At 51.0% G+C, this 110,351-nt stretch overlaps 7 protein-coding genes across 8 annotated transcripts; 5 read left to right on the plus strand and 2 right to left on the minus strand.

The window, feature by feature from the left end:
• The first annotated feature begins 11,229 nt into the window (after nt 1-11,229).
• On the plus strand, nt 11,230-29,251 carry SLC22A7 (solute carrier family 22 member 7). The gene is made up of 10 exons (XM_058802767.1): nt 11,230-11,607; nt 15,198-15,301; nt 20,349-20,503; nt 21,867-22,035; nt 24,410-24,527; nt 25,376-25,485; nt 25,572-25,786; nt 26,671-26,779; nt 28,064-28,270; nt 29,026-29,251. The coding sequence occupies exons 1-10, from the start codon at nt 11,230-11,232 to the stop codon at nt 29,087-29,089; spliced, it is 1,629 nt and encodes a 542-aa protein (XP_058658750.1). The 3' UTR covers nt 29,090-29,251.
• Nucleotides 29,252-31,778: 2,527 nt separating this feature from the next.
• Nucleotides 31,779-47,099, plus strand: TTL (tubulin tyrosine ligase). The gene is made up of 7 exons (XM_058802768.1): nt 31,779-32,009; nt 35,437-35,515; nt 37,147-37,379; nt 40,698-40,833; nt 40,931-41,200; nt 42,035-42,178; nt 44,390-47,099. The coding sequence occupies exons 1-7, from the start codon at nt 31,853-31,855 to the stop codon at nt 44,505-44,507; spliced, it is 1,137 nt and encodes a 378-aa protein (XP_058658751.1). The 5' UTR covers nt 31,779-31,852; the 3' UTR covers nt 44,508-47,099.
• A 1,726-nt stretch (nt 47,100-48,825) lies between these two features.
• Nucleotides 48,826-62,571, plus strand: POLR1B (RNA polymerase I subunit B). The gene is made up of 15 exons (XM_058802759.1): nt 48,826-49,006; nt 49,084-49,251; nt 51,067-51,213; nt 52,050-52,182; nt 52,940-53,076; nt 53,520-53,743; nt 54,448-54,619; nt 55,457-55,628; nt 56,449-56,730; nt 57,321-57,454; nt 57,867-58,037; nt 58,628-58,784; nt 59,441-59,637; nt 60,041-60,294; nt 61,090-62,571. The coding sequence occupies exons 1-15, from the start codon at nt 48,863-48,865 to the stop codon at nt 61,967-61,969; spliced, it is 3,372 nt and encodes a 1,123-aa protein (XP_058658742.1). The 5' UTR covers nt 48,826-48,862; the 3' UTR covers nt 61,970-62,571.
• A 486-nt stretch (nt 62,572-63,057) lies between these two features.
• On the plus strand, nt 63,058-68,689 carry CNPY3 (canopy FGF signaling regulator 3). Of its 2 annotated transcripts, XM_058802770.1 has the most exons (8): nt 63,058-63,109; nt 63,237-63,548; nt 63,787-63,822; nt 66,550-66,673; nt 66,797-66,893; nt 67,277-67,399; nt 67,952-68,069; nt 68,203-68,689. In XM_058802770.1, the coding sequence occupies exons 1-8, from the start codon at nt 63,058-63,060 to the stop codon at nt 68,406-68,408; spliced, it is 1,068 nt and encodes a 355-aa protein (XP_058658753.1). In that variant the 3' UTR covers nt 68,409-68,689. The 2 variants fall into 2 exon arrangements, with proteins under 2 accessions (XP_058658753.1, XP_058658754.1); XM_058802771.1 differs by lacking the exons at nt 63,058-63,109; nt 63,237-63,548; nt 63,787-63,822 and adding an exon at nt 64,738-64,873.
• A 788-nt stretch (nt 68,690-69,477) lies between these two features.
• On the plus strand, nt 69,478-71,741 carry GNMT (glycine N-methyltransferase). Its single transcript, XM_058802772.1, has 6 exons — nt 69,478-69,732; nt 69,870-69,997; nt 70,308-70,421; nt 70,932-71,074; nt 71,218-71,339; nt 71,435-71,741. The coding sequence occupies exons 1-6, from the start codon at nt 69,527-69,529 to the stop codon at nt 71,604-71,606; spliced, it is 885 nt and encodes a 294-aa protein (XP_058658755.1). The 5' UTR covers nt 69,478-69,526; the 3' UTR covers nt 71,607-71,741.
• A 1,297-nt stretch (nt 71,742-73,038) lies between these two features.
• Nucleotides 73,039-86,759, minus strand: PEX6 (peroxisomal biogenesis factor 6). The gene is made up of 17 exons (XM_058802760.1): nt 85,899-86,759; nt 85,663-85,823; nt 85,284-85,367; nt 84,510-84,612; nt 83,815-83,951; nt 83,627-83,738; nt 81,339-81,547; nt 81,038-81,230; nt 80,609-80,685; nt 80,389-80,521; nt 78,078-78,283; nt 77,917-77,978; nt 77,374-77,482; nt 76,550-76,666; nt 75,894-75,971; nt 73,913-74,052; nt 73,039-73,638 (listed from the first exon to the last, which is right to left on the minus strand). Exons 1-17 carry the CDS (start codon nt 86,757-86,759, stop codon nt 73,502-73,504), a joined length of 2,919 nt encoding a protein of 972 aa, XP_058658743.1. The 3' UTR covers nt 73,039-73,501.
• Nucleotides 86,760-91,084: 4,325 nt separating this feature from the next.
• Nucleotides 91,085-94,076, minus strand: LOC131556219 (visual system homeobox 1-like). Its single transcript, XM_058802683.1, has 5 exons — nt 93,704-94,076; nt 93,342-93,420; nt 92,959-93,082; nt 91,929-92,109; nt 91,085-91,356 (listed from the first exon to the last, which is right to left on the minus strand). The coding sequence occupies exons 1-5, from the start codon at nt 94,074-94,076 to the stop codon at nt 91,085-91,087; spliced, it is 1,029 nt and encodes a 342-aa protein (XP_058658666.1).
• Between the last annotated feature and the right edge of the window lie 16,275 nt (nt 94,077-110,351).

The following is a 110,351-nucleotide window of genomic DNA, read 5'->3' on the forward strand; positions in this document are numbered from 1 at the left end:
GGCCTGCTAAAAGAGGAAGGCTCCTGTCCTTCAGGCAGCTCCTTCCTTTCTCCTTGCTGGGGAAACACCAGCCTTGGTCTCTGCCATCTCCCTGAGTGCTGGCTTGCCTCCCACCATCTGTGTTAGCAAGGGATTGCCACTAGCTTATTCAAGAAGGATGGATGCATCCTTGTGTGCTGAGATAAGAGGAGGGGTAAGGAGGGGAGGGCTCTACTCTCCTTTCCAGAGGTGTCTCTACAGTTGGGAATTGGGAGACAGGCAGGTCGTGCTAGATGCTCCCGCCTGCTCCAGTGTGTCCCACAGAGGAGGCTGTCTGGCATTGCTTCTCAGACACTGCTGCTGTTTCAGCACATGCCTGTGTGGTGGGTGCTTAGGTGGAAGTAGGGATGTGTTGGCAGCTTGCTGGGAAATCAGGAGCTCTTGCTAATTAATGTAGAAGGGGGCACACTGCATCCACATCTGTCACGAATACCAAACTGTGATCTGTGGACATCACATCCCCCAGCAAGGGTGGTTCCTCTCAGCCTGGGTGTGCTTGGTGCCACAGACCTGCAGTGCACCAAACACAGCTCCATTGTGAGGATGTGGATAGTCACTGGATGCCTTTAGCCTGGGTGCCCCCTGCACCTGAATTTCTTGTGTTTTATTGTCACGCTCTTGGTGTTTGTGAATTTTGGCACTGTGGTTGAAAGTTCCCCTACACGGCAGGGTGGGAAATTATTATCCTGTAGTGTACCCAAAAGCTGCTGCTTTGCAATGAGAGGTTTGCTGGCATGCCATGGCCATGTGCATTTCCATCTGAGGGGACAGTGGGTTGAGGGGCAGAGGTGGGGTTTGTATCTTTTCCATGGTGCTCACCTCTGCCATGCATTGAGGATGAACAATGTAAAAACAAGAGCTGTGCTCTTCAAGTAATATTATCTGAGCATAAGCTAACACTCAGCTAGAGCTAAATCAACCAACTGTTTAGCCCCCAGACTAATTAGGAAGGCTTGAAAGTGAAAGCAAGGAGGACTGGTTCCTGTCTGATCTTGATGAGATCTTGAAGTAGACAAAATTCTCCCCACACCTCCCAGAAGAAAACACTCCAGACCCAAATACTTTGTGCTTCACACCATTGTCATGCCTAAAAGAGGCACTGCATGAGACAGAACAAAAATACAGCTGCTCTGTACACCTATTCCTGCAGTTGCAACTACCTGCAAATTTACTCTTTGCAGACAACAAAGCTTGACAGAGGAATCTGAACAGTGACCTTGATTCATTTGAACATGAATGCAAACAGTCACACACTGATGGCCATCAAGTTAAGGAATCCTGAAGCTGCTCATATCTCCTGGAAAGGAGTATGAGAGCTGTGACAGGGTGTCAGGGAGAAACTCCTTGCACACCTGAACAGGGAAATGTGTAGAAACAGGAGACAGGAACTACCCCTTCATTTAACAGTCTCAGTGTTGCCAGCACTAAGAATTAATTTCACCCTGCTCAAAGTGTTTTCCATTGATTTCCAAACATGCCCTCATCTTTGCAGAGCAGCACTGGAAGCTCAGAGGAGCTCAGGCTCTGGTCTGATGGACTGAGCTGATGTTGCCATCAAAAGCAACATCCCTCCAAGTTCCAGCTGTTTTGTTGCACAGTTCCACCACATTTACAGTGCAGCAGCTATTTGATAAATGGCTGGAAATGCTGGTCCAGCATAACACAAACTGCTTTGATTCATCACCTTATTTTTCATCTGGTTCATTTCATCACTCTGGTTCACCATTTGGTCCCACAACAGAAGAAGGACACACAGAGATTGTGACCACTTCTTCTGGTGGCACTAAAACTTTCTCTGAGTTTGAAGTGTGGGTCAGACTAGAACCTAAGTATGCACTGCAGGTTTAGAAACTAGAAAACAGAATAAACTCAAAGACTGATTCTTTCCAGAAATATAAATCATAATGGGACTCCTATTAATTTATTGAAGGTCTATTAATTTTAGAGTGCTCAGATGGTAAGACTTGGTTGTGAAGCTTTTACCAGTTGATCCATCCATGTCTTAATGCACATGCCAAAAATGACATTGAAAGAGCTTTGAAAGAGGACTACAGGATTATTAACAGGGCTAGCAAACCTGCCTCATCATGGGAAGCCAATAAAGCACAATCAGTGTATCTGTTCAGGAGAAAGTTTAAGGGACAATTTTTGTGGCCCAATGTCAGAAAGGAAGCTCCAGAGCAGACACAAGGCTGGGTTGGACAGGGCATCCTGGTCTAGTGGAAGGTGTCCTTTCTCATAGCAGGGGGCTGAAACTGGATGATCTTTAAGGTCCCTTCCAACCCAAACCATTCTATGGTTCTGTGGTTCTGTGGTCTTCCTCTGGCACATGAAAGCAGGGAAGTCAGAACAGTCAAGAACAGCAGATTAAGAAATTGGGCAGGCTTTTAATTGTGAAGCAACCATCCAGTGAAGTCTTTCACAGGACTATGGGGACTTTCTTATTAAAAGTTTCTGTGAAACTGAGCTGTCTTCTAAGAGGTCTATCTACCATGACCCCACCACAAGAAGCAGGCAGGATTCTGGTGGCACCAAGGTATCATCATCTCCCTCTGTGCTGCAGCAGATTCCTGGTCCCACCAGGATACATGCCAAAGCTGGGATATACTGGAGAGCCACCTGGCAGGTCCCACAGGTTTCAGAAAGCACAGCTGGACATCAGGCACAGGTCTATGCTGAACTGAGCAGGAGTAATAGATCTGAATAGCTCCAAACCCACTGGTTTATTATGCTTTTTTGCCCCTGAAATTTTTGCCTCAGACAATTTTTTTTATAATATTTTTTCTTTGGTTCTAATCTGGTTGCAAGGAAATTAAAAATATAAGTAAATAGATAAACCATGTTACAGAAATTAAAGAAAAGTTTACATTGAAAGGAACCCTTGGAAATCACCTTGTCCAATTTTGTATTGAAAATGAGACCCTGGATTAGATTATGTAGGGCTGTGTCAAGATGAGCCTTCAGTGTCTCCAGCAAGGAAGATTCCACCACTTCTATGATTTAGTGAATCAAAGAATGGTTGAGGCAAGATGGGACTTCTGGAGGTCATCCACAAAGCTGTTCACAGAGTTGTCTGACAGGGCTGGGCTGAAGGTGCAGCTGGGTCTGTAGAGATCTGAGACCAGCGTGGGCCATCTCTCCTCGTGGTTGTGCTGCCAGACTCCTGCACAGCCCTGCTTCCCAGCTGTCCCTGGCATGAAGGGCAGCAGGAAAGTGCATGGTGTGCCCCAGGCCATGTCCTCCTGGATGGGGGTGCTCCCATCTGGGGGAGCAGCACACACAGAATTTCCTCTGGGTCCTCTCTTCTCCTGCTGCCCTGTGGGAAAGTTGGAAGGGCACCCACCAAAGCTGGAGCAAACAGAGGAGAACATGTCTGGGGACAAGAAGGGATGAGGCCTGTGATGTTAGGGAGAGGTCAGGTGTCTGAGGAATGCCAGAGGATCTATTGTGGCCTCACAGGCCATGGTGGGCTGTCCCATCCCGGACAGGTGGGAGAGGCAAGGCCCTGTTGCTCTCTGCTGTGAGTCTGGTGCAAGCTCTGCCAAGCTCGAGGGCACAGTGGGCTGCTCCAGCACTGCTGGGCTGTGTGGCTGTGTCCTTGCAGGTGATTTTGCCCATGTGTGTGTTTTGGGGGAGCTCCTGGGACAGGCCAACACTGTTCCTTCATCAGTGTGAGTAGGGAGAGATGCGTCTTGCTTATCTGTGTTGGGACCACAAGAGCCTTTGGGGCTGCCCTGAGTCCTCACTTGCAGGCCTTGCCCACAGCTGAGATCCTCCCTGGCTGCTGAGAAGGAGCCAGTGGCTGCTGCCTGGCCAGGAGCTGCCTGCAAGTAAGCATGGATACAGGGCATGTGCCAGTGGGGAGTCTGAAAGGCAGCTCTCAGCACTAACTAGTGTGGCAATGGATTGTATGAGCAGAGAGAGGAAAGGACAGATGGCACCAGACAGACTGATACTGTGGAGAGGCTCAAACACACGGATGGATGGAGCTGCTTATCTGATTTGTCTGGTTGGCAGCACAGGCACTTCTGTTTGCCTTGGTGCAAAAGGTGTTTTGGTAGCAAATATCTCTGGGTCAGTTGTGCTTGGAAGCAGTGAGAGGCAGGAGACTTTGCTTGCCCTTTTTTAAGTAAAGAATATTATAATATATATATATATTATTACAACAATATAAGTAGTGACCATTATATATAGTGACTAAAGGTTTAAAAGGGTCCTGCTGCCTTCAGAGAAGTCTCACCTGTGACTTCAGATGTGTGCAGGGCTGACTGCTGTGTGCAGTGAGTGTGCATGGGGGAACAGGATACCACTGTACCAAAGTGATGTCAGCTGTGAGGCTGCACCTGCCTGAGCACAAACCAGGGCTGAACCACACCAGCCTGGGTGCCTGACAGCTGTCCTGCCTGCCACCAGACCTGCAACAGCTGCTGGACAGACACACAGCTCTGTGGGGCTTGGAGCAGGGTCTGGAGCATCACTGTTCATGTGGCTGCTCCTGGCTAACACGAGCACTGAGAGTTTGGTGGTGAAACGTGTTGATCCAAAGCAGGTTGTGTTGGGGCAAGAAAATCTGTCACATTTCTCCTTTCCCACACAGAGGTGTTTTCTCACTGTAGATCCTCCGTAAGAAGATGATCACTGATAGCCTGGACAGCTCCAGTAGCATCTCAGTGGTCCCTCAGCACACTGCTTTTTTCTCTGTACAGTTTATTGACCCACAGCTGTTCCACGTGCACTGACACCAATGCCCACCTAAGGCCTTGCCCCACACATCAGCCACCTGCAGTTAAATTAATCCTGTGAACACAGTAAGAGTCCCACTGTGGACATCATGAGTTTGGTATCAAATGAGTTTCTTCTGGCTGAACTGGAACATGGCCATGCTCCAGCAGTGCTGGGCTGGTTTGACAAAGTCCAGGGGGACCACCTGAGGGTTTGCAAGTTTGGTTCCGTTTGCCAGCTACTCCTGCACCTCCCCATGAGGAGGAGAGCTCGGGCTGCTGTTCAGGGCCTTTCCTGTGGCATGTGCCTGTGACTGGGCTGCTGGGTGGGCTCAGTGTGTGCAGAACCCCCCAGTGGCTGTGCAGGAGCTGCTTCCCAAGGGGCTGGGACTGTGCTGGCAGTGGCAGCTGAGCCAGCTGATGTTTAGACCTCCATGAGCACCGGGGCTGGGAGTTTTGCAAGGCCAGGGAATAGCTCTGCCTGCAGGCTGGGGTGAGATGTGATCCCCAGTGCAGCCAGAATCCCAGGAGATGACAGTGATCTATCCACCATCACTCTCCTGTCACTTCATTCCTACTGTAGCTCCTCCAGCAAATCTTGCCTTCAAAGTAACAACTGTATGTTCCCTCCAGGTCAGTCCTTTTTTGCCTGGGGGGTTGAAGCCCTCCTGGATTCTGCAGAGCCTGAGGCAGACTTGGCCATCAACCTGTGCAACCCATACAGGCCATGTGCTGGGTCACAAGGAGGAACATAATCACTTTTATTTCTGGAGCTGCAAATGGCTGGAAAGCAGGTTCAAAGGGAACACTGATGCCCTCTGTGCTGAAAGGAGAAAGGGAGCTACCAAAGCAAATCCAGAGCTGGGTTCCTTGTAGGGACCAAGATAATAATTTCTCCTGCTCTTAGCTCCTGAAGCAGAGGGGGCTCAGGGGTGAGAGCTGGGCTTTGGTGAAGACCCTGCAGGACTGGTGCCAGCTCAGTGCTCCTCAGGGGCTGCTCTGCCTCTGCCTGGGCCCGTGTTGCCCTGCCTGGAGCTCAGGGAGCTCTGCACGGGTTCCTGGAGGAGGCTGGGGCTGATGTTGCCCTGCCTGGAGCTCAGGGAGCTCTGCACAGGCTCCTGGAGGAGGCTGGGGCTGATGTTCCCTCGGGAGCACGTGGCACAGGCTCGGGACCGTCCCTGCGGAGGGTGGGATGAGCTCTGCAGGACGTGGGGGTACCCCTGGCTGTGAAACCAGGACTGCTGTGCTATGGGACCTGCTGCTTCTTCTCCAGACAGGAATTGGAGCTGGGAGCACAGATGATTTTATAGATCTCCTTTTAACACGATAGCATGTGACTCTACACTCAGATGTTGTACCTGGCGCACCGACGTTTTCCTTCGCCTCTGGCACATTCTGGAGACAGGACTTCTGCTCCTTCTGCCTGGAAATGTGACTGAATCCCAAGGCTGAATCTCTCTCTACATATCTTCTTTGCATTCTTTAGGAAAGCAGCTGGAGAATGTTTACACACTGCAAACAGAATGTAGGACTCCGACTGAGGAACCACAATCTGGTTCAACTGCATGGCGAATTTCTTGGCCATAAAATCTGGCATGCATCACAGAAGCCCTGTCTGTGTACAGACCCACCTGGCATTTGTCTTAATTTCAGATCACATCTTAAAAAAAAAAAATAAACAATTATGCCATTTCTTGTTCATATCAGACGCAGTTGTCATTAGATTTGTTATTAAAAGGGGATTCTGGATCATGCCATTAAAAGCCTGTCTACCTTTTCATTGGTGTCCTCTCCCATTTATTGGTGTTGCAAGACATGTTCCTTCACCATGAACCTTCTTTACACCCACACTGCAGGCAGCAGGCTCAGCCATCCACTCCCAAAACAGCACTTGTCAGAGAGAAAAGCCTGCTTTTTTAACAACAATAAAATAAAATAATATGTGCTTTGCACAGTCAAGATGCCACAGTTAAGATGCCACATTTGGAGACATGTTGGACCTGCACATTAATATGTGGGAAGTGGAGCAAAAGCAAACCAGTAACTTAGCATGGTTTGACTTTCAATACTCTCTGACCATCTGATGTTGAAGCTGAGGACAATTTTTACAACATTCCTTTTACCATGCTCAAGTTACCTCCTGCCTATGGGGTGCAGACCACATCCAGGGGTGTGTGGTAAGAGTTTAGTATCCAGCTTTAGGAGAGGGTTCTGGAAGAGGGAACAGCAAAGAATAAAAAACCTACTCCCTTGGAAAGTTATTCCTGTGATGACAGATTTTATTCTTTCTCCTATAGCCAAAAGAAAACACATTTGACTCCAGTGTAGAATCCAAAATGATAAAAATAAACACTGGGACATAAAAGCTCCTAAAAGTCTATGTCAGGAAGAGGCAGTCCTGTAGTCTTCCCAGCTCCTGGGTCATCATTCCCTGCTCATGCTGCTCCCTCAACCAGTGGGTTTGTTTCGAGTTCCCTGGCAATGTTTTACTTCACACAGGATTATCCTGTCTAAGTGAGAGGATATCAGATGGAATCTCACCCCTGAAAATATGTGATCCTGTCTGGACTTCCTGTTCCTGCTGTGTCTTTCTTTCCCTGACTGAAGGAGGGGTTTGGATTTGCCTTTTCCTCTGTAAAATGCAGCCAAATAATTTGGGCTGAATCTCTGTCTTGCTACAGTTTTCCAACAGCACCAGTTAGAGGAAAATGACACTAAATTAGTTCCATAAGATATGGAAAGGTGAAGAAGGGCCATGAGACAGGTCTGGAGGATCTTTTGGGGAAGCAGGGAGCATACAAGTGCTGGCTGTGGATCCATGATCCCACACAGCAGAAGACATGGAAGTGGCTCATGTCCTTTCACACTAAGAAAAAAATCAATGTTGTATTTTTGACAGGTAAGAAAAAAACCTTCGGCCAGACTGTGAAAAATGGCAATCTCTTGTTTTTAAAATTTTTAAAGTTTAATAGTAATAAAATTGTTAGAAAAATAATAATACAATTAGAGTAATAATAATTTGGACAAATTGAATTAGGACAATATGGGACAATAAATACAAAGAGTTAAGGATGTCTGGGTACCTTTTTCTGGGCAGCATGAGCCCGAAAAAGGACACAGTTAACAAAGGATTAACCCTTAAAAGCAACAGCCTGTTGCATATTCATACACCTCATACATGATGCATAAATTCCATTCAAACACAAGATTCTGGTCAGTGTCAGCTTCTTCCTCTCAATCCTGACAGCGCCTTCGAGGCAGGAAGAAGTTTGTTTCTTCTAAAAAGGGAGCAATAAATTATTTTTCTCTGAAAGATTTAGGTGTCCTGTGGCTGCTATCTCACTGCCAGTCCTTTCTTTAAAAAAAGTATCCTACACAGCATAGTTTCTATTTTAACATTCTTTATAACCTAAAACTATGTTTAACTCACTACTTAAGAGAATTAATACAACATTACTTTCTAACACAACACATACAATATTCATTTTAATATTTGTGAAAAGCCAATCATAAAATACATGCATTTTTCACAAGACCCCGTGTACTTGCAAAGCAGTTGTCATTTGTGCAGATGAGTAAAACAACTGCACACAAGACAGCTGCAAGCAATGGAAAGCAGAGTCTTGCTAACGTGGCACCAAGTCAGAATGGCATTAACTCCCTTTATTCTATGACCAAACAAAGACCCCCAAAGAGGAACCCCAGGACCTCTTTGTTGGCTGCACCTTCTCTTTCTCCAGCTGAGCTACACAATCTGGTGTGCACACGTGGTGCCAGGAGTGTTTGGACACGCTGCTGCAGCACAGTGCAGCCCAGACTGACACTGTAGGGATCCTCAGCTCTGTGCATCTGCCTGCCTAAACTGCCTTTACAAATTAGAGGAAAAAAAATAGAGCCTCCCTCTGTGTGTCACATCTCCCTCCTGCAGGCTGCACTGAGCTGCAGTGAGAAGGAGACTCTTCTGCCCTCCAACAGCAGGTCCAGCTCTGATGGACACAGATTTTCATGGCACTGAGGTGTAATTTGGAGAGAACATAGAAAATTATCATTGAAGCACCATCCTGCAAGCACTGATCAAATCTCTGTTGAGACACCTGAGGGGTGGCTCCAGTTGCTAAAGGCTCCTTCACTCCTTGCACCATCCAAGCTATTGCAGCTCCATAGAAGGTGTTAAGAAATTACTGCTGGAAACAGAAAAGCTAACACCTTAGTGACCAAGTAATTTAATAATCCACCCCTCTCAACAAGTAGCTGGCATCCTGAAAAGGATCAGAAACATTGCAGCAGGAAGTGTTAGATGTGTGAAGTAAAAAGTAAACTCTTCCTTTCAGCATTGTGTGTGACAGCAGCACAGGAGTCTGGCTGCTCTCACCAGGCATTTCCAAGCTGTTTGAGCCAGCTCTAATTAACCAAGTTGTTAATTCAGTCAAATCAGTCACAGACCTTGCACATGTGTTGGCCATTAACTGAAGCTGGTGACTGGTTAAAGGAGCACATTTGGGTTCAAGAAACAGAGCAATGTACATTTCAAGGAATGCAGCAGGAGCAGCAGAGCCCCAGGAGCTGCAGAACAGTGATCCATAATCTCAGTTCTGACTGGAGTGGCTGGATCTGTTTGCAGTTTAAATATTCAGCAGCACATCTATTAGAGTTTCTCTCCCTTGCTCTTAGAAGACTGGTGATGAAAAAATAATTTGTCCTTTAGTTCAGCTTCAGCTTAAACTGTAACCCTGGAGGCACAGCATTGTCTGGTGTCCCTGCTTCACTCCTGTGTGCCTGTCCTGGGATGAACACTGAGATGGCTCACTCCATGGCACTGGGGCAGCACATTAGTGAAACATGGGTGGCCAGGTATGCTGCTGAAAGGGGGAAATGTCTCCTAAGGTCACAGATTGTGGTGTTATTCTGCTCTGTGCCCTCACAGCACTTCTTGTCTGGGCAACACATGGTCTGGGCCATCAGCCACAGCAGGAGCCCTTTTGGAAAAGCTCTTTTGGATCTCCTCATCCCCACCTGCTGCTCTGCAGCCCCTTGTCCCCAGCCCTTGGCTCCAGGGCAGGGCAGTGCAGACAGGCAGCTCCTGGCACTCAGCACCACTTCCAGCATTCCCTGAGCCCAGACCCTGCTGTGCCTGCATCCCAACACCAACCAACCCTGCTTTCATGTGAATGGAGCTGCTTTAAAGCAGAGCATGTCCAGGGCAACAGCTTGGAGAAAGGCTGGAGATGATGCATCAGCACCTACCAACACTCAGGAGTGCAGGGCTGGTGGAGGAGGGAGGGCAGAGACAGCAAGGAGAGAGGTACAGAGGGTGAAAATGCACTGGGTACAGAGGGTGAAAATGGGATATAAGTTAGAGTAAGTTCTCAGCAGCTCCACTGCTCTGCTTCTTCAGTTGTGGCCTTTGCAGGGTGCTGCTCCTGCTTGCTGTGTGATTCTCAGCCCCCTGAGCTGAGGACACAACCTTCTCATGGGCCCAGTCTGCCTGGAGCACCTGCTGCAGGGGAAGCAGGCTCATGTCGTGTCCCCAGGTGTGAGGGCACTTGCAGGAGAAGGTCCCCAGGCAGAGTCAGCCCTTTCTCCCCCTGCTTTGAATTTACTGCCCCAATCTCATCCCCAGTCTGTGCAGCAGGGGCAGCAGCACCTGTGGCCCTGTTGCACATTCACTCCTTTGGCTGTCACCTCTGTCCCCATGCCTGGACCCTGCAGAGTGTGTCATGGCCCCCAGCATGAGAGGTGCAGCCTCTCTGCCTGCCAGCACTGCAGCTCTCACCAGCTCCTTGCCTTTGTCCTGGCAAAACACCTTTCCAGGCATCCAGGAGAAAAGGACTTTTCACTTTTTCCATTCTTTGCAGGGCACACGTGAGCAGGTGGCCCTTACCCACCCAAAGGGCACACACACCTCTCTGAGACACATCTCCCTTCCAGGCAGCCTCTCTGCACTCCCTGCTCCAAGGGCATGGTGTGACACAAACCACACCAAAACACACTTGGCTGGTGCTCAGCGGCCAGGCTGGGTGTCCTTGGATGCCCTGACCCAGTGGGACACCCCTGCTCCTCCTCTGTCACAGTCCAGCAGGTCTGGCTGGTGACCAGCTCACAGCAGGCAGAGTTTGCTGCAGGACCTGCACATGACAAATGAGAGTGTCCCCACAGCCTCCCTTCCTAAAGCAGATGTCCCTCTCCAAAACCACAGCAGCAGGAAAGGACTCCAGAAGATCAGGTGCCCTGTGCTGGGTCCTTTCCAAGGGATGTGGGCTCACAGGATCATTCCTTTGGCTATGCCCTAAATGAAGAGCTCCACTGTGACTTTTGACACCTTCCAGCAAGGTCTCAAAGTCCAAAGAGGTGGCTGTATGAAAAGCCATGGGTAGTTGAGCTCCAGGAGCAGAGGCTGCTTTTCAACCTCATGTTGCTGCTCCTTGGTACCTATCTGCTCTGAATGAGCAAACACCACAGGAAAAAAAAGATGAAATTTGAGGATCTCTTGCTGGAAATTGGGGGCTTTGGCAGATTCCAGATTTTGATTTTGGCTGTCCTCTGCCTTGCAAGGATCAACCTTCCCATGCATTTCCTGCTGCACAATTTTCTCGCTGCCACCCCCTCTCATCACTGTGCAATTCCACACCGAGAGGCATTTGTGAACCTCACCAGGGAGGAAGTTCTGCTCATCAGCATCCCTCAGAAGCTTGATGGCACTTTCAGCTCCTGTGAGATGTTCTCACAGCCTCAGTTCCACCTGCTGCTCAACTCCTCTCTGCAGCCAGAGAACAAATCCATCATCCAGCCCTGCCAGCACGGATGGGTCTATGACCACTCTCAGTTCACCTCCACCATCTCCACCCAGGTAACTCCTGGCCTGGGATCCAGCCAAAACTGAAATTAGCTCTGTGTTTTTAGAGAAGGAGATGGAGAGGAGTTTGCTGAGTGTACAGAATGAGAGGGGAATCTGTGCATTGTGGACATGACCTGCTCAGAGAAGATGTCCTGGGAGGGGGAAGCTCTCTGAAGCTCACTATAGGAGCTAACATTTATTAATATTATTTTTGTGAGCATCCCCTCTTGCTTAGGTTGATACCAACATTTCTCATTATAATCATCCTAATTTCTCCAGATGATTGAGAGATTTGGGAGGGGGTCAGATGGCAGTGGAAAGAAACAGATATAAGATTTTCTCTGTGTGGCATTTGCACAAGATTGCATCCTGTCAGGCTTTCACATGAGCTCTTGATTTCCTTTCTTGGTTTTCTAAACACTTTATAACTTCTATTCCCTTGGCCACCCTTCCTCACTGATCTTCACCTTCTTCTCTTCTCTTCTCTTCTCTTCTCTTCTCTTCTCTTCTCTTCTCTTCTCTTCTCTTCTCTTCTCTTCTCTTCTCTTCTCTTCTCTTCTCTTCTCTTCTCTTCTCTTCTCTTCTCTTCTCTTCTCTTTTTTCTCCCCAGGGTTGTGCTGCCTCTCTTCCCTTACCACCAATATCTCTCTCCCAAATCCAATGTTCTCTCCACTGAGGGTCTTCCACTGAGCTCGTAGCCAGCCATAACCTTGAGCCTGCAGAAGGTTCCCTGCCCATCAAACATTAACCACGCACCTCCTGAAACACTTTTCCAGGGCTAGCAGTGATACCTCTGGGTGTTAATGCTTTACTTTCCTTGGGAAACAGCCCAAACCACACAAGGTCTCAGGGAAGGGGAAGTTTGGTCAGGCAAAAGGGGCACAGCTGGGGTAGAAGGATGGTGCTGTTGTCTCAGTGGGAGCAAGGACAAGGAGCTGCTGCTTCCTCCCCACCACCCAACCCCTCCTGCTCCTCACAGGGGTGAGGGTGGTGTGTGCCCTGGGTCTGCACCTCATTTCTGCACTGGAGATGGGAAGCAGTGCTGAGGGAGAAGCTAGAAGGAGAAACTCTGCACATGGAGCCTCGTGATGCTGCTCCCATGGCCAGAGGCCCTGCAAGGGACCAGGACTCTCTCTGGAATTCTGCTCTTGTAGCAAGAAAGGTTGCTCGAGGTCTAGCTGGCTGCAGGTGTGGGTTGATGATTAAATTTTGCCACATTTGCACACAGAGAAAATTAACTCTGCATTCTGTAGAGATTTGTGATGTTTGCACTTCTGAGAAAGTAAAATTATGTTCATTAACTTAATTAGGATGGATGTCCAAACCAACCTCTCAGTAAGAAATCAATAGGTTGGTATTAAGAGCAAGTATTTGACCTTACCTCCCCTCTGCCCTCCTCTTCCCTGCACAGACATCTTGCAAGGAAACTGGCCAGGGCAAGAGGAACTGGTTATCATCACAGCTGTCCCCAGTGCTCACTGAGGGCTGGCTGTGACAGCTCACTGCAGTGACAAGGCCATGAGACTGCCCTGACAATGCCCAGCTCACCAGGGCACCCTCAGGGCACAACAGAGGAGCTGGGGGAGAGACTTGCACCTGGGCAGGTCTGGCAGAGGTCAGGAGAGGAAAATGGGGAACTCTCTGTGTGTGGCACCCAGGAAAGTTTTCTGATGCCCAGCTCTGTCCTAGGGGCATCAGGCACAGCATCACCAAGCAGTCAAAGGAGGGGATTGTCCTGCTCCGCTCTGCTCTGCTCTGCACTGGGGCAGCCTCGCCTCGAGTCCTGGAGGCAGCTTTGGGCACCACAATATAAAAGAGACACTCAGCTATTGGAGAGCATTCAAAGGAGAGCCATGAGGATGGTGAAGGGCCTGCAGAGGAAGACACATGAGGAGTGGCTGAGGACACTTGGTCTGTCCAGCCTGGAGGAGACTGAGGGGAGACTACATTGGGGTCTTCAACATCCCCACAAGGGCAAGTGGAGGGGCAGACACTGCTCTTTTCTCAGTGGTGAGCAGTGACAGAACCCATGGGAATGGGCTGAAGTTGAGTCAGGGGAGGTTTAGTTTGGATATCAGAGAAAAGTTCTTCACCCAGAGGGTGGCTGGGCACTGGAACAGGCTCCCCAGGGCAGTGGTCACAGCACCGGAGTGACAGAGCTCCAGAAGCAATTGGACAAAAATCTCAGGCACTTGGGGTGACTTTTGGAGTGTCCTGTGCAGGGCCAGGAGTTGGACTCGATGCCCTGATGGGTCCCTTCCAACTCAGCATCCTCTACAGTTCTGTGATTCCATGAATCACAGAATCGCAGAATCACAGAAATTCAAGGCTGGAAGAGACCTATAAGATCATCAAGTCCAACCCATGTTCTAACAATTCAACTAGATCATGGCAGCAAGTGCCACATCCAGTCTTTTTTTGAACTCTTCGAGGGATGATGACTCCACCACCTCACTGGGTAGATGATTCCAGTATCTGACCACTCTTTCTGTAAAAAACTTCCTTCTTAATTCTAACTTGCATCTCCCTTGATGCAGCTTGAGACTGTGTCCTCTTGTTCTATCTGTTGTCGCCCGGAGAAAGAGGCCGACCCCCAGCTCACCACAGCCACCCTTCAGGAAGTTGTAGAGAGCGATGAGGTCGCCCCTGAGTCTCCTTTTCTCCAGGCTGAACAACCCCAGCTCCCTCAGTCGCTCTTCGTATGGCTTGTGCTCCAAGCCCCTTATCAGCCTCGTTGCCCTCCTCTGGACACGCTCAAGCATCTCAACATCCCTCCTAAAGTGAGGGGCCCAGAACTGGATACAATACTCCAAGTGAGGCCTCACCAGTGCCGAGTACAGGGGAAGAATGACCTCCCTGCTCCTGCTGGCCACTCCATTCCTGATACTGGCCAGGATGCCATTGGCCTTCTTGGCCACCTGGGCACATTGCTGGCTCATATTCAATTGACTGTCAACCAGCACCCCCAGGTCCCTTTCCACCTGAAGCGTTCACAGAGAGGCTGTCACAGTGGGGATGGATAACTGGGACTTTTGTAAGATTCAGCTTTCCATTTTCCAGGACTGTGACCGTGTTCACAGGGGTCTCAGGTTGAGGGAAGAGATGAGGATCTGACTCCATGTTTCAGAAGGCTGATTTATTATTTTATTATATATATTGCATTAAAACTATACTAAAAGAATAGAAGAAAAGGTTCTCCTCAGAAGGCTAGCTAAGCTAAGAATAGAAAGGAATGAATAACAAAGGCAGCTGTCCCAGACTCTCTGTTGGAGCCAGCTGTGCCATGATTGGCCATTAATTACAAACAACCACATGAGACCAATCACAGATCCACCTGTTGCATTCCACAGCAGCAGATAACCATTGCTTACATTTTGTTCCTGAGGCTTCTCAGGAGGAAAAAATCCAAGGAAAGCATTTTCATGAGAAGATGTCTGCGACACAGGACCCTGGCACTGTCTGATGTGCAGTTTAGTGCAGGATCCCACCGGTCCATCAGACTCAGCAGACACAAACTGCACGATGCAGTGGAATGAAGGAGCGTGAGAAGGCAGCAGGGGCTGGGCTGGGCACTAAAGTGTCATTTTGGCCTTGTGTTTCAGTGGGACCTCGTGTGTGAGCAGCGTGGGCTGAACCAGGCGACAGCAACCTTCTTCTTCATCGGCGTCACCGTGGGGGCCATGGTGTTCGGGGACCTCTCTGACAGGTTTGAGCCCTCCCAGGCTGCTCCTCAGGGCCTTGGCTTCACAGAAAGAATTCCACACACATGCCACCTCCAGCAATCAGCCAGAGGGGCGGGGGAAGGACAAAAGGCAACTGCAAAGGGAGATCCAGCCTCTCACTGGGAAATTGGATCCAAGGGAGTAAACTCTTCCTGGATCAGTGAGCCACAAAATGCATCCTGGATCACAGAAGCAGCTCTGGCCTTGGGCAGGAGGCAGATGCACTGCTGACTGTGGGCAGAAGTGCTGCAGGAACAATAAAAAAACAAAAAACAAAAACAATTCAGTCTGCCAGACCAGTTTCAGTCTAAAAATGGAGTGAGCTGATTGATACAAAGCTGGACAAAAACTCCAGCTAAAGAGTGAACTCCTTGCAAATTATACACAAATTATAACACCCAATTGAGGGGCTCAGAGGAATTTCTTGCCATAGCTCAAAAGAGTTTCTGTGACCATGTTCACAGGGGTCTTAGGATGAGGGAAGAGATGAGGATCTGACTCCATGTTTCAGAAGGCTTGATTTATTATTTTATGATATATATTACGTTAAAGCTATACTAAAAGAATAGAAGAAAAGGTTTCATCAGAAGGCTAGCTAAGAATAGAATAGGAAAGAAGGATAACAAAGGCTTGTATCTCGGACTCTGTCCAGCTCACTGTGATTAGCTATTAATTATAAACAACCAACATGGGCCAATCACAGATGCACCTGTTGCATCCCACAGCAGCAGATAATCAATGTTTACATTTTGTTCCTGAGGCCTCTCAGCTTCTCAGGAGGAAAAATCCTAAGGAAAAGATTTTTCATAAAAGATGTCTGTGACAAGTTTCCAGCAAGCAAAATCTGACTCTGTCATTCCTAGAGAATCAGGGTAAAGGATATTTTTTTTCAAGCAGGGAGGTATTTATTCCTTAAGGAAGAGGTAAAGCAATGAAGGAAACAGAAACAAAGCTGCTCTCTCTGGTTAAATGTTAGGATATGACAACATAAACCTGAAAAATAAATCCAAGTAATAACCTAGAAAGGGCATCAGATAAGAAACCAAATATTTTTGCAAGCAGCAAAAACCAGGAAACCCATCAGAGGACACAGAGTCCAGGCACGAAGTTGGGATGTGCTGCTCCCTGTTCATTATTCATAACTGGGAAACTGCTTCCTGATTTCCTTCCTCTGGGAGGAATTAGAGTACAGCAAGCTGCAGAATCACTGCAGAGGGGAACCTGAAGTGTGAAGGACCCAGAGACGTTAGTGCTTGTTAAAAACGCCAATCACTCGTTTTTAAAATTTTAAAAGCTTAATAGTAATAAAATGGTTATATAAAAATAATAATACAATTAGAGTAATAATTTGGACAAATTGAATTAGGACAATATGGGACAATAAATACAAAGAGTTAGGGACATTCCAGGTACCTTTTTCTGGGCAGCACAAGCCTGAAAAAGGACACAGTTAACAAAGGATTAACCCTTAAAAGCAACAGCCTGTTGCATATTCATACACCTCATACATGATGCATAAATTCCATTCAAACACAGGATTCTGTCTGGTCAGTGTCAGCTTCTTCCTCTGAATCCTGACAGCGCCTTCGAGGCAGGAAGAAGTTCATTTCTTCTGATAAGGGAGCAATAAATTCTTTTTCTCCGAAAGATTGAAGTTTCCTGTGGGTCCTCTCTCACTGCGAGTCCTTTCTTAAACAAAAGTATCCTACATAGCATAGTTTCTATTTTAACATTTTTTATAACCTAAAACTATAATTAACACAGTGCTTAAGAGAATGAATACAGCGTTACTTTCTAACACAACACCTATAATATTCATTTTAATATTTGTGAAAAGCCAATCATAAAATACATGCATTTTTCACAGCGCTGCAGATGGGAATTTTTACATCCATATCTTTACCCGTGGGTACCTGGCTGTGCTTGTACAAGGACCCAAGGCACCTGCATGATTTTCAAACTGTGTGCCTTGGCTTTGTAACCACAGTAGTTTTATAGCACAGCTGGAGGGGGAGAAAATCAGAACTGAGAAAAGGAGCAGGACAAAATATGGCAGAAAATAAGATAACACAAGGTAGCACAAAATGAAAAGTAAATTGTTTCACAAATGGATTGTGAGGGGGAAGAGCCAGCAGAGGATCAAGGCATAAAAGGAGCATCTGTAAATAAAGAGGCTGTAGTGTGAGACATAAATAAGTCTCTGCTCACAGTGGGAGAATGTGTAGAGGCAGGTGCTGGAGCTGGAGCTTTGAATGAGCTGACAGAAGAAGGCAGAGAGGAAAACACCAGAGGGATTCCAGTTAAATGCCAGGAGTAAGGAGACATTGTCCTGGAGCCCTGCAGCATCCTGGGGATAGAAAAGCTTTTAACTGGTGTCCAAATAAGCTCTCAGGAGTGCCAGGCAGCCTGACCACTGTCTGCACCAGGCAAATTGGCAGAAACTCCTCTGAAAGATGGACCCAGAGCCTCAGGGGGAGGTGGGACGCACCAGTGAAGAATCAGCTGGGTTTTCCAAAAGATCCAAGCCTTAAAAATGTGCAGGATTTCTTTGCATGGATCAACAGGCGTGTGAGCAGAGGAGACACCATCTCAGCCTCCTCATCAAACACTCCTGCAGAAACTGAGCTGCCCCAGGGTGAGAAGGAAGGTCTCGGCATGACTGAATTAGTAAAAGAGAGGAAATGCAAGTGCTCCGTGATGACAGGGGAGCAGCCTGTGCTTGGAATTTTGTGCTTTTCAGTGCATTCATAAATAATCTGGGAAGGGAGCAAGTGGGGAGGGGATGCTGAGCCTGGCAGAGATGAGGTCAGAGGCTGGAGGCTTTGCAGAAGGAGTTACAGGACTGTGACTGGATGAGACAATTGGGGCAGATCAATCTAAAATAGAGAAACAATTCAAACCTCTCATTTCAAATGGAGGCTCTGAGCTGACCACAGCTACTCAGCAGGAAGATTTTGGCATTATACAGCAAAACACAATTTTGCTCTGGGCAAGCATCCACACAGCAGTGATCAGTGGTTAGGGAAGCAAGGGGAAAATTAGGGATCATTAGGTAAAACCTCAGATATCACCCCCCACATCTCCCCTATCATCTCTTTAAAGCTGACCTCCCATTAGCAACCCTCCTTTTCTCTGACAGAGATGAGATCCCACTTCTTTGTGCTAACAGTGAGGCAGAGGTTTCATCTCTGGTGCTCCAGGGGGAAAACCATCTGGCATTTTGCTGCTGTTCGGGTTCAGGTTTTTTCTAAGCCATCACAGATATTTGGATTTGAGATCTATTCCAGTGACAAATTTGACCCAGGTAAAGCATCCAAAAACCTTCACTGTGAACAAATGTATGCAAAAATACATACATACATATATATATATATATATATATATATATATATATATATAGTGTATATATACATAGTATATATATTATATATACAATTTGTATAACAGAAATAATAACAGAAACAATATATATATAACATATTTATTGTTTCTGTTATTGTCTGCTCTTCTCCAAACACTCCTTTTCTACCTTGTCCTTGTACTGAATTGGTTCAATAATGCTTTGGCAGACTTCCAGATTGGGGGTTATTAATGAAAATGGCTTTTTTATTAATTTTTATGCTTCTGCAGTCTGCTCCTTTTATTGTATTTTCTACAGTCTTTCAGAAGTTGTGCTTTCCTACCACTCTCTTTGAAGACAATTTTAATGGCATTATTTCTAGCAGCCTCCCTATATCCTGGTTTTCCTTTTGCTAAGAGTTTAGTAATGGTTCCTTAAATAGCTGCCTTGACTCCTGTATGGAATATTATGGGTTTTATACCCTCCTTACTTTATTTTCAAGGAAAAAATCTTCATTTACAAAATGTATTTTCTTTCTTGGGCAGTTCCCCATTGGAAACTGGATCCAGCTCTGGGGGGTTTCTGGTGCTTCCTGTTCTGACCCAGGTGCATCAAAGTGTCTTTTACAAACTGTCCCAGCTTAAATTTCAAAGCAGATCCAGCAAACTCCCCGTACCCAAGCCACAAATTGGGGGGGGGGGGGGGGGGGGGTTTGCCTGTAGGTTCATTTATCACCTGCTGAATGAAGTAATTTTTTATTATTTTTGGGAATGTTACTGCGGCATTATGTCCTAGCAATGCCACTTTTTCCCCTGGAGCAATTGTTCCTGCACCATCCTTCTCAGGGGGGCACTGGGAGAGCCCTAATGCCAGGATCAGAGCAGGATTTCAGTCCTTGTGGGCTGCACATCACCTGCAGGCAGGCTGAATCTACTGCTGCTGCTTGAGCCTCAGCTTTCCTAGCATGCAGTGCTGATGTTCATCAGGAGACCGACACCTTGTGCTCCATTTGGATTATTACATTTTCATAGGTTGCGCAGAAACACATGCAGACATATTTCTCTGTCTGTGAGAGTGTTTGTCTGTGTGTTTATATACATTTATATTGCATTTGTGTGCATTTGATGTTCTGTATTTCTCCACACTCTCCACAGAGGACTCTGGATAACAGGGAAAGGGAACCCCAGGGGAACAACAACCTGGCAGATTCCTCAGAAACCCCTTAGGATTTCAGGGCCATTTGCACATGTGGGCAGACAATGGGATTCCTTCCTTTTCCTTCCAAGGAGCAGGGTGAAGGTGTCACAGCTCTGTCACCTCCTTGAGAGTGGTGGCAGTGGCCAGTGCTGAGTAAGCCATGGGAGAGGACACTGACACTGGAGGGAGCAGGGTGTGACAGCAACACGGGATTTCAAGCTGGCATCACTGCTTTTGGTGGTGCTGTGGGCCAGGAGAGCCAGATTTGTTGTTCTGAGCAGCACTGGTCTTTCCACTGGAGATTCCCAAAGATTATGGGGTGGGATCTGCATGGGATTGCCCCACTGTGGCACCAGCTTGATCCAGAGCAATTTTTTTCCTCTCCAGCATGCTGCATCCTTTAATTTTCCTCTACAATCTCTGCTTTGCCCATTTCAAACCCTGCTCCCACGCCAGGTTTCCAACCAGTGTAACCCAGCCTGTGCTCGTGGCAGGTTTGGAAGGAAGGCCATGCTGCAGCTGTCCCTGCTGTGCTCCCTGGTTTTTGGGATGCTGAGCGCCGCCTCCGTGTCCTACACGATGCTGGCCGTCACACGGACCCTCACCGGGGTGGCCCTGAGTGGCCTGTCCCTGATTGTCCTGCCTCTGGGTGAGTGTGGGGGTCCTGGCAGGCCGTGGGTGGGGAGGGAATTCTCTGCCAGGCAGGAACAGCGGTCTGGGAACCGCCGCGCGCACGGTTTCCCGCTTGCGAGGATCCCAGAATTGCAATTTGCTGTTGGTCTAATTAATATTTAACAGTCTGCTCAAAATGCAGCAGCCACTCGTCAGTACTTCTGTTGCAACAAGCTACCCAGTTCCTGTCAAGTACCATCAGCAACACAATCAAAGCCACGCTCCAAAGTCTCTTCCCCTTTCCACTCATACAAAGTTCTCACCTTTCAAGCACTGTTAGGACAATCCAGCATTGCCCTATCCTCAGCACAAGAGATGCTGTGTCATTTACAGGGTGTTTCTACTTCCCCAGTTTCAAGTTTTCTTAAGCTGCCAATTTGTATTTTACAATGAGAAGAACTACCAAAAAAATTTTTACAAATCAGACAGAGCTACGCAAAACTGAAGCTGAAGAATTTAGGCAACTAGATAATAAAAAACAAACTCCAGATTTCAGGATATCCAGTAAATATTTTGTAGATATCCAGTAAATCAGGATATCTACAAAATGGATAATTTTGTAGATACAGTTGGGCCATACTGGGCAAAAAGTGTTGCACCCAAGAACAATTAACAGTTGCAGCAGAAATTTCCAGGATTTTTGCAGATCTAGTCAAAATCAGGCTATGATGGCTCCAGCATTGGAAAAGCCCACACAAGACCTGACAAATCCCAAGGGCTGCTGTGTTTGTTTATTGCTATAAAGATTGATTCCTGCAAGTCATAGTAGAGCTTGGGAGGGGCATTTCTGATTGTTAGAGGTCCAAACCTTCAGAGGAAAACTGGCTTTTGGTTCACACACACAAACAAGGAGACCCCCAGCTGGTTTTACACTTCTGCTGCTGTCTGCTCTGGGTGGGCTCCATGTGAAAAACAATCCTTCCCAATCTATTTCTTTAATCTGAAATAATGAGTGGAAATGGGAATAATGAGAGAGAAATGGGAAACTGTGCAAGCAAGATGGCTAGGGGGAAAAAAAAATCCGGTTGATGAAGAAGACCAAGTGAATGCTATTGAATGGGATAAAAAAAATATCACCAAGAGTGGTTTTAGCACTGTTCCTTAACACATGCCCAGTATTTCTTTCCCTGAAGTTTTATTTTAGTGGCTGACAGCTTTGCAACAGCCTAAGTGCTGCAGCTGAATATTTCAGTATTCCAAATATCAGCCAAACAGTGGAACTTTGTGAAGGAGCAGAGCAGGGATATTCCCTTGTTCTGCCCTTGTTAAAAACTCCTTCATGCCTTCCCTGCCTGGAGAAGTCCTGCATGTCCCAGCTGGATGGTGCCCCTCTCTTGCAGGGATGGAGTGGGTGGATGTCCAGCACCGCACCTTCACCGGGATCCTGAGCAGCATCTTCTGGAGCGTGGGGAACATGCTGCTGGCCCTGGCAGCCTACCTGGTGAGGGAGTGGCACTGGCTGCTGGTGGCTGTGACAGCTCCCTGCCTCCTGAGCATCGTCTGCCTGTGGTGAGTGCAGCCACCAGAAGGAAGCACACTGGGATTTGCCTCCTCTGTGGGTCCTAGGAGGCGTTCAGGAGCCCCTCAGGATGAGCAGGATTCATCTGGGTCCTGTACCTGGATTGCCCAAGTGTGGCAGTTCTGGGAAACTGGAGGGGCGTGAGAGCTTAAATGAGGGATGTGGGACTCCAGGGGCTCTCCAAAATGCAGTTTATTCCATCCAAGAGTTACAGCAGCCCAGGGAGGTGGGTGACAGAGCTGTGCCTACAGCTGTCAGCTCCAGCTGCAGGCAGCCCTGGAGACCCTGAGTTTAGGTTACAGTGCATTATAGACTTTCCTTTGTTGAGCATCTTAATACAGAAGAACCAATCTATACCTTAACTTTTATCTATAGCCTATCATCACTGCTATAATTACCATATTCATGTTACTGTTCTCTAATCACTAAAAGTTAGTACATTACAGTTTAAGCTAGAAGTTGTTTTTCAATTTTCTTGCAGTACAAAATTCTGAGACCTTTTTCTACTTGCAACATTTGCTGACTTGTTTGCCTGTGCTACCTTTCTGCTTGGTAAAAACATCTTCTTGTTTGAAGTCTATCCTTTCCTCTAAATCATAAAAAACCCTTCTAACTAACACACCCTTTGCCTCCTTGGTTATCCAGTAAGACTGGCTCAGCAATTCTTTTCTTCTGTATCAAAACTTGCTTCCATCTCCATTCCTTCATCAGACTCTACATTCAAAAATCTTTCTGCCAAGCATACATATCTGTGAGGCTTTCTTGTCAAACCTTCATCCTTCCCAACAGAGTGGCCTGGGTTTTGTCTCTCCCAAGGTTACATCCCAGTTTTGGGGACAAGGAGGAGGCAGGAATGAGGCTGAGGCATTAGGATGACAGCTCTGTCAGACATGGCTCAGAGTAAAGAAAAGAGATTCCAATAAAGGAACACTCAACCAGATCCAGGCTTTAATCCTTAGTACACTCAAGATAAAACATTTATCCGTTCTCTGTCCCCACCCCACTGGGAAGGATACCAAATTTTCCATAAAAGCCACTGACACCTTCAGGCTAGGTCAAGTTCATTTATCTCTGCACTTCCCAAGGCTTTCCTCAGGTGTGCAACCATCCTGATGGGCCAAATACACCTGCTTTCTCTGGGCAAATTCCCCCCTGTAGCCTTATTTAAGAATACCTGACATCTCCTAAGCCTTAAAATGGGATATGGTTCATTTAATCAAAGAAACTTTAATTTTTCCATCTTCTTTGGTTTTTTTTTTTTTTTTATTATTTCCCTGTGTAGTAATACAAATTAGAATACAGAGCTGATTCATTGACAGTCTAAAGAGTAACTTCTGGTATTTCTGATCAAGTCCAGCACAACTAAAATACGTGTCCTGCTGACTTTTTTAGTTCAAGTTGTTTTGCTCTCTTTCTAGGACAGCCACCCATTAAAAAAATGAGTTCTTGGAAGTGCTGAAATTCACAGATGGATTTGGACCCCCCCACCCTTTTCATCATAACCATTTGATTTTTCTTCTTATGTTACTATCTTTTATGGACATTAGTTCTCCAACAAATTATACTCTAGTCTTCAAGCACCCATAAGGTCAGTGATTGCAGAAAATTGAAAGTCTCTGAAGTATGGAATTAAAATCTAATTTAGCACTCTGTAGATATTATTGACACAATGTCAGAACTCAGTGGAAACAGCAGACAGCCAAAAGACATGGTATTACTCTCTAGAGGCAGTGGCAATGAGTGCAAAATGCCATCTTTCCTTCTTTACATTTCCCAAGGTTGTAAGCCTGTGGGAAGGAGATGAAAACTTTCAACAAGACCAATTCTCCAAACATTTTTTGCTCAACACATCGTTTTCAATTCCTGCTTGAATAGTGACAACAGTTGCTCATTAGTTTTTCTGTGATCTGATTTAGGGCACATGAATCGCAAACACTGGATTGTAGGGATCTGGTCTGGGACCATTCTAGTGGGAGGCTCCAGTGTGCAGAAGGCTTTGATTATTGTGAAAACCAAATTATTTTAGCAAATAACAAAGCATGTACAGAGCTCAAAAAATCCTTTCTATATTGTGGTTTTTAATAGCTGACAATTTCAAAGCTTAAAGAGTCCCAGGAAGCACAAATATGTAAATAAAAACTCCCTGGGGCCAGTTTTAATTGGTAAGAGTTTGAAACTTCAGCCAGTTCAGCCTTTAGGGGTAGAAGAGCCTGTATCTGTCAAAAGTGTGCCCCCTTACTCCTCCCATGCACCAGAGTTGTTATGTTTAGGTGGAATTCTCATGGAGAAGATGCCAGAGCCATGGATATGGGGTGGAGAACAGGCAGCTCCAAGAGGAACAGTCTCCTCTCCTTGCCCCTGCAGGTGGGTCCCAGAGTCTGCCAGGTGGCTCATAGCCAAGGGCAAAGTGAAGCAAGCCCACAGGCACCTGCTCAGATGTGCAAGAATGAATGGAAGGAAAGACTTTGCTGTCTCACCAGAGGTAAGGAACTGGAGATCCAGACACACGTTCTTGTTCTCCCACTTTGTCTCTCTGTGTTTTACTTCTGTTTGATACCTGGAGCAATGCTCAGCCTGCAGTGTGGTCTGTGGGGCACTGTGGGCATTTTCCTCTAGAAAGCAGAAATTCACTCCTAAAGATAAAGCTCCAGCTCAGCTCCCATAAGGCCAGGAATCCCATGCATTAGGTGGAGTGTCTTTCCACTTGTTTTTGCCATGGCAAGAGGCCTCAGTGGACTGTACAGTGGAGTAAATACACGGTGAGTAGAACTTACTAACTCTGTGGGTACTTACTCCTCAATCAATTGCCAAAAAGCCTTTTGGACAAGCAGTCTCTTCTTCTTCACAGGCAGTGAAGAAGAACTTCTTCTCAGTGCTTGACTTTTAAGGTTTTCTGTACTTATATAAGTAGATGGATAAATAATTACCCTTTAAATGAATGCACTCCTAAGAACAAAGCATGAAGCTCGCTGCTAGCTTTTCATACAACAGCAGGCAGCCACATGGGGAAGAGGATGGAACTGGCCAACGCTGACTTTTCCATCTGCCATTTCTCTACAGACCTCTCTGCTACATGGGGCATGTAGGTGAGAGGGAAGAAGAAACCTTGGGAAGAAAGAGAGGTCTAAAATAGCAGGCAACCTGTAAAGTTGTAGGAAAACATGAGTCTGAAAATGTATGCTCAGAGAATGGCTCTACAAAGGGAATGTATGGAAAATCCAAGGTGGATCTGAAGCTGGGAAGGGCAAAGTCCCCAGCCTGTCTGGGGTTTCATGTCTGCATCCTAACAGAACAGCAGCTGAGCTATTTCCTTCTTTCCATCTCTGCCAGGCCCTCACAAGGATGGCAACAGACAAAAACATGGGAGGGAGTTACTCCTACATCAGCTTGTTCAGGACCCCAGTCCTGAGGAAGATCTCTGTGTGTTCTGGTGTGGTGTGGTAAGCAGTGTCACTGCCCGGGGGGAATTCATCCTGCAGCTCCCAGAGGGATTTCCCTCAGTCCCGTCTCCACCCAATCCTTGCAGGTTCGGTGTTGCCTTCTCCTATTACGGCTTGAGCATGAACCTGACTGGCTTTGGGCTCAGCATCTATCTCTCCCAGTTTGTCTTTGGTGTCATTGAGATTCCTGCCAAGATGGCCATGTACGTGCTGGTGAACCGAATCGGCCGGCGGCAGAGCCAGGCGTGGACGCTCATCCTGGCCGGGGTCTGCATAGGAGCCAACATCCTCATTCCCAAGTGTGAGAGGCTCTTCTGCTCTACACAGGACTTGCTAAAGGGGGAGGGGGTCCATTTGGGGCAGTGCTGAAGAAGGAGAGCCGGGGATTTGGCCACAGGCAATTCTTTGTAGACAAGTCCTCCACCTGAAGGGTGTCCACGAGACAAGGTCACTGATGTGGGCTAACCCCAAAATCTGTCACAGCAGACGGTTTTGTCACTGCTGAAGGGTCCAGCTATGACAAGGCACAGTGCCTATCTTAATTAGAGACTTTGTCCAATGGGAACTGGACAAAGGACCTATCCTGCCATCAGGACCTATCCTGTCATCAGTTCAGCTCCCACTTGGGCCAATACTTACTCGTGACCATGTTCACAGGGGTTTTCGGATTGGGGAACAGGCGAGGATCTGATTCCATGTTTCAGAAGTCTTCATTTATTATTTTATGATATAAATTACATTAAAACGATACTAAAAAAATAGAAGAAAAGGTTTCATCAGAAGGCCAGCTAAGAATAGCAAAGGAAAGAATGATAACAAAGGCAGCTGTCTCAGACTCTCTGTCTGAGCCACCTGGGCTTTGATTGGCCATTAATTAGAAACATCCAACATGGGCCAATCACAGATCCACCTGTTGCATTCCACAGCAGCAGATAATCATTGTTTACATTTTGTTCCTGAGGCCTCTCAGCTTCTCAGGAGGAAAAATCCTAAGGAAAGGATTTTTTCATAAAAGATGTCTGCGACACTTAATAAACCTGCAGACCCAGCCTTTGGAGACAGCAGCTCCAGGGCTATGAACCTCCCTGTTTTGTGAGTGGGAGCACTGAACCTTCTCCCTTCTTAGACCTGGAAGTTCCTTCCCAGAGGCAGCTCACTGCCATAAATGCCTTTCCTTCCCGCCAGCCTTCAGCTCCCTGCGTTCAGTAGTGGCCATTTTGGGCAAGGGTTGCTCAGAAGCTGCCTTCACCACCGTCTTCCTGTACACCTCAGAGCTCTACCCCACCATTCTGAGGTAAGAGATGCCACCCAGCTGAGCACACCCCCAGGGCCTGGCTGGGCTGCTCAGGCCATCAGCACAGCAGGATGTGCTGGTGACCACCACATAGCACTTGCCGCTTTCCTCTGGAACTATTAGGTTCTAGGGATTTAATATACTCACAAGAGGGAGACAGAAAGCCACCCTTTCTTTCACCTGGGTTGTGGGTGGTTAGGTTGTGCTGACAGGAAGATGAATGGAAAGGTGAGTAGTATTTTGTGTGGGAATATCTTTGCACTCCATAAAGCACCTGTGCTTAGTAATGTCTTTGTTCCCTGTTATAATCTGTCAGGGACTGTTAAAAGAACATGAAATAATAACTTGAAATACAAAATTTTACAAGGGACACATACTACCACATGTTTGAGAGTCTTTTGGACATTGGATGATATTAAAGCAGCCATTAGGCAGCCTTTCAGGAGGAAAAACAGAGCTTATTTGACATACCTGGGAAATGGTAACATAACACCAGATTGCATAGGTGGGGATATAGCTAAGTCTGGTGGAGGGCATCACCTCACTGATTTCTTTGTGGAAGTCTGAAAAAAAGCTCATGAATGACAGCAGGCCTTGTGGGCTACTTCACTTCTGTCCCTTCCTGCCCAGAGTACCCTCCTCTGCTATTTAGTCCTTTAGCTTTCAAAGGTCTGTTGTATATGGAGAAAGATTCACATTTAAACAAAACAGTCACACTGGTCTGCCATTTCTTATCCCAGATCAGTTTATATCTTTCATGCTCAAAGACATTGGCAAAGAAAAAATTGTTGGTTCCTTCTGCAGTACTTGTTCTGTATATGCACAAGCAGGTCCTGGGATCCTTGTCATGAGTGTGAAATGCCACCCATCCCCTCAAAATTAGGTCTTAATTTCTGGTCTCCTCTCTAAGGGCTCCTTCCTTGGACCAAAAATGCTCACAGGTATCTCTAGTCTATACCACCTGCCTAGAAATACCTGGGAGAAGGAGGATTGGATTGGATTTCCTTTAAGCAGGTTGGAAGACTCACTAGTCTTACTATTAGAAAATGCTGTCAGGATGTTAGACATTTAAAGTGGAAACAGCTTTTGAGCAGGTATTCTTAGTGTGGAACTGCAGCTTCTTTCTCACAGTTGATCTCTGGGATAGATGATGATGATTTTAGGAAGATATGAAGAAAGAAAAAAAAAATGGCAGAGGGAAAATGGCAGAGGGGAAAAGGGCGGAGGCCTGCCATGACACAAGTAGGCCTCTGTTTCCCCCTGTGGTGGTGTGCCCCTTTCCAGGCAGAACGGGATGGGGTACACGTCGTTCCTGGCGCGCCTGGGAGGGGCGCTGGCCCCGCTGGTGTTCCTGCTGGACGAGGTGTGGCGGTCCCTGCCCGAGGTGACATACTGCGCCGTGGCCGTGTGCAGCGGCGCCACGGCCTTCCTGCTCCCGGAGACGCTCAACGCGCGCCTGCCCGAGGGCATCGAGGACGTGGAGAAGCCACAGTGAGTGACCCCCGTCCTGCCCTGCACATGGAGTCTGATGAGGAATGGGGACATCCCTCTCTGCCGCCTGCAATTTCCCTGTCTGTGGGCGGCAGCGGAAGAAGGGACAGCCCAGCTGGGTTGTTGGCCTGTGGGCCTGTTGGCCTTCCCGCTTTTCTGGCCATCCACACGTTTGTGCTGAGGGGGTCAGAGGGAAGCCACCAAGGCAAAGTCCAGTTCTGCTCCCAACCCTTGTCAAGTCCCTGAAGAGCCAAGGAGGAAGCACAGCTGTGGGTCAGGGTTTTAATGTGGTTTATGGCACTGAAATGCAGCATTTATAGAAGTGAGAGGCACGTAAACTATGGAGTATGAAAGCAGTCTACAGTGCACAGCAAGTCTGTGACCCTCCCACAGCACAGCTCCACGTGTTCTCTGTGTAGTCCATCACCAAACACTCAGGTAGAATTCTATTTGGCACTCTCACAGTGTCTTTTTCATTATTTTCTCAGCTCACATTTTCTATTGTGAGACCTCATAATGAACAGCAGTAAGTTGAAACAGAAAATGCAGTTTACTGGTGATTTCTCTCTTCTGCCTGGAGCTTGATGATTTGCATTGCTCTTACCTTTTAGAGGACTTGCATTATTTGCTTTATAGTAGAAGCAAGTTCCATCTTTGCATTTACTGATTAATAGCCATAAAGGCGAAGGAGTGCACATCAGGTGTTTGCATGAAGGTGTGGGTTTCATTTTTAAAAGTGATTTTTTTTTTTGCAGAGTAAAGGTGCCACCAGAAGCCAGCACTGCCGAGGGCGTGCCACTGCAGGCTCTCCCGAAGTGAGGAATCCTGTGGGACAGCCAGCATGGAGGACTGCACAAACTGAGCCATGCTGTGATCTGCCAGGGAAAGAGCCTTTGCTGCCCACTGATCCCAATCCCAAGGGAAGTGGAACTGAGGACACGGGAGGAAGGAGGCAGATCAGGACACCAGCTGGCAGGAGCTAACCCATTGTGGTGTGGCCAGCAGCAAGGATGCAGGGCCAACAGGGCGTGGAAATAAAGGTACCTTGTGCTAAACTCTTCCAGTCTTTGGCCTTGTTGGACTTGGACCTCTCAGATCCGTGCACAGCCCTCCAGAAACTCCATTAGTTCCTACACCTGGAGAAACAATGCAGCCAGAAAAATACTGAGTGAGAATCACACAAACCCAAATCAGCTCCAATAAATCCAGCTGGGTGGTAATTTATGGTTCATTTCAAACCACAAACTGTAGCTACAAATATTTCTTGCATTTAGAAGAGGTCTGGACGGTTTTCACAATGAGGCTCAAAGCCAGAAAAAAGCACATGCAGGAGTCCCACTGGGAATGGGTTAACTGCAAGCATTTTTCCTACATACACAAAGAAGAAAAATGGTCTTGCATTTAAATTTAGTGTGTATGCAAGAATTATACTTTAAGCTATAGGAGAAAAAAAACAAACCCAAAAAACCCAAACCAAACAAAAAAAAAAAAAAAAAAAAAAAAAAAAAACCCAAACAAAAAACCACCCAAAAAAACCAAACCCCCAAAAACCCCAAAAAAACCACACCACAAACCCAAAATCCACCTTGCTACAGGAAATCTAGCATGGAATATTGAGTAGCCCATTATTGGACTTCATTCTGCTTACTGGTCTAACACATCGATCTTAACTCTGTGGAGTATCTTTGCCTCTTGTGCTTCATTATGCAACCAACAGAGATGAGCCATCAAATTATCTATCAGTTGGAATTACCTATAATTTTAGAATCCTGATAAACAGCACATACCCAAACTGGGAAGAGGAATGGCTTCAGGATCTGAGTCCCAGGTGCTCTGTGATTCCCTGGGCTGTGAGGTGTTTTAACTCACAACACTGTGAAGAGAACACACACTGAGGATGCATCTGAAAACAGATCCAGAGGCCCATCCTATCCCAGGTTCAAGAGCACCTCCTAGTAGAAATAAGCTGCCTAGAGAATTTTTTGTTAGCTGCTATGACAGCAGCTATTTTCTAAATTAATTTTTTCCATCCATGAATCACTTAACACCTTACCTTGTGCTATCAAAAAAAGAAAAGGCAATGTGCAGGTCATGACCTCTCTGTGTTTCCTTCAGCAAAATGTTCCTTATTTCTTGGAAATATATCATGATTTATAGAGTATGCCAGCTGATGTATGCAATGCTGATGTCATTACTCATACAGTGTCTGAAGGAAAAACAGGACATTAACCAACTCAAAACCTCATAATTTTCATTATTGATAGGTTTGTTAAGACAGACCTGATCTGTTCTGGGGAGGAAATCTAACTTCCAGGTTTTAATTTGTGAGATATCTTTGCTCTGCTGCAGGTTTGTGAGGAAGACAGAAGTGATGGTTACAAACAAGAGGACCTTTCCATAAGCAGAAGGATCAAATTAGGTAGCAATGTAGGAGAAGATAAGGAGTGATTGGAAGAGCCAAATGGATTAGGAAGGAGGAGATCTCCTGGCTCAGGGGTGAGCCACCTCCAGGGGCCCTGAGCACCGGAGGGCAGCAGAGCCTGCAGGCACCAAGCCTGGGTGACAGGGGACACACCGGGCTGAGTCACACCGGGGAGCGGCGGGGCCGATGACAGAACCGGGCCGGTGTCAGATCCCGGGCAGTGACAGATCCCGGGCAGTGACAGATCCCGGGCACTAACAGATCCCGGGCAGTGACAGATCCCGGGCGGTGTCAGATCCCGGGCAGTGTCAGATCCCGGGCAGTGACAGATCCCGGGCGGTGTCAGATCCCGGCCGGTGTCAGATCCCGGGCAGTGACAGATCCCGGGCGTAGTCAGATCAGAGCAGTGACAGATCCCGGGCAGTGACAGATCCCGGCCGGTGTCAGATCCCGGACGGTGTCAGATCTCGGGCAGTGACAGATCCCGGGCAGTGACAGATCCCGGCCGGTGTCAGATCCCGGCCGGTGTCAGATCAGGGCAGTGACAGATCCCGGGCAGTGTCAGATCCCGGCCGGTGACAGATCCCGGGCAGTGTCAGATCAGGGCAGTGACAGATCCCGGGCAGTGTCAGATCAGGGCAGTGACAGATCCCGGACGGTGTCAGATCTCGGGCAGTGACAGGTCCCGGGCGGTGTCAGATCAGGGCAGTGACAGATCCCGGGCAGTGTCAGATCCCGGCCGGTGACAGATCCCGGGCAGTGTCAGATCCCGGGCAGTGTCAGATCCCGGCCGGTGACAGATCCCGGGCAGTGTCAGATCCCGGCCGGTGACAGACGCCGGCCGGTGTCACCCCGCGGAGACGCTGGCCCGGCCCCCAGCGGGCGCACGCCCCGCCCCGGCGGCTGCACGGCGTAACGGGGCGGGGAGAAGCAGGAGCCGGAGCCGGCTCGGGCTCAGGATCGGGCTCGGGAGGGCGGTTCTGGTTCCGGGTTAGTTGCCGCCTGGGCAGGCTGTCGGGCGGTGCGCGGGGGCGGCGGCCCCGGCCATGCGGAGCCGGCCCGGGCGGCGGCGGCCGCGCAGGGCCCTGCCTGGGCTGCGGCGGGGCCCCATGAGCCGCCGGGGGTAGGGCGGGGAGCCCCTTCCCCCCCGCCCCGCCGCCATGTACACCTTCGTGGTGCGGGACGAGGGCAGCAGCGTGTACACCGAGGTGAGCCGGCTGCTGCTGGCCAGCGGGCAGTGGCGGCGCCTCCGCAGGGACAACCCCCGCTTCAACCTCATGCTGGGCGAGAGGAACCGGCTCCCCTTCGGCAGGCTGGGTAAGGCTCCTCCTCGCGCCCGCCCCGCCGCCGGCAGCGGCGCCCGGCGTTCCCCGCTCCCCCTCGGTCCGTGGCTGCGGCTGTGCCCGCCCGTCCCCGGTGTCCCCCGCCGCAGGGCAGCGTCCCCGCGGGTCGCCGCAGCCTCTCGGAGCCCCCGCGGTTGGGGATGCAGTGCCCCCGGCCCCGCTCCCGCCCCGTCCCTGTCGCTGTCCCCGCGGCTCGGCGGCCGCCCCGGCGCCCAAACAAAGCTCAGGCCTCGCGGGGTCTCCGCGCAGCCGGCTCTCTGCGGGCCCTGCCGCCGCCAGCCGGGGCTCGAAGGATCCTTTCCCAAGCTCTCGGAGAGTGATTTCACCGCGCTCCCCCCAAACACCCGCCCGGCTTGAGGCCTGTGGGGTGGTCAAGCCGTGGGAAGGGCGGGGGGATGACACGAGTGTCACCCGGAGATTCCCCCATGACATGCGGCAGAGCTGGGGATCCCGGCCCCCTCTGGTGCAGCCCAGGAGCGCCTTCCTTGCCCTGCCGCGGTGCCCTTGGGGCCGCTCGCACCGCTGCGAGGGGATCCGGACAAGCGGCGGTGCCTTTGTGGGGCCGCGGTGGCTCCGGTGTCATCGCCTGCCTGCTGCTGGGCACGGACACTGCGGTGCTGAGCTTATGTGGTATCGGGCTTAGAGCTGTTCTGCCTCCTGTCTCAGGCAGCAGGAACACGGCTAAGCCAGGCACGTTCAAACCTTCACTCCAGCGCCGAGCTGGTGGGGATGTGCCTCTGCAGGGCTCGGTGCGGGTGACAGCACTGTCCCTGTCTGGAGCAGGGCGTGGGTAATTCCAGAGGCTCTGTGTGTGTAGGGCCCTGTACAAGCCCTGCCCCACCACCTTTTCCCCTGCTGCCTGACCCCCAGTGTCATCCTGCCACCACGCAGGGCTCTGTGTAGGTTTGTGCCCTGCCTGCCATGCAGGTGCTGCCCCATGGCACAGCCACCCTGGCCCTGTGCCCTGCAGGATGGTGCAGAGCCCAGGAGCAGGGAGGGTGAGTGCCCAGGAACAGGAGAGCCAAGGCAGGCACTGGCAGCGTTGCAGGGCGTGGCAGGGAGCGGGGCTGCACTGTCATCTTGGCCCTGGTTTGTGTCTTTCTGGGGTGGTTTTGCAGCACTGCTTCTGGCTGCATGAACATCAGAAGAGGCAGAGCCTCCTCACTCCAGCAGCTCTGGTGCAAGATGGCTTTGCAGCCCTTTTCATGCAGCCCCTTTCTTGCAGCAGAGACCCATCTCTGGCTGCTCTTAACAATTTGCAAGTCACCAGTTCCAGCACCTCTCCCTTGTCTCCTGCACACTGGTGCGTGGAAAGTCCCCATCACATGGCGGTGCCATCTGGTCACCGCCAGTGTCTGCAGTGGGCAGGGAGACACCAGGAGAGGCTCAGGCAGCGAGGATGCTCACATGTGCTTGCAGCAGGCACAGCAGGCAGACCTGTGCTTTAACTTGCTCAGCATGGAGGACCTGTGAGCATCAGGCCTCATTGCAGAACAAATGCAGTTCCTTGAGAGTGGGCATGCACAGCACATCCAGCTGTGGTGGGCTTGTGGCCATCTCTGACTAACCCCTTCCATCCTCTAAAAGTGTCCTGGAGTGATGAAAGGGCTTCCCTGAGCCCTTCAGCATGTGTTGCCATGGGATGCACAAAATCTCAAACCATTTCTCACAGCCAAGCCATGTCTATAACCCATGGAGAGGGGCCATGCTTTGGCACTGGCATCTTTAAACCGTCCTCCTATAGCAGGAAACTGGTTGCCTGAAATCAGTAGAGTCAGACCAAAAATAACGTGGTTATTTTGGTGCATTTTCCAAAAAGCTCTATCTTCTTCCTGAGCAACTGTTGCATCAAAGCTGGCTTGGTTTTCCTAAGGGCTCTACTCAGTGGAAGCAGACATTAATTCAGGGAACTGTAGGGATTTGCATTACTCAGGGCCTAAGCTGGATCATGGAGAGAAGTGGGGACTCAGCATGCACCACTGCTTCTGCCCAGCTGCAGGGACCTCTGCAGCTCTCACTGATAACCTAATTCCTGGGGGATTGTGCCCTTAAGCTGTGTCCTCATCTAGGAGAAAAGCAGTTTGTGCTGAGGGCATGGAAAGGAGGAAGAGGTTCTTGTAGCAGGGGATGCTGGGCTGCATGCTCTGCTGGCCAGGAGACGATTGCCACTTTGGTCAGTGCCTTGGCAGCTTTTTAATCCCACTAAATGCATGCTGCAGAGCTCACAACATGCTCCAGAAGTTTCCCTTCCTGCCTTGTGGTCCCTCTTTGCGGGCCACCCAAGTCTGTGTTGCAGCCCACTGCTCCATGGCAATGCTCATGAGCCCATCTCCCCAGGATAAACTGGAAACAGAAGAAAATTTGAGGGGTTTTATTATTTTCTTTTCAGAAAAAAAAAAAAAAAAAAAAAAAAAACCTGCCTGTGCTGGATGCACCTTGAAGTGCCTGAAGCTACAGATCTTTTCTGCAGGATGGTTTTCAGCTATCTTGTATTTAAAGATTTGTGAATAAAAGTGACCCAGGTCAGGGAAGTGACTTTCAGGCTGAAGATAGATATTTCCTCTCTGTGATCTTGCAGCTGCCTGGTGTTTAAGGTAATGTTTGCTCCCGGCCTTTTTTCCCAGGCAGGTACCAAGGAGGATAAGTAAAACCCTAAATCCTTTTTCTGGATTCTGGTCCCTCTCAGGGAGCTTCCAGCTGAGCAGGAGTGTTTCTGTCCTGTGAAAAGGTGAAGACTTAAACATCTGGAGTTACTATAGGAAGGGCCACCAGTATAGTCAAGGGGACACAGCTTGACAGCCAAGCCCTGGGACAAGGACCTAAAGTCAGTATCTGTCTTTGGAGATACTCAGGCTTTGGACACGAGGTTGGAGCAGAGACTCCCAGAGGTTCCTCCTCACCTCAGGTATCCAACAGGTCTTGTTGCAAACTGCTAGAAAGAAGCAAGACTCCAAGTTTTCCCCAGTGTTTTATGGTCTCAGGCCCAAGAGGGAGTTGTGCTGTACATAACAAAGAAAAAAGGCTCTTTGCTGAGCTGTGATTTTTGTGTCAGGGTGTGTTTCCCTACATCCTCCACCTGTATTTAAGAGTGACTGGAATCTTGGTTCTTACAAGCTTACACCAGCAGATGGAGAGCACCTGCCAGTTCCCAGTGTGAATTAGGAAAAAATTATTTTCCTTTGCAAGATGGATGTGTCAGATTAAAAACAAGTGGGTAACTGCATCGTTTTTTATAACTAAATGAAAGAAACCACAGGGAGCAGTTTACAACCTGTTTCTGTAATGCAGGGCAAGGAAACAGCCTCCTTTTCCTTCCCCTACTGCACAGGTCCTTTGCACCAAGCAGCTGCTTTGCCTTTGTTCATTTTGGAGTTTGTCTGACCTCTGTTTCCCCTTCTCAGGCCACGAACCTGGACTTGTGCAGCTGGTGAATTACTACAGGGGAGCAGACAAGCTGTGCCGCAAAGCGTCTCTGGTGAAGTAAGAAATTCACTGAAATGTCAGATGGGCTGGGCAGAAACTTCCCTTCTAACCCTTGTTGAGTGTTGAACCTGTTTGGAGGGTATTTCACACAGCAGCTGCCCTGTGCATGTGCTGTCTTCAGGCTCCTGGGCTGCTCTCTGGAGCTGTTTGTGTGCACAAAGGCCTCTCTGTAACCTCAGGGGAAATGCCTTTTCCACTGAGTTACATCTACTTGAAACCATGGACTGTATTGAATCAGATTAGAGCCAAATCAAAAGGGAAAAAGAAACCCAAACGAATCTGCTCTTTTTCCTTGTAGACATTTAATTAAAACCTTCTCCTTTTATTCTCTGTTCCATACAGAGAAGAGACACTAATGTGCCTTTAGCTAATCAGATTTGTTGGTCAAACAAATGCTTGGAGACATCTCCAGGAAGAGCTCTGGGAGTTATTTCTGCATGACCTGCCATGCCAGGCTCTCCTGGGGAAATGTGGATGAACTTTCATGGTAAATAACCCTGTCCCTGTGCAAACTCTGTATCTTTATGTCAGAGCTCTTGGTCTCCTTTGATTGCCCATTACAGTCTGTGCTGCCTCTCACTAATGCAGCCCTGGGTGTGCTGATCCAAGGCCTCTCCTACCTCTGCAAAGAGCCTCTTCCCAGTTCCTTTCCTGGCAGTGGTGATGGTGTTTGCCAGAAAGTGGCAGAGTATTTTTAAACAAGCACTTGGAGCACTCCTCAGATGAATTCCTCTTTAGCCTGTTACCTGGAGTGCTGAAAGCACTTGCACACCTGGTTTTATATCCTGCAGCTCGGCTGACCTTTTTAACTGTAGGGTCAAGCATGCATCAAGCTACCTAGGGACCGACAGGACAACAAGTGACATTTCTCAGGGCTCCCAAAGTGCCACTGACTCACTGCCATCCCAGCAGAGAGGCACAAATGCACAGAGAGTCAGCACCTCAAGAACTCCACTTTTGGCTTTAAGCAAAGCACAGGCATTTGGAGAGGCAGGCAGCTCCCTTGACTTGGAAAGAAAACAGGCCTGAGCTCTGCTAACAGGAATTTGCTGCTGTCTCCAGAGAGATGTGCCTGAGGGATTCCAGACACCTTGGGATGTGAAACATGTGAAAGCTGTGCCCTTGCTTTCTGTGGCTTCCCAGAGATCTTCATGCACAGCTGGGACACCTGGTCCTATCTCAGTGGGAATGGGATCAAGGGCTAAACACCAGCACAGACAGCATTACTGCTCTGGCTTTCCTTTTTCCAGCTGTGATCCTTCCTGCCCTGAGCCATGTCAGTGAAAATCCCTCCTCAGTTCCCTTGTGCAGGGAATGCAGCACCAGCTTTAGTTATGGGGAAACTAACAGCTGTTAGTTTCATTATATCAGTAAAGTGTTTAATGAAAGCATGCAGGTTCTGCTTCAAAGAGTAGTGCTTTGCTGTGGGCTTGGGTTGCCATGATATCTTTAAGAAAACCCTAATTTGAAGGGTTTAAGGAAAACAGGATAATTTAGCACAGGCTATCCATAAGCTGCCATTCATCATCAAGCAAAAGAGCCCAGTTAATGATGATTTTTCTTTATTAGAAAGGCCCCATGCAGGTGAGCACACTCTGGACATTAACAGCCTGTCTGTGTTCACCCAGGCTCATCAAGACAAGCCCTGAGCTGTCGGAGTCCTGCACGTGGTTCCCTGAGTCCTATGTGATTTACCCAACAAACCTGAAGACCCCGGTGGCTCCAGCCCAGAACGGAATTCGCCATCTCATCAACAACTCGAGGACAGACGAGCGGGAAGTGTTCCTGGCCGCCTACAACCGGCGCCGCGAGGGCAACGAGGGCAACGTGTGGATAGCCAAGTCCTCTGCTGGTGCCAAAGGTTCGTTCTCCAGCACCAGGAGCTGTTCCTCATCATTCCTCACTCTTTTTGCATGATCTGTAGGGTCACAGGGTTTGGCTGAGCTGGTGTGTCTGAAGGGCTCCACTGGCCATGCCAGGCAGGCAGGCAGGGTGGTGTGCATGTGCTGCCTAGGACATGAACATGCACCTCAAAATGTGGGAATGTACTGTGGGGAGAAGGCAGCAGTGTGACCGTGTTCACAGGGGTTCTTAGATGAGGGAAGAGATGAGGATCTGACTCCATGTTTCAGAAGGCTTGATTTATTATTTTATTATATATATAACATTAAAACTGTACTAAAAAAATAGAAGAAAAGGTTTCATCAGAAGGCCAGCTAAGAATAGAATAGCAAAGAATGATAATAAAGGTTTGTGGCTCAGCTCTCTGTCCGAGATGGGCCTATCAAAGGCAAACCTGTTGCATTCCACAGCAGCAGATAACCATTGTTTACATTTTGTTCCTGAGGCCTTTCAGCTTCTCAGGAGGAAAAATCCTAAGGAAAGGATTTTCCATAAAAGTTGTCTGCAGCACAGCAGGAACCAGCAAGTGGGGGGAATGTGGAGAGCAGTTTAGAGGGAGCAGAACAGGATACAGGGAGGCAGTCAGCAGGCAGGACAGTAGCCTTCAAGGGCGAGGAGCCCAGCTTCCCATGCTGCAGCTTAACTTGCCTTCTCCTGGGTGCAAATCCTGCTTGTCTTTCAGCCAGACTCACATGCCTGGTGCCAGTGGCCTGCCTGTGGTCACAATGAGCAGCCACGAGCTCAGTGCGTCACAGTTGTACCCAGGCCTCAGGGGAAGGTACCAGAGCACAGACAATCAATGCAGTGTCTGTCTGTCCATTTAATCTGAGTAGGACAAACAGATACCCCAGTGATAATGTGTCCTTCCTTGTTCCAGGGTCATTCCATCACTCACTCTGCAGAAATAAGGAGCTGTGAGGTGGCTGGACACAGCTCTAAATGCAGGGCTTTGGTGACTGTGTGCTCTCTGTCAGTTATGGTCTTATCGTGGGCACTTTTTTTTGTTAGAATGGCTATGTTTAAAAACTTACCTTGCTGTGTGTGCAGCAGAGCCCAGCCTGAGGAGGGACCTGGTCTTTTCAGAGAGAACAAGCCCATTACTCATCTTTGCAGAGTCACTTTGCATGCAGCCTTGCAGAAAAGAGAATGTGAAAGCCAGAGCTGGCTGCACCATAAAACTGTCCTTTACACCAGCTTCCCTCTCTGTCCTGCTCTCTTGGCTCTGTCACCAAGAAGAATTGGAAGAGTATCCTTGTTTTCATCAGGAATGAAGGGGAGATGAGTCCTTTTGTTATGCCAGTGCAAGAATGTGTTTCTGTGGGGTAAACTGGCAGAAAAATCCATCTGGGCATTTGGAAAGGCAGTTGCTGTGGTCTGCTGCAGGCTGAGCAGGTTCAGGCTCTTCAGATACTTCATGCACATGTGATCCCATCTTTCCTGCACTAAAGCAGAGTAGCCTTTTGTATTCATCACTGTGCTGCTGCAAATTAAAGTGGAAAGCAGAGTCTCATGGTAATCTTCTAGAGGGAAGTTTTATATGTCTGGGGATTACTTCTGATGAAGAAGAAAGCTTGTTCATGCTAATTACCAAGAAAGATACAGCTCAGGCACAGCCCTTGTCTTGGGACAGGTCTAACAACAGTTTAGTCATCCATCAGTAACAGGAAAATTCAAGGTTTAGGATTCCCTGAGTCAAACATTTGAAGGGTTGGCAGCTGTGGCTGGAGGTTTTGGTGTTTTCTTTGCCAGCTGCCCCACATAAGCTGCTTTGCTGCCTCACTGGGTGGCTGCCCTGACCCTCCCCTGGGTTTGCCATCTGTCCATGTGGAGCAGGTGCCTGCTGATCTCCCCACTGCAGCAGCTTTGCTGGCTCTGGGGTGTTGTTCCCCTCCTTTCCCCAGTGCACAGCCTGAAGTTGTGCCAGTGCAAGGTTCTGCCTTGCTCTGCTGTGATCAGGAGACTAAAAAATCTTGCCCTCTGCATAAATCATGGGTGAGAAAGATACTTTAATTTCAGGCTTCCTTTCAGTGGAGGGTGCTGGGATGAATGAGAGGACAGTAGAGCTGGAAAGCTGAGCAGAGGATGCAGCAGTGGGAGTACCTGCAGGGCTGTGCTGACAGCAATCACAGAAATCACAGCTAGGAGCATTTTTTGTTGGATGATCCTGTCAAACCCTGCCTGTGCTTCAAACCTCTGTTACCCCTCTGATGCCCCCTTGAAGAGTGGGGTTTTTTTTTGCACAGTATTTCCTCAAAAACACTCAGCACAAAATTAAGACTAAGTAATCAGGTTTAGTCCAGAAAACTTAATACCTCAAGAATGGGCATAGTGCCAGAGGAGGGTTTGATAACTTTACCTGAGCCGGCTTATCCCTCCTGGCACCATGCCCTTCCTTTATGAAATCCCAGAAGGAAAATGGGCTCTCTTCAGTGCTCTGCAACAGAAGTTTGCTATTTGGACTCTTGCAAGAGATGAACAGTGACAGCTTCAGCCAAAATGTAGGAGTGTTTAAATGGCACAGTTCATTTTTTTAATGAAGAGCTTCCACAGCTGGAACACTGAGTACATGGATGAGCAATTTAAAATGGTGCTTTTCCTTATTCAGCAATGATTTTAATAATAACTTAAGTGAATTCAGTGAGCAGGGCAGCGCTGCACAAGTGTGCATGTGTGACTGCCTCTGGCAGCCAGAGAAGCCAGACAGGGAAAGTCTTGAGTCTGGGATAAAAAACCCCACAAATCTCCCTCCCCAAATAAAAAAGAAGGGCAAAAATCTTTATAGATAATGTGCCAAACTCCCTGTTCTCTCTAAACTGCTGAAAACCAGGGAAAAACAAAACCAAATTTGCCAAGTGCCAAATACAGCCACCACCACATCGTCTTACCCCTGCCAAGCCTAGATAGAAAGAAAAAAAAGACATAAAAGAAACCAGAATGCCCCCAAGCCAAGCAGCTGCCTCACTGCCTGCCCAGGTCCCTGTTAGCTGTGCATCTCCTCACACCTCAGCAGCCACCCCCCTGCAGACATGCCCTGGGCAGGCTGTGCCCTGTCAGATGCCCTTGGTTCCCATTTGCAGCAGGGCTGGTTTCTGGGGGTGGCAAGGGAGAGATCCCTCCACAGATTCATTCCCATGGAGTGGCTGTGCCATTGCTGACCCTGGGGCCACGGGTTCCTGCGTGTTGCTTTTTGGGCTAATGAGCCACTGGGGGCCTGAAAAAGCTCCAACAAAGGTAGAAGGATCCTCTGCCTAATTTTGTCTTCAACTTTCTGTGCCAGGGGAAGGGATCCTGATTTCTTCAGAGGCTTCAGAGCTCCTGGACTTCATCGATGAGCAGGGACAAGTGCACGTGATTCAGAAGTACCTGGAGAATCCTCTACTTTTAGAGCCAGGGCATCGCAAGTTTGACATCAGGTAACCTCTCCTGCCTTTGTAACAGCAGTTTTCTTGTTCATGCTGTTTCTTTGGGAGCCACTGAGAGTAGAATTTGTCCTCCTGTTTGTTCCCCCAGGAGCTGGGTTCTTGTGGATCATCAATATAATATCTACCTCTACAGAGAGGGTGTCCTGCGGACCTCTTCAGAACCATATAACAGTGCTAACTTCCAGGACAAAACCTGCCACTTGACCAATCACTGCATCCAGAAGGAATATTCCAAAAACTATGGGCGCTATGAGGAAGGGAACGAAATGTTCTTCGAGGAGTTCAACCAGTATCTGATGGATGCCCTGAACACAACGCTTGAGAACAGCATCTTACTGCAAATCAAACACATCATAAGGTAGCCAGCTCCCTGCTGCTGAAGAGGGCAAAACCCTTCAGGGACAGGGAGTATGGACATAGAGCAAAAAGGAAAGGGTTTCAATTGCAGAAATTTAGGATAAGGCCATAAATAGCCCCATGTCACTGCTCAGTGAGAAGGTACCACCATAAGTGCTGTTGCCTCAGTGGTGTGTGTCCACATCTCTGTGATTTGCCAGCTGTGGCTGGAGAAGGATAGAGTGAAAAGGGAAGAGAGCCAGGGCTGGAGAGGCTGAGATTAAGAAAGGCATAAAGGTGATAGAGAGAAGGTGAAGATGAACTCAAGTGTGCAGACTGTGGATGCTTCCCCCACCATCAGCCAGCACAGCACATGGCTGTTGCCTGGGTCATCTTCCTCAGTCCACAAGAGCCACTTCCTTCCTGGGCAGAGAAGGTGCCTGGAGAGAGATCTTGGTGCTGCACAGAATCCAGGTTTGACAAAGCAGTCCTTCATGAAGGGATTTGCTTTGCCAGTACCCCACTGCTGTTAATTGCACTAAAAAAGATGTGGTGTAATCTTTGAGGGACTTGAAGGCAAATGAGCATCCAGTGGCAGTTCCTGGGGACCTGCTGCAGCCCTTGGTGGCATTGCACATCATGTTTTCCAGCTTGCCTGACCCAGTGGTGAGGGAGGATGCTCTCCAGCTCTTTGTGAGTTAACTCAGGGGTGTCCCCACATGGATTTTCACTTGGACCTGGTTACTATGGCATGTGTTGGATATAACTTGTAATTTGGGAGAGTTCCAGGACAACCCCTCCTACTTAACCTGTCCACAGCAGCCTTAACCCTGAGTTCCTGTTTCTCCCTTCACAGAAGCTGCCTTATGTGTATAGAGCCTGCAATCAGCACGAAGCATCTTCACTACCAGAGCTTCCAGCTCTTTGGCTTTGACTTCATGGTGGATGAGGAGCTGAAGGTCTGGCTGATAGAAGTCAATGGGGCCCCAGCATGTGCCCAGTGAGTAAATCAGTTTCTGGAACACCCTTGTGATGCCACCATTCACATGCCTCACCCAAAACATGGCTGTGTCCCAGCTCCAAGTGAAAAAGGTGAAAGAAAATGAATGGTGAGGGAGTTTTCCAGGCTAACACTGGACTCCCAAGTGCCAGTCAGTTTGGGTTCATTACTCTTCTGTCTGTGTTTGGTATCCCCCAGCTTCTTTCCCACGTGGGATGAGGCATTAACCTGGGTTTTTGAACAAATAGGTTTGAGTATCACTTGGGTCATTTTTATTGCTTTTGGGTTGAAGTTATGTTTGCAGATTTAATGTTTTGGGAGTCAGATTGTTTCTCAGTCTCTGTTGTGGCACCACTGGTGGCTGCTGTTTATGTGAGCACATGTTAAATGAGGAGCATTAAGGGCAGCAGCTGGAAGTGAGTGACTCAATTTGCAGGCAGCAGGACCACAGAGCACACTGTGGATGCTGCAGATGTTACCAAATCCCTGAAAACCTAAGGAATAAAGACTCAACACCAATTTAGTGTTAAGAGCATCATTAATTCAAATCACACGGGGGATAACTCCTGACCTTATGTGTCCATGTGATTTTACAAGTGTCTTGCTTATATTCATGCATGTTACAATTTGCCCATTACCAAAAACCCTCCCCAGGTTGGTTCCCATATTAAGTCCTTGTTTTGGCTGTGCCTGCATTCCTGAGCCAGATGTCTTCTTACCTTCCAGCCATCCTTGCTGGGAAAGCAGATTTTGCATGCCTTGTTTCTCTGCTAAGAGTTCACAGGCACAGTAAAAATTGAATTAACCCTTTTGGTATCTCAGAAATCAGGTTATAGCTTCTTCCAGCAGCCACAGGGAGGCTGGAACAGCCCAACAGCCCTGGCCATGAACATTTCTGTGTAGGCACAGCAGAAAGTGCTGTATTGCATGACTGAGACAGCTGCAGGAGACCAGAAATTTTTGCTAAGTAAGCATCTGTATCATATTAAAAAAAAAAACAGCAAAACAGAACAGGCTGTACATCGCTGCATTAGAACTTTATGAGATTAGGTGTTGATTAAATTAGGTTAGATCATCACTAACAGTAGACAAAAAATGCAGGTCAAACCTTACCAGACAGCCTGTTGAGGAACTTTTTCAGGGCTAGAGCTTGGGGAGCTTTCTGTGTCCAGGATTGCCCATGTGCATCATGGTGCAATTATTGCCTTGCACCTCCTTGTCTTGCTGTAAGGGTAGAATTTGGCTGTTGCTGGGTGGATTCGGATTGCAGCAGTGCCGTGTTTGTTTTGTGCCTCTTGGAAGAGCAAAGCAAGGGCTTTGTTGGGCACTTGGAAGATTGAAAGCAGCTGAGGTAGGTTTTGGCTAGTTGTGACTTCTGTTCAGGGTTATTTTTATTTGTAGCACTTGTATCACACAGCTCCCGTTTAAAGAGGAAAAAAATGGCTGCTGTAAGTCATAACATTCCCAGGAGCTGAAAAAAAACATCTCACTGTCACACAGCCCCAGTGACATGGAGTAAAGACATTGCTAATCCTGGGAAAAGCAGGTTTGGGACTAAATATGTGCCAGATGCCAGCACATTCAGGGAGGTTACCCGTGCATTTCCTCCAGCAGAAAATGAAGCTGTTGTTAGCTCAAACACCTTGTCTCTCTTCTCCCTAATCCTGCTGTGCCATGGTGAAACACATCCCACATGTCTGAGGGTCTTGTGGAACCCCTGAGCTGCACCCCAGAACAACATTTCATCAAACCAGGAATGCATCAGAGCAGCCCTTCTGGGGCACATTCCAGTGTGAACAGAGTCTGGTGCAGTAAATCCCAGCTCTCTGAGCTGGAAGTTTGGTATAGGGAGCCCTGAGATGTTTTCTGCCCCTTTGCATCTTGTGGAGACTCAAGTCTGGGGCCTGAGGGTCCAGAGCCGAGCCTCTGACTGTAAACATAGGTAATGGGTTTTGTGGTTCTTTGTGAAAGGGAGCAATACTGGGAATTACCACCATGGAAAAAGAAGATATTTGTGGGTGTAAACAGGGAGGAGGTGGAAGAGATACTGCTCTCCCCCTGTTTGCCACCCTGAAACTCCTTGTGATGGGAGTAGGATCTTGTAGATTTTGCTGGGAAAATGCATTTCTACATAAAAACATCAAAATTGGCCAGGCATCTGCTGGTTTGTCCTGCTTGGGTGTCTGATTCTCTCTCTCTCTCATTTCTTAGGAAGCTGTATGCAGAGCTCTGCCAAGGAATTGTGGATGTAGCCATCTCCAGCGTTTTCCCCCTCAGTGACACTGGGCAGAAGATGAGCCAGTCATCCTCGATCTTCATCAAGCTGTGACGATGACACAGCTGCCACCTCTGTGAACAGGGAGAGACTGCACCCCTCGGGTCAGCACACTCTGGTGGCTTATCTCAGTAACATGCCAAAAAGTGATAGAGACAGGCTTCGTATTTTCTGGGAGACCACAGGGAAAAACAACAAAACAGGCATCCTCACAGAGCTGTGATGAGCCAGAGCTGCTCAGATAACTCTGCCTGCATTCACCAAAATCCACTTTAGAAACAGCTCCTGTGACTTTGATACCTGAAACAAATCTCTCTGGGAGTACAACAGAACAACCTTAAAATGAAACCCCAGCAGGGATACTGTAATGCTGTATTAGCTCCTCCTTTTCTATAGAGATAACATTGGGTTTTTTAAGGGAATTGAGTGGAGAGAACGATGGAGTTGTCCTCCTCCTGCTGTGTTTATCCTTTCCTCACCTACTGCATCATTAGTGCCTTAGCTCAGCTCCAAATAGGTGACTCCTTTCCTTTGTTCCTGCTCTGTTACATAGAAAGGAGCCAGCTCTCCTGGTGCCTAAAACCAGGAACACCAAGAAATCAGTTTCCTTAGGTCATTTTCCAAGCTGGTTGGCTGAACACCCAGGCAATGGCTGGTAAAGGGTGCTTAACTGCAGGTGGTGAATTAACCCAAGCAAGGAAGGTGATTTTCTTTATTTATAGCTATCCCTTTTCCTATTGAGATTTGGATCAGTGATTGTCCCAGTCTGAGGCAGTTGGATTCTTCTTAAAAGAGGTAGAGAGACCCCCTCAGAACTCAGCAGCAGGCTGTAGGATTTTGAGCATCACTTTTGTGCTGAGTATTTCAAGTAGCAGAAACCTGATCTCAGTTTCTTCTGAGGCACTGCAATGAATTTAGGCTCTTCTCTCAGATTTCCCCTTCATTATTTACTTGAGACTTGGACCTGAAATCTTTTTACCCAAATCCCATTTGTTCCAGCCAGTTTTATTCTCATCTGTTTGACAAATACTGTAATCTTCTGCCCTGAACACAGTCCACAACTTGATATTAGCTAGGGGCAAGGTGGGTGAGGTTTTGTAGACCAGGAGAGACATTCCTGTTTGCCACACATCTGGGAAATCAGGTGCTTTGGGGGGAAGGAGAGGTTAGATTCCTTGAGGTCTCTGCATTTCAGAGCAAACATCTGCTTCAAGTATGACCTAAACCTGTCATGTGTCCTACCTTGTGAAGTGTGTCTGAATTTGCAGTGTGAGCCCAGCACATCCCTCTGGCAGGGAGAGATGGTCATGGACAGAAAGCAGTTCCTGTTCCCCATAGCAAACAAACAAACAAACAGGAGGGCATTGTGGAGATGACAAGCTGCCTGTGTGTAATGGGAAGTGAAGCAGCAATGGAATTTCTGCCCTCCTCAGAAGATCCCAGCATTTTGGTGTACTCACCTCTGCTTGTGATGGAGATTTCCGAGTTCTTCATGCAGCAGGCAATTCTGATAGGAAGGGGCTTGAGTGATAAGGAGGGAGAAGGATGTTGGGGGAAGGATTGGTTGGGTTTTCTAACCTTCTGATAGCACAGAGGTGTCAGAATTTCACTGCAGTCCAGGTGAAGTGTGGTGGTAACTCACCAAGGTAAAATGTAGGCTGTTAAGGGGTTGTTACTCAGATTGCAAAGTTCACCACATCTCCGTTGATATTTTCATGTTGGCTTAGCTGAGCTTTAAAACTGCATGGTTTTTGTCCAGCAGTGGGAAGACCTCAAAGCAGCTGCTCTCATCAAGGATGTGTCTGAGCTCTCATAAACGCTAGGGCAGATGAGAACAGAAAATTTTCCCCATCACAATGAGCCAAGAAATGCTCAGATTCTGGGGGCTAGACCCATCCTTCTCCTCAGAAGGGAAGTTTAGATAATGCTTGGTGGTAGAGCCACAACTACAGATGATGCAGCTATTCATACCCTGCCTTTCCAGCTGGGCTTGGGGAAGGTAGAGTTTCAGGGACACTTGAATCCTCTGTTTGCTGAATTTTTCAGGAATAAGCAACATCCTCTGGAGTAAAATGTGTATTTTCCACCTTCTCTCAGAGTGTCCCCCAAAGTAAAGCACAGAAGGTAAATGATAAAGGACAGAGAGCACAGTGCCTAAAGTTTTGCCCAAAATCCTATAGCTACAAGGTGGAGTAGAGGATGTGTGTGTGGCTGAGGCCTGGGCATTGCAGCCTTGGGTGCACCTTGCAAGTGATGCTCACAAGCCCCTGTGAGACTTCTGTTTGTTTCTTTTTTTAGAAATATACAACAATAAATGTTTTCTAGTTTATTTCAGCTAAAAGGTCAATAGAAAAGGTCTTACTCTCTTTCCTGAGCTTTCACCCAGGATACTGCTGGGTTTCCAGAAGACACCTACCATACCACAGAATGTCTCTAGTCTTAGTTGTATCCCTTCATGTCATCCATGAAGAATTTCTGGCCCAGGTGTTCCAGCTGCGTTGTCCAGCAGGGTCTGGTTCCACTGGACTCTGGGTTTCAGGTAACTCCCATGTGGCTTGTTCCATACGAGTTAGTCATGTTGTGCTTCTGCTGAAATCCCACAGTCCATGGAGAACGCCGGAGAAGTCTAAGAAAGGCTCAATCGCCGATTTCATCCAGGTGACTGTGACCAGTGCCCTTCAGGACTGCTTGCATGTCCCTGCTCCCAGCATTTCTCGTTCTCCACACGCAGCTCTCTCCAGGGAGAGCAACGCTGTGCCGTTCATAATCGTGCTCCATGACCGTGTCTGCTGTGGCAGCCCTTGGGAAACCCTGGTGCTGAGAGGATTTGGGGTACACGGGGCGCTGACGAGGATCAGCCCCGGGACCGTGTGCCCGGCTGCTCTCACGCCAGCCTGTGCATGTGGGGCTGGGAATGCCTGAGCTCCCGGCTCTGCGGTGAGCTCACATCTATCCGCATCTCTCTAAACCATCATTAAAACATGCAAACCCCACGGCCTGCGGTGTTTCCTTGGCGCAGCGGGTCCCTGGGCTGCCAAGTGCCCAGGAGCCCGGGCACTGGGCTGTCCCGGCAGCGCTGGGAGCTGGGAACAGCGGGGCTCTTCGGGATTCCCGGCGTGCGGAAGTGGCGGAGAGCGACGGGCATGGGTGGATGTCCCGGCTCCTCTTCCGAGAGAGCACGTGGCTGGGCCGGGAGAGGGACACGGGTGACATGGATGTACAAGGGGGACCCAGGGGAGCTGGGAATGCGTGTCGGGAGGAGCGCAGCCCGGAGGGACAGAGCTGCGGGGCGGGCTCTGGAGACAGGAGCGGTGCAGGGATGGACGCGCCCCGTGCCCCTGGAGCGGCCGCAGGGATGGACGCGCCCCGTGCCCCTGGAACTGCCGCAGGGATGGACGCGCCCCGTGCCCCTGGAGCGGCCGCAGGGATGGACGCGCCCCGTGCCCCTGGAGCGGCCGCAGGGATGGACGCGCCCCGTGCCCCTGGAGCGGCCGCAGGGATGGACGCGCCCCGTGCCCCTGGAACTGCCGCAGGGATGGACGCGCCCCGTGCCCCTGGAGCGGCCGCAGGGAGGGACGCGCCCCGTGCCCCTGGAACTGCCGCAGGGATGGACGCGCCCCGTGCCCCTGGAGCGGCCGCAGGGATGGACGCGCCCCGTGCCCCTGGAGCGGCCGCAGGGATGGACGCGCCCCGTGCCCCTGGAACTGCCGCAGGGATGGACGCGCCCCGTGTCCCTGGAGCGGCCGCAGGGAGGGACGCGCCCCGTGTCCGTAGAGCGGCCGCAGGGATGGACGCGCCCCGTGTCCGTAGAGCGGCCGCAGGGATGGACGCGCCCCGTGTCCCTGGAGCGGCCGCAGGGAGGGACGCGCCCCGTGCCCCTGGAGCGGCCGCAGGGAGGGACGCGCCCCGTGCCCGTAGAGCGGCCGCAGGGATGGACGCGCCCCGTGCCCCTGGAGCGGCCGCAGGGATGGACGCGCCCCGTGCCCCTGGAGCGGCCGCAGGGAGGGACGCGCCCCGTGCCCCTGGAGCGGCCGCAGGGAGGGACGCGCCCCGTGCCCCTGGAGCGGCCGCAGGGAGGGACGCGCCCCGTGCCCGTAGAGCGGCCGCAGGGATGGACGCGCCCCGTGCCCCTGGAGCGGCCGCAGGGAGGGACGCGCTCCGTGTCCCTGGAGCGGCCGCAGGGAGGGACGCGCCCCGTGCCCCTGGAGCGGCCGCAGGGAGGGACGCGCTCCGTGTCCCTGGAGCGGCCGCAGGGAGGGACGCGCTCCTGGAGCAGCCGGGAAGGGGCGCGCGCGGAGGGGGCGGAGCCGGGTGCGGAGCGCACGCGCGGGGCCGGGCCGGGAGGCGGTGCGAGCCCGGCACGCGGCGGTCGCGGCGCGCGGCGCTTCCCGTGAGGAGGAGCGCGCGGCATGGCGGGCACCGGGACGGGGCCGCGCCCGGACCCCCACCGGCTGCGGCCGCCGCGGCGCGGCACCACCCAGCGCGACCTCACCAGCGCCCACATCGAGTCCTTCAACTACGCCGTCAGCGAGGGCGTCTATCGCGCTGTGCAGGTGCGGGGGGCGCGGGGCGGGGGGCGCGGCGCCCGGCCCTCCCCCGGCCCCGCCGCGCTGACCCGGTGCTGTTGCAGGATGTGCCCTCGGTGGAATTCGCGCTGAAGGAGACCCGGCTGGCGCTGACGCTGGTCGGCGTGTCCATCGCCCCTCCCGCCGTGCCGGCCGGGACGGTGTGCCAGGAGAGGAGGGTGTTCCCGGCTGAGTGCCGCGGGCTCCGCAGCACCTACCGCGGCAGGATCACCGTAAGTGCCCGCCCGCCCCGCACACGCGTGTCCCTGTCCGGGCTGAGCCCCGCACACGCGTGTCCCTGTCCCGGCCCTGTGCTGTATTTTTAAAGGTCCCTTCCCGGCTCAGCGATCTCCGGGGGGTTCAGGGAGCGCTGTCCCCCGCGGGCTCTGGGGTGTTGTTGATGATGTGTGGCCTCGCTGTTTTTCCCTGCACATCAAACTTGTCGTGGTCCGGCCCCGCTGCCCTTCTTTCCCGTTTCTCCGGCTTGGAAGAGCTTGGATGGAGACCCGTGTCATCCCCGAGAGCAGCATAATCCAGATCTTGTTTCTGCAGGAATCCAGGTTTCAAAAGCAGCGTTGCTCCCGTGCACAAGTCCAGAGCTATAAATCTCTCCTGTTCACAGGTTCATGGGTTTTGTGAAGTGCTTTGAAATTTACCTGGAGAGGAAGCATCCCCAGCAAATATTTTCCTTTGCAGTGTGAAGGGATTGCACATTGCTGTTTTCTATTGAAATGATGTATTTGTGTCTGAGCTGATTGTTTATGTGAGGCACCTGGTGCAAGGGAGTGCTTGCTTGGATTTTCAGTTTTTTTACTTTTCTTTTTTGTTTATTATTATTATTATTATTATTATTATTATTATTATTATTATTATTATTATTATTTGTTTGAAGCTGTACACCTTGCCATGATAAAAGCCACTCTAAGTGCAGTACCTTATCTGAAAATGAAAGTGGGGCAGTGCAGATTGTTCACAGCTGTATTCCCAGTGGATCTTAGATTTTCCTGAGCTACAGCTGATTTTGTTTTTCTTACCTGGATTTTTTCCTATCTCTTTTTTTTTTCCCCAGTGTCTGTTTAATTATTTTTTGAACGCTTGGAGCAGTTAGAACAGTTTGCTGTGCCTTGTGTGAAAAGGCATTGCCTTGCGCTGCCCTTCCCTGCCCATGCACAGCAGAAAACAGTCAGTAATCACTCCCTGTTTCCACCGTGCTGCTTTAGCTCCATGTTCCTCCCTCAGTTCCCACTGCCCCAGGATGGGATGTGAGCCCCAGCCTGCTGAGCAGCTGTAGACCCTTAGTCATCACTTCAGGTGTAGACAAGGCTGCCTCATGGATTTAAAGGGGCACAATAGCATTCCATTTCCTTTTCCAATAATTTCTGAGACTCAGTTTACTCATTTTTGCTGCTGCCAGATGTTGAACCCATGTTCCTGTGTTGCAGTGCCAGTGTTTCTCTCCTGCAGGACAGCAGCTCTTCTAACGCCCATCATTCTGCATGTAAAGTTAAGATTCTTTGCTCCCACAGTCTCCCTTCACACACACTGCCAGAACTTGTTAATAAATTTTCTTTCCTGCATGCTTTTCTTTCTTGGTTTTCAGATCACTCATGAACGTTCTGAGTGAAGAAAGATTTTGTCAGGCCTGTAGTGTGGATGTCTTTTCAGTGGACGCTTGCTGTCTTCTTCTGCTTTTAAGTGTTACCTTCTGAAGTTTCCTTTCCAGTCCAGTGGCTGCCTTTTTTTATTCATGCTGCTCTGTTGAAGGGTCTGGAAGGCAAAGGATGCCAGACCAACCTTGTTCACTCAGCCAGCAGCTTCTTTACCTGACTCCAGCCTTGTATGATTTTCTTCTGTAACCCCACATTGACTGCTCCCCAGAGTGTAATCTTTATGCATGTATCTACTGGGTTTTTTTCATTATTGCTACCATTTTACAGTGCTACAAGTCTGTCCAACTGCTTGTGGTTGTGTGAAAGGTACAGTTTCTATAGCAGGAAGCATTGAAAGGGCACCTTAACTTGCTCACTGTTGGTGTTGTGTTGTTTTAGGCCGACATCAGCTGGTCAGTGAATGACATGCCCCAGGGGACTATCAGACAGCCCTTGGGGTACATTCCAATCATGGTCAAGTCCAAATTGTGCAACCTCTGTGGTTTTTCTCCACAAGACCTTCTGCAGCACCATGAGGAGGAAGAGGTAACGGGGATTTTGAGGGTCAGGAAAGTCTGTGTTTTACCTGGGCCATTTGTCAGGTCACCTTCTCTTTGCAGGGCTTGAACATTGATATTTTGTTTCAAGTTTGACTTCCCATTTTCTCTTGAAAGCAGATTGCCTTTGGGGGCTCGATGAAGCAGCTTGAGAAGTTTGCAGCTGTGGCTGTTCTTGAGCACAGGGATCTGTTTGGTGTCAATCCCTACAGTTTTGGTATAGAAACTCTCAGCTGCTGCACAGCAAATGAGAGTGCTATGAAGGGGACTCTGTGGAAGGAAAGATTTGGAGAACAGGCATTGAAAGACACAATTCCATTCCCATTTGTCTTCTGCAGCTTTTTCCCTGTCTCCCCAGTAGCATGTTAGCTGTCTATAACTGAATACAGATTTGTTTAGCACTGCATTTTGAACTCATAAAAAAAGAGAAAACTACAAAAGAAAATCAGAAAAGTAAGCTTGTTTGTGATCAGACAGAGATATTTTGCTCTGAAAACCCTTCTGGTTTGTAAACTCAGTGTGAGAACTTCAGAGCTTTTTTAATTACTTTAAACAGTTAATGTCTGCTATTCAGATATGTTGCATTGATCACAAAGGTTTTTTCTTCCTCTAAATTGTGGAACATGCATCCTTTTTCTTGCGCTCTGCTACATTTAGACTTCATAAGTGTGAGTGCAGCCTTTCCAAAAGCAGTGCTGAATCATGTCTTGCTATTTCCCATTAAATGTTTGGTTTTCATTTATAGTACAGGCATTTTTTTCTTTTACTCACAATGCCAATTCTGAGTTTCTGAGTGTATTAAAATGATTTCTCTTCTCCTTCCAGGAAATGGGAGGCTACTTTATCATCAATGGCTTAGAAAAAGTAATCAGGATGCTGATTATGCCCAGGCGAAACTTCCCTCTTGCAATGGCAAGACACAAGTGGAAAAACAGAGGCCCTGGTTTCACAGAGTATGGTAAGCTCAGCAGTTCCCTGCAGCATCCTACTAACAACTGCTTGAGGACAAACAGGAGTGACCATCTGTAGCTGAATTTTGGTAGTTTTGTTACAGTTCTTGTGTAATGTTAATATTTTTTGCTGCACGTAAGAATAGAGGGTAAACACCCCACGAGCAAGAACAGGGACTTGCCTTGTGGGAGCTGTCTGACTTTCCCTTTGTCATGTATACTCAGTAAAACCAGTTTAAAATTGAATTAAGCCAGCAAATGTTAAATAGCATTTTAAACTCAGGTGTTGCTCGTTGCTGATTTGACTGGACCATGGTGCTTGAGCACACACTGTAGTTCCACTGTAGCTGGTTTATTTCAAGGCAGTACCAGATTAGATGGTCCTTTTTTGTTTTATTTTTCTTTGTCCTGCAGATGATAGTGTAGAGCTGGACCAGGAAACACTGCTGCTGCACTTCCACCCAAACACAGAGATAAGAGTGCCATTAGGAGCAGTAATTGTTTGTTACTCTGTCCTACAACCAAAGGTTACAAACAGGGTAGTTGAGGCCTGGGTCTTTCTTTAAAAACTTCTTGCATCTTCCATGAAGTTTTTAAAGACCAGTGTTTATTTGAAGTGGCACACTGACAGTGAAGTGTAATCATGTTCTCAGCCATCAAGCACCAAAGTTTCCCTCATGAATTGTCTCACACCTCCTTGGACATGACACAGTGATGCAGCCGCTTGGTTTTGTGCAGCTCGTGCTGATGTTGTGATTTTTGCAGGGGTGGTGATGCACTGTGTCAAGGATGAGCATACTGCAATAAATATGAACCTTCACTACTTGGAAAATGGCTGTGTCATGTTGAATTTCATTTTTCGCAAAGAGTTGTTCTTCCTCCCCTTGGGATTTGCTCTGAAGGTGAGCAATGAATGCTTGTCATTTTTGTATTGAATAAACACAGAAGTTTTGCAAAGCATTTTTGTTTTAAGTAACGAGAAGAAGCTAATTCCACTTGGAGTGTTTTCAGTGATTTGGGAAATGTCATCCAAACTGTGCAACACTAATCAAACACTCAGTCTGCAGCAGAGGAAGTGTCTATAGGGATAAGAGATGAGGGGAGAGTCACACACTCATGGTTTTGTGGGGTTTTTCTAATGAATGGTCTGGGTGGAGATCATTATCAGTGTATGAATATCCCCTGCATTACTCTCTAAGCATCTCAACCCCACAGCATTTTGCAGTTTTCATTGTGGAAGGGCATTTCTAGAGCACTGGGTTAGTATACAGCCTTAGTTCTTTAGCTGTATTTTGTAGACAGATGTTTTCTTATTTTTCTGATCTGATAAACTTCTGTCTCTCAGGCATTGGTTGATTTCCCAGACTACCAGATTTTTGAAGAGCTGGTGAAAGGAAGGGAAGATGACACCTTTTTTGCAAACTGTGTCACTGAGATGTTGAGAGCAGTGGTGGATGCTGGCTGTTTGACACAGCAAAACGTCCTGGACTACCTGGGAAAGAGCTTCAGAGTGAAACTCAACCTGCCTGAGTGGTACAGCAACGAACAGGCTGCAGATTTCATTCTGAGGTCTGTATGTGGCTGGGATCCTGTGTCACTGTGTTGAATTTACAGGCATGTGTGAGAGTATTATAATGATATGTGTTTTAATGGATTGACACAAAACAGTTTCACAAGAGGGTGACAGTTTTTATTTAGATGGCATTTTTGTGATGTCATTGATAAAAGACACAAAGGTTGAGGAAGAGAAGGTTAAAGCTTGCTCTGATCCATTTGGTGAACAGAAATTCTGCAGTTTATTATCAGTTTCACCAAATCTCTGTCAATTCTGAATAATTTTTATCTTTTAAAATGGCAGAAAAGAAATGCTTTAAAATCTTCTTATGTGAGATAATTTAGAAAGCAGTGGAAGAATTTGCTTTGAGACTGTCAGTGTGGCAGGCATTCAACTAAAAAATTCATTTTTCTGTTAAAGTAGGTGTTTGCTCTTCTTCCAGCTTTAGGAATTAGATGTGGTTTTCCTTTTTTGTTTGTGCTAGACTGTTGCTCAGCCCACAGTTTTCCATACATGCCTTGATAGCAGTGGAGATTTGGAGTTTCTGTGACAAGACACTGATAGTGCTAACAGAAATATTTTGTAGTTTACGTCTACTTGTCTTGTTAGGCTTTTATTTTAAAAATATTGGTTTACAATTATTTTGGAGAGACCTGAAGAACATGAAGCTAGCATGAAGAGATCATGGTAGTTGTCCTTCTTCTTTCTCTTCCTTCAGCAATTGTATCTGTATTCACCTGACCAATAGAACTGAAAAGTTCTACCTGCTCTGTATGATGACCCAGAAGCTCTATGCTTTTGCCAAAGGGGAATGCATGGAAGATAATCCAGACAGTCTTATGAATCACGAGGTGCTTACCCCAGGACAGCTTTTCCTTATGTTCTTAAAGGTAAGGGCATGGCTCCCATATCTTTACATTTCTTTACACATCAGAAAGTTGGTAACATGCTTCTGACTTAAACAGGTAACTTACTACTAATCTACTCCAATTCAATTTATAGGGATTCCTCATTTTAGGGTGCTGGGAGTAGAGAAGCTTAACTGTCCCATGAAGTTCACTGTGCAATAGTAGTTCTCATCCCCAAATAAGATACTTCCCTGTGTTATTACATATTTCTATAATCTTTCTTTTCCCCTTTAGCCAGAATTTTCTTTAGCGTTGTTTTTTTACAAGCCTGTAAAAAAATCTCTACTACTTGAGTGGTTTGAAAGTGAACTTGGGGAAGCATTTTAGTGCTATAAAAAACAGCTACTAGGAACCAGAAAAAGTTGTTTTCCTGCCTAGCTCTTGCTGTCAGATCAGCAAGGGAGTGAGTTAACAGCCCTTTTTTTTTTTTAATCCAGAAATCCTAAATAGTCTAAAGCAGACAGTAGGCACAGTGTGCACTGTATACAGAGTTATCCTTGTGGTCAGATGATAGGTACAGTTTCTGCTTTATGAAATTCTCTTATTGTGCTTAATTTGCCAGACTCATCACCATTCTGGGTGGAAGTGATTGCCAAGCTGTTGTGTGGGTGTTTTCCTTTTAGTTCTGTGTTGACATATACCATCAGCATCTTGATAGAATGAAGTCAGTGTTGGAAATAAGTCTGGAAAACTGTCAGTTCCTTAAAAGTTGTCCATCTTGCTAATTTCAGAGGTGTTCTGTGGTATGTACAACTGATGTTCTAATTCAAGCCTTTCCTGTCTTGTTTTAATTTTAAATCTCTCACTTTTAAACCGTAGGAGAGGCTTGAAACCTGGCTGCAATCTGTTAGGTTTGTTTTGGAGAAAAGAGCAGAAAAGACAGATATCAGCCTAAATACAGACAGCCTGGTGAAGGCATTCGGCCTGGCACCAGACTTCACCAAGCCATTTGAGTATCTCCTTGCAACTGGTAACCTGAGGTCTAAAACAGGTAATTCTGCAGGCTTAAGGTGACCTTTTATTTTCCTTTTTTCCTGTAAAACAAAATGAGGAACAATGTAAAATTGAGCTCTTAACTGGAAACAACTGCTTGTAGGCAGACATTGTACACTGTGACTGAATTGCTAGAAGGGGTTTGAAGAAGGGGATAGTTGAGGAAAAAAGGCAAGATTTATGCACAAGCATAGGCATTGTGCACGGTACAGAACAGGTTAATTATGAAAGCAAAGCCTCTACCCAGATGAATGGTTGAAATTAAATTTAACATTGTCCAAAATGGGGACCATAATTCGATTTGCTTTCCCAAATATTATTTTGTCTTAGAAGGTGCAATGCAGAGAAGGGGCATTTTTAAATCACAACTGCCCCATGAGTCATGTGAGCTTAAATGGAGAGAAACTGGTTTATCTGATGTAAATTCAGAAATCTAATGTAGATTCAGATTTATCTGATGCTTCCCTGAAGTATCCCATATGATAGTGTTGTAATGGAGTGCCCACTAGAAAATGAAATTAGATTATAAACCTGTAGAATTTTGGTAATACATACCAGCTGCAAATTCCTATTCGCTTCACTGGCAATTACTTCCTCATGTTTGTGAAAGGAACTAGATTTTAAGGAATAGCTTGGCATTTAAAGTCTCTAGGTCTCTTACAGGTCACTGAGTTGCCTATGCAAGTGCACCTGCCTTGTTGAGATCCAGTGTGAGCATCTTTAGGGGTTGTCAGTGAAAAATAAGAAACTGCCTTGTAACATCCTGTGTTTGTTGAAGCTGGATGAGCTCCTGCCATAATCTCCCCTTTGTTCCCTAGGGCTGGGCATGCTGCAGGCCAGTGGTCTCTGTGTGGTGGGGGACAAGCTGAATTTCATCCGCTACCTCTCCCACTTCCGCTGCATCCACAGAGGGGCGGCGTTCTCCCAGATGAGAACCACGACCGTGCGCAAGCTGCTGCCCGAGTCCTGGGGCTTCCTGTGCCCCGTGGACACCCCAGATGGAGAGCCCTGTGGGCTCATGAACCACATGACAGCTCTGTGTGAAATTGTCACTGAGATGGTGCCCGTGACAGACATCCCGCCTTTGTTATGTTCCCTGGGTATGTTTCACTGGCCTGATGGTTTAGTGAGGTGCCTGGGAAGGGTTCTTCACACAGCATCACAGCACACTGCTCAGTTGGGAAGTAAAATCAAGTTTGACTTACTGGGCTTCTGCTTAGTGGTAAACAACACATTGCTTTGTACAGGCACATCAGCCTGTAAAATTCAATGTTAGTGCTGTAGTGTGAGGATGTTCACTGAAGCACAAAGAATTGCACAGGGAATTTCTCAAAGCTCTGAGAAACTGGACTAAAATAAAACAGTAACTTTGTAATGACTTGAATTGAACTGCAGTTCACTTGTGATTACCTTCAATAATGAAGGTAATCAGAGAATAATTTAGAGAATGAGAGAATAATAATAAGAACCCTTATTTCAGTCAGAAAAATGGGGAGGGGGGTGACATTCTATGTTGTAAGTGTTTTTCATTTTCCATTGAACCTGCCTATGGCTTTGCTGAGAATTTTTTGATGTCTCAGAAAATTTCTAGGTGTGAACTGAGAAGTGCAGAAATAACTCCGGTCTCTTGTTTGCTTTTTTTTTTTTTTTCTTTTTTGCTGTTCTGTCCATCAACCCCGTGTTGCCACAGGTGTCACCCCCATTGATGCAGCTCCAAGCCAGCCTTACTCAGAGTGCTACAGGGTTGTGCTGGATGGCTCCATGGTGGGCTGGGTGGAGCAGGAGCTGGCTCCCGAGATTGCACAAACTCTCCGCCATTTCAAGGTTTGCTGTCCTGTTTGGAATGTTTCTTAGTTAAACATCTTCAACATGCAGTGGTAGAAAATAGCAATGTTTGGAACTTCTTAGGCTTCTTTTTTTTTTAAATCTGACCCAGTAATTTATCTTTGGCTGTGTATTGGTATTTGAGTGTGCTTTTGTGTTACCTTTTTTATGTATCATCTGTTGGTTTATGAAGTTACAGTTTTTGAAAGAACATTTTCTTGGAAAAGGCAAGATAAGACATATTCTGGCTTTTTTGGTGGAGATTTTTCTAAAAGTATTTCTAAGAACTCTTCTCTGTAGATTTTAATTAGTGGCTACACCAGTGGTTGACATTATCATTGTGTGACCAGGTGGATGCAATTTAGTTAAACTTGGTTTGTGCTTCTAGCTTGTTATTTCTTTGCACCAACAGATCACACAAGAGAAGAGGTTTCCTGCACGGGCAGAAGTGGTCCTTATCCCAATGACAGGAAAACCCAGCCTGTATCCTGGGCTCTTCATTTTCACCAGCCCTTGCCGGATGGTGCGGCCTGTCAGGAACCTGGCCTATGGAAAGAATGAATGGATTGGGACTCTGGAACAGGTGGGGTTTGCATGTTCCCATGTTACAGAGGTACCTGGCATCAAAAATGGGTTTGGTGAATATTTGTGAAAGGAGCTGAGGATGAGGCTTGTGTTGAAGAGCTGGAATGGGTGACAGAAGGAGCTTTTTCACTCCTGCAAATTGATTTCTGGTAAATGTCATAGCTGGACTGTAGAGATCTTTTTGAGATCTTCAGATCTGCACTTGGTATTAACTTTGTGAAGATTTGAAGTGCAGAATTGCTGTGCTGTGTGTACCATGTCATCTTGTGTTACATCTTGTTTGCCAGATGGCTCCTGGGCAGCCAAGCAGTGGATTGCAGGGGAGCTCGTCCACTTGGAACTATTAAAGTGGGAGGCAGAAAGGAGGACACATTACTGCAGTTCTGTATTTCAGGATTCCTTCCATGCAGCTAATCTGTGATAGGTGGTTTACCAGCTGTCTGATTTGTCTTGCTAATACACTACAGTGCAGGCAACACCCACAGCTAAAACTGAAATGGACAGAAAGCTGTCGGAGACAGCTTTGTTTTGTTTCCTTCCCTTTAAAAGAAGGAAATGTACAAGCATTATCCAATTGGATGTTTGCAGATCTTCATGAACGTGGCCACACTGCAGTCAGAGGTGGTGCCTGGAGTGACCACTCACCAGGAGCTCTTCCCTCACAGCATTTTGAGTGTGGTGGCCAATCTCATTCCCTTCTCTGACCACAACCAAAGTCCACGGAACATGTACCAGTGCCAGATGGGTAAGTGCTGAAGTACCCAGGGCTGCAAGACCTTGGGCAGAGAGATTAACACCTCATAATCATATATATATATATAATATATTAAAAATATATGTATTAAAAATTTATATATAGGATTTATACCTCTAGTATATTGAGTTTCTGACAATATTTTCAGAAAGATGTCCTTAAAACACTGCTTCTTTCTCATGTTTTTCTGTACATAGCAATATGACCATTCAAAACTCCATTCCCTTGTCTGGATATTTATGCTGCAGAAGCAAATGCTTTTTGGCCTGGAAATACATAACATGGGCCTTACTCTGGGAAACACTGGAGGGAAGACACACATACATTCCCCCCAAAAATGACAAAACAAAACAAGTAAACACACAAAAAAAAAATCTCTAAGTAAGCAAAACCAGAAGCACCACACCAGCCTTAGTGGGGATTTTGAAATTGCAGAAAAGAAAACAAAATTAGATTTAGTCCTTATGAAATGCTGTGAAAGACATTGAGTATTGTGGTTCATAGAAAAATTAGAGCTGGGCTTAGGACAATTATTAAATTCCAAGGGAGTTAAGATTGATAATCCTTCTAAATTTCTAAGTATCTCCAGCTTTTTTCTTAACAAGATACACAGAGGAATAAATCCAAGTTTCCCTCCTTCCCTCCAGGAAAGCAGACCATGGGGTTTCCTGTTTACAACTACAAGGATCGCTCAGATAACAAGCTGTACCACCTGCACACCCCCCAGAGCCCTCTGGTGAGGCCCAGCATGTATGACTATTATGGGATGGACAGCTATCCCGTTGGCACCAATTCCATCGTGGCTGTCATCTCCTACAGTGGCTATGACATGGAAGATGCAATGGTAAGCCACCAGAAGGAAAAAAATCCTCATTCATTCACACCTGTGAATGAATTAGATGTGGAGCACTGGGAGTAGGGGTGATACTCAGCTGAGAGGACCCTGCTTTCTGTCTGTGCTGGTGCTCACACCTTTTGGGCAGATTCAGCAGCACAGTGGTTGTGTTGTTACAGCAGGCAATGCTGGAAGTGCTGGGAGTAGAGCAGAGCTTTGTTTGTCCAAGGCCGTGGCCTTCCAGCTTTGAAAAATACTTGGTGTTATGTGAGGCTTGAGCTTTTTGGAGTGGTGACTTACTGGGAGGCTTTAAAAAGGCAGTGTTTGTATTTTGGTCTGATGCTTACCTTTGTAAATCTTTTCTTTGAAGTTATCAGCAAGTCTTTAACAGCCCTTTGTTTCTCCTTTTTAGATCGTAAATAAATCTTCCTGGCAGAGAGGATTTGCTTATGGAAGTGTTATCAAGGCAGAGAGCATTGACCTTTCCCTTAAAGCCAGCAGGGCAGGAGATAATTTAGTATTTGGCATCAGGCCTGGCGATCCAAACATTGGGGAGAAGCTGGATGCTGATGGACTGCCTTTTGTAGGGTCTATCCTGCAGCCTGGGGACCCCTTCTACAGCTTCATGAACCTCAACACAGGGGAGACCTTCACTGTGTACTATAAGTAAGTACAGCTTGTCACTCCTGGCTCTGCTCACCTTTCCCTGCAGATGTTCCCTTTTCTCCTCACATAATAGCGTCCATGGTGTGACAGAGAGCATGAAGTTCATGCTGTAGGTGACTCCCAGGCATGTGTCACATCTTTTCTCTAAGCCAGTTTGTGCTGCAGAGATGGCTTATCCCAGGAGGATGTTTTTGTGGTGATTTGCCTGTGCTGGTTGTACGTGGACATGATAACAGTTAAGCTTTCAGCAGACCCCTGGCACATGGAATATCAGGCTGAGGGCTCATCTATAGAAGGAGCACAGCCCTGAACAAGGCACTTGTCAAACCTCACGCTTGGCCTTCCCTTTCTGCTCTGAACTTCCCTTTCTACTGAAGAACTGAATTGAGTTCTTTATTTTGGGATCCCATCAGTATGGTGTGAATTTATTGGTGGTAGGGAGAGGGGCTGCTGCCTTAACACAATGAAAATGGCAGTTTACCAGATACAAAGTGTGATCCAGATTAACCAGGTTGAAATGATCCTCATTTTAAATCATAGGTGGCACATTACCCTATCACCCAAAAGTGGTACTTGAATGGCTTATGGAAGATGCCTTTGTATTGCTTCCTTGCCCTAATTCTTACATAGTCTGAGTTCCCTCACTGCTGAGTAATACTTTGAAAAATTGTGGTGTTTCTCAGCTGTCCAAAGGCATTTTATAAGTGGTTTAAGTTTTTTGCTTCATTTTCCTTTTGAAACCAAAAATTATTATCAAACCTGACGCTTTTGCTATGATTGTTCCCACCTCCACAGGAATAAGGAAGTGGGCATTGTGGACAACGTCAGGTTGTGCAGCAACGACCGTGGCACTGGGAAGTTCAAGAAGGCCTGCATCACTGTGAGGGTTCCCCGAAATCCCACCATTGGGGACAAATTTGCCAGCCGGCACGGACAGAAGGGCATCCTGAGCCAGCTGTGGCCTGTGGAGGACATGCCCTTCACAGAGAATGGCATGGTTCCAGACATCCTCTTCAACCCTCACGGCTTCCCCTCCCGCATGACCATTGGCATGTTAATTGAGAGCATGGCAGGGAAGTCAGCAGCCCTGCACGGCGTGTCCTACGATGCCACTCCCTTCACCTTCACCGAGAAGAAATCTGCTCTGAAATACTTCGGTGAGACTCTGGCCAGCGCGGGTTACAACTACTTTGGCACGGAGAAGATGTACAGCGGCATCAGCGGGGTGGAGCTGGAGGCAGACATCTTCGTGGGTGTGGTGTACTACCAGCGCCTGCGCCACATGGTCTCCGACAAGTTCCAGGTGAGGACCACGGGGCCCCGAGACGCCGTCACCAACCAGCCCGTCAAGGGCAGGAACGTGGAAGGGGGCATCCGCTTCGGCGAGATGGAGCGCGACGCTCTGCTGGCCCACGGCACGTCCTTCCTGCTGCAGGACCGCCTCTTCAACTGCTCCGACGGCTCCGTGGCCTACGTGTGCACCAGCTGTGGCAGCATGACGTCCCCTGTGCTGGAGAAACTGTCCCAGGCCTCCGTGACCAGCAGCAGGAGGTACTCCTGCTCCGTCTGCGGCGAGGTGGATGCCATCGAGGTCGTCCCTGTGCCCCACGTCTTCCGCTACTTCGTGGCTGAGCTGGCGGCCATGAACATCAAAACAAAGCTCAGTGTGGAGTAGCTTGGTCCTTGGCGTGGTGATGGTTGGAGGGAGGAGGCACATGTCAATTCTTGTCGCTGAGTTTCAGGTATTAAGTCAGTTCTCAGGTTCTTCAAAAGAATTCAAAAGAATGTTTGTATTGTGACAGGGTGCTTGCCAAGCTGTAGGTAGGGCAAGGAAAGATGGCTCTGTTGGTTTGTTTGGACTTCCTAAAGGATCACCAGCTATTGAGATGTGTATGAAAATCAGGCAATATTGCTGCTCCACCCAAGCTCCTGGGTTGAGAGTGATGGGGTTCTTTGAATTTGGGCTGAAACTGTAGGTATGAAGAGGTCATAAAACAGCATGAGGTGAATGCTGGAAATTACAAAAAAAAATTTTTTTGTTGTTTTTTTCAAAAAAAATCTTTGGAAAATGTATGCCTTAATGATGGGGTTGTGTTGAAGTTATTGTTTTCTTTTTATTTCAATACATGTGCCTTGAGTCATAAAGAAGGTGGCACAAAGTTCTGCTGCGTGAAGCCACGGCCTTGACTGCAAGTAACCAAGGCTGCCCTGCAAGATGTGTCCTGGAAGCATTTGGTGTCACCAAGCCGAGCAGTGCTGGGCTTTGGGGTTTGTTTTGGTGCATTTGGCTGAAGAAGAATAAAACAGATGTATTTCCAGCCTGGCTCGCGCATGGATCTTGTAGGAGCTCGTCCTCCTTAAGTCCCCAGCAGCTGCCACCCACCCCACCCTGTCCCAGGGTGCCACCTGCCCTGGTCACCGCGGGGCCGAGCATGTGTCCCGGGCACAACCGTACCCTGCGGTGCAGCCCAGAGTCCTTTTGTAGTTTATTCTTCACCTGCCGGCAGCGCTGTGCTGGGCCGGGGGTGCTCCCGGGGCTCGGCGGGCGGGAGGCGGTGGGGGTATCCCGGGGGGCGAAGTCCCGATGTGCAGCACCCCCGGGGCCGGGACTCGCTCCGTGGCGCTCCGTGGGAAGCAGCAGCGGCGCCGGCGGGGCGGAGCGGGGCTGTACCCCCGGCGGGAGGGCCCCGCAGCCCCGGTGGGCGGCGCAGCTGGAGCTGCGGCGGGGGCTGAGCCCCGGCGGCCCCAAGCGCTGCAGCTGCCATGGAGCTGCTCCGGGTGCTGCTGGCTGCCGCTCTGCTCCCGCTCCTGCCCCGTGAGTACCCCCGGGACAAAGCCAGGAGGCGGAAAGGCGGGGTGCCACCCAGCCTGGATGCAAAGGCTGAGCCGTGCTGGGTGGGATGTGTGAGGGAAGCAGTGCCCCTAAACCTTGTGTCCCTCAGCTGGCAGGGCAGCCGTGCCACTGCCTACTCTGACCCCGCCACTGAGCATGGTGCTGGCCGGGCAGCGCCGGCAGCTGGTGGTGTGCGTGGTGAGCGACCTGGCCCCCGGCTCTGGCCACGCCGTGTGGATCTCCGGTGGGAACGGCAGCGTCCTGCAGTCCTTTGCCTATGGCGCCTCCCAGGAGGATGGTGGATCCGTCTGCTCCGTCTCCCTCCTCTCCAGTGATCCCCCGCGCGAGAGGGAACTCGCCTGCCATGTGGGGGCCAACAGGAGCTCCCCGTCCCACAGCTCCCACCCCATCCGCATCTCGGGTATGGCCCTGCTGCCACCCCTCTGCCTGCCTTGGCCGCTGCTGCCCAGCCCTGTGGGTGGGTGCCCTGCCGGCCCCCGAGGAGGGAGGGCAGGGCAGGGCCTCTGGGGCCGGCAAGGAGCAGGTGTGAGGCTCTAGGGGCAAACTGTCCCGATCACAGGAAGGGGTTTGTGGCTGGCCCTGCCATGCACCTGGTGCTGGGCTGCCACTGCCTCCCCAGCTGCTCTTTCATCCCACAGGCAACGAGGAGGCAGCAGAGCTCTGTAGCACAGCTGGTGAGTCTCTGGCCCCTGCCTGCTGGGAATGGCAGCTGCCAGGGAGAAAGCCCTGGCAGTGGCTTGGCTGGGGATATGTCGTGGTTGGGATGGGCTTTCCCAGTGTTGTGGGACTGGGGAAGTGGGAGGGAAGCTTCACCTTGGTGGGAAGAATGGGGAAACTGGGTCAGAGCCAGCTTGCCCTCAGGAACAGCATGAGGGTGACATGAGGTGTCTCTGGAATGTGTAAAGATCCCAAACATGGCCCCATGGCAGGCCTGGGAAGGACGTGGGCGCAGGGGGGTGTCTGTGGCAGGCATCACCTCACCCTTCCATTGCAGTGTCACCGGCCCCTGCCTTGGCAGCGCTGCTCATGGCTGTCCGTGTGGTGCTGCTGAAGGTCTTGCTCTCTGATGCCGTCCTCACCTCCATCCTCCTCGCCCAGAGCTGAGAGCATGAAGGGTAAGTCCCCCTGGTTTGGCGTAGGGCTGTGGCAGTCACTGGAAATATTCTGGAGACTAGAGAGGGGACCCGCCCAGTGGAGGAGGGAGAAGACCCAATGTTGGCTGGGGGAGGTACAGGATGGGAATCTTGGCTTGAGGAGACAAGAGAGAGGAGCTGATAAATTTCTGTGGGTGGTAGGGCCTTGGAATTTCCTGGAGGATGGGAAGGGGCCCCAGGGTACCTCGGAGGGAAGGTTTCCCTTATTCCAGAGGCAGGGAAGGCCCCGGCGGTTGTGTGGGTACCCCGCGGCTCCCCCGCGGCCACGTGCGCGCCCCTTCCCACGTGGGCGCCCGGCGGGACCGCCCGGGGGCGGTGCCACGCGGGCCGCGCGCCGCCGGGATTGGCTGGCGGCGGCCGGCGGGGATTGGTCACGCGGGGCACGCGCGGCTCCGCCATTGGCGGGCGCGGCGGGGTCGCCATGGTAACGGGCGTGGCGGGGCGGGAGCGCGCCCCGGAAGCGGAGTCATGGCGGCGGCGGCGGGGGCAGTTTTGCTGATGCTGTTGATGGCGGCGGCGCTGGCGGGGGGCGACGACTCGGACTGGGTGCGACTGCCCAGCAAGTGCGAGGGTAAGCGGGGCCTCGGGGGACCGGGCTGATCGGCGGCCGCCCGCTGCCTGCTCGGGCCGGGGGTTGCTGGTGCGAGGCTGCGCCCCCGCGGGCTGCTCCTTTGCCCGCCTCCTGCCCGCGGGCATCGCCGTTACCGGCAGCCGCTTGATCGCCTGCCGGTTCGTAGCTGGGACTGGTCGTGTGTGCTGCTTACAGTTTGGTCTCCGTGATGCTTCCTGTCTGAGTATCCCTTTGGTTCGCAGGCAGTCCGGGGTAGGTCATGACGGGCATTTGCTGCCTGGTGCGGTTTCCTCTGCCTTTGTTGTACAGGCACATGTGGAGCTGGACAGCTAAGAGAAAATTTTAAAAAAATAGAGAGTTCTTTACAAAACTTTTCCTGCCGAGGAAGCAGCTCTGGAGATGCTGATGTCCGAGTTCTGCTGTGGCACCAGCGTAACCTCAGAGAAGCATCAGAGCAGGCACTGACCACACTCTGCTCCTCTTCCTGCCCAGGCTTCCAACCTGTGTCAGTGCTCAGCCAAAGCCGCAGGGAGCATCTGGATAGCTGGACTCAACGCTGAGCACTCCTGGCATGTGTGGGGACACTGCAGCAGGTGTGGTGTGGAGGGAAACATCCTTGAGACCCAAGGGCCTGCAGGAAGGAGAGATCATCCCACAGTTGCCTCCAGCCCCCTGTGCCAGCAGAGAGAGGATTGTACAGGAGGTGCACACAGGGCTTCTCAACACTTCATGGGAGCTCTGGAGAAGCCACCTTGCTCTCTTCCTGCCTGGGGCATCTCTCAGCTCACATAATTGCCTGGCAGAAGACACTGGCTCATTGCTGTCAGACCATTCCTGCTGAAGCTTGGCACTTCTCCTAAAGTGGAGCTCAAAGGAGAGGTGGCTCATGACAAACAGGACCCCACAGCACTGGACAAAGCTTTCTCCAGCCTCCTGAGAAATTCCCCTGTTTTGGGGGGAGGAATAGCCACACCATGCCTGGCTTCCATTCCTCCCCATTCCCACTTGTAAACCCCTGAGATATTTCTCCTGCTGTCTGTTTCTATAGCTCTATTGGGCTCTTTTTACAGAAGAAATAAAGCCTTCTTTTTTAGCTTTATAAAAATAACCCTGCATTGTGTTCTAAATCTGTTGATGATGTGGTCTCTGCTGCAGGCAGAGCCCCAGGTTGTGTTGGTAGAGGTCACAGCCAGCACTTTGTGCTCTCACCCAGCCCAGCGAGCCCTGCCAGCTGCTCAGTGTCCCCAGCACAGCCCCAGTGTCCCCAGGGCACTGAGAGCACAGAACCAGCACCAGGTGGGACCAGGTGCTGCCATCACAAGAAGAAGCTCTGAGCCATGCTGGGACTTGCACTGTGAAAGGACCCCGTGCTCTTCCAAAAGGAGGAGAGCAGCTTGTGGCAGGGAGGTGGAGGCTTTTGGGGGCAAAGCTGAGCCTGTGTGACTTCCAGCTGTGCCACAGCAGCTGGTTTACACTGAAACATTGGTTTGGGTGCTCCTGCTTCAAGTGATCTCCAGTGGAAGCAGCTGAGCCATTCCTGGTTATCTCTCTGGATGGCCAAAATGTGTTTTGTGCTCACAGCAGCTTTGGCCTGCCCAGTTCCTGGGCTGGTTCTTGCTGCTCTTTGTCACAACAGTGACAGCCCCTAAAGCCTTTGTGCTCTCTCCTTCCCATAGTGTGCAAGTACGTGGCAGTGGAGCTGAAATCCGCCTTCGAGGAGACTGGCAAGACCAAGGAGGTGATTGACACCAAGTATGGCTTCCTGGACGGGAAGGGCTCTGCTGTCAAGTACACACAGTCGTAAGTGACAGTGGGACAGAAGGCTCCTCTGCTGTCACTGCCTCTGGAGCTGGGGCTCTGGGAGGCTGACCCTGTGCCCTGGCTGGGGGCCCACACCAAGCCTGAGCCTTTCTCTGCATGCAGGGACATCCGGTTAATTGAGGTGACAGAGAACATCTGCAAGCGGCTGTTGGATTACAACCTGCACAAGGAGAGGAGCGGCAGTAACAGATTTGCAAAGGTGAGGGACGTTCCTCCAGTTCCTGCTCCCAAATGTGCCTCACCCATCCATCCCTTCACTGCCAGAGTGACAATCCAGGGTCATTCTTCCCATCCTCTGGATCCCCTGATAGTGCCTGGCAGGCCAGGCCACGCTGCCCCCCAAGTCAGATGTGGGGTGCTGTCTTTGGTGATGGTGGGCAGGCATGGAGGGAGCTTGGGGCTGTCTTCCTCTGGGGTTTGGGACCAGGTTTGCAGAGGGGAACTCGCTGCCACCTGAACTCCCCCCCTGGTAACGCTGATGCCCCCAGGGATCTGGTTTGCATGTTCTGCATGGCTGGGCAGGGTTGTGTGGAGAGAGTGGGAGCCCCACCTCACCAGGCCGTGCTGCTCCCTCCCTCACAGGGCATGTCAGAGACGTTCGAGACCCTGCACAATCTGGTGCACAAGGGTGTCAAGGTGGTGATGGACATCCCCTACGAGCTGTGGAATGAGACCTCCGCTGAGGTGGCTGACCTCAAAAAGCAGGTACTATTACTGCGACCTGAGTGGGTCGCAGAGGGTGAGAGAGAGACGGTGAATCTTGTATCTTGATCAGAAGGCTTATTTATTAATATATGATATATAATACATTATTACTATACTAATATAGAGAGAGGTTTGCAGAGCTGCTAGCTAAGCTAAGAATAGATAGAAAAGAACTCACAACAAAGTTGTGTCCAGGGACTCAGTCCCCCAGCTTGCACTGATGATTGGCCCTTAATTATAAACATAGAAAATGAGCTAATCAAGGTGAATCTTATTGCATTTCACAGCAGCTGATAATAATTGTTTACCTTGTCTTCAGAGGCCTCTGGCCTCCCGAAGACACAGAAATCCAAAAGGAAGGATTTCTGTGGAGAAATGTCTGCGACAGAGGTACCCCACCCTGTGGGACTGGCCCTACAGTGACCTTGTAGGCTGGAGTGGAAGAGGAGAGAGCATCCTGGGAGCAGGATGTTGGCAGGACCTGTGGCAGGAGCCTGGCCCTGGTCCTGCCACACCAGCATGTCTGGAGCTGGGCTCTCCTCTCTGCCCTAGTGCGATGTGCTGGTAGAGGAGTATGAAGACGTGATCGAAGATTGGTACAGGCACCACCAGACGGAGGATCTCTCCCAGTTTCTCTGTGCCAACCACGTGCTAAAAGGAAAGGACACAAGTAAGTCCTGGCTGCTTCCAGGGGCTGAAACAATGCAGGAATGCTCAGGAGGGCAGGGGAGCCTTGCTAAAGCATGGGGAGTCCTGCCTCTCTCAGAGCCCCCTCTGCCCCTCTCTTCTCCTTTTTTCCCTAGGCTGCCTGGCAGAGAAGTGGACTGGCAAGAAGGGTGATTTGGCAAGCGTGGGGGAGAAGCAGAGCAAAAAAAAGAGCGGGAAAAAGAAGAAAAAGGGCCAGAAGGATGAGCGCGAGGGAGCTGCCAGCCTTCCAGACGCAGGGGAGGCCCTGGAGGGGGTCCAGGAGCAGGCTCCGCTCACCCACAGCCCAGCCGATGAGCTGTAGGCACGCAGGCCCTGCCCCCGGGGCCGCCCGCTCCGGGGTTTCACCCCGCTGTGCCTGTGGGTACCAAAGGAAAAGGGACTTGTGGGGACTTGTGACCCGGGGGAGACCGGAGCGCCTGGCCCCGCCTGGCCAGCCTGGGTGCTATCCCGTGATTCGGTGTCACGGAGCCGCCGCGGACCCAGCCCTGCCGCATCCCTGCCGGGGGCTCCAGCTCCGGGAGGCCGCGAGCGCTGCCCCGCCGCCGGCTCCTCTCACGCCGCCGGGACTGTAAATAAAGACGTTTTCCCCAGAGTCACCGCCGCCACTGCCGGCCCTGCTTCTGCTTCTGCTGCTGCTGCTGGGTGCGGGATTGGCGCTGCTGCTGCGGCGCGGGGAGAGGCCGGTGAGGGGCAGGCGGGTCCCGCGGCCCGGGGAGAGGCCGGTGAGGGGCGGGCGGGTCCCGCGGCCCGGGGAGAGGCCGGTGAGGGGCGGGCGGCTCCCGCGGGCCGGGGAGAGGCCGGTGAGGGGCGGGCGGGTCCCGCGGCCCGGGGAGAGGCCGGTGAGGGGCGGGCGGCTCCCGCGGCCCGGGGAGAGGCCGGTGAGGGGCGGGCGGGTCCCGCGGGCCGGGGAGAGGCCGGTGAGGGGCGGGCGGGTCCCGCGGCCCGGGGAGAGGCCGGTGAGGGGCGGGCGGGTCCCGCGGCCCGGGGAGAGGCCGGTGAGGGGCGGGCGGGTCCCGCGGCCCGGGGAGAGGCCGGTGAGGGGCGGGCGGCTCCCGCGGCCCGGGGAGAGGCCGGTGAGGGGCGGGCGGCTCCCGCGGCCCGGGGAGAGGCCGGTGAGGGGCGGGCGGGTCCCGCGGGCCGGGCCCTGACCCGGCCGAGGCAAAGGTCGGGGCCGTGGGGGGGCGCGGCGCGAGCGCTGCCGGGCGGCGCTCATTGGTGGGGGCGCGGCCAAGGGGGCGTGGCCTGGCCGGGGGGCGGGAGGGGCGCGGCGCGAGCGGTGATTGGCCGGCGTGCGGGGGCGGACGCGGCGGGGATTGGCGGGCGCGCGGGGGCGGGGCGCGGCCAGGGGGGCGCGGCGCAGCCGGGCTGAGGGACCGCGGCCGTGTCGGTGTCCGGGTGCGGGTCCCTGACGGCGGCGGGATGGTGGACAGCGTGTACCGGACCCGCTCGCTGGGAGTGGCGGCGGAGGGGCTGCCGGACCAGTACGCGGACGGGCGGGCGGCCCGCGTGTGGCAGCTGTACATCGGGGACACGCGGGACCGCACGGCCGAGTACCGCAGCTGGCTCCTGGCGCTCCTCCGCCAGCACCGCTGCCGCTCCGTCCTGGACGTGGCCTGCGGCACCGGGTGAGGCCCCGCTCCCGCCCAGCTCCCAGGTGTCCCTTCCCCCTGCTTCCCGGGGCCTCGCTGCCCGCGGCCATGCCCAGAGCCCCCCTCCCCGGCCCCTGTGCTGCCCCCGGCCCCGCTGACAGCCGTGTCCCCAGGGTGGACTCCATCATGCTGCTCGAGGAGGGCTTCCAGGTGACCAGCGTCGATGCCAGCGACAAGATGCTCAAGTACGCGCTGAAGGAGCGCTGGGAGCGGCGCAAGGAGGAGCCCTTCGACCGATGGGGTGCGGGGGCTGTGGGGCCGGGAGGGGCTGCAGACACTGACACTGCCCCAGTGCACTGCCCATGACCCCTAGCAGTGCTCAGGCCGCTCGTGTGGGACTGCCGCCGGCCCGGTGGCCTTGCTGCGGGGACCTGACAGTGCCAGCTGCTCGGCAAAGACAAGCCATGGTCCTTGCCTGGCTGGCTGCTCGCCAGAGGCCAGAGCAAGCAGCCACAGGGGCCTGGGGAGGGCTGGGTGATGCTGGGATGGGGTCTCGCAGGCAGGGGAGGCTGTTGGGTGTCCCTGGCCTCATCCATTTCCCTGTGCTGCAGTCATCGAGGAGGCCAACTGGCTCACACTGGAGAAGGACCTGGAGAAGCCAGGGGATGGGTTTGATGCAGTCATCTGCCTGGGGAACTCCTTTGCACACCTGCCTGATTTCAAAGGTGAGTTGGGGCAGGGGAGAGGAGGGGGAGCACCTGTGCGTGCATGGTGTCTTACAGCAAGCTGAGAACGTGTCCCAAGTCATGGCATTGTTGGGATGGGATTACACACAGTGGAGCTGCTCTTTCATGGTGCATCTCTAGGGGGGGTGGAGCTGAGGCCCCACTGCCCCAGTCTGTGACATGAGTGGGCCCACTGGGTTTCATGGTCATGGTGGAGGTTTGTGCATCAATGTACTGTTGTGACAAGGCTGGAGGCACACCCAGACTTGTGCCACAAAGGCGGGTGGTGGGTTTCCCACGTGGCACGCTCTGCTCCAGTGAGGCTGAGAACGTGCCTGAGCTCATGCCATGGGTGGGGCTGTGGGTTCTCCAAGCTGAGATTTGGGGGAAGATGGTAGGGGCAGGTATTTGTGTGTGCATGTCTACGTGTGTACGGGTAAGATGAGGGCATGTCCAGTACAGCCAGTGGGGTACAGCCAGTGCTTGGAGACGCCATAGTTTCCTCTCCAGGGGACCAGAGTGACCACAAGCTGGCCCTGAGGAACATTGCCAGCATGGTGAGGCCTGGGGGTGTCCTGATCATCGACCACCGCAACTACGATCACATCCTGGCCACGGGCTGCGCGCCGCCCGGCAAGAACATCTACTACAAGGTCGGTGGTTGGCACGCCCTGCCCCATCCCAATCCCCTTTGCCCCAGCCCCATGGCCTCAAGGGGGCCAGGCAGCAGGACTGTGCCCAGGCTGGGGGCCACCGAGTCCCCACAGGACACAGACATCCTCCTGTGCTCTCCCAGAGCGACCTGACCAAGGACATCACCACCTCGGTGCTGCTGGTGAACAACAAGGCACACATGGTGACCCTGGACTACACGGTGCAGGTCCCCCCCACTGAGGCAGGGGCAGACCCGGAGCTGAGGTGAGAAGAGCTGCAGAGGTGGTGGCTCCTGCCACGGGGCGTGGCTGGCACTGGCCCCTGCTGTCCCCTGCCTCACCAGCACTGCCTCCTTGCAGCAAGTTCCGCCTCTCGTACTACCCACACCGGCTGGAGGCCTTCACAGCCCTGCTGAAAGGAGCCTTCCATGGAAAGTGCCAGCACACTGTCCTGGGTGACTTCCAGCCCTACACGCCAGGCCAGGCCCACGTGCCCTGCTACTTCATCCACGTTGTGAAGAAGACAGGCTGAGGGGGCTACGGAGATGGGACTGTGGTGGCTGAGAGCTCCAAGCAGCTGTGGGTCCAAGCAGGGGGTGGGGACATGGCTGAGAGCCATCTGGGAGACCCCTCCCCTTAATTAAGAACACTTGTGAGAGCTACCTTGGATCATGGTCCGTGTGTCCCTGTCTGGGCAGGGTATGGGGCAAGGGGGACAGCCACTGCCTCCTCAGGACTCTGTGGAAGGAGGTGCTCAGCCTGGGGGGCACAGGATGGGTGCAGGCACAGCTGCCCCACCAAGGCCCCAGCTGCAGGTGGGGCTTGGGGCTCCCCTTGAAGCGGGAAGGAGGGGTGAGCTGGCTCCCAGGTGCTTGCACACCCCAGCTGAGTCCCTGCAGCACTGCTCACAGCAGTGTGCTGGAACCTGTTATCTCACCTGCACCTCCCAAACAGGTGCTGACTCCTGTTCTTCACACTCCTCAGCCCCACACAGGGGTACCCACTCCCCCACTGGAGCCTCCAGCCGTGCTTCTGCTTGGCTGCAGCTCCCTCCCTCCCTCCCTGGGCAAGATGAGGTGCCCAGATCCAGCAGCACGGAGCAGTGCGGTCAGGGAGAGCCCTGCCTGAACACGCAAAGGCGCCAGAGCCATAGGGCTCCAGGCAAGCACCAGCTGCAAACTCACCCATGGAATGCCAGGAGCTGCTGTGGAAGCAGCCCTTAGCAGAGGAGCTCCAGGGGGAGCAGGCCCTCACAGCCACGCCTGGCCCAGGGATCCAGCTGTCAGCAGGCTCAGTGCCTACAGCAGCTGGGGCAAAACCTGGCACCAGCAACTCCCTGGGCTGCAGAAAGCTGAGGGCAGCTGCAGGCACCTGGCACAGCAGCTGCCAAGCCAGCTCCAGTGCCATTTGTTGGGAAGCAGGGCATGTGCAGTGCCACCAGCAGCTGCTGTGAGGCTGCAGGGGGAGGTGAGGCAGGACCTCAGGGGGTCTGGGCCAAGTGGTGCTCAGCACAAATTAGTGCAGACTGGGCAGCTCCAGGCTGTTCCAGACAAGGTTTGAGTATTTCAAAGGCTGAAGCTCCCCCTTCTCCCTGTGACAAGTTTTTCCTCTCATCCAATGGGAATTTCTTTTCTGCCACTTGCTCCCATTGGCTCATGTCCTGTCACCCAGTGTCTCCAGCAAGAACTGGGCTCCTTCTGCAGAGGGAGCTCAGCTCCCAGCCAAGCAAGTGCCTCTCCCTCAGGCATTCCTCATCCAACAAGAGCTCCAGCCATTCTGGCAGGGTGAGAGTGGCCCCACTCTAGTTCACAGGTGTGCTCCCCTCTCTACCTGCAGGACAATGATTTCTCTGTACCACCCAGCCCACCCAAAAATTTGCAGGGCCCTTCCTGAGCCTACAGACACCAACAGAAGCAACAACTTGAGGTCAGGCAGTGAGCACCTAGTGCTAAAAACACCTGTATTTATTCAGAGACTATGTCAAGTCCAGGGCAGCTGGAGCAGCAGTGCCCTGTGTCCTGCTGCCCCTCTGGCCAGCACCTCTCATTGGGGGCTGACAGTCAAACAGCAGCTGCCTCCAGCCCTGAACTTGCTGCCAAAGCAGGTGCAGTTTGAGCCTTGCTGCCCCACCAAAGAATGGCCTGTCAGCCATGGAGACACGCCTACACTGCCCACAGCTCTGTCCCTGCAAGGAAATCACCCTGCCATGTTCCCAGCAGCCACAATGCACTGCTGACACCTGAGGGATGCTCACAGAGCCCACCACCCTCCTGGATGAGCAGAGCAGCACTCCCGGCAGGCCTTGGCTTGGGAAACTGCACAGACACCATTTCCACCCAAGCTCAAAAGAAGGGAGCCCAGGAGGCATCAGAGGAGAGCAGGCAGTGCCTGTTTGTGCCTGTTCTGCAGTCCCAGCTCTGCTGAGCTTTAGGAGGCTGCAAACTTCTGCTGGATGAGTCTGTACCTGAGCAGCTCCTGCTCAGAGACTGATGGCTGCAACCTGGCAGCAGCCTGCAGAAAGTCTTCCATGGTCAGGATCAGAGCAGACTTCTCAGTATCCAGCCCTGCATGAGAGAAACAAATATGGAAGGGCTGAGAACAGGAGCAGCTGGTAAGATCCAAAAGCCATCAAAGGAAAAGCTGTGTCTCTCTCCTTCCCCCTGGGGCCAAGATGACCACATCTGCAGAGCCTGCCTGCCTGGCAGTAACCCAGAGCCCAGCACTGTGGTCCCAAAGCTGCTGAGGATCTTCTCACACAGCCCAGCAGTGCTAACTCTCCTCTCTGCCCCTGTGCTGGGCTGCTCCAACAGCTGGCACAGGTAAGGGCAGGGCTCCTACCTTCCTCAATCCACTCCACCTTGCGTTTGACAGCACACATCATGGCATCTGAACACAGGGCATAGATGTCTGCTCCTGTCAGCTGAGCTGGGCATTTTTCTAGGATGGTGGTGAGATTCACAGAAGGATCCAGTTTAAACCTGCCAAGAGAGAAAAACAGAGGTGTAAAGGCCAAGAAAAACCAGACCAGTGTGACTGGGCAGGAACAAGCAGAGTACCCATGCTTAGCTGCCTCCAGAATGTGCTCTGCATGCTCAACAAAAAAAAAAAAAAAAAAAAAAAAAAAAAAAAAAAAAAAAAGTTTGCTTTACTGTTTTTTTCAACAGTCACTTTTCTTTGAAACATCCCTGCAGCAGGGTCCTCTCTCCTGCTAAGCAGGATCAAAGGAAACTTTGAATCACAGCACCACAGCACAGCATGGCCTGAGTTGGAAGGGATCTTAAAGATCATCCAGTTCCAACTCCCCTGCCATAGGCAGGAACACCTTCCACTGGACAAGGATGCTCCAAGCCCCATCCAGCCTGGGCTTGAACATGTCCATGGATGGGGCATCCACAGCTTCTCTGGGCCTCTCTGGTTCCAGGCTAGGAAGCACAAAGGATGTAGGAATCAGTCTTGGAACCATGGTGCAGGATGAACTCTCTAGAACACCATCTGTTTATGCCACTGGTGTTTGACTTCTCACCTAGATAAATTAAGTGTTCCACATGCCTGGGAACAACCTGCAGTCATGTCTGGATGAGAACATGTTTAATGAGAGAGTACAAACCACTGTAACCCCAAACCACCCCATGAGAGCCACCCTGCAGACAGTGAGCCTCCTTCAGCAGGAGCAGCAGCTGCTGGAGGGCATGGTGGCCAAGACACAGGGTGTGACAAGCTGCTGGCAGCCAGCCCACACTCTCACCTCTCCTGCTAACTCACAGTGACAGGCAGAGGTGATCACAACTACCCAGGACAGAGTCCCTGCAGAGGCAGTCCCAGCCACTCACCCAGCTGTGGTGGGGGGCACCTCTGCACTCCAACTGCAGGCCTTGCTTCTCTCCCTTCAGAGATGCTCTCAGGAGCTCAGAGCAGCTGGAAAAGCAGCCAAACCCTGCTGCTCAGCAATCCCACACAACCAGTGATGGGGAAGACACACAAATCACAGTCTGAACACCCCTGTGTCGCAGACATCTTTTCATGAAAAATCCTTTCCTTAGGATTTTTTCCTTCTGAGAAGCTGAGAGGGCTCAGGAACAAAATGTAAACAATGGTTATCTGCTGCTGTGGAATGCAACAGGTGCATCTGTGATTGGCCCATGCTGGATGTTTGTAATTAATTAATCACAATCAGCTGGCTCAGATTCTGTCTGAGACAGAAGCTTTGTTATCATTCTTTCTGGTTCTGTTCATAGCTTAGCTAGCCTTCTGATTAAACCTTTTCTTCTATTTTTTAGTATAGTTTTAATGTAATATATATAATAAAATAATAAATCATGCCTTCTGAAACACGGAGTCAACATTCTCATCTCTTCCCTCATCCAAGAACCCCTGTGAACACCGTCACACCCTGAGCACCACAGGAGGAGAGGCAATGAGCTGAATGGAGCTGCCTTCACACTTGGATTGGCAAACAGCAGAGGAAATTCTCTTGCAGGAATCAAATGGGAGCTTCCTGTCCTGCAGCTGCACGGCAGTCTTACTACACCATCAGGATCTGGCTGAGCTCCATAAGAAGAGCACATGGCTGGAAAACTCTACCAACCCCTCCACTAGGACAGGCAGGCTGAGCTCCACCCATCCTGTAGAAAAACCAGTCGCAGCTGGAAATCGCTCTGTCCTCCTGCCCTACCCACTGGCTGTGGCTCAGTGACCTCAGGTGCTCCCCAGGGCTCAGACATGAAGCCAAGATGGAGCACACGCTGTGCATCAGCCCCAGGAGGGCTGTGACCCCCTGGAAGGTGGTGTGAGGAGGCTGCAGGAGCACAGGGTCACTCACCTCCTGGTGACAGCACTCAGCACCTGCAGCTGCGACTCCCGGTCCTCGCTGATGCCCACGTAGACCAGCTTGTCAAACCTGTCAGCACAGAGAGGGCAGCTGGGCACAGGCCAAAGCAAACCTGCCACAAGGGCTCAGCCCTATGCACCAGGAGCTGCAGGACAGCTCATTTTGCTGTCCAGTTTGTGGGTGATACAGAGCCTGAAGCAGCCCACGTGCTGGAGAGACAGCAGACGGCTGGGGAAATGGACACACAGGACCCACCCAGGGTCCAACAACAGCAGATACAAAGTGCTGCCCCAGGACAAGCAAGTCACAGGCTGGGGGGCAGCTGTGCAGAAAGGGCCCTGGGGCACCAATTCCTGCCATTGTTTGGTGCAACAGCAGCTCCCTCATGGCCCTGCTGTGCTGCTGGGGCAGCAACCAGAGCAGTGGGGGCAACAAGCTGTGGTATCTTACACTGCTGCTGCTACAGCCACAGGCACCAGCCCCCTCCTGGCTTCCTGTGAGCCAGGGGCCTTCACAAACAATCTCTGCAGAGGGAACGTGGTGAGGACACAGTCCTGCTCACCACAGTCTCCTGAGGAGCTGTGGGGAACCCCCCTGAGTGAGGCAGGGCAGGGTGGGACATACCTGCCTGGCAGGATGGGACATACCTGCCCGGCCGTAGCAGAGCTGGGTCCAGGAGGTCAGGCCTGTTGGTGGCTCCAATGACAAACACCTCTCTGCTGGAATGAAGGCCATCAAGCTCTGCAAGGAGCTGTGAGACAACTCTGCAGGGAGCAAGACAGGACACTTAGAACTTGGCAAGTCACCCAGTGTCTCCCCTCAGCCACCAATGAAAAAGGAAGAATTGAGGCCAGTGGCAGGTCCATTTCTCAGACTTCAGCTCCTATTTCTCTTCCCTGAAGAGCCCTTACACAGCCATCCAGACTTCTCCGTCAGCACAGCCAGCAAGCACATGGGCTCACTGCAAAGTAGTGCAAATCCCAGACAGTCCTTCAGAACAGGAAGACTGGATGGGGACTACCAGCTTAGCAGCAGAGCAGAGGAGGCCTAGGGAAAATAACCCTGTTTCTGGGTATCTCTAAGCTGTACACACTTTGCTTCTACCAGGAGCACCTGAAAGGTTTCCCACCACAGGGAAACAGCAGCTAATAGGAGGGCAGAACAGCAGGGGTGTGAAGGATAACCTTGGAGAGGCCAAAGGGAGCACTTGGCAGCCACAGAAGCAGATGGAGGAGACTGTCTTAACCAAATGTTTGCACAACTAGCTTGGGCAATCGGGAACCTGAGGCAATGCAAACAGCAGTACTAATGCTCAGAGAGAAGAGACAGGCCATGCTGAGAGCTGAAGAGAGCAGAGAGAGGGAAAAACAGAGAAAGAGAGGTGGAATGGACTATGCCTTTCAGGGCAATCTCATGCACTGCAGCTGAGGCAGGAATCCTGCTCTCCCAAGGACACCTGATGCTCACTCACCTGTCCATGACACCCCCTGAATCTCCACTTCGCCCACGACTGGGGGCCAGGGAATCCAGCTCATCAAAGAAGATAATGCAGGGAGCAGCTGCCCTGGCTCTGGCAAACACTGTGAGGAGACAGCACAAAAGGTGAAAAAGACATGGAGGAGCAGTCAACAGCAACAGGACCTGCTGCATTCCCAGCAGGGAAGAGGTGTGGATGGAAACTAGATGTCCACTGTACCCCCAACTGCTCCTGCCTGAGTGTCTCAATAGAATGGGGACAAGCAGCACTGAGCAGGATGGGCCCTGAGGCTCAGCTGTGTCTCTGAGGAGCTGCTGTCCCATCAGAACACCAGGGACAGGAGCAACAGGAGCAGAGAGAGCAGGAGGGGAAGCTGCAGGCAGCAGGGAACGGACTGTAGGAGACAGCTGGGTCCAAGCCCTTGCTGAGAGCTGTGGGTGGGAGTTGGGAAGGGGGGTTTAAGCCCTGCCTCCTTCCCTGAAGCTCTACAGAGAAGCCCCATGTCCCCACATGCAGGAGCAGGATGCACGTCCTCACCATTGCGCACATTCTCCTCGCTTTGCCCGACGTACATGTTGATGAGCTCTGGTCCTTTCACACTGTGGGGCAGGGAGAGGAGGAAGCCAGTTAGAGACCCCCATGCCCTGCCAGCAGGAAGTCAGATCCATTGTGAGAACCCCCCTCACATTTCTCCTCACCTAAGGAATGTCATGGTGCATGTTGTTGCCACAGCTTTTGCCAGCAAGGTCTTCCCTGTCCCTGGAGGCCCATACAGCAGCAGCCCAGAGCGGCACAGACCCAGGGACAGCAGCTCTGGGTGCTCCAAGGGCAGCTGGATAGTGTCCAGGATCTCCTTCTTCACCTCCTGCAGCCCACCAACATCCTGCCAGGACACTGAGGGGATCTGCCAAGAGAGGGAGAACCTTGTCAGCACTCACTCCTGAGCCCCGAGCGTGCCTGGGCAGCTCCAGCATCCAAAATCCACATTTCCCCTCTTCTGAGCTTTGCAAGGGAGAACCAAACTGTACAAACACATCCTCAGGCAGGCTGCACTCACAGAGTGTGCTTCATCTCCAGTCCTCCACTGGGAGGAGGATCCCAGGGGAAGGAGGACTCCAATCCTGCCCCTGGGATCCTAAGTCAGCAAAAAGTATCTGTAGCTTTGAGGGGAGAGAGTCTTGCTGCAGACAGCCTTTGGGATGTGTGAAGGAAGGCAAAAATAAGAATAAAAATTAAAAATTAACTGTGCAAGGGCTTCACACCTTGCAGAGGGACAGAATCTGGGCTGCCCTGAGCTCTGTGATGGCAAGGAGGATGTGACAGAGAGAAATCCTGCAGGACAGTGTATGGAACACTCACTGCTCTTGGAAGGAGGATGCAAGAACAAATTCCATGTATGCTCACGAGGGGGTCAGCTGCAGACATGTGAGGGGTCAGGGAGAACATAGAGAAGACACCAAACCTGAGATGGGTGAGCCAAGGCCTCTTGGGTTATTTTGTGCTGAGCAAAACTATCCCAGAGCATGCTGCTGCTCTGCACTTTAGGAATAGCTGGAATGCCACAGCATGCATGACATCCTCCTGAGAGTCAGAGCAGCTCTCCTGGGAAAACCCCACACTTCCTCCCACACCTGCTGGTGCCAGCACAAGTGGGGAGTTCAAAAATAGCTTAGGGCAAAATTCTTCCCCCACCTCAGCTAATTTGCATCTCCTTCCTTCACTACTGGAAATGATGTTATCTCATTTTATTTCTTTAGCTGTCCATCAGGAAAATTAGGCCAAACAAAACAAGGATTTTCAGAAAAGAAACCCAACTTTTAAAGCAAAAGGTCACTGGCCCTTCTTCTGCAGTGACAAAGGATGGAAGAGCTGCCCTCTCCTCTGCACTTTTGCTCATCCTGCCTTGCTAGAGAGACCTCTACAGACATGAGCACAGGAAAACTGCAGCAAGGTTGTTTTCAGGGGAGCACATTGTAAGTCTAAGACAGGGTGCAGACACTGCTAACAAGAGGAGGTTTGGAATCAGCTCTCTCCAGAAGGCTCAGGCTGTAAGTGCAGACAAATGTGTGACTCACCAGAAAGTGCAAGCAGGGAACTGAAAGCAATGTTGAGAGTATCCAGGTCTGCTAATGGGCTTCCTGACCACAACCAATTACTAAGAAATCAATAAAGGAATGTAAAATACAAACAAAATTAACTCCCATTCACACAGCTCACTGCTGAGCATGCTCTGTGGTTATCTGTCTTACAGCAAACTTGGCAAACACCATTAAACAGAGCTCACTGCATGAATTAAGTGGGCAGCTGGGGAAGGTGCCAGAGGAACTGCTCCAAGGTCAAGGCTTCCTGTCCTGTGCTGAACTCAGCTGCTGGCACTCATGGGCATGGAAAAGAGCTTCTGATCACTTTGCTTGGTCCTAACACCACACTGCCCAGCCAAACCAGTCACCCCAAATGCTGCTTCCCTGGGGGCCAAGCTGCTAGGGAAGATCACACCCCTTCTGAGCAGCTGACTGCTCGTTTTCTCAGACTCTCCAGGTCACTTTCTCTGAAGAAACCCCAAGTTCTTCAAACTGCCTGTCTGTCAGAAAAGTCCATCCATCCCAGCTCAAGCAGCATCCAAGGCCAGAGATGAAGTCTAAGACTTATCACACAAGGGGAGAAACTGCCCCACCAGCCTGTGTCACAGCCTCTCTGTCCCCTCAGGCCAGGTGGCTGGGGAGATCTCAGAGAGGCAGCTCTGCCCCCCAAGCTGCACAGCTGGCACCCCTCCAGCACCACTGGTCTGCATTTAGCACTGCACGAGCTTCCCTGACAAATTCCAAGCCAAGAAGGTGGAAACTGATGGGGGAAAGTCCAGAGGACTCTTTCCCACTTAAAGGTGAGGGAATACAGGGAAGGACAGAGCAGGAAACAACATGTCAGAACACAGCCCTGCAAAATCTGTGAGGGCATCTTGAGCCAAGAGCTCTGCAGAACCCAGCCCCTCCTTGTGCCCCAACATCTCACCTTTGGGGCCCCCACTGCCTGAGAGTGGGCATCATGCAGCTGCTCCAGTGCAGCACTAAAATCCTCCTCGAGCACCGGGAACCCTGCAGTGCAAAAATCCCTCTCCACTTCTTCACTCAGCCCGCCTGGAAAACTGGTGAGGAAAGAAAGGGAAAGGAGTCAGACTGTGTCCCACTAGTGGCTGCAGCCCCTGCCCTCCCCTCCCTGCTGCCTGTGCTACCTCAAGGCCTGGATGCGGGTGCAAGCAGCCCGGCTGCTGTGGGACAACAAGGCACAGAAATCTCCCAGCACAAATCCCTGTGGATGCAGAAACAAAGAGCATCAGTTCAGTCCCTCACCACAGCTACAACTAGGCCATAAAAAGCATAGGGAAAAATTCCTTGCAGAGCTGTTCCTTGAGCAAGCTGTTCCTGCTTCAAGGCTCTAGCTTCATTTTTTTTTATTAGCAGAGCTGAACATCAGCCAACACCTCTGCAAAAGGCGTGGACTAGAAATCTACTTTTAAAAGCTGATGTCTGAACACCAGGATTAGCCACTGAAGAAGTTGTTTGGGCTGTGGGAATTATCCCTTTCTCCAAGGCCAGCTGGGGGAGATTGGCCCAGCACTGCCAGCCTGGCCATGCCCACGTGCTGCTGTGCTTTTACTCACTGCAGTCCTGCGGGCCAGCTTGGACAGGCTCACTTCTTTGCCCAGAGGCAGGCTGGCAGTCAGCATGCTGAGCATCAACCTCCTCTGCTCCTCTGAAGGGGCCTCAATCTTCACCTCATGGAGGAAAGCAGTCTGCACATCTGTGGGAACATCCTGGGGCTTGCAGGTTGTGCCAATCACCAGCACGGGGTGGCTGTGGGGAGAAAGGGGACAGTGCATGGTCTCAGCTCTGTCTCTGCTTCTCCCTTGGCAGAAGCAAGCAATTACCTTGAATACCCACAATATGGTGCAGGGTCCATACCTCAGTGCTGGCTCTGTGTCCAGGAGCAGCTGCCTGAGGGTAGCAATGACCCTGGCGTCCTCCCCGAGCCCGTCTCGCTCTCTGCCAAGCACCTCAATGTCTTTGAGCAGGAGCACACAGGGCTGGTACTGCTGGGCCTGGCTGAAGGCCACCTGCACTTTCTCCTCTGTGGCTGCACTGGTGTCACTGCACAAACTGACACAATCGACCTGCCAGACACACAGACAAGGCAGTTGCAACATGCATGGCTGGGGGGACATAGGACAACATTGCACAAAGCTTTGCACGGGCAATTCATGGCTCAGATGACATCAAACTTGGTGTTTCCCAATATTTTCTGAATAAGACATTCAGGTCATATTCAAAATAGGCACGTTCTGGATGCCTTAGCATGGATATATGGCTGTCTCTTGCTTCTCTGCAAGAGGTGAGGTAGGCAGGAGGGTCTTATCTGAAAAAGGTGAGGCAAAGGGACCAGAGAAATCAACACAGTGGATATCACAGCTCAGCAACCTCAGCTGGAAGAGATGGGAGCTGGAAGGGAGATGAGAGATGTGGAAGACAGGGAGGACAAAGTATCTTGCACAACAGTGCAGTAAGTAGAGGAGGAGGCCCAGGAAACTGCTCAACCAGTGCCAGACCGGCTCAAAGTGCAGGAGGCAGGTAAAGGTGATGGGTGTTTGGGGGGAAGTTAGAGATGGCAAGAGGCCCAGACACTGTTTACAAAGCAAACACTTGCTGAAGTCATCCAAGGGAAGAGGTGACTGGTGAGCCTTGAACAGCAGCCTGGGAACAGGCAGTGCTGCCTCCTAGTGCTGTGAGGTTGTCCAGGGAGACTCAAGCATCCCCAGCACTCCCTGAGCTTCATCCTCAGCCTGAAGCAGGGAGAACAGCTCCCTAAAGGGCAAGGACAGGGACACAGTGCAGAGGAACTCCTGTGCTCCATGTACTACAGAAAAAAACCAGGAGTTGTAGGGTTGTAAAGGCAGCAGTATCTGTATGCAAGCACTGAAAGGCAGAGAGAAAGGACAAAAAGTTGTTTATCAAGTGGTGGACATTAGATTTTCTTCCACAAAAAGAGGAATCTTCCAGCCCTATTCTTTCCATTTTTCTTCTTCTTCTTCCATGTCCTTGCAGAATTTCAGAAAGTCTCCTAGCACATGACTTTCTCTCACTTTTGCAAACATATCTCTACAGATCCAAGGAAATTAAAACATTTGTGGGATAATCCTGGGCTGTCAGAGTGAACAAAAGAGGTATGCTGGAAGAAAATAGCAATTTTAACAAGTCACTGAAGACTCTGCTGGTTCCCAGAACCTTTTGTGCTGGACAGAGACGGGTGCTAAACCTCATTTTGGCCATCCAGGCACATAACATTGCCATCAAAAGGACTTTTCCCATCCAAAGGACTTTTCCCAATCAGATGTGGTTTTGTAACAGTAGATTTCTCATCCAAATACTCTCACCTATACAGAGAAACATCTCCTTTAGCTTGCCTGCTCCCACCAGCTTCATCTGACAGTCACAGGCCTCATGCTGGCACAGAGAAAAGTAAACACCTTCCATGCTCTGCTGACCTCTCAAGCTCTTGTCAAAAATCTCTTTCAAAAAGATCTTGTAAAAATTTGTATCAGACTCTCCCTTCATTCTTTACTTTTCAAGCTGAAGAATTTATTCAGCTTTTCCCCGCACAGAAACTGGTCTAGACCCCTGATCTTACCCAGTGTACTTCTCTGATTTTTTCCAGTTCAGTTTTATGCTTTTGTGATGGGGAGACCAGAACTGTGCATGATGTTCAAGCTGTGTCAAGAAATGGATTTGCACAGCAACAGCACCCACTCTCAAGTTTGTTTCATAAAATGTGATCTGATTTTTTACACATACAGAGAGCAGAGCACGAGTTTTCAGGGGGCCATTGACATAAAACCAAATCCTTAGTACTGACAGTCAGCTGGAACTGTATCATATTCCACATTAAACCAACTCCAGTGAATTTCATCTGCCACTTCACTGCTCTGGCAGGGGGTGCTGGTGAATGTGAACACCGTCACAGGGCAGCTGTTTTACATGCCAAGAGATTTTTGAGCCACGTGCTAGCATGAAACCAAGGGCTGCTTTTCTTTTCCTTCAGCTAAAGAAGATCTCAGCATTATTTGTCTGCATCTGCACGTGCAAGCAGCTCCTGGATAGGCTCGTGTCACGGCTGCAGCGGGGCTGACTTAAAACACATCTCCATAATCCTCTGTCTGCTGTAAATCCACCAATCCACTGTGCCCAGGAGGAATTACCTTGAGGAGGTGGAGGTTGAGGCAGCTGCACACAGCTCTGACAGCCATCAGCTTCCCGCTGCCGCCGGGCCCCGAGAGGAGCACGCTGCCCACGCCGCTCAGCGCGCTGGCCCTGCAACACACACCGAGGGGAGCTCTGCCTGCGGCCCCACCGCTCCCAGGGCTCCCTCCAAGGAATTCCCACTCACCGACGGCGCAGGTGGGGCCGGAGAGCATCGCAGAGCTGCTTCACCACGTCGGAAAGCCCCGCAGGGGACAAACTGCTCCAGAACTCACTGCTGTTATGGGCTGGGGCAGATGGCACAGTGCTGTTTGTTGAACCCACCTGTGAGGAAGCAAAAACATCACCCAATAAAGACCGGTGCCAAGTGACAACATCTGCCCTGAAATGTCATTTTGCAATGGCAGGAGTGTGACAGTGGTGACAAGGGTCTTCAGGGTGAGAGAGAGACAAGAATGATGAATCTATGTTCAGAAGGCTCGATTTATTACTTTATGATATATATACTACATTATAACTATACTAAAAAGAAGGAAAAGTTCTCAGAAGGCTAGCTAAGCTAACAATAGAAAAAGAATGAATAACAAAGGTCTGTGTCTCAGCAGGGAGTGAGACCCAGCTCTGCCGTGAGTGGTCAGTAAATCTAAACATCCACAGGAGACCAATCACGGATCCACCTGTTGCGTTCCACAGCAGCAGATAACCATTGTTTACACTTTGTTGCTGAAACTTCTCAGCTTCAGCAGGAAAACTCCTAACGAAAGGATTTTAATGAAAAGATGTCTGTGACACAGGAGGCACAAGCCTCCACAGGTACATTTGTCATCCACAGCGCAAGCTCAGCCTCAGATCTCCCCCCTCTGCTCTCCACCAACATCTCACCAGATAGAGAGACGTGTTCTGGGTGTCCACCAGGTAACCCTCGGACTGCTCGCCTTCCACCATGCCAACAATCTTTTTCACCTTGAAATAAAGCTCTGGCCACCTAAGGGAAAACAAAAAAAGCATTCTGAAGTGCTTAGCCAAGATCTTGAAGGAAGGAACAATATAAATGTCAACAAGAAGACAGCTGATAAGCACAGGTAAGCAGAAAAACTCTTGTCCTCCTGCAGTATGCACAAGGATCAGCCAATGGGAATGTTGGGAATGCCACTGGGAGCACCCTAATCCTGATACAAAGGGGATGTTCTCCCATTTAGCACTACTGTCCCAAAGCCACACGAGCAAAACCAAGAAAGGCAGAACTGGTGGCCAAACACAAAGTTAATCTAACATGAACTCCTAGGGCTTATATGCACATTTTGTTGTTTGTCACAAGTTGAGAAGCCCAGCTCCCACTTTGTTTTGTTTATGTGGCTCTGACTGCCCTCAAGCCACCCTTTCCTCTTCACTCTTTATCCCCATCAGTTGCTCTACCTCTCTTTCTCCTTTTTCCCTTCCCAACTATTCAAATGAGCTAACAGAGGCCTCCCTCTTAGCTTCAGCCCTCCATAATCCAGCAAAAACATTTCCCTCTTTGCAGTATATTAACAGACAGATAAAGACACTAAAATCCAGGGATAGATCAGAACGGAATAAACTGATTTCAAGAGAGTCAATAATGGAAAAGCATCTTCGCTCTTCTGATACCAATAGAGCCACAGTGAGTTGACCTACCTTAGGAACTTGTCTGCATTTAGTTCTATAAACTCAGCATTTCCAAATGTTGGAACACACAGGATGTCTCCCTGTTGGACCAGCCTACAAAAAACCCAGAGAGTTTCACCAGCGAAAGAGAGTAAATCCTTCTGGTTGTGTGGCCTCCCTGCCCTGCATCACTTGTGTTTTTACAGAAATGACAGAGATTTGAGGATGACTTTTGAAGGACAGGACAAGAAGTGTTGTGTCCAAGCAGAGCATACTCCTGACAGGACAATGCAAGGGGATATTCTAAAGCTACACAGCACCCGCACTGGGGGCGTGGATGCGCACATCCCCAGCGTGCGGCACAGCCGGACAGCGCCTCTGCCCCGAGCGCGCACCGCGCACAGCTCACCGCGGCGTTTCGAAGTGCCTGTAGAGCACGCAGCCGTAGCTCCCCCGGCTGTTGTACGCCGGCGAGCACACGATCTCCAGGTGCAGCTCCTTGGCGAACGGCGGCACAGACAGCACGGACCGGCTGCCCTTCCCATCCGCGGCTCCGCTCCTTTCGTACCTCTGCGGAGGGCACGGGGCGCACCGTGAGCTGCGGCTGCCGCCGCCCCGCTCCCCGTCTGCCCGGCCGTGGCTCACCTGCAGCCGGAGCTGTGCGGCGGCGGCGGGGTCGCAGCCCAGGTTGAAGGCCAGGGCCGGGGCCAGCAGCGCGGTGCCGTCGGGCGGCCCGCGGCGGGCGGCCCGCGGGTACTCCCATGGCGGCGGCCGCGCCAGCAGCGCCGCCAGGTGCTCCCGGGCCGCGCCCTCGGCGCCCACCCGCACCCACTCGCCCTGGAACAGCCCCAGGGCCAGCAGCCCGCGCCGGCTCACCCACAGCTCCGCCCCGCCGCCGCCGGCCGCCCCGCCGGGCACCGCCCGCAGCCGCGGCCCGGAGGCGGCGGCGGCGAAGCGGGAGACGAGGGGCGGCGCGGCGGCGGACGGGGGGCGGCCGCGGGCGGTGCCCGGCGGGGCGGGCGGCGGGGGGGCGAGGGCGGTGCGCGTCCCGCTGCCCAGCAACCCCTGCAGCGCCGGGCGCGCCTCCAGCACCAGCGGGCCCGGCCCGGGGCCCGGCCCCGGCAGCGCCTCGCCGCGCCGCGCCAGCACCGCGCCGCCCGCCAGCCTCCCGGCCCGGCCCGCCGCCCCCAGCAGCACCCAGGCCAGCGCCGGCGGGCGCCGCACGGGCCACACGGCAACCCTGCGGCCGGCCGCCAGCCCCAGGCGCCGCAGCAGCGCCCCGCGCAGCCACAGCTCCGCGCCGCGCCGCCCGCCCGCCTCCAGCGCCACGGCGCTCAGCAGCACCGGCTGCGCCCCGCCGCGCCCCGCCGGCCGCACCGCCAGCACCAGCGCGCCGCCCCGCCCGCGCAGCGCCGCGCACAGCCCCGCCGGCGCCAGCAGCAGCGCCGTGGCCGGCCACAGCTCCGCCGGCGGCGCGTCCAGCGGCCGCAGCACGGCCACCGCCATCGCGCCGGCAGCGGGGGCGGAGCGGGGCGGAGCGGAGCGGGGCACAGGCAGCGGGGCCGGGCCGGGGCGGAGCGCGGTGCCCGCCACACCCCGGGCAGGCCGCAGAGCGGCGGCGCGGGGCGGTCCCGGGCCGGGTTGGGACTCTGTGCTCCGGTGCTTGTTCCGAGCCGTGCGGGCGGCAGCGACACCCGGTGACGGTGACACTCGGGCCCGTCCTCCCCGGCTCCGGGAGCCTGCAGCCAGAACCTGCGGGTTCCCCTTCCCAGAGGGGGAAGGTGGCCAAAGAGGCGGGCGGGGATTTTGCTGTTCCGCGCCCCCCGCCGCGAGCCTCGCGGCCGCACAGTGCGGGAATGAGAGAAAGGGCACTCGGTGCCCTCGCCTGTGGCAGCCTGTGGAGATTTTGCGGGCTGGACACGTGCACCTGGTTTAAAAGAATGGGTTTGTATTGGTGTTAGTGCTGAATTAACCTAGGAAGTCATAGAATAGTCTGAGTTGGAAGGGACACAGAATCATTAAAGCCCAACTTCTGTCCCTGCACAGGACAAGCCCAGTAATCACAGAGAATGCCCGAGAGTATTGTCCAAACACCCACTGAACTCTGTCGGGCTTGGTGCTGTCACCGCTTCCCTGGGGAGCCTGTTCCAGTGCCCAACCACCCTCTGGGTGAAGAAGCTTTTCCTAATGTCCAAGCTAAACTTCCCCTGATAGAGCTTTAGAGCCATTCTCTCGGGTCCTGTCGCTGGTCACCACAGACAAAAGATGAGCGTCTGCCCCACTGCTTTAATCGTGCAGACTTCGATGGCGTCTCTCCTCAGCCTCCTCCAGGCTGAACAGACCAAGTCACCTCAGCTGCTCCTCACAAGGATGGCTCTTCACCATCTTCGTAGCCCTCCTTTGGAAGCTCTCTAACAATTTTAATGTCTGTTTTACATGGCAGCGCCCAAAACTGCCCCCAGAACTCGAGGTGAGGCCGCCCCAGGGCAGAGCAGAGAGGAACAATCCCCTCCCTCACTCATCCAGCAGGCGATGCTGCGCCCGATGCACCCCAGGACAGGGTTGGCCTGTGTGAAAAACGCCAATCACTTGCCTTTAAAATTTTAAAAGTTTAATAGTAATAAAATGGTTCTTAAAATAGTAATACAATTAGAGTAATAATAATTTGGACAAATTGAATTAGGACAATATGAGACAAGGAATACAACGAGTTATGGACGTCCGGGTACCTTTTTCAGGGCAGCATCAGCCTGAAAAAGGACCCACGTTAACAGAGGATTAACCCTTAAAAACAACAGCCTGTTGCATATTCATACACCTCATACATGATGCATAAATTCCATTCAAACACAGGATTCTGTCTGGTAATCATCAGCTTCTTCCTTCTAATCCTATCAGCCTCTTCGAGGCAGGAAGAAGTTCTTTTCTTCTGCTAAGAGGGCACTAAATTCTTTTTCTCTGAAAGATTTAGGTGTCCTGTGGCTGCTCTCTGGTGCGAGTGCCTCGTTCCTTTCTAAAAAAATCCCACTAACATAGTTCTTATTTTAATTACAAAAGTTACCTTTTAATTACAAGACTACATTTATTAATTAAAATGTTAATACTTCCTCCCCTCCGCTCCCCTCTCCTCTCGTGTCCCATCGCCCTGCTCCACACGAGGGAGCGCTTACAAAGCGTTCGGGCTCGCTCGCTGAGCTCCCAGTCTGAAAATCCAACCATCCAACCTGCGGCTTGGCAGCATTGGCCAAAACAAAGTGACACAGATATGAACATTGCCGAAGCTGTACGGAAATGGCACCGTGAAGATGCTTCTGCAAATGCAGCCCTGCAGCCTTCTCTGCTCTGGGCCCGTCACTGGGATGTAAGAAAACTCCGTCTACCAGTGGTTGGGCCATTTTATCTCTGCTTTAAAATATATATTATATTAAACCTATACTAAAAGAATAGAAGAAAGGATTTCATCAGAAGGCTAGCAAGGAATAGAAAAGGAATGATAATAAAATCTTGTGACTGCTCACAGCCTCAACACAGGTGGCTGTCATTGGTCATCAAGTAAAAACAATTTTCACATGCTGGGGAAACAATTCTCTAGGTCACATTCCAAAGCAGCAAAACATGGAGAAGCTGAAGCTTCTCAGGAGAAAGATCCTTGCAAAAGGATTTTTCTTAAAATATGTCTGTGACAATGTTCTGCTGGGCTCTGCTAGAGCAAGCCCAGCACTCGTGGCTGAGGGATGCCCGGGGCTCCTTACAAAGGGAATTTCATGGCACCGGGCCCTGGTGTGGTCACCAGGACGGCTGTGAGGTCTCACATGGAGCAGTGGAGATGTGTGCAAGTGGCAGCCATTGGCTGGCATCAGGGTCACACTCTTGTCACCGAACCAGCACTGGCTGAGCCATGGCTGGGTCTGGCTGCCACTGATCTCAAGATGGATCAAACCTGAAGCAACAACCAGAATGTGCTGCCCTGCTGCTATTGCTGCTCCAAACAGTGACCTTGGAGGACAGTGGACACTTCCCTGCCAGTCGCCCTCCTCTTGGCTCCTCCTTGCCAGCCTGTGGTGAGCGCTGGGATCCCACCAGGCACTGCCAGGAGCCTCCCTGTGCATGCTGGACCCACAGAGTCTCCCCTTGTAGCGCTGGTGGTGGTGACGTGCCTGCTCTCACAGCCCTGCAGCCAGCACAAGGCAAGGAGCCAGGCCATCTGCACGCAGGCAGACCAAAGGGGGAAAAAATAAATAAATAAATAAAAAGGATTGCAAGCATCCAGTGCCAGCGTGGCACAGCCCAAATAAAAGGTTTGCAGATGCTGCTCAGGCAGGATTAGGCCTCCAATGTGCTAAGTCTCGGCTCTCAGTGAGCCTAATTGCTGCTGCAATAAGCCCTGGCTGGTCCTTTCCTGAACCGTGCTCCCCACAGCCCCCCCAGCAAACTTTTTTTTTTTTTTTTTTCTTTTCCCTGCAAAGCTTGTAATTTGCCATGCATGTGTTACCCCTCCCCACAGCAGCCTGGAGGGGTCTGGCCAAGCCAAGGAGGGGAAAAGTAGGAAATCTGCATGTGCCACTTACTGCTCTGCTCTTCCCAGGAAATGTCCCCCCTCTGTCCCCCTGCCCAGCACAGCCTGCAGCTGCAGCTGTGAGCAGCCAGGCCCAGCAGCAGGGACAGCACCACTACCTGCCCCACACACCCCCTGAGCTGTGTCACGACACTTTCCAAATTGGAATTACTCAGATTTTGATAATTTTCCGTTATGTTTTGGCTGGTGGATGAAACTGGAGGTGTTCCAGGAGAGCTGTCGAGGCGTGTGCATGGGCCAGTTCAGCAGCTGCCATGAGATGTGTCAAAGGAAGGTATAAATTGCAATAGAGAGCATGAAAACCAAAGATACACCACAATTTTATTTATGGATGTGTAATAAATAAATGGTGGACAATACAGGAAGAGCCACATTCAAAAATCCAGATTACTAAAGTGCTTTTAGACATAAATATAGGGTGACCAAGAAACAGCTCTGACATTAACACTTTTTACAGACAATTACAAAATATCTTCTTATGTCACTTCACAAAATTGTTTAATTGCTCCAGGGTACTATGGCTTGCTTTTCAAAAAGGTCTGTTCTATCATGCATAGTGTGGCAAGTGACATTCAAGAGTGTACAAAATCATTGCATAAACAAAAACCTCCTTACCCCCTTCTCCCAGATACGAGTTAAGGAAGATACACAGTGTAAATCCAGTGATAAGGCTGCATTGGCAGGCTAGATCCTCAGGGAATATAAACCTGCCTGGCTGTCAGGTTACACCAGCTTGAGGATGAACCCTACCATGTTTAAAAACCCTGCTGAGGTGGAAGATTTGTGTGCTGGGCGTGGAAGGACTCGCACACGGGTGGGGTGGAAGCGCTTGGAGAAGGCGTCTGTAAACTCCTGCACCATCCTTGCCCCTGCATGCTGGAGGAGGGAGCAACTCCCAGTGGGCTGCTCCTCTTTGTGCTTCTGGCTAGCTGGGGGAGTGGTCCCAGCACGGAGGGGAAGGGAAGGAAGGAAGGAAGGGGGCTCCTCCCCAGCAGCAGTGGGTGCTGACCGCAATGCGCGCCTGTCCTCGCACTGCCCCCGTCCCCTCTGCCACCCTCCACCCTGGCTCTGCTGAGAAGTGAACAGCTTCAAAGTGAGGGGACGAGGGGATGTGTGTGCCCAGTTTTTAAAATGCCCTGAATTTGGATAAAAGTTCCGTTATTTAAGAAAAAAAAATATATATATCAATAAATCAATAAATATTATGGTGTCGCCAGGATGCTGTGAGGTCTGGCCTCCTCCAGGCAGCCCAGGCTCAGTGGTCCCTGTCCTTCTGCTCTGAGGGGGGCTCCCCGTTGATGTACTGCCTCAGCACACCCCTCTTCTCGTGCTTGGAGGTCCTGGAGAGGTCGATGGCTGTGTCCTCTGAGTCTTTTGCAGGCCCAAGCTTGTCAGAGCCCTTCTGGGAGCTGGCCTGCGTCCCTTTGAGTTCCTCCTCCTCCTCCTCCTGCTCCACTCGCCAGCCATCTGCCAGCTTCTCTTGGCTCTCTGCCTTCCTGCTTACCTCCATGGACTTTTTGTGCATACCTTGCAGAGGGGAGAGAGAAAAGCCAAGGGTACCGGTTGCTTATTTCTGCTTGGGAAGGCTCAGAATCACCTCCTGAATTACTGCTGCTTCCCACAGTTCTTGCCTACATCCCAAGGAAAGCTCTCTACCAGCTTTTCTCAACCCAGAGCCCTGCCACCTGCTCTCTGCAGCCCAAGGGGATGGCTTGTGTCAAAATTAGTCTGTGCCTTCCCTGTAGCAGGGAAGGCTTACAGGGAATGTGTGCTGTGATGACCCATTCCAACCTGGAATGAGCAGAGGGTAGCTCTGAGGTAGCTCTGAGGTATCTCCAGTTTAGAGTCAGGTGGTGGTGAATTCTTAGATGCCTTGCAACTCCTTGATACCCACCCACGTGCAGGCACCTGTCTGACCCAGCAGCAAAAGGTTTTCCTTTCCCTAGCTGTTCTTTGCAAGGAGGAAGCGGAAAACCGAGGGCACTTGGCGGCCTATATACAGCTCTGGGCCAGGGAGGCCCCATTCCTTTCTGCAAAAGGGTGAGGGCAGCCAGATGAAAGAAGAATCTGAGCCCTGAATGCCCCAGGTTCCCACTCACCCAGCAGCCACGGGGCGCAGGATCCCACCAGGCCGCTCTTGGCGGAGTTGAGGATGGACTCGGGCAGGGGGATGGAGTGCCGCACCATGGCGCCGTACAGGCCGTACTCCGCCATCACGCTGCTGCGGCCCCAGCACTTCTCCCGCTTCCGCCACTTGGCTCTTCGGTTCTGAAACCAAACCTTCAGGGGTAACAGCCAGGAGAGCATGGAGGGGTGGGTTGGAGAGGAGACAGCCCCCACAGGCCGGTGTGTGTCCCGTGGGGAAGGAGGGAATGTGCGTCCAGGGCAAGGCCAGCCGTGGGGGTGCGTGCAGGGGTGGGTGTGCAGACGCCGTGTGGGGAGGGGTGTGAGGGAGGGCACACACGTGGGTGTCAGAGACGGGAGGAAGGGGGGGAGAGGGAGCACATGTTAACATCAGGCTGGTGGTGACACAGGAGGGTGATCCCAGCCAAAGTCACCCAATGCTGCTCGACCTGCCCGTGGGGCCTCCCTCCACAAAGCACCAACCTCTCCAGAAAAAGGGCTCCATAATGCAGTGACCAATGATGACAGAAGTTGCTCAGGTCCCTCTTCCCACCCCACTCCTCTATTTGAAGGTTCAAGGCAGCAGATATAACCATGCTGCTGCCCAGACCACCACCTCATTGTTAAGCCCCTGAGCTGTTCCATAGGGGAGCAAGATCAGGCCCTAAAATGCCATGTGTCCCTCAAAGGGGCAAGCCAGTGAGCCAGCTCCTGTGTCACAGCTTGGCCCAGCAGCTCCAAATTGCTCCCAGCTCCTGCCTGAGCAGGAGGACAGAGCCAAGTTGCCAGCAAAGAGCGACTGCTGGGGCCAGCTCAGTGCCTTGGTTCTGCATGTCCATCGGGAGGCTGTTTGATGCCAGCAGGCACAAGCTGAGCCTCCCCCCGGGCATTTCGGTGCCACCACGCTCCCACCACCTGCACCCACTGCCACAGAGCAGGGGACACGGCCGGGTGATGGCAGCCTGCAGATTCCTCGTGAGAGAGAGGAGCGCTGCAGCCACCTACCTGTATCCTGTCCTCCGGCAGCTCCGTCTTCACAGCCAGCATCTCCCGGGCATACACGTCGGGGTAGTGCGCTTCATTGAAAGCCTTCTCCAGCTCCTCCAGCTGGTGAGCTGTGAATACGGTCCTGCCGAGAGGAGAGAGCATCCTGTCACACCGTCCGGACACTTGGGCAAGCAGCGAGGCTGGCAGCCCCCACACGCTGAGGTTTTCTTCCGGAAAATCCTCCCCACACCCCAGCTGCAGCCCTCCTCTTTCCTCCTTTTCCTCCCTTTATCCCCCTTGGGGGTACCGACCTCCCCAGCCCGGGGAGAAGAGAAACAGCGACAGGATGGTGGCAGCAGGAGGAGGTGAGAACGGGGACAGAGCCTGGTTCCCAGCGCTACCTGTGCCGGCGTTTCTTCCTCTTGATCTGGGAGCTGGACATCTTCAGCTCGCTGGCGTCCCCGGACAGGCTGTCCTCATCTGGCAGCAGCATGCGGGAGGGCAAGAGTCACGTTCCCGTCGGGAGCGGGGCACCCGAACGCGGCTCCCCGAGCACGGTTCCAGCCGCCCGGGGGCACGGAGGGGTTCCCTCCCCGAGCTGAGCCCGCACCGGTGATGCCATCCCGGGGCAGGGGTGGGAGCCCGCGTTGCCGGAGGGCGAAAGGCTCGGCAACCCGGCGGGACGATGATGCGGGGCAGCCCCGGCAGCGGCTCGGGACGGGGGTCCCCGTGCGCGGCCACCCCGGACCCCGACCCCGCTCACCGGAGATGTTCTCCTTGTGGCGGCGGGCGGCGGGCGGCGGCCCGGGCGGCGGGCGGGGGCCGCGGGCGGGCAGCAGCGGCAGCGGGGCGGGCAGCAGGCACGGGGCGCCCGGCGCGCCCAGGCTGCACAGCAGCCCCAGCCCCAGCCCCAGCGCCCCGCCGCCCTCGTAGCCGCCGGTGGCGGTGGCGGCCGGGGGGGGCCCGGGGGGCGGCTGCAGCTCGGCTTCCAGCCCCAGCAGGTCGGTGATGGCGAAGCCCTTGGCCCGCAGCCCCGCGCCTCCCGGCCGCGCCGCCGCGCCCGGTGTCACCGGCACGGGCACCGCCACCGGCCCCGCCGCCGCGCGTTCCCCCGACGGCTCCGCCCGGCCCGGCATCGCCGCCGCCGCCGCCTGGCCCGGCCCCCGCCGCCCGCCGCCCTTTTTATCGTCCCGCCGCCGGTGCCGGCTCCAATCACACTCCAGACCGGCGGGGGGGCGCTCCCAATCCCGGGATTATCAGCCTCGGTGCCCCCTCCCGCCCGCACGGGTCCCGCGCCCCTCCCCCGGCGCTCCCGGGCCGCCGCCCGGCCCCCGCCGCCCTTCTCGCCGTCCCTCCCTCCGTTCCCCTCGGCCCCCGCCCCTCGGTGCTCACCGCCCCCCGCCGGGCCCCTGCGGTTGCGCTCGGACCCTCTCCAGGACCCCCTCTCTGTGCCCGGCCCGCTCGCCCTGTTGCCCTCCGTGCCCCATAAATCCGTCTCGCATTCCCTTGGGTTCCCTCTCCGGGTTTCCTCCCAGGAAGTCCCTGCTGTGTCCCTGTGTCCCCACATCCCCTCTTCCACTCCCCAGCACCCCCATTCCAGCCCAGGACTCTTCAGCCCCACAACCCAGATGGGACATCCCACTGGGCTCAGCACCCTAGAGACGGGGATGGGAACAGGCACAGCCTCCCCTGACCCCAGGCGTCTTGTCACCCGGGCCAGGGCCACCCCGAGGTGCCTGGCCTCAGTGCTCCCTTTTGCTCCCAGATTCTTGCACCTGGGCTGCAATTTTTTTCCCCTCTTCCCTTCATCTGTTGATGGAAATGATTTACAACCGGCTTACATGGGCCGCCTGATCCAGGCCTTCATTGGACGGTCAGATTAACCGAGGGTCCTTCTGATAAAGATAATTACAAGGGGACTCCGCATTAACTTTGCATTATTAAAGAAAGACCCAAATCTCCCATCGCAAGCTGTTCCCAGGATTAGCAGAACAATAACTTTCATTTAGGATAATTGCCGTGGCCGGCACTGGGGGCTGGCTGGCGGGGGGGAACCCTCTGGACCATCGTGCTTCTCACCAAGAAAGGCAAACGGGTGTGAGGGGAGTGGGGGGTGGGCAAGTGTGGCCACCAATTCGGGGTGCTCATGTTCTCGGGATGAAGGGATGCTCAGGGCATCCCCACCCAGAGCTGTCCCCTGTCTGGACACAGAGCACCCCGGGATCCCATTGGGCATCTTCACTTCCCCAGAGTGGTTTTGCTGCAGTTTTGCTGGAATAGGAGACTTTCACTGCTAGGCAGGGAGGATCTGCCACAGTAATTAGAAGTCATAATCCGGCCACCACCCACAACAAATTTCCTGTTCGAGCAGATATTAGTGGTTAAAACCCTAATTTTTGATGTTGTCCCAGAATCAGCTTGATTTCAGCAGTTTACATTGAGGCTGAGCTGTTGGGAGAGATGATGAAGCCTTAAATATGCATATGGCCTAGGCATTTGGAAAGTTTGGGGATAAAGCACGTATAATTGCTCCTAATCAGTTTATGAAACATAAAAGCTCAAACCCAAGAGAAAGCCGATAGACGCAGAAATGGAAATAGCGATTAAATCTCCCCGTGCTGGCAAGGTGGCCTGGATATGGCGCTGCCTCCCAGGGCCAGGGTGAGCGAGGCCGTGCCCTGGGGGACAGGGACACACCTGCTCCTGGGACAGGACACTGGGACGGGCTGTGGGGACACTCCTGCTGCACCCCCAGCTCCCCCAGGCACGGTGAAGATGGGCACCTCCACCAGTCCTTTGGACAATAAATCAGTTAAAGGATATCTTGATATATGCTCATCAGATAGGATTAGCTGGGATTAGACTAATCAGTAAATGTTTCTCTGCTCATTATTTTCTAAGGAAGATTTTCAGCTGATTCTCCGACGCCGAAAGATTATTAATCGCTTAAAGAGCAGAACATCAAACATCGCCCCTTGCTCTAATTTCCCTGGGGTTTGCCCCCCCTCTCCATGGGCAGGGTGCCTGTGCCAGCCGGCCCAGCAGCCTCAGGGTGCCCCAGCAGCCAGAACCTCCATAGGGCTCTACCAGAGCAGCCCAAGGCCACAGGACCCCAGGCTTGGTGGAGTCCCATGTCCCAGGGGGTAAACACTGCCTGCAGCTGATGCTGGAGCATCCCCATCCCTGCTGCTCTTTGCAGGACTAGGGACACAGCCAGCTGGGACAGTCCCCAGATTGTCCCCTGCTCCACCACTGTGTCAGACACCTGCCATGACCTGCAGGATGGAGGGCACACATGATGGGATGGATACCTGGAGCTGTCCCACTCAGAGCCCAGAAACAAGCCTTAGGGGATTACAGACACATGCAGGATTTTGGCAGACCCTCCTCAGCGGATGATAACCCCAGAGCCAGCATTTGGGGGGATTTTGGAGTCTCTGTCTTCACCGTGGGCTCAGGGAAAACCCTCAAGGATGTGCACTCATCCTGCAACCACCTGCTGTAGCAATGAGGAGGGGGCAGCAAGGAGAAGGTATTGAAGGGCCTGGTTTAGGGGATTAGTAATGGGATAAGACAGCTTTCACCTCTCTGGTTTAGATATGAATCAGGTCAATAATAAAGGACCATCTGACAGTTTCAGGCAGCTCGGGGTGGAAGAGGCTCCTGTGCCCCAGGCTGGATGGAGAACCCATGTCCAAAAGGCCAGCTCTTACTGCACATCCATCCATGGTACCTGCACCAGCAGTCACTGCCCAGTCCTCCTCCCCAGCTCCACATCCCACACCTGCAGCAGCTCTTGGCACACCAGCACAGGAGCAGGCAGGATCCTGCTCCCCAGGGATGATGCTGGCACCACAACCCTACACCTGCTGTGTAGGGCAAGCCCAGCCCTGCTGTTGGTGGCCTTGCACAGGGGCAGGGTGACCCAGAGGTGGAGCCAGCAGGGTGAGCAGCCAGCTGATGGCGACACAGGCAGTGTGGCAAGGGTGGGAACCTCAAGAAGCACGGACAGAAGAAGAAGGGCTTTTCTTCTGCCTCCTGCACATCCTGCTGGGAACACGGGGAAGTGGTGGCTGCTGTGAAAGCATTGTCTCTGATACTGAGTGAAAAGGAACTGAGAAACAGGCCACAGCTAGGGGAGAAGGCAGCAAAGAGGGGGTGTTGCAGCCAGTCCCATTTGTCTTTTGCAAGGCTAAATCCCCACCTCTAAGTTACAGGTGAGCCTCCTCCTTGAAATGCAGGCAATGAGACCTTCCTCAGGGGTGGATTGTGTGCACACCCCTGGCCAGTTAGGAATGGGTATATGCAGTGGCCAAGAACCAATCATTTTGGGGTGATGGATTTGCAGAGGCAGGCAGTGTGAACAGGTTAAACGAATCAGGGAACCTGTGCTCCCTGCACTGTCAGGCTGTGGGAAGTGCTTCCTTTGCAGCTCCAATGGATGTGGGTGAAGCAGAGGGTTTGCAGGCTGAGCACAGCCACAGCTGGCCACGCACCACCTGCTCAGTGCTGCAGCATCACCAGCCCAGCTGACTGCAAGTGTTGTCAGCCCTAATTTGGCACGGGGGGTCCCTTTCCTTGTCCACGCACCCCAGAGACATCCCTACTAATTCCTCTGCACAGATTTCTGTCTTAAGGCATTTGCCTTTGATTAAAACCAGAAGAGCAGTCACGGTTTAAGTGGAGTTTAAGAGCAAAGCATGTGCCCCCACACAGGGTGCTCACATCTGGAGTGTCACGGATTTAATCAAACTGCTGGGAAGTGCCACATGCAGACAGCTGTCACAGCAGCCTGGAGCCCATCTCCTAATTAATTCCTAGCCAGCACAGGGCAAACAAATGGCCAGCAAGGTGCTGCACCTACAGTATCAACTGTGAGCATGGCTGGCAGCTGGTGAGTGAGCAGAGCTCACCCTGCGTATCTCCAAGGAGCTGTTGGTGATGGAGCCCATGGCAAGTGCTGTTCCTACTCCTGGGGCTTGTTCCAGAGGTGTATGTATGGGAACAGGAGGGACAGAGTGCTCAGGAAGGAACCCAGATGGAACAGGCACAACAGTGGTAGCTCTGATTTCTGGTTGCTCCTTCAGCTGCTGCTTTTTGTTTCTCCTCCCTCTTGCTTCTGCCAAACTTGTTGCTTTCTAGTACCATTTATCTGCCCATCTCACATTCCCATGGGCAACCCCCTCTTGTCCTGTACAGGATGTGTGAGCTGGAACACACAACCCTCCCCAGAGATGCTCTGCCTGTTGCTACCCAGGGCCTGGCACCTGATGCCACAGCCTTAAGCAAAATCTGGGCAATGGCAAAACAGGTCAGACCCAGACTCGGTTCTCCTTGGTGCTCATTCACAGCTCATTAAAGCTAATTGAAATGACTACCAAAGCTGGGTCTATGTGGGTGTTTGGAAGCTCTGGGCACAAGGCACAACTAGGCTGGGAATATCCAACTGTGAGGAGCCCCAAACTAGCTGATGGACTGTCCACTCCAATTAGCCCCACAAAGGAGCTATTATTCCTTTGCACTATGCTTGTCTGATTACTTTATCTTATTATTTTTTGATCATTCCTCCAAAATGTGCTAATTAAACAGAAATCATCAAGTCAATTAGAGAAACTCTCATTAAAGCCGAAAAGAAAAGAAAGTATTGGCAGAAGAGAAACGGCTGTGAGGGTCCCAAACACACACAATAGCTGCCATATTCATTAAATCAGCAACTCCCAAAAGAGGGGTAGACACTGTCCCACTCTGGTCTGTGCCCCGGAAATGAAACTTCCCAAGAGATGGAGTCAGAAACTTCCCAAGCAATGGAGTGAGAAACTTTCCGAGCAATGGAGTCAGAAACTTTCCGAGCAATGGAGTCCTCTCCCTCTCCCTCTCCCTCTCCCTCTCCCTCTCCCTCTCCCTCTCCCTCTCCCCCTTCCCATGGCTTTCCCAACTCCCAGCTCAGGAGCAAAGTGAGCCCCCAGGCAGCACCATCTCCATGTTCATACCCAGCACCTCACCAAGCACTTCCAGAAAAATGCTTTGCTTTGCACCTCCCTCCCCTGGCCTGGAAGCAAGACACAGGAAAATGCAGGAGAACATGTTAACCAGTGATTTCAGCAAGTAAAGAAAGGGAGATCACAGTTTGTTCTGACCCCAGAGTGGCAGAGCATCCAGCTCAGCCCTGGTGCTGCCCAGCCTTTGCATTTCCAAACCAGTTCAGCCATGCCTAATCACAGGCACTGTGCTCTGAGACCTAACAGAAGCACTTCTCCTTTAATTAATCTCCAAGTTTGCTATCTGACTGCTGTGCCATATGGTATTGATTTTTCAGCTTGGTATGACAGCACTTGCCATGAAAGAAACTAACCTAATTAAAGCAGGGGACACCAGCCCACAGGCAGCTACTCTCACTCTTACCCACAACACGGCTTTCCAGATCAGCTCTCCTCAAGTGGGGCACCTCTCCTTGCAGGTGAATTCAGAGCTTTTGGCTCTGCAAAGAGGGCCAGGTCCCTTTCTCAGCACTGGCCTGGGCTTGCTGTGACAAGTGGCACCTGGGTTTTCCCAGCCATCTCCACTCTGCAGCTGAGCAGGGAGGTTTTCAAGCATCGCTTCCCATTTCTTTTCAGACAGACCAGGTAAGGCATTAATGAGTCTCAGTGTCCTTCCTCTCTCCCATTAACAACTGGGCTCCTAAGAGACCTAAGCTGGGGTCTTTTAGCTGAAGACTGATGTGGCAGTCTCACAAACCCCATCACACAAGCAAATGACCCTTTACCCAAGCTATGCTGTCCCAAACAGACTATCTAAAGGACCTAGAGAAATAAGAGAAAAATAACATAAATATATTAATGTGCATGAATGCTCCTTCCCAGAAGAGTGAAGGCACACATGCTTGCCTGTCTCATCTTTGTAAGCAACCACATTATTTGGTGTGGGAAATACAGATAGTGTTCCTGTAGCTCACTTCACCCATTTTAATTGACCTGCAGGAAAGCTGCTCCTGCCCAGGGATGTGTACCCAGGGATGTGTTTGCTGTGCTCTGACACTGCATTCTGCAATTTTCTTTTTGGATGCAGAAAGAGCATCTTTTAACACATGGGGACCTCCTCTTCCTGGTTCTCCTTTAATAGCTCAGCCTTGCTCTCACCAGTGTCACTCCTACACCATCTTCTTTATTCTCTTACACCGGCAGCACTGGGTTGTTAATCTTGTAAAATTTTCTTGTGGGACTAACTTTTTTCTACAATAAAGGATAGATTTTATTACAGAGGACTTTCCAGCTTTTCTACCAGCTCCTGGGTTTTTCTTTGACAGGACTCCTCTAACATAATCAAGGTGGGCCTTGATGCCAAAAGGGAACATACTGTACAAAATTAATAGATTGAATGTTGCTGACAATGAATAATTATTTATTCATCTCAAACAGGACTTATATTATTGGTATTGTCACACTCTGGGAAAAAGAGGAGGAAGAAAAGTAATAAGAGAAAGAAAACTTCTTTGTGGGATTATTGTCTGCAGTCTTGCCTTTTGGCTTCAGGTTATGATGGATTTTGAAAGTAGAACAAATGTATTTTCTTCCTACTTGGAAATTGCAGTGAATAGCAGTAAAATTGCTCTTAGTTCCTGTTGTTTGATGCCTAGAAAGTTTCCAGTTTCTACAAGGAAAAGATGCCTGGTCACCAGTTTCCTTCAGCATCTCCCAGCTCAGCCTCCTTTGCAGCTCCTGCAGAGCTCTCCCAGCCAAAGAGGTGAACACACAGCAGAGACAGCAGAAGCCCTGAAGGGCAATTCCCTTCCCTCTGCTCCTGTCTGCCCAGGGCAGGAAATCTGCACCTCATTCCCATTTTGGGGGCCATCCCAGCAGGATGCTCAGACGAGCAGGTTACCTGCATCTCCCCTCCTGGCTGGGAGCCCACCATCCATCCTTCCCTCTCTTTTTAAGTGACTCCCCCTTCGTTCCTTTAGCTCACAGGAGGAGATGTAACAAAGAGCCCCGTGGTCCTGCACGGTGTCTGAGTGTTCATTTGTTTGGCAAAGCAGCCCCTTTGGCTGGGGGAAGCCCTGAGAGTGCAGCTGAGATGTGTGGCAGGCTGCGGGACAGCCATCCCCAGGGGCCACCTGAGAAAAGAGGCAATTAGCCAGCCCCTCACCAGCACAGCAGGGGCGGTTCAGGGGGAAAGAAAAGCCGAGCCCTGGTGGTAATGACATTTTTCCACATGGGTAAATGCATTGATCTGTGACAAACAATACCAGGCTGTGGTGCAGAGGAGGAAAGGATGGGAGAGCTTCCCCATGCCAGATGTTCAGGACAGAAGTTTCCTGGATTCCCTGCATGAAGCTGAACGTCTGTGGAACCACAGCAGCCCAGGTCTTGCCCAGGGCCACACTTCCCAGCAGGTGCCGGGAGCTTCTCCTTAAAAGCAAGCAGGTGATGCAGGTGAGCCTCATCCCACATCCTCAGAAAGTCCTGCAGGGTACAGAGCACCCAAGTAAAGCTTTATAACAGAGCTACCCTGGGTAAACTACCTGTAAATGGAGGCTAAGACAGTGACAAATCTGCTCCTGTCCCTGACACCATAACTCACCGCACTAATTCCCTTTTACCCACACCCTGCAGGGCAGTGACAGCAGGCTGATCCCGTGCTTGTAGAGCACCTGTGGTAACACAGCATTTCTGTAATGCCCCAAACCATGCCTAGATTGGGGCATCTCTCCCAGGGCGATTCCTCTAGGAAAAACCAAATCTATAAAGGATGAACCCTGACAGACGTGGACCTCTGCTTTGCTTGGAGCAGTTCCTTCTGCTTTCCTGCTTCCAAAATGTCCAGGTGAACACGTATAAATACCACTGCCCAGACAGAAGTGGTGGGATGTCCCAGGCACACCATACACACTCTGGAATGGGCATCATGAGTGTCTGAGAAGAAATGTATAGCAGTGTGTTATTAGTGTCTTGTCATGGAATGGGCAAAGTGGTTTAGGAGAGCACAGGGCAAGGCACACATCCTGTCCGAAGAGCTTAACTTCTAAGCTTTAATCAGAAGAATTAGGGCTTTGCTTTGGCTCCAATTTAATCAGAATGCATAGCAGAGATGGTGGTGCCATTTCGTAGGCAGGGTGCTATCTGCTCAGGACATTCCCTCCTGCCTCACATCAGCCAGGCTGCACCCCTGGGTGAGCAGGGGTGACAGGCACTGTCCCAATGACCACAGCTAACCTTGGATGACATGAGAGCCCTGTTGGCTCTGGGGGTGCTGCCCAGGCTGCCTTTGGAGGTTTAACTCCAGGTGAGCCTCCATGGGGCTGTCTGAGGTCTCAGCCACCTGCATACGCCTGCAGAGCTCCAGCAATTCCCCTCCATCTCTGCTCACTCAGCACTCTCCCCTGGGCCAGAGCCATCAGGGCACAGCCCTGGATGGTGGCTGGGTTGCCAGCTGGCCTGGAGCCTGGGACCTGCTTTAGCCCAGCTCCCAGCGCGCGTGCTGGGCCGTGGCTGGAGCAGGGCTGGAGCAGATCTCCGGGCAGCAAGAGCCAGCATAAAGGAGGGAGATTTGTTCTGTTCCTGGCAGGCCCCTCCACTCATCACACACAGCCTGCAGATGCTTTGGCAGGGCAGGACATGGGCACGGGGAGAGGACCTGGGGCTAAAAGCAGGGTGGGCATTGCTCTTTCTCCCGGCTCAGCACCTGCCTCACCCACTACATCACCATGGGATCGCTCCTCCTTCATTTTTAGCTGCAAAATAGCACTTCTGACTGGCATTTCACCTGGCAAGCTCAAAGAGCAGCAAACTGCAGCTAGTTAAAGCAAACCACACCATCTTCTGCTGAGAACTGCCACGGTCAGAGGACTTTTGCTGCTTGCCTTTTTCCACCCTGCTTTTTTTGACGCTCTCTTCTTTTCTCTTTTGCAAGCACATCCCTCATTGCAAAGCCAAGCCTCAGCTGCCCTGGGCATGGTGCCATCCCTCCACTCTCTTCCCTGGATGAAGCAAATTCCTGACCATAGTGGTGGGAAAATATCAGGCACACACACTGGATGTAACCCTCATCCTAGATCCTCTCACTCCTTGCTGCATTTCCAGCTCACAGAAGTGGCTTGGATCTTCCTGAGCAAAATCTAATCAGGTCTGTGTAAAAAAGGAAAAAAAAAAAAAATAGAGTGGGAAAGAAAAGCCCTGACCATATTTTTAAATAATACCAAAAAGCTGTAAGTATGTGGTCGGCCTGTTTGTTCTTACTGCATGGGATCAGCCTGATTATTCAGGGATTCATTTTTATTTCTGAGTTTGATTTTTTTCTCATTCAACAGCTGCACATTAATAAAAACTCCATTTATTGGAGGATTTGGCTGGGATTGCTATAATAAAATAGAAGGATTTGTGCTGGGCACTAAAAGAACTCTCTGCAAAAAAGTAGTGTTTTTCCTGTGATTAGGAGCACCAGAACATATTGTTTTGCTGTGTAGCACCATCACTGCCAAGGGTGGTGACAGATGTCTTGTGTTAATGTTGAATGATTAAATGCCATTTCTGAAGCCACTCCCTATCTGTGCAGCACGGTGCTGCTTCACCCTCACAATCTGCCTTCAATCTGTTCCCTTTGCTGAGAGCATCCCTCCCTGCTGGCTGCCATGGAGCCCCCATCACCTCCCTGCTGCACACCGAGCCCCAGAGCCAGCTGTGCCCAGCCTGGACATCAGCCCTGCAGTGCCCTGTCCCTCCAGGGCAGCTCAGAAACAGAGGGTGCAGCCAGGGGAAACACAGAGATAAGCACAGCTCTTGGGCTTCTCATCCTGCCATGGCGGTCCTCACCCACATCAACAGCGAGGGCAAGTTTGGTGGGAAATATGAGACCAGCCTAAGGAGTCGCTGTTTCCAGCTCTAACTCTGCTAAAAGAGGTGATACATTCCTGCATTCTTTCCTCTTCTCTATACAAAGACCACTGTCTGTCATCTGTGACCATCTTTGAGCAAGGCAAAGAGCATCCCAGCTGTGGGTGGCTGCAGAGGCCTCCACAGGCCCCCTGGCACTGGCTCTCTTGCTTTCCACTGTCCTCAACCCACCTCCTTTTACACTCTTTCTCTCATAAACCACTACAGCCCCCAGACTGCATCCCACTCTGCCAAAGGCAGGTAGGTAACTCAGCTCTGGCAAGAAAGAGCCTCTGCCCAGAAGAAGAAGAAGATGGACAGCGAGGTGGAAGTGTTGGCTCGCTGCTGACCACCTGAAATTTAGTGATGTTCCTCTCCTAAAAGCCTGCTGTGGCCTCAGCAAACACGCACAGAGACACCCTGAGAGAATCATGCACATGTGCACACACACAGATCCTTGATCAGGACATCTGCATCCTCTGGAAGAATGCTGTCTTCACAAAACCATCATCTGCTTGGCATCTGGTGCAATGACAGGTTGTGCACACCATTTCCAACCCACACACACACACACATCTGAGTCCCAGCATCACACAGACCACAAATAAGGTTTGTTTCTCCAAACAGAGCTGATGTGGTGAGGGGAAAGGAGGAGCTGGCAGGGGAAAATCTGGCTGCTCACATGCATTCCCACATATTGCTACAAATCCTGTCAGTGATGGTAGGGGGCACTTTGGCAATCTGAGAGCTGCATGAAGATGTTGAAGAGGGGGATGCCCCTTCAGGGAGCCCAGCCAAGATGATGCTGCTGCATATGCTCACATCACCTACAAACAGCACCTTCCCCCTCCTCTGTTCACCTCTCTCCTTGCATCCCATGGATCTGGGGGTGATGTTCCCTCGCTTTGTCCCAGCACCAAGTGCCTCTGAAGATGCCATCACTCTGCCTGCAGAAGGAAGCTCTTCTGAAAACTTGAGGAGGCAGGAGGGCAAGGTGGTGCCAAACAGCAAGAAGCCCAAATTGACTTATTTCTACCACCTCTCCTCTAAAAAAATATGAAGCCCTGCTGTCACTTGTTAATCCATCAGCCTGACAGGTCAAGTAAAAGCAGGTTGCCCACTCGCTTTCACTTCTCCCCCAACTTAATCTCTGTGCTAAATTACAAGTTGATAATGGGTTACCATTAATTATTGATTTTCCAGATAATACTTGTTAAAGTAGAATTAACGCTATTGTTTCTGAACAAATACTGCCCAAATACTGTGTTTAGTGGGCTTGTAATCAGCTTTACCCACTTCTCCTCTAATCTGATTGAAACAGATTTCCTACCAAATCTTTTTTATCATTTCGTTGATATTAAAAGGTCACATATTTATGCCTGCCCAAAAGTTTAATTTAAGTTACTGCAATTGATTATCATGACATATTCATGCTCGAACAGCATAGTGCTGATGGAGGTTCTTTAGTTCAGAGTGAGAATGAAGAAGGAGAGAGAAACTGTGAGGAGGAACACTTCTGTGGCATTCAGTGAGTGATGTTAGGCATTGTACATTTTAGCTTATTTTCCCAAGCCCTATATTATGATTCTGTTCATCATAATGCTTTTTGACCTGCTGCATTTACTCCATCATAATTATCCTTTAATACTCTTATAAATGAACTTTTAGCTTATCTTCTGTTAATTCTCAGAACAAGCAAAGCACACACGTAACAAACAAAGCCGTCTAAATAAAGTGTTTAACCCTTGTGGTGGCTTTCCCTGATTATTCAAAGGTGGGCAGTGTGTTTAACAGGTAGGAGGCATAATTACACTTCCTGTCATAAGGTACAGAATGTGTGATGGCATTTCAGCCCCTCTTCAAGCCAAGCCTCACTGAACACGTCTCTGTAAAGAAAAAGCAATGAATTTAAAGCAAAACAAAACTAGCTGGCAGGAGTAACATAGATCAATCTGGGACTTCTCCAGTGTTGGACAGCTCCCTAAGCTGGATGGCACACAGGACCTGAGATGAGTTAGTTAGAAAGAGAAGGTGGAGGTGACTGGTCTCAAGCACCTGAGAGGCTTCAATTTAATTTCCAGCTTATCCATGAGTTCTCAGTGGTCTCTTGGACAACTGGGTCTCTGGGACATGGAGGACATGGAGACAGATCTGAGCTGTGTTCCTGTGCATTGGAACAGAGAGGTTTTATTCACAATACAGCCACAGCACTAAGCACTGTAACATCTCCCACCTGGCTTCTCCTCCATGCTCAAGCCACGGTGGGAAATGGGAATGCACCAGCTTGTTCCATTTCTGTGTTGTAGAATTTGGCACATGATCACATTTCAGCAATGGTCTCCACAAAAGTTTCTGTACACACAAACATTTCAGCAATACAAAATACAATCAACACTGGTTTGCAGCTGTAGCTGTGTGCAGGAGAGACCTGACTGGAGAGATCATCTGGCAGCAAAGTTCTCCTTGCCTTTCATAACCCACAGGGACAAGACTCCCCAATATTCCCAGTGCCTTGGACACCTGCCTCTCACCCAGCATGTCAAACTCTCACAAACTCTTCTGCAGATGGCAAAACTGCAACCCCTCTCTGCTGTGACCTGATTTCCCTGCTCCACCTTGTGAGGAGTGTGAGAGCTGGCTCTGGGCAGCTCCTGCCTCCCAAGGCAGAGGGCAGGCACCTGGACACTCACCCTGGTGCTGCCTGTGCATTGCCAGACATCCCAGATGAGGACAAGATCAGTGAAGCATCTGTGGCACAAGGAGGGGTGACACAGCGATGCAACCACAGCTCCTCTTGCAGTGCTCGCTCCAGGCTCTGTGCTGTGGTTGTTCATTATTAACATGACAAGCAAAGTAAGAGAAGGTCCCTTTTTTGGAGAGTTTGTAAACCTGGGCAGGGAAATGAAGCATTGCTTTCCCCACAGCAGCTGAGATCCAATACAGGCTGTGTCTACATGCAACCCTGGAAACCTTGAACACCTTCTGAGCAGCTGGTCAGTGGTGAGCCCAAGGAGCTGCACATTTTCCCAGGACACAAGGCAGCGAGGTCCTGCAGGCAAAGGGAGGAACAGAAATGGATGGATGCTTCACCACCAGGCTGTTGTCCTGAAATGACTCCACGTACAGCAGGGACTCATCTGCTTGCAGCGTTTCCTTCCCCACGCACATCCTGCATCTGCCTGTCCCAAAAACAAACTGCTTTCACTTTCCAGCAGTCCACCAGAGAGTATCTCATCTGACTAATGCAGAGGTAGGTAAAGGATAGATCGGTAGAAAACTCTGAATATCCTTTTTTATAGACTAGGTAAACTGCAACTTGCCAGAGTAACTCAGATTTTCATGGAAATTGAGTGATATTCAGTGAAAAGCTACTGGCACGCATGATGAGAAAATACCTAATTCTCCCAAAGAAGGTTTTATGCCCATAAGTGCATGGACAATAACCTGGAAGGGTTAGATTACAGCTAGTAATGTCACGCAGACCTCTAGAGGGGATTAACTCAGGAGTTTTGTTATTAAAGGTGCACCATTCATGAGCCTAACCCCACTACAGTGCTAGACACTAAACTGTACTAAAAGAGGTTAACAGCCCTCAGCAGCTCCATGAGACAACTTGTACCTGTTGGTGCATATTCCAATTTAAAAAAAAAAAATCTTGAGAAATGACAAATGAAACCATCATCCTGTTTGGTCCCCAGCCCATCTTATTTGCTCTGTAATATTATTTGTCCTCACAAAATCCTGTTACAGTCTTTTCCCTTGTTTTGCCAGCAAGATGAGGATTCTTTCAGTCACGGGGCTGGATCCTCAGCTGCTGTGGACTGACCCAGCTTTCCCAGCAAATGGGACTATGTTGACTTATATCAGCTGGGAATCTGTTTGCTCCCCTGTTTCACATGGAATGGACTCACAAAGATTATCAGTTAGCTTTAAGACTATCATGTTTTTATTGTAAAGAAATCACTCTAAAAGCATTTTTCTCTATCCAGTTTTTAAGAATCCAATCCTGTGCCATAGCTTAAGGACAAACAATTTTATGATTACCACCAGCAGAGCCAAGGCCAACTTGACAAAATTTTATTTATTTCCTGATAACATAATCCATATCCCACTGAATTGCCATGTGAAATATACTCCTGTGTAATACCAAAGTGTTAATGGCACAGAGTAAAACCACAAGCTGGTTTGAAATGCAGAGATTTTGAAGGAAAAGATATGAAATCACATAATGCAGCTCCATAATCGTTTGACAATAAGTGATCCTTTTATCCGATTATTATTTCAGTTGCATGCCTTCAATAAAATGCAGCAGTCACCCACTCCCCAAAGCATTTGGACCACAGTTATGACCAAAGAGCAGTGGCCTGTAGCAGGAAACTGCACCCCAATCCTTTTTTACCCCATGCACTGCCCAAGCTCCTCAAATCTCATCAGGGGGTGAGACTGAGGATCACAAGCACAATTTCTTTATGCTGCAGCAGCTCCAGGGAAATCATCACACCAATGGGTACCAGCTAGGAGGCAGGAATGGGCAAAGGCAGACACTGAAATAAAAAGACAGCACTGAAATAGACTGTGACTAATAGAACCAAAGAAAGTAAGAAGGAAGTTCCTGCTTTTACCAAGAGCAAACTTATCTCCTGTTTGTTAGCTGGCCTTTCTACGAGATGCTGGTTGTTGAGCTGCCATTCACAGGTCAGAACAATTTTTTTTAAGTCAATAAACTTCTGTAGATTCAAACAAGGAAAGAAGCAGTGGTCACATCTTTTAGAGAAAGCTGCAGGTGACTACCTGCTCCTTTCCTTTACGAGGAGGAAAAGTGGGTAACCCAATGTGTAAAGAATTTGGGAGAGCTAACACAGCATCAGGAAGTCCTGCTTTTTATGGTTTCAGAACAAATTACCCTTTTCCATGAGATCATAAGGTGGCTCGAAGATTGCAAAAATGCTGTTAAAATACTACTACAGCTTCTCAAAGGAATTTTATTTCATTCTGGTTTAAATAGAAATGAGTGTAATACAAAATTGGCTGTGCCCATATTGGCAAGTTTTCAATCTATTTGACTGCTAAATCCTCAAATCAACATCAGCTTTTTCTCAGCCCAGAGGAGTTTGGTCAACCACTGAGCTGCAAAGAAACATTAAATGTTACTGATTTTCCATCACATTTGCAAAGGTGATAAATCAACACTAAATAGCACAGGTCAGATGTGCAAGCAAATTGAACCACTTGCAGAAATAGATTTTTACTTTCAAAAAACACATCTACCTCTCCATGGAAAAGATGGTGACTGGAGACAGTCCTTTGGAATGGCACCTAAAATAGCTAAGAAAATGTTGAATAAAATGCCTTCATTGGAAAACATTGTGTCCCAGAAGCAAGATGAATCTGGGTAAAAAAAGAAGGGGCATATCTTTTTCACCATGGATCCCTCAATTTTATTTACAGCAGCCAAAAAAATGTGCTGTTCTTAACTGTGCCAACTATGAACTTGACTGTCCATACACAGTGTGATGTGCACAGGGGGCAGAGTGACACCATTCACCCTCAGAAAAGACATTGTCAGAACCTACAGCATAAAGATATGAGGCAGAGATGGATTTCCTTTTATTATTTTTATTTTTGTGGGGTGCTGTTGTTATGTGGCCTCTGGTGACAGAGTATCTACCACATCAACTTCTGAGATTTCCCAGAAGAAAAGCAGATGGGAAACCTGTCCATGCAGGACATTCACATCACCTGACCACAACTTGCTTCTCTATAGCCTTTCTCAGCCCCGGCAGTAGCCACTGGACCACCAAGGCTCTGGATATCTGGCAGGAATGCAGGGGTCCAAAAGATGATCACATAGCAGCACCTGAATACTTGCATTGGAACCTGTAAGCTGAGCTAAAACCCAGCTCAGGACAGTGAGAGGATGGTGGAGAAACATCAGCATGCTCAAAGCTGGGCAGCAGAACCCTTAGGCACCTGCACAAATGAACAAAGCTGGTGAGAGGCAGGCACAGATTAATTGGAGTGTCTGACCAAAATGCCCATGTATGACAGACACAGTCACCCCTCACCTTTACTGTCCTTCTTCTGCTGATTAGGCTGCAGTGATCTGCAGTTTGGGCTTTGAACTGGAGAACTAAATGTGGTGTGAACACTGAGAAGGACTGTCCATTCAGTCGGATTCCTTTCCTTCCAACGTCACTCTCCTCCAGCTCCAGAAAATTCAGACCAGAATAAAAGTAATGCCATTAAATCAGCCAGGATATATTGGTTGCTCTGGTGTTTCTTTGGCTGCTAAAATCTAACTGTGTGATTTATCCAGGAAAGAAGGAGCAGCTCAGTTACAGGACTGGGGCCACCTCTCCAAGCACAGAGAATGTGCACCAGGAATGGCAGTACAAGCTGACAGCTGTCATGTGTTATCTTTAACCAAAAAAAAAAAAAAAAAAAAACCAAACAAACAAAAAAAAAAAAGCTATGAAATGAGCAAGAAACTTTGCCCAACCTGTTACACCAGCTTTGTGAAAAACACCAATCACTTGTTTTTAAAAT

The sequence above is a fragment of the Ammospiza caudacuta genome, chromosome 3 (genome assembly GCF_027887145.1).
Source record: "Ammospiza caudacuta isolate bAmmCau1 chromosome 3, bAmmCau1.pri, whole genome shotgun sequence".
In the NCBI taxonomy this organism is placed as follows: domain Eukaryota; kingdom Metazoa; phylum Chordata; class Aves; order Passeriformes; family Passerellidae; genus Ammospiza; species Ammospiza caudacuta.

Excerpts from the sequence above, each read along its gene's own strand:
- LOC131556219 (XM_058802683.1), bottom strand. The coding sequence starts at position 94,076 with ATGCCGGGCCGGGCGGAGCCGTCGGGGGAACGCGCGGCGGCGGGGCCG. Across the intron at positions 93,421-93,703 it reads CCACAAGGAGAACATCTCCG|ATGAGGACAGCCTGTCCGGG; the intron begins GTGAGCGGGGTC and ends TGCTGCTGCCAG. Across the intron at positions 91,357-91,928 it reads CTGCGCCCCGTGGCTGCTGG|GTATGCACAAAAAGTCCATG; the intron begins GTGAGTGGGAAC and ends CCCCTCTGCAAG.
- PEX6 (XM_058802760.1), bottom strand. The coding sequence starts at position 86,759 with ATGGCGGTGGCCGTGCTGCGGCCGCTGGACGCGCCGCCGGCGGAGCTG. Across the intron at positions 81,231-81,338 it reads GACACAGAGCCAGCACTGAG|CCACCCCGTGCTGGTGATTG; the intron begins GTATGGACCCTG and ends TTCTCCCCACAG. Across the intron at positions 76,667-77,373 it reads TCAGGGGGTGTCATGGACAG|AGTTGTCTCACAGCTCCTTG; the intron begins GTGAGTGAGCAT and ends TGCTCCCTGCAG.
- GNMT (XM_058802772.1), top strand. The coding sequence starts at position 69,527 with ATGGTGGACAGCGTGTACCGGACCCGCTCGCTGGGAGTGGCGGCGGAG. Across the intron at positions 69,998-70,307 it reads GGAGCCCTTCGACCGATGGG|TCATCGAGGAGGCCAACTGG; the intron begins GTGCGGGGGCTG and ends CCTGTGCTGCAG. Across the intron at positions 71,340-71,434 it reads GGGGCAGACCCGGAGCTGAG|CAAGTTCCGCCTCTCGTACT; the intron begins GTGAGAAGAGCT and ends GCCTCCTTGCAG.
- TTL (XM_058802768.1), top strand. The coding sequence starts at position 31,853 with ATGTACACCTTCGTGGTGCGGGACGAGGGCAGCAGCGTGTACACCGAG. Across the intron at positions 35,516-37,146 it reads CGCAAAGCGTCTCTGGTGAA|GCTCATCAAGACAAGCCCTG; the intron begins GTAAGAAATTCA and ends GTGTTCACCCAG. Across the intron at positions 40,834-40,930 it reads CATCGCAAGTTTGACATCAG|GAGCTGGGTTCTTGTGGATC; the intron begins GTAACCTCTCCT and ends TTGTTCCCCCAG.
- SLC22A7 (XM_058802767.1), top strand. The coding sequence starts at position 11,230 with ATGAAATTTGAGGATCTCTTGCTGGAAATTGGGGGCTTTGGCAGATTC. Across the intron at positions 24,528-25,375 it reads ACTTTGCTGTCTCACCAGAG|GCCCTCACAAGGATGGCAAC; the intron begins GTAAGGAACTGG and ends CATCTCTGCCAG. Across the intron at positions 28,271-29,025 it reads GAGGACGTGGAGAAGCCACA|AGTAAAGGTGCCACCAGAAG; the intron begins GTGAGTGACCCC and ends TTTTTTTTGCAG.
- CNPY3 (XM_058802770.1), top strand. The coding sequence starts at position 63,058 with ATGGAGCTGCTCCGGGTGCTGCTGGCTGCCGCTCTGCTCCCGCTCCTG. Across the intron at positions 63,823-66,549 it reads AGAGCTCTGTAGCACAGCTG|TGTGCAAGTACGTGGCAGTG; the intron begins GTGAGTCTCTGG and ends TCCTTCCCATAG. Across the intron at positions 67,400-67,951 it reads TGGCTGACCTCAAAAAGCAG|TGCGATGTGCTGGTAGAGGA; the intron begins GTACTATTACTG and ends TCTCTGCCCTAG.
- POLR1B (XM_058802759.1), top strand. The coding sequence starts at position 48,863 with ATGGCGGGCACCGGGACGGGGCCGCGCCCGGACCCCCACCGGCTGCGG. Across the intron at positions 53,077-53,519 it reads CCTTGGGATTTGCTCTGAAG|GCATTGGTTGATTTCCCAGA; the intron begins GTGAGCAATGAA and ends TCTGTCTCTCAG. Across the intron at positions 59,638-60,040 it reads ATGACATGGAAGATGCAATG|ATCGTAAATAAATCTTCCTG; the intron begins GTAAGCCACCAG and ends TCTCCTTTTTAG.